The following is a 144,179-nucleotide window of genomic DNA, read 5'->3' on the forward strand; positions in this document are numbered from 1 at the left end:
TTTGTCAATTGTCTGAAATGTTTGCTTATAGAAAAATTAATCCTGTACTCCCTGCTCAGTTTCAGGCAGATCCTTTTATACATTAGATGATGCCTCAAAGTCTTACATGTTAAGTTAAACTAAACCTTGATGTAGCCGGAGGTCGCAGGCTCAAACAAACCTGAATATAATGAGACAGCAGGCTCAGTGGGCAGATCCCAGGACCTGTGCATGGAGCCTTTTGTAGGCCACTTGTACAAACACAGTATCACCTGTAGGCTCAGTTCACAAGGAGTTCAATTGCCCTCAAGTGCCTTTAACACCTAAACATATAAACAAGAGTCACATATAAGGTGTTCTCCAAAAAATACATAAGAAAACCGCATTTACTTTTGATCGCAGTGAATGGAGTCTGCAACTGCTTCTTCCTCTCAGTATTGTTTCAGGCCATTATTATTGTAGCTGTGCCTTGATTTGAAAAATGCATGAATGAGAAAGTATAAAAAGGGCCATACATCTTCCAGTAAGCTAATGTCACATTTGACCTGAATATATTTGTGCTCTGTCATGTGAGGTCTCAGCCATATCACTTACCAAGTAACCCTGGAACGGCTGCTCAGTAACATGAACCTCAATAGCTGAAGGAAGTTGCTCTGATATTACCAAATCTACTTCATATTAGGAACTGGAAGAGCCACTTGACATTTTACAATACAGTAAAATCTTATGCAGAAGTAACTTTTATGCCCAGTGTCAAATAAATGATGGGCATTTCAGTCACTTATTTACTAGGAAAAATAGAACCTAAGCATCTTCTCCATTTGCAGGTATTTGTTAGCATGCACTTATTCTGATGTTTCCCTGTTATGTAACAGTGAACCTGTAATGTTAAAACAGCAGATCCAGATTTTAACTGATGGTGTACTTGCTGTGTTTCTCTCATTGAACACAGCTTTCTGACCATACTGGGGCTACTGCAGAGAATTTGTGGAATGATCATTGTTGTGAAACATTCTGGAGGGTACTCACATTTGATATGAGCAGTAGGAGCCTGGCTGATAGCTAGCAATTAATTAGTGAAACACCATATGTTAGCAGACACACAGCAGATGTGTGTGTGTGAGTACATGGCAGAACAGAGTAGAAAATTCTACAGTTGCAATTCAAGCAAGGAAAAAGACTAATCTAAGTGAGAATCCAGAAACTGAAGACATTGTTTGCTGTGTCCCATACAATGTCAATTGATATGTGGTGCAATGCAAGGGAAATACCAGTAGAGGTCATGGAAGCAGGAATAAAAGTATCTACAGTCTTACAGAAATTATCTGTGAAGAGTTGAAAAATAAAGGCTAAAAAGCAAATTGAACACTCAGGGAAAGTGGTAACGTACCTAATAAAGTTCAGAAGCTCACAGGTCTGTATAATATATTGCATTAATTATAAGCCTAATGAAACTGTCACCATCTCAGAAACAATCAAATAAATATGAGCTGGAACTTAAAAGTGTATCCAACTGCAGGCAAAATTATCTGCCAATAGGAAATAACTAAATCATATACTGGATTAGAGAACCCTCCGGAAGATGGGGGGGATTGGACGTGGCACTTGGTACCTTGGTCTGGTAGTCATGAGGTCTTGGGTGACAGGTTGGACTTGATGATCTTTGAGGTCTTTTCCAGCCTCAAGCAAGAGCAAGGTGCTATTCATCCCAATGTGCGATGACGAGTTTTTAATAAGGCCAAATTGGTATCTAAGGAGAAAGACCTTGGTGTAGGTAAATTCTATTTAAGGTTTTCTTTGGAAAATGTCAGCACTTGTGTATGTAAAATTTTCATGATAGTACACACTAAAATTGTTTTCAATTGGTTATTTAGTCATGAAAAGTACTCCCATCGAAGCCTGGGAAAGTTAAACTTAATGAGGAAGCTATTACATTCCACTTAATTATCAGGAGAAACATTCAACAGTCTATTTTATGCAAAATATATCGAACTGTGTGGAAGGGCCATTATTTTTATAGGGCAAGTAAAGACATGCTTACAGCAACAACAACACCCCAAACAACAACCATCAACCAACCAAAGTCTTTTTGTTAATATAAAGAATTTAACAATATGCTTTTACAAAAATTGTTTTTGTTTCCTGAAAGGATGAAGCTCTAACCAGGAAATGACAATCAAAGGGGAAGAAAGACAAGCTTACTAGTACCTGGATCTGTGGCCTCTATTCCCCTACGTTAATGAAAGCTATAAATCACTTGGATGCAAAAGTGAAATAATTTCAAATGCTAAAGGCAATATAGAGCAATTCCTCTAAATGCCTTTTATGTTTTAAGTGGTACTACAATGATTTCTTTAGCATGAAGTCTAGCTCCATTAGAGACAAATCTTTAGTGGTTAATGAAACAGCTATTGATCAACCTGAAAGGATTGAGCCAAACATTTTAACAATGGTCTCTGTGTTTGCAGGCCCATATTTTTGTGATTTTTTTTTTCTAGTCTGAGTACCACTGTTTTGTGTCTTCTCTATAAATGTTTAACTTTACTTTTTTTTTTTAAGAAAGATTGATTTTAATATTTGGACAAGCACAAGAAAATACCTTAGATAGTTATGGCATTGAGATTGTAAGCAGATCTAAATCATTAGAAAACCTTTGATTATATTGTGGAGAATTAGGCTTGCTTAATTTCTCTGACACTGGGCATGCAGAAAAGAGCTAGCACTTCTTTTTCTTAGTCTTTTTTTCAACTCAGCTGGTCAGCCATAAATTAAAATATACTTGTAAAATGAGCAATGAAAATATATTCTCTTGATAGCTGTTTAAAAATCCTCCTTTGGAATCTGCTGTGTTGTGATCAGCGTGGCAAGGGCATATTCAATTATCACACCTTTCAAAAAATGAGAGATTTTTTGAGATGAACATCAATATTAGGGGTGTGGGGTAGTATTAGGTTAGAAAAGTCAGTTTCTGGTACTCCTTTTCATTATCAGTATAGGCAGGTTTGGAGTGATGGCAACCATCACCAAGCTCACGTACTGTAAGTGGGAATATTATTTGATGAAAACTATTTTGTTCAGTGGCATAGATGACTTCTGCCCAGGGAGTCTTTGATCCTGAATTAGAATTACAATTAATTACTTATAGATCTTTAATTTTTTATTTATATGTATCACAATAAAAATAATTCTGGGAAATTCAACTATATAACTAGAAAAATGACCTGTAAGGTGTGCACTGATAAGATGCAAAATTTAAAGTGAAGCTTGTCAGCTATTTTACAGACAAGGAACTGGTCCATTAAAGGGGTGATAAATTTAGCAGTACTTCATACAGGGAGGTCATGGTGAGGGCAGCACTGAGTGTCTTCAGGAGCTCTGTCAACTACTCATGGTCTACGCTCTCTCTTTTACTCTACTCTTGCTTCTGAAGCAAGTAACACCTATATACCTTAGATTACCTGTTTCTATACTGTGTGTGTGAGAGACATTGTGAGGCATCCATTTGAGTATGAGAGAAAAGGTCTTAAAGAATTCTTTTTCTTTTGGTAACTGCCTTTGCTAGGTAAAACAGTGAATCAGGAGAAATCTTGACTGATAAACCTTGACACGAACAGTGATAAAACCTGTCTTGAATAGGTTGTTCATAATATTGGACATTTTGATATGTAATCAAGAGTGCACTACAACATTAGAACAGATTAGTTTTGAAAAGCCAGTCGGTAACAAGACACTAACCATTGAAAACCAGAATTTTTTATGCCAGTGCTTAGGGAACTACATGTTTAAAAGTCTAAGCAGTTAATACTGCTTGAAAGCACTGACGCATTCCAGCCTTAGCGTGTGATTGTCTCTGCACTATTCTCATATGCCTTCTAGCTTTACCTATTTCGAGAACATGTAACAGTAAGTTCAGGCCGCTCTGACTTTGACATTTATTTATTGTTCTGAGCTGTGCATTTCATTGCATTTGCAAGTAGTTGTACGTTCTCTTCCACTTTGCATCCTGTCCTCAAGGTATCTGCCCTTTTCACCATGCTCCAGCAGCAACTTCTGTGATGGTGTTACAGCATCAGTGGATAAGGGAAGAGCAACTGAAGTCATCTACTTGAACTTGCATAAAGTGTTTGACACTGTCCTGCATGAAATGCAGTTGAGCTGTTTCCATATTCTACACTGCTTTCTGCTAGCTGAGTTTCTGTCATGTGGTATGCATATCCTAATTTTAGAGATTTATAGTCTTCAATAGATAGTATCTTAATTTCATTCCATATGCCCCTTTTTCTATGGGGAAAAAAAAACAATCACAGGATTTTATTTTGTCCATAATATGAGGTACATTATGATTTTTAAATTCTGTTTCTAATTAAAACCAAACCAAAACAAACTACAGAAGTCCTTCATGCTAGAGTTCTTTACGGTACAATAGCTACTATGTGAGGAGTTTTGCATTAAAGATGACATGATTACTGCTGAGCTTTGTCTCTTCTGCAGTGTTGAATAAGTTCTTCTCCATCTCTAATTTTTTCTGGTTAAAATCTTACCCTGAGCTTCTTACATAGAATATGCATTGCACTGCATAATGTTTTATCATCCTTTTAATTTGATTTTCCTTTGGCTTTCCTTGAGCAAATTTTTAACAAAGCCCAAATAAACAAAAACCCCTCCCTTATATTTCTTGAAAAATTGATTTCCAACGCCCTCAGATAAATTCTAATCAGAGTCATCTGTTTAAAAGTGACTCACAATACCCTGTATCACTGAAAGTTACAAGTTTTAGTATTAATGTCAGTGTTCACAGAGTCAGAAGTTAAATGATGCTAACAATATGGTTGCCTGACGTCTCAGAAACTCAACAAAATGAGAATGAACAACTTTGCCCTAGCTGTACAAGTAATTCATACTGCAAGGTACCAGACCTGATTTGAAAGGATTTATATTACCTAGGTATCAGCTGGGTAACAAATCAAATAAACCCAAGCTAGAAATGTTTGGTATTGGACATAGTACTGAACTTTTCATACTGAGAAAGGAATACTTTTGTTGCAAAGTACTTTAAAATGTGAAACAAAAATATTTCAGTGAGTGAGAAATGACTAGGAGTAAGAACAACGACAAAAATTACCAATGCCAGTGCAAATTTATAACCCCTGGAAATGTGTTTACACAGGAGAGAACAGGGTACTGCAAGTGATTAGAATAAATCTAAGATAGCCAAGAGTCACTGCATCAAATTTTCTCTTTATAAGGCAAAACCATTTTTGCATTAGCAAGCAGAGCAGTTGGTGAGTTAGATGTTACTGCAGAAATGAGTTCTAGGAAGGAAAAACTTCAGAGTACTGAGGGGCTTAAATTTAAACCATAAAAGCAAATACAATAAATTGAAACAAGAAAAAAAAGAGAAAAACCAAAAAACACCACCAACCCAAAACCAACCAACCAAACACCCCCCCCAAAACACTGCAGAAAATGAGATGTATAGCTTCTGTAGGATCTTCTTGGATTTATAAGCCTCTACCTAAACAGTATTTTCATTTGGTTAATGTTTTTAAGGAAGAAAAAAAGGAATGACAGAATTACTGAGTGAGTCAGTGCTAGCTAACAGGAAAAGTGGATGATGCACCCTTGAGGGGAATGAAATTGGTCATGACTCACGTGTCTGAAATGCTGAGCTTCTATTTAAACTCTGACAAGAAGCTGAGCATTTAGGCCACAGTCTGAAACCTATTGACCTTGACAAAATCATTCTTATTAATCTGAATTCATACTGAATTAGCCTCATGGTAAATAAACATAAGGACCTAAAAGAGAAAGCATGTGTGAAAGGCACCCTGTCAGCCTGGTGATATGTATATGAAGAGGACAGGACCTAGCTTATCAACTCAGTATACCTGTCTCTCACCTATTGACCATTTAGATCCTTGGTTACCAGATATAATGAAGTAAATGGGACATTGTGCTTGACAGATGAATATTGATGAGGAAATGACTCATGTTTTTTAACAATTTATAATGAGGAGCATAGAGGGGCATGCAGTACTTCCTGATGATAATGTTCATAGACATGGAAGAACACCACCACCTGCTCTTGACAACAGTGCCCTGCTTCTAGTGGCTCTCTTACTGTATTTTGACTACAGTCTAACTCTCACAAACGTCCTTGTTTTCTACTTGTCTGTTTTGCAGCTTTGCATAACTTCTGCTCAGAAAAACCAAAATAATTAATGAAGATACCTGAATTTAAAAACAAAAATGCTTTTCTCTTCTATTCTCCAAATGTAAATTGGGTAGGACTCCTTTCTCCAACCCAAAAACGTTAGGTGGAGAACAAGCTTACCATGTCAAGACCTTACCTTCTTTACACAGAAACAAGAAACTCTTGTGGATGCAAATAAAAGGCAGTGAATTTTCTTTAGTGATTTTTCACGGAGGGTGTCTATTAACCATCAGGGAATGAAGAACAGTGAGAAACTTGTAATTAAATAAAAATGGGGTTTTTTCCCCTAAATGATAATTTTCTGAGGGAAATAGAGACTGGTTGCACTTGTGAAATCATTCCTTAGGTTTTCTGACTTATTAGATATATGTTAGCAGAGAGTTCAAGAATCTAAAAGAAGGAAAAGAACAAAATAAAGCATTACTTTTCAATGGGAACTTGTGGGTAGGAAAGAACAGCTGCCTTTGTTTCTAGGGTAGTGCATGGGGACATAAGGAGTGCCCCAAATCTATGAGACACTTTGCAGTAGAGCTGAACCACAAATCCAGGTTAGCACCTTTAATATGTCTAAATCTATGGTTATTCCACTTTGATTAATCTGTTGCCATGGGCATTCTCATCACTATTTGGTTGCTTACACTGGAAAGTACAATAGCAACTATATTTCTCATATTATTTACCTCAAATAGTTTTGAGGTGTGGGTTTTTTTGGTGGTTTTGTTTTAGGGTTTCTGTTTGTTTGTTTTTCCTATTTGGCAGATCTCTTGCCTCACAGGTTGTCTCTCTCTTGTCTGTTTTCTTGGCAGAATTCATTATTTATAAAGTAAGTCACTGGGAATTTTTTCTTCTGTAATGTCTCTTCTGTCTGAGAGACACTTCCTTCTGCATGCTCTGCCAATCCATATTAGATGCAGAGCAGCATTATTGTTTAGCTGATTTTATCAGTCAAAGTAATTTGGAGATGTTCAGATTTTCTATTAGAAATCTTAGATCCATTGTCTGTTTAATTTAAAGTCCATTTAGAAGGAATTACACATTTTCTGTATATTCCATATCATTATCCGAAGGACTGGTCATGAACAAGCAAAATTAAAATTGCTGCTAATAAATTGATTTTAAACTGATATTGCTAATCAAGTGATAGTTTAACAAAATTAGTTTCTTAAATGAACTTTGGCTAGCAAAAAGGAAGGGAAAACACTATTATTTTTTCTCAAATCAGCATATACCATCAAGTCTATTTACCTTAATCCTTGACTGTGAACCTCTTGTTATTGACCAGTAACTCACATTTATAAGGAAAACTACTTCAAGCAAGCACTCATCCATGAAGCAGGCTATTTCCAACGTGGCTCACAGTCAGATAGATCATGAAAAAAGACTTCCTCGACTTGGCCACCTATCAAACCTCTTACTTTATCGACCATTGTAAGATAAATCTCCAAAGCATATTTAGTTTGCAAACAGTGCTGGTATAGCATCTCTCTCTGTGGACATTTAAATCCCATTGTTTTGTTCTATGTGATAATGTTTTCTATTGCCTATGACAAGCATTAATGTTTTATGAAGTACTGCATTTATTTGCTTAATGTTATTCAAAATCTTTTCTAAACAGCCCTGAATCGGGCATGCCTCACTGCCAAGTATCAGTGTTCATGGATGGTTAACTAGGCAATGAGCTATTGCTATCCCAGGGTGGAACATACTGTGTTTTTGAAAGGCATAAGAACAAATGTATTTCTCTCTCCTGTAATACAGAATGTAAATTAGATTTTCAGCTGGAAATAGCAGAAATAGATTAATTGATACGACAATTGCAAGCTAAACTTTGCTTAAGCTTTAGGTAGGGGCAGAGAACAGCACAAATCACCTGTTTTCTGATGGAAAAGTCCTCTTCCACTTGGTAAATAATTTAGATAATAGTCACTTCTAATTCATTAGGATGTATAGGTGGTCTTGCTGTATGTGTTATACCTGCACTACAGCACCTATGACTCAGACTGGAAGCTGAGTGAAGTGCTTCTTCACCAGTTATATAAAATCCTACTTCACTCATGTGAAAGGATTTCCTTCCTTCTTTGTTGGTCTATTTGACTCTTTCTGCAGTACAGCCTTAAATTGAATCTTCCTAGGTAATGATAGTGACTAACAGATATTTCAATAATACCTTTATTCTCTGAATTGACAGAAATACCTAAGATTAAAAATGAGTAATGTGGTACATGATTTAAGTTGAGAACATTCTTTGTTGAGACCTCTGCAGTCATGAGAAATTCACATTTGTTCTAACTTATTGCTTAAAAGCTGGAAATTCAGCTAAGAAAATTTGTATCTGAAGATTTTTGTATTTTTTTTTAAATGAAAACATAAAAGAACCCAGAACAAATTCTGATATGTTGGTGCTGTTGACACATCTTTGAGATCTTGGTGTCCAAGCAGCCAGACAGCAGAGACTGGTGCAGCTTGCATCAGTCTTGCCCTTGAGAGCAGATCTTCATAGAATAACCAGAGTATGTGGCAAAAAGCAGTGGCATGGTCAGGTGTCAGTGGAGAAGCAGGCTTACAGAAAATAGTACTATAGTAAGGCCATGGGTTTTGTCCATGATAGAGGACGCTAAATTCAAGGTTATTGACTCAGGCTCAGTGTCAGAAGCATGCTAGCATAAGTACGTAGCCTGTCATACACTAAATTCCCTGACCTCTCAAAATCTACAATTTTAAACTAGCTTGCAGCATGTAATATTTTTTTTTTAATAAAAGGATTATTATTATTTTTATTATTATTAGAAGCACTGTATTGACTTTGCTGCAGGCAGTAAGTAGAAGGATAATGGCAAAATGTCTCAAGAAAAGGTAGTTAGCATTCAGGTAGAGTAAATGATTGCTGTTAGCATTCAGCTGGAATAAATGATTACTGCAAGAGACAGCTATAGTGCGAACTCTTGAGCTTTCTGTTTCAGTATTACTGCATATAGTTGAAGAGCCTTCCAAAATCTTGTGTTCAATCATCCAGAAGAGTTATCAGAATACCAGATTACCACTCTTCAAGGGGAATGAATTGGGGAAAAAAAACCCTTTATGTTTGAATACTTGGAATAAAGAAACAGCTATAGTAACTTCTGCAGCCTGAGAAACAATTAGTGCTATAGAGAGTTGCTTTATAATGAAACAATCACTTATATGTTGATTAGAGGAGAAAAAGCTGGTGAGAGGTTAGAGAGATGTGTTTGCTTGTGACTCTTCAAATGATACCAAATGCAATTGGCCACCTACAGGCAGAATTCATTAATACCAAATTTTATTTAATGTTGGAGCAGCAGGAATTTACTGAAAATAATTGGGGGGAAAAAATAAGACCATTTAACTCCTCTCACAGAACATCTTCCTTTTAAGAGCTACTGTGAATTTAAGAAAAATTGTAGGTCTCATGCAGAAAAGAGGCCTAGTTCTAACAAAAAAGTACAAAACAAGATTATGTTAAATTAAGTCACACTATCATGAGGCTAGAAGTCACTTTGTGTTGCCTCATTTACTGGGAATGATGGTTTCTGAAGATTTTGGTGAATACACCAAATATAAACACTTGTCCCTTTCAGCTTCTGTCATGCAGATTGCAGTCCCTTGCAAGCTGGGCTCTTTGACTTCTCAAAATCTACACCTTTATAAAGCTCAGCTGCTAGCATAAGATTTTTAAAAAGAAAGGGCTAGACTAAGGATAAATGGCTGTTGAGAGTGGCAGTCTGACTGAAGGGATGATGGCTTTCCACCTGATTTTGTCTGTGTGCAATGAACCTGACTTTTCCAGCAGTACAACCTACCCAAAGAGTGTCTGTCTTGTGCCCATGTTGCAGTGCTGCTGGTGGTGCAGGATAGAACCACTGCTCAGACCTGGAGGGTGTCTTCTCCTGGCAGCTACTCGAGTCACCAGGAACAACAGGCACCGCTTACTGGTTGATACTCCTATAAGCAGCAGGAGGAGCGAGGCACTGCTGAAAACTCTTGATCTGTTTCTGCAACCAGATTTAAATAGTCAGGTCCACAGTATCACTTATATGGGCTTTCAATAGTTACATTGCTATTGGCTTGTAACCGTTCTGAATCTAGGTCTTGCTCTTCAGCTGTCTCTGTGCGGACTGTGATCAAAAAGCCTCAGCTTTCTGGAGCCCTGGGAAGAATAAAAGTAGAATTTTTGTAACATAAGTATACCTGAAAGAACATTTCAGGCTTGCAGGAGGCAAGATAGGAGAGAATAATGCATGAATTCTTTAATAATTCAGTATATAAAAAATTCAATATATGATTTGACTTGACAAGAGTCTGCCAAATTTGAGGATTGACTATTACCTTTAAGTGACATGATTATTCTTTTGAACTCACCAAGAAAAATAACTGTTAATAGTGTACACAAATGCAAGTGCCACAGAAAGCTCTTCCAGTGTACATGCCCACTGAAACTTCCTTACACAGGAAAATGTTGCCTGTTACAGCTATTGGTTTTACAGATATATTTCCCATATTCACTTTCTGGGGTTTGTCATCAGAGTCTTTTCTCCTGGGTGGTTTGGGTTTTTTGGGGTTTTGGTTGTTTGTTTGTTTTACAAATATGCACAATGAAGTTACAAAGGAGATGTAAATATATTGGGCTAATTTCACACAAATAATCTAAATTCAAGAGCCGGCATACAACATTAGGAAGATAGGGAGAGCTGGTTCCTTTCTGAAGTTCTACAAGTATAAGGTAGAAATTTTAGCTGTTGTTTTGTGCCTGCCCAAATCCAGGTGCAGCATCTACAGGAAAAGTGGATGATTCAAAGCTTTGTGAATGTGCAGAATGTGTAGTTGACTCTTCCAAGAAAAGTGACTGCCAGTTGTTCAGATTCAAGTTTGGGCCAGCAGAAGAAAAAGTCACCTTTTCTTCACCTAATAGTTACAAAGAATCCTAGTGCAGTCAGTGTGGGTGAGTTCTTCAATGGGTTTTGAATTGATGTCCAAAATATGCCCTAAAGTTATAGCAGGTGTTGAGGAAAAATGTAGAAATTAATAAAGGCTTCTGAGTCAAAACTGCTTCACTGAAGCACTGCCTTGCAGAGTCAACTAGAGGTAGAAGGTTTTTTACATCCTGGAGGCAAAATACAGTGGTTCAGACATAGGCACTAAAGCAATGTACACAAAGTCAAGGTCATACATAGAGTGAAGACTGCAGACCCAGGTAGTTTTATTAAACTTCAAATTCACAAGCACAAGGCCAGATTTTTAATTTGATGAAATGGTTCTGTCAGGAAGTGTATTTGGTTAATGTACTTGGCCTTTGAGAAGGGACCCACACATTCATATTGAACACAGGAACTGTTTTGGAGGATTCTGACACAGTCCTTTAATTTCTCTAACAGAATGACTAGCACTTCTTCCAGTGTTTATTTCATTACCCCTGGTATTACTGTTGCTGTGTTTACCCCCTGCTGCTTCCTGCCTCCTAAGCTGGCAAATAAAGTTTGGTGTCTTTAAATAGCTGTTATTTGTTGCAAAAATTCAGCTCCTGAAAGCAGTCACATTCTGACGAGTGCTTAAGTGGCAATCTGAGACCACATAGCAGCATCTGCCAATCTGAGATTCATCCTACTTTGAAATTCACTGTCTTAAGTAATAACATTTCAATCAATATGTGTTTGAAAACATCTTGCAATCTTTCATAATGAGAAAATTTAGCACTATGAAAAATACTTTAAATAGGTAACTTTAAATATTTGCTGGCCTATTACTTGTACAATGCACAGTAAGAAATTCCCAAGTAATTAATGATATATTCTTGTCTTTGAAATAAAGGCCTTTCATATCTGTCCACAAGTCTTTCCTTTCTCTAGCATTCCAGCATATTCTGTTAGCAAATGTTTGTGCTCTGCATTTTGTACTTTAGAAATACTGCAGCTTGGATTGCAGAGTTAAATCACAGGCAGCTCTGTAGTCTTGAGATGGACTGAAGCAGCCATGAATCAGTATTGACTTCATTTCTCCACTGTGTCTGTGAAAAATACATAGTTTGATGTCTTGGGTAATTCTGGAGAGTCATAAGAATGAGCAACAGAGGAGGAATAGATAGTATTTCTAAGCCATAACTTCTTTCCTATGAGGGAAACCTTCATTAGATATTTGTTGCTTTCCTTTTACTCCAACCTTGACCTTTTCAACTGGCTATTTAATTCAGGATATTAACAGCCTCACTGTGTTCACAGTTTATGACCTTTTCGTACAGTTTCTCACACAACTGTAAGAAAATTGACTTAAGGCCTCTCAAACACCTTCTGTTCTGTGTAGGAGCACTACAGTTTGTTTTTCAAAGATGCACTCTGATAGTCTGTGACAATTTCCCTCAACTGAAGAAATTTAAAACTAGACCTTTCAACTCCCTCATCTGTGTCTGCTCACTAACAAACTTAGAGTTTCAGCTGCCAATAGAATGCTGGTGCCTTAACTCTGTAGCTTGTTACCACCAGGGCCTCTTTGTAGAGCCAACCATGCATTTTAAACTTCAGTATGTTATGTACGAGAGTTGATTTGGGGTTAGGAGTGGTTTTAATTATTATCTGTTTTTCTGAAAAACAACTGGATTTTCTCTTTTGAAGACATCCAAAAGTTACAATCTTGTGCTTATTTGCAAATATTTCTCAACTGTTTTGTGATGCAATGACTGCAAGTTGGCATTGAATGGCTTCCAATGAGCGCTGCTTGAGGTGTAGCTGTACCAGGTGTATTCACTTCTGCCTGCAAATACTGAATATTTGGATAATGTGACAAAGGAAAATAAGGAGATTATTACAAGGCAGGCTGTTGACCCTAGTATCCCATATGTGTACAGTAATAGTTTCCATTTCAGGTAACCCTCAGAATGTGTTTACTTGCCTCCCTTTTAGGGGTTTAGGTGTTTTTGCTGTCTCAAGTAGTAACAATTGTTACTCATGTTATTTTTTGCCTTTCCTTTTTAAATATCAAAAAATTCACATGAAGATACAGTTCAGGTGGGCATGAAAAACTCATTGCTCATTCTTAATATTTGGAGAAGCCATCTGCCAAAATCAAAGTATGTGAGGATTTACCAAGGTGGTATTGGCATTACTGGATGTAGTGATTAAGCAATCGTCCTTGCTTTTGATACAAAGCCAGAAGCATGCTAGGGGCATACTTATGATGATGAACAGTGGAGCATAACTGATGAAGTAGCATATTAATTTCACTATTGTGAAAGGCTTTTTAAAAAACTACCTTCCTTTCCAGGTCCACAATTTGCAATGTTAACTTTGTAATTTGATTTTTAGTTGTTGTTTTCTTGACTGACTCACCAATTTGCATTTGCACTGTTGCAAAAATATCCTAGTTGTTAGATCTGAGAAATACTGTAGCAAGTCCTATCAGATTTTGTGTTGCTGCCCTGGTCTGTGTCCTTTATTGTAGCTTGTTAAGTGTGGTAAAGTAAGTTTCTTGACATAAGGAGCAACCCAGAACTGAATGAAGTTGACTTTACAGGTTAATAAATAGTTTATGGATGGCAACATCATGTCTGTGTGAAGTTGGATTCCCAATTAAGAAGATGACTGCATTCTGCTATGTATGTACTTTCTATCATCTGATGGTACATAACATGTTTTTATTTGGAGGTTCTTGACAGAGAATAAAGTGAGCTCTGCCTTGCAAATAAGGGTTGGAATGACTAATGACTCACCTAAATAGCCAAATACTGAGGCATAACATTGGTATCAGCAAATGTATTTGGAAAATATAAGCTATGTATAGATGAGAAAACCCACTAGCAATAACAGTACTGTCCTGTTATGAACAGCATAATCTATAAGCCACAGTTACAGCATTCTTCTGTGCATATTATGAAATAAATAGGGGGAAGTCTCACAGCTGGAATTATACAGCCTTGTCTGTACATGCTTTAAAGATAATTGGACTACATACAGGTAGATGAGGGGAAAAAAAAACTATGCATCAAAATATTCTAAAACATCTAGCAGTTTTAAACAAACAGATTTTTTTTCAATTCAAGGTGAAATTTGCTTGGCAAGAAGGCTTCAATGTTTTCATAAAACATTTCCTCTTTAGTAATCATCTGGGGCACAAGTTTACTAAAGGAAATATTTCTTTAAGCAGGCAAACAACTCTAAGCACCAGAGATTTTTATAGTGACAAAGTTCAGTCCCATTACTGAGAAAATGAGAACTTGCCTCTGCAATCACATCAAAATGTGCTGACTGTAGCACCAACCCCCAGATTCAGAGAAAGACTTTTAAGAAAACAAAGTTAGAATAAGTTTTTAAGTAGTTTTCTTGTGTGCTAGTATGAAGTATTTCCAGGCAGATTTACCCACTTTCAGTCAGATTATTATTTTAGCTTCCTTTTTTATGTAATTGAGGAATGGTTGAATTTAACCCAGATGAGTTTTACAAGAGAGACTTACAGTAAGTTTGCCTTCCAATTTGTGATGGCCACGGGTGCTACGCAAGGCATAGATTCATACCAACTCTATCACATCTTTACCATTGCAGACCTAAGCATGCTGGGTATATAAGATAACCTAGAAAGTACAGCATACACATATTTTAAGTTGTGTTAGTATAACATGCTAGAAAAGTGACTGAAGTTTTTACTTGTTCACAAAAGATTAAACACCCCAAAACTTAAAGCTTGCAATGTCAAAAATGAAACAAAAACTACATTACTCTATAAGGCAGCTGAGGAACAAAAGGTACATGATACCTGGTAGTGACAGCAGTTCTTTTAGGGAGTTCATTATGTGTTACATATATACTTACTCTTTTGCAAAGAGGAGCTGTTTTCCCAACCCTATTTTCTTTTAAAAATAAGATTATCCTATATATGTCTAGAATGAAATTCTAATAATTACTTACAGAACTAATGGGCTGGGATTTATTGGCCTGAAAGTGCACAGTAGCCTTTTCATGTGACAGATATATTACAAAATAGGCATGGTCCTGACCAAACAGGATTTATGACTGTGAAGGTCAGCAAACTTTGTAATAGTTTCCCTCTAATTTGAAATTTATTGTGCTTATCTAGGTTGCTCTGACTTCCAGATGGATTATAAATGTTAGTGTGCAGATGTTCTCACAGCTTGTAATGCACATCACCCTTTAGGCTATTCTAATGTAGTTAATACAGGTGTAAAATTATTACCAGACCAGTAACAAAGTGCATTGATTCCAGAATTTCCTTTCTTTACAGTCCAAATACTGATTAAGAAGGTACCCTGTTTAAAAAGAGCATGAAGAATTGAAGGATAAAGATGCATTGATGTGATGTTTGAATGTATTTTATGTCTTTGCAATTGGTAACCTTGTTGGTATCCACGTTTCTCCCAAGCAACCACAGCCTCTAGTTCAGTTGTCCCAAATGGTTTAGTTAGAGAAAAAGAACTTCAAATGAATTATCTGTGACTGATGCATCTGAATGTGAATTGACATATCATACAGATGGGCAGAGTCCAATGGGATGGCATTCAACAAGTCCAAGTGCTGAGTGTTGCACTTTGGCTACGGCAATCCCATGCAGAGCTACAGGCTGGGGTCGGAGTGGCTGGAGAGCTCCCAAACAGAGAGGGACCTGGGGGTGCTGATCGACAGTCACCTGAATATGAGCCAGCAGTGTGCCCAGGTGGCCAGGAGGGCCAATGGCATCCTGGCCTGCATTAGGAATAGTGTGGCCAGCAGGAGCAGGGAGGTCATTGTGCCCCTGTACTCTGCACTGGTTAGGCCGCACCTTGAGTCCTGTGTCCAGTTCTGGGCCCCTCAGTTTAAGAAGGACATCGAAACACTTGAACGTGTCCAGAGAAGGGCAACAAGGCTGGGGAGAGGCCTTGAACACAAGCCCTATGAGGAGAGGCTGAGGGAGCTGGGATTGTTTAGCCTGGAGAAGAGGAGGCTCAGGGGTGACCTCATTGCCCTCTACAACTACCTGAAGGGTGGTTGTAGCCAGGAAGGGGTTGGCCTCTTCTCCCAGGCAACCAGCACCAGAACAAGGGGACACAATCTCAAGCTGTGCCAGGGGAGGTTTAGACTCGAGGTGAGGAGGAAGTTCTTCAGCGAGCGAGTCATTCGTCATTGGAACGGGTTGCCCAGGGAGGTGGTTGAGTCCCCGTCCCTGGAGGCGTTCAAGAGGAGATTGGACGTGGCACTTGGTGCTATGGTCTAGTCATGGGGTCTGTGTTGATAGGTTGGACTCGATGATCCTCGAGGTCCTTTCCAACCTAAGTTATACTGTGATACTCTTCTAAAAGGACTTGCAAGTGGCTTACTTCTATAAGCAATGAGCACCCAGATATTCTAACTCAAGGCATCACTGATATCCAAGAGCTGCAATAATTTGCATAATGTTAAATTATGAGATATTTTGTAACCCCATAAAATTAATCTAGCATGCCCAGATATTATCTGTTCGCAATCATAATGGCTTTGTTTCGGGCTCTAAGAAAAACAGCTATGGAAGTGTAGGATGCTCCACATTACTTCTCTAGCTGAATTGCTTTCTTACCAGATGAAACTGTTCTGGCACCACTGCCTCTTCTTGAACACAAAAGATTTGGAATGCAAAAACTTTAGATGCAAAGATTTGCAATTGAAATGTAATTTGCAGCAGTGAGATTGCTCTCACTTTAAGCAGTATTTCTTATTTATATGAAGCACCTAATCAGAAATTTAAAAAATCAGTTTGTGTTAACTTAGTTTATTAACACCTCATACATATTTTGAGCATGAAACACTTGTGACATCTACTCTAAATGAAGTTCAACAGCTCAAGAGTTCTTTGCTAAGGGATCAAACATTTCAATTGGTAAAGGAAATCACAGGCAGCTTAAGAATAAGAGTAAAAATATCTGACTATATAGTTCATAGCAACTATTTACAAAAAAATTGGTTAAGATTTTACAAACTAAATGTTGGCTAATTGCACTTGGTCAGTAGAAAAAGAGCAAATTGAAATTTGTAACAGGACTTTAAACCCCTCGTTAGGCTGGGGTGGCTGCAGAGAGGTTTTTTTGCCATCACCAGGCACTAGATGTAGTTGTGGTCAGTGCTTTGGCAGAAGGGAGGAGAGAGAGCCAGCCACACTGTCGCTAGTAGTCCTCCCTTTTTCCTTGATAAGAAGATTCTCTTCTGCTTCTCTAGGCATTATTCTTCTGCTTGAAACTGACAATTGACTTGGAATTTGATGTGTAATTAGGGCTAGGGAAAGAATTAATCTTTTCTGTGTCCATGTGGCCTGTGTTACAGCTAGCTGCCTCAATCAGAGGACCATATCCATATTCAGCTACTGTTCCTCAGGGAAGACACAGTGTAAATGCAGAGGTCTAGGAGGGATCTGAGACCTCAAGCAACCCAAAAATGAAAAACCTCACTCCTACAATTTGAAGAAACTGTATGGAAGAGTCGGGAATTTTTTTCAGCCTAAAGATTAAGATGACAGATTCTCCAAAGTCATGGAGGAATTATGAGCAGAAAATGTAGAAGTGAAATTTCAGACTTGATGGAAGAGTTTTTTTAAAAGAAAAAAAATTACAAAGGCATAGAAATGCAGTGTCTTTGGGTTCTCCATTGCTGCCAGTCTTTAAGACCAAGGAAGTACATAGCTAGATATAGCTAAGCCTGCATAAGGGCAGGAGAGCAAACTACATAACTTAAAGGAATGCCTTCTTCCCTTACATTTTTCACTATGTTATGACTCTAATGTTGATTTTGTTGCCACTGCTCTGATGATCCCAAATGAGGGGAAGGACATTGGGGTATTTTCTTAATTTACTCATATATCCTGTATGAAAGCAATGAAATGCTTTCTCTGTGTCTTAAAGGAGATGTGTTTCTAGTAAGTTTATCAGAATCACAGAATCAGAATCACAGAATGTTAGAGGTTGGAAGGGACCTACAGAGACAAGTCCAACCCCCCTGCCAAAAGCAGGATCACCTAGGGTAGTCCGCACAGAAATGCATCCAGGTGGGTTTTGAAAGTCTCCAGAGAAGGAAACTTTGATATCTCTCAGCATAAGAAAATTAATGTGAAAGGATAAGTTTACAGAAAGAGTTATGCAAATATGTATTTGTTGAAACACAAGGAAATTTTTCCAACATGTGCTGCTCGTCAGGTTTTATATTGCATAAAGAGGCAGGTGGTTTGAAAGGAGACAATTAGTATTACCAAAACCCCTCTTTGTTCCAAATGGATATTTATGAGACAGTGGGAGTAAAGAGTCGTGGGCTTTCTTCTTGATACGTCTGTTTGCCAGTAAGTGAATTTTAGCAGGAACATAACTGCTCCGAATTTGGCAGCTACATCTGTCTATCCATACACTGTACCAACTCTGGTCATCTTGGTGCTCTGTAGGAAGATGGATGAGTGGGCTAGCAAAAACCTGTCTTTTATGATAATGAAGTGTAACAGCTTGGGAAAATGCCTTTCTGTGGAATTGTCTGGACTGAAAAGAAGCCAGGCACATCAAAGGAACTAAGTCCTTGTCAAGGGGGTTGAAAAATAGATCTGAGCACACAGAGGAAAAAGAGCCTGGCAAACATGGCAGAGAATGAAAGCCTAATGGCTAATGTCCAATAAAAAATATAATTGTTTGAGAATGGACACCTCTTTCTAGAATTCAGTTACTGGTTCACTGAATGCTTTATCTTAGATGGGGTTCAGAATTGGTATTTCTGTTAACCAATCCTCCTACACATCTGCCACTTTATTTATTTCTAATTTTAATGGATCTCTTAGAGAATACCTTTTGGGAATTAGACTGCTTTGTATAGTTTGTCTCCTCCAAGAGAATAAAATCTTTTCCTGTGTCAGGAAGAATAACAAAAGATGAAGCTTGTAGTGGTGAAGCTGGGATCTTTTTCTTAGTCGTTGTTTTCTTAGGGGACTTCAAAAGGAAAGCAGATATTAATGGCCAAGGTAACTGGTAGGGAGAGGCCCGTGAGCAGCAAACTACAGGTTGAGAGGGTAGGTTTAGTAAAATCATCAAACTTTTGGTTAAGGAGTTGAATTTAGTATCGTCTTTGGATCATACCACAGTATTTGTGTCTGTGAAAATAGACATGAGAAGTGATGCCTGAATTGAAAATGCTCAAACAGTAGCAGTGCAATGAGTGAGACATCTGAACATGCCCTCCAACTCAAAAATAAACAGAAAATGTATTACTTTGCAGGACTTGGTTTTAAATCTTTCATTTGCTTGTGTAGTTCTGGAGAAAATGGTTGAAAAAAGGACAACTTGAAAAGCAAGTTGGAAAACTGGCTCCCCCCATTACATGCAGTAGCTCTGACTGTGAAGAAGGAAGCTGGAAACTTGTGTCTTTATTAATCCAGTGTATTTTGCTGAGCTTCCGTTTAGATCCACAGGCCCTTCTCTCAGCAGCACAAACATCTCTAGGATGTTATGGCAATATAAGTCAAACACAATCTTTTGGCATCTTAAAACTCATTGCTTCTTTTCTTTTCCACCCAATGTGACACCCTGTTTTTCATCCAAGGGTTTTGCATTCATATCCATTCTGTTATAAAAGTCTTCTAGGCCAATTTTCAGAAATATTTTAGATTAGTTTTTTTTTTTTTTGGCAGTGTTTATGTGTGATAATTTCTCCAGCAAGATCTCTTTCTCCTATCCTGCATCAGTAATAATTTTTAATACCTTAATGTTACTGTACACTTGGCCTGAAACTTCTTTTGGTCACTTCTAGTGAACTGAATTTCAGATGTGAAGGCAGTAGAAACTACAGGGATCAGGAGTTATGAAAAATGAAGACAAAATTAGCTAGCTCAAGCATAGTATTCTTAGGTATTCATCTGCAAAAATAGTTTCAATTTTGTCTCTTAAAAAAAAAAACCCTTTTCTTTCTGACTGTGGTCCATTTTGCAATGTGAGTTCCAGGCAAGGCACCAGCAGACCTGTCAATACTCTCCCATCTTTTCTAGGTCACTGACAGCCCAGTAACATAGGATTTTCAGTCCCTCTCTAATGGATTTGTACACAGATGACTACAAAGGGCCATTTTCCTGGACTGCAGCCAGAGTATAAAGCTTTCTGAAGCCCACTTTTCTATATGTATATGAACTTTTTGCTCCCGAAAGGTGAGGACTGTGAAGTTTGCTGTTCATTCACAGAGCAGATGGTAGCGGTGCCAATTTCTATAGGATCAACTTATATGATCCCTGATATGGAGGATCAGTACTCTGGAATGAAAGGTTAATTAAATGTCTTATGCTTTTGAGTCCTACTTTTTCTAACGGTAGTGCTGATTTAGCCTCACTGCAAATTTGAATAAGGCCAGCTTGCCTGCAGCAGCACTTACCATGTATCTCCATCATCTTTCAGAAGTCGAAGAACCAGACTCTGCAATTCAGCTAGACCTTTTTTATTGTATTTCCTAGTGATAAGTAGCCTTCAAGTTTCAAATATTCACACTGCATGAAGCAGCTCTGGAGCCTGCAGAGATACCATAGAGACAAACATCAGCACTGGTAGCAGGAATTAAGGAGATAATATGGTTAGAACCTTTTTGAATATAATTTTTGGTTTGAAAATGGGGAAGAAAAGCATCGTGGATTTGTGATCATTTGCATTTGCTTACATAATAAGGTGATATTTAAGAAAAGACTGTGTGGGCTGATCCCTACACTTTGTTTTGTACTTTAAAATAATGCTGGATCAATGAGGCTGTCTTCTGATAGGAGTGTAATTCTAAGGATTACAGAATGCATCAGGTTTGAAGGGACCCTCGAGGGTCCATCTTGTCCAACCATCCTGCACTGAGCAGGGACATGTCCAACTAGATTAGGTGCTCAGGCCCCCATCAAGTATGACCCTGAGTGTCTCTGGTTATCAGGGTCATCATCTCTTTGGCTAATCTGTGATAAACATCAGACATCTTAGACTTTTAGAGAGTGCTCTGTGTGTAGGCTGATGAGTCAGGATGCTACTTCAGCCAGAGACCTTGGAATAGAAAGGTGTGTAGAGATAGACTGCTTTATATTTAGCACTGTTAAACGACAATACAATGGAGCAATGGTTATGACCTGCTGACATTTCATTCAGAGGAAACTGTAAACAAATGTGTCTGAAATGTTAAAAACTGATGTCAAAGCTTCAGGGAGTGATGGAAGTATAAAGAGAGAAAGATGCTAATAAAATCCAGCAGTGTGATCTTGGGGTCTTTGGAACTATCAGTGTCAGAATGATACTTCATATTTCTGCAAGAAGAAATATTATTTGAAACAGTGATGGGTAAAATGAGGTTTCCTCCCAGTTATGGGAGATTGTCATCCCAAACAAATTACTAACATAGTTCAATATCTCTTTCAAATCCCAATGGAGGAAGCTTCCATCCAATCTCAGGCAACAGCTGTAGAATGTTAGGAAAATAGAGCCATAGAATCTGGAAAAAATCAAAACAGATGGTCTTACCATCTCTCAACACCCCTAGGGTTTTTTTAACACCAACACTGGAAAGTGGAGAAGAAATCAACAAGACTCACAACTTGATAGCTAAACAATTTTTAAAACTGCAGACAAACAGAATATGTTGGCTCAAGACAGTTCTTCTTTTCTACTATATGGTCACAGTACACAACTGCTAATTTTCCACCACATCTTTCAAGCTTCATGGTGATTTTAAGTAGAAAATGGATCAGGTATTTTGGCTGGTGACCATATGACATAATCTGAACGCTTCCACTATTATTGAGACTTAATATAATTCCATTCTGATCCCTGGTACATTCAGGGTTGAAGTATGCTATCAGACACTCTGGTAAGAGCATAACTTGTGTTGGGAGTGGGGGCTGTTGGGTTTCTATGTAATATGACAGACCACTGCTGTGGTCTAATGTATGTAGGAGCTCCTCATACTTTTTAAGTGCATTAGATTGGGCACAAAACTCTATACCACATTGTCATTAAGATGCTTTCCTCTTCAGGTTTGCACATTCAGACATGGGATGATTTCGGAAAGCATGCATGGGCTCCCATGTTGGTGAGGCAGGAATCGTTTATTGGTACAGAACAAGCAGCTTATATAGGAAAAATCAAGCAGGGTAAGCAATTCCCTGGCATTCTTGCACCACTGCTGCTAATCGGGTTTTCTCCTTTGATATGCAGCTGTCTGTTGTTATCTTCATCCCATATCAGGTTGATCTTCTCCAGCATGGAGGCAAGTGTCCTCTTGTCTGGCACGTCAGGTTGTTTACCATGGTCAGCTCTTCTTTATCATCAAGCCATCCTTCCAGTATCAGTGGCCTGTTGTTCTTCCTTTTCCTGAAACCTTGCATAGATACTTTCTGCTTTCCTACAGGGTGGCTTAACAGGCTTTTACCCACAACAAAGTTTTGTTGACCTCTCTTCCCCCTGCCTGCAAACTTTATTAGAGCTCTATAGGATTTGAGATACAAAGAAAAGGGAAATTACCTTGAACTGCCTAATTGATGGCAGTATGAATACTGTTTGGATTCACACTGTGTCATTCTTTACTCCATAAGTAGTCCCAGGGAACATTACAAGGACTGCGGATTCTGTTTAAAAACACTCATTTATTCAAGAGCGTTTGGAGAAAATATTAACTGCTCCTCTGCAAGGGATAACAAGATTTTTCACATATTTTTAATTAAACTGAAAACTTCCCTATTTGCATAATAGGCTGGTTTGCTTGGTTGCATACTTTTTGCTCTTTTTAATTATTTTTATTTCTTATGCAAGAATCCTCTTCACACCTTTTCTTTGCTCTCTCCGAGCAGTTTGTTGTTTTCACAGTTTGATCTTCACTGACAGCTTTCTTTGCTGTGTTTTTGGTGCATAAAGTGCAGAACATACATTTCAGTCTCAATGACTTTCATTTTAGATTAGGAAAACTGAAATACAAAGTGAGAACAAATATAAAATCTTCATGAGAGAGAAAGCAAAGAATCTGTGAGATCTGCAGTTTTAAAACCTCTGTAAAACCTTTCATCTTAAATCCTCTTATAATGCTGTCACTAACTGACAGGCAGGTGGAGAGTTTTTTCATTTTATGCCATGGAAAGGAAAGATTTGTGATTAAGGCATAGACTGGATCTCAAAGGATTCTTATTCAGTTTACATCTTTTGATATAAACTTTGTACAGGTGTCGGTTTAGGCTTCACGTTGCCTGTATCTTTCCTTTCTTTTCCTCTTCACTGTAATGATAGCATTCCTCTGTCAGTTTAGATGTTGTAATCTCAAAAATATCGGTTTTTTACACCAGAACTGTTCACTTTTTTTTTTTTATAATCTGAAATTTAGACCTGGTAAATTTGTTTGGATCTCTTGCTTGCCCTTTTCCATTCTTTTGGTTCACTTTTGCTGTTCATCATTGCTTCCGTGCATTCATTTCAGTCTTAAAAGGAGCAAACTCGGGAGATGTAAATAAGAATTTCCAGATCAGCTGTAGAATACACATCTTTAAGGCAGCAAAAGAGTCTGTACAACTTAATTCAAGCTACAGTTGGTGTTCTTAGCTGAGTGTGCCTGCTTAGAGGAGGGTTTAGCTATTGTTTCTTGAAACAGAAAAATCTTATTTTACATGTAACATTATTGGTCAATGACTAGGAGATCATGAGGTCATAGAAACTAAACCCTGGGATTTTTGCTGCCCATGGGTGTGTTTTTCTGACATGCAAAATCATACTTGCCTGCTAGCAGCCAAAAAATTATGGTCATTAACTTTAATAAATAGGCTGAAGGGGCTTGGACACAGGCTATAGGTTGCAATCAGTTTTGTTAACATGAGTTAAAGGGGCTTTTTAGATTCAAAAGAGGAGTAATGCAGTGGAACTTTATATATCATCTCCCAAGCTGCAAGAAAAATGCAAACCAAAAATCACTTGAGACAAGTAGGGCTGCTGCTCTCTTAAGGTGACATTCATAGTGCTTCCCTTCTTAATGGGGCCAGGCAGTTTGCTAGACAGTTTGAAAATGCAAAGCAATCATTGAATCACTAGCCCCCACCTGGCTACAACCTCCCTTCAGGTAGTTCTAGACAGCAATAAGGTCTCCCCTGAGTCTCCTCTTCTCCGGGCTAAACAACCCCAGCTCCCTCAGCCTCTCCTCATAGGGCTTGTGCTCAAGACCACTCACCAGCCTTGTTGCCCTTCTCTGGACATGTTCAACTCTTCACCTGCTCTCAGGACATACCCAGGTAACATGATATTTCACAAAGAATGCTTGGGTAATGTTTAGAAATCTCATAAAACTGGACACTCTCTCTTTTTCCAATATTTACTGCAAAATATGCAGTATGACAAAACTGGAAATTACTTAAGAATTTAATATACCCAAGTGGTATTTTTAATGTTAAACAGTGGAGCAGACACAAGGTGTAAGATGCTCACTAATGAATATTGTTGTCTTTCTATGCATCTTAAAATTTATGGTGGCAACTGATACATTTTTAATTCTGTGTGTACCTGTCCAACAATCTCAGAAGAAAAAAACCCAACCTTCTCATTAACTTTCAATGAAACCTTATAACTCTCTTCTGTGTTACTCTTATGCTAATCTATGTATCTCCATTGCCATCTTTGGCTCTCTGTGAGCGTGAGTGTAGTCAGCAAGATCCCTGACAAAATGCAACAAGTCACAAGGAACAGGTAGGTCCATGGTTTTAAGGCCACTTTTGCTAGCACAGGTTACAGTACCCTCCAACAGTTAGCTGCCTGTGTGGTAGATCTCAGCAGGGATTTCTTTGGTGCATCTAAACTCATGCAGATGGTCATGTGGGGTCTCAAGCTAATTACAAAAATAGGTATGTAACAGAGCAGTGTAAAGGCCATTTTCCTTCCCAGTTTTCCAGTGTATGAAAATGAAATGTCAGTATTTTCTCTGTAAAAGAACATGTCAAAAATTAATCTGGAATTCATAGAGATCACTAAGTGGTGACTCTCCAAGTTATGTGGGGCTTTAGTGTTCTGACTTCTCTCCTTAAGCTTTAATTGTTTAAGGAATAGATAAAATGAGATACAGTTTTTAAAAAAAACATAAAATATATATTCAAGGAAAGCTTTAGAGACAGTTAATGTCTCTTCCTGAACAAGATAAAACTAAATGAAAATGTGGATCTACAGGCTTAAGTACAGATGCTAACTTAACTGCAGGTAGGGATGTATTTGTATCTGTGACATAGCTATCCAATATCCCTGATTTTTTAACAGTAATATATTTAAAATTACAGGAGAAGAGGAATGTAAACTTTTTCAAGTGTGTTAACTCTTAAAAATGTAGCTAATGAGTTTTTAATTTTATGGATTCTATTCTATTACATTACTGTATTTTCAGTGATACAGTTCCTTTGCCTACTTTCCTTTTAATTTCATTGCCTGTGTAACTATTTTGTCTTGAGTGAATGACTCTTTTTGTATTTTGAGTCTTTGAATAGCATATTATTCCTCAGAACTGATAATTATTTCTGAGCATCTTTAGAAACTGGCAGTTGCTGTTTAGAAGAAAATGCATTTGGTTCTACTCCAGCATGGATGATTTTATTAGCATTTTGATTAGTATTTTGCCTTCTACCTATGAATTAAACAGAGCTTTAAAAGTTAATAACATTTTTGTTGCTAAAATTGAAAAACTAATGCATTCTGTTTCAAAATGTTCATTAAACACATTTTCTAGGCAACCTCAAAATATCAGTCCCTGTATTAGAAGTGAGACAATTTTTTCAGCCAGAGTAGAGATATTTAATTACATTTGTACTCCAATGATGTCAGGATCTAGTGCACTTCTCATAGGATTGGTCATGATGGTGTTAGTCTATCAAGATTAGTTTTCTAAGCTACTTGATTTTCTAAGATTTTGTGGTAAAACAAATCAAGGACAGGAGCTAGTCTGCCAATTCTTTTGTCTTTCTTTACCTAGAAAAGTTGATTGCAGAGTTAATTTAAAGTTGTTTTATTTCCCTTGAAGACAGGGTAAAATAAGGGCATCTTTGAAAAGGAGCATCTTTCATGTTGTTCTCTTCCTTTGCACCACATAGGAATTCAAGCGTATTGAGGGCTAGCTCCTTCTGTGCCTAGGTGCCAGGGAGAGTGGAAGGGAAGGCAGAAGAGCAATAACATAATACTTAGCATTTATTTGGCAAAACCCTCAGAAGGCTTTTTACAATTATCTCCAATGTGCATGGGATGTGAACTTCCACCTGTTTACATAAGCAAAGCCCAAATGTTTTCATTACCTGCTCAGCATTATTGGTTGTTCTTCTTTGTACAGCTGGGAAAAATAAACTCTGGAGACTGAATGAGCATGTAGCCAGCTTGTTCCCTAGGAAATTTTTCTGTAATGTACTTTATCTCAGGTTTGGGATGGATTGTAAGACTTCTCAGAAAGATGAGAATTTTATCCTTAAATTTCTTGTAAAGTTAAAAAAAAAACACACAGAAGAAATGGATCCAATGATTCTAAAATTTCAGAGCTCTTGAGCAGATTTTCCTGGGCAGGCTTCCTGTATTTTTGTTCACTTCACAATAGCTCTAGAATACAGAGCTACAAAGAAGACGTGTGCTACTACTTATGCTTTGGTAATTTTTGTCCCATTTGATACCATTACTTGAAAGGGGCAGCCAGGAGCTGGGCAAGTGTAATTAACAGAAACTTTTATTTCCTAAAATTATGTGTGGAAACCAATACCAGGTTATGAATAGCTCTTACTCCATGCTAACACTGAATCATTGACAAATCCTTCTAAATGTTTATGACTGATGCTGAACTATTTCTGATCATGCAGCTTTTTCCACATTATGCTTTTACATGCTACCCAGAACCTGTATTGCTGCATTGGTTTAGGAACGCTGTACCAGCAAACATGAGGAAGAAGGCTCCAGTAGCACCTGAGTAATGATTCAAAAAGGCAATGGATAGGATATGCTAGTGGAACTCACAGCTGCTTACACTAGCTGCAGCACACTTACTGAGAATTATTTTCCCATAATCTAAAGTCTTTCATGGACAGGTAAAAATGTTTTTTAGAAGATTTGGGAAGAAACCTATTGTTTTGGTTAAAGGAAAATATCTCTCTCTCTCTCTCTCTATGTATACATATATATATACGCATATATATATACACACATGTATATATTTAACAGTTCTGTTCAGCTCTGCTCTTGGATATATTTGGGACTTCAGCTTGTTTCTTGCACACAAGTGATAAGATATGAGGACAATGACAGATGGAAGAAGAAACTACTCTGCTTTTTCTTCAAAACAGCAAAATATCCAGTTATGCTAAATCTTCTCTAGCAGGTCTTTCAAGCAGTTTATGGCTTCGTCTACTATTTTTATAGACATCTTATAACCATATTAGCTGGACAGATGTTTCTATGTGCTTGTGTCTCATTTAAGTAATGAAATAACAAGTTTTGGTCAGGAATGTTTTTTGGATAAGAGGGGGTTTTGTTTATAGGTTTGGGGGGGGTTGTTTTGTTATGTTTCTTTGTTATTGTTAGGGTTTTGGCTTTTGTTTTTACTTCCTGACAGTAAATTAAGATTAGGCTTCTCACAGCAAAATGACTGAGTCTATAGTTAGGTTTAGAGCATTTTCCTGAAAATTTCACAGAGACTAAAGGCTGAATAAACCTCATCAGATTTCAGTATGCCAGTATGAGAAAGTATGTGTGGAAGGATCAATATTTCTGATGTTTTTCATGCCAGTTGAATTAAAGCTGTATTCATCTTTTCTCATTATTTAATTTCCCTTTTCTCATTTTGATAATCAATACAAATTTTATGTGAGTCTAAATGAGAAAATCTTATCCAGTCTTATCATACTGTGTGAGGGTTTTTTTCCCCCCTGCAAGCAAGGCACCCATTAAAAATATGAAATAATTCAACATTCTGGAATTCAAATGGTCTGCTGACTCGTAAGCAAGTATTTTAGTTCATGTCTGCTATTTAAGATCTTTCAAAGGTCATGAACTTTCTTTTATGTATTCGACAGATAATGTTTTTCAATGTAAATCTGGACTTTAAGAAGAGAAACACAGGTTTGTGTTTCAATCAATCAATCAATCCTCATGGTCAATGGGAAGGGACTCAAAAGGGCCAGCTAGATCTGGCAAATCAGCAATTGGTTAAGGGACTGATGTCATAGCCAGGGGTTTGACTACTTAAATCATGGGACTTGCTTTGACAAACATGGTCTAGTGGAAGGTGTCCCTGTCTATGGCAGTTAGATTGAAATTAGATGATCTGTAAAGGCCATTCTAACCCAGACCATTCCATGATTCTATAATTAAGCAGAATGTCTAATCCTTTTCATCTACAGGATCCTTCTAAATGAGGAGCGGAAGTGCATTGGTTTTTAATTTTTATATATGGAACAATAGATCTCTCATGAGTGTAATAAACTCATCTACCTATGAAGTTTTTCATAAGACTTAATTAAATTCTCTTTGTGAAGTAGCTGAAATTTTGTTTGAAAGGAAACCACTTGCATTTTTAAACATCACTGTTTTCCCTGGGCTGTAATCAAGGTTTATTTAGATGTCTCCTTTATTGTTTTGCTTTTCTTCTAGTGTTCATACTGACTATTGGAGTCTCTCATGGATCTCTTAGCTTAAAAGGCTTTATTCTTCCAAGTGCAGAAGCCTATGAATAAGCTTTATTTTTTCCCAAGTTCTTACCTTGGACCTAGCTATTCATTTCTAAATAACATTAACTTTCTGCCACAGCATCACCAAAATCTGTTTACACAGATGAAGTCTGAAACCTAAACATGCTCTATTCAGTTCAGAGAACTACAGCCTTCATTATTTTGGCCTTGACAATAACTAGGTTTTCTATGAATCAGAGTGCCTCTGAATTCCTCTTTTTACTTTGGTGCTTTGAGCTGCCTTTTTAGTCCATTACATATGTGTATCTTACATAATTCAGCAAATTCTTTTGTTTGCATCTCTAATTCAAGTCTCAGCTGCAGGCTGGATAGAGCAGATCAGCTCAATATTGACTTCAGCTTCTGTTCATAGTCATGCCTTAGTTTCATTCCTCAACTTCCATCTTCCAGCAAGACACTGTTATTTAGCCCTGCCTTTCCTCTGTACCAAGAGAAACCTCAGCAAACCTGAAAAAAAATATTTCTTATCCTCTTTCAAATCCCAATTTACAGCTCACCCCCACCATCATCCTACAAATCCCAGATTTTGTGTTGAAACAGATAATGTGTAATTAAAATGTGGGTTTTCTTTTTCTTCCATGGAAAGCAATGATATCTACTACATTTTGTGCAGTTAACAAAGCTTTCTTGTTCCATTTCTCACATTATTCATTTGCTTGAGTATTTTACAAGTAATTTTCCCTTTTATACCCATGTTTTTAGACTGCAGGGCTTTGAGGGCACAGGCGGAAGGCGACCTAAATATATGGATCTCCAATATAACACAGACTCACAAAATGGTAGGGGTTGGAAGGGACTTATGAAGGTCACCTAGTCCAACACCACTGCTAGAACAGGATCACAGAAAGTAGAGCACACAGGAACTTGTCCAGGGGGGTTTTGAATACCTCCAGAGATGGAGACTCCGCAGTCTCTCTGGGCAGCCTCATCTAGTGCTCTGCCACCCTTGAAATGAAGAATTTTTTCCTTGTGTTTATATGGAAGCATCTGTGTTCCAGTATTTGCTGCCAGTATTTGCTGCTGTGGCAGTGTCATTGCAACTGATACAGTGTATTTGACTAGTCCATTTGTGTTAGATGGGTTTATGTGTATGTGTCAAAACGAGGTAGAAATGAGTGCATTAAAAAAAATACCACTTGCTATTTTGTTTCCTTTCTTTGTGTGTGTATGTATAATCTGTTCTGGAAACTGTACCTTCAGGAGCTTTTGTGTACAATTGTGCACAGTCTTTTGTGGTTACTAACATTGAAAATAGGAGAGAAATTTTAAGTCACATTTTCCCTCTGAATACTGGCTCTTTATTTACAAACTAGGGTTTGTAAATGTTGTTAAGGCATAAAGATGTATAAATGCGTTGAGGGTGTTCTGCTTTGATATGTGTGTAGCATACAATCCCTGGGAAAACAATGCCTTGTCTTGGGCAGGACATCTACATACTCTCGGAATATAAATAGCAAGCAAATAATTGTGCCACTAGTGTATACTTGGCAAAACTCTTAATGACTATCTGAACATCCTCACACATATCCCAGAGCAGTAATAGCTGTCTGCAGTGTCATGAGCTTGAAAACATTTTAGCAAGTTTGTTGTATTGGGATTTAATTTCTTCTCCAGAGTGTAATTGGGAGAGTTAATAACACATACATAAATGTAATATTTTATATCATATAATATGTATGTGTGAATATATCTATACAGACTGGTTTCTGAGCAGTTTTATTCTGAATAATAGCCCTCATCATACCAGAACACTATTCCACTTGCTCTTTTGTTTGCTGTGGTGGCAGTCTGGCTTTACAATACAAAGGTCAGTTTTTGATTCTGAGCTGAATAGCTCTAGTCAGAGGAACACAAGATTTTTTTTACTTAGTATTGACTGTGCTTTGGTGTCATATTCTCACAAGCAATTACATTTTTCCATGAGCTATCCTTTTGAATCTCATCTCTTTTCCCCAGGAGGAAATGACAAATTACCTAAATAAGTGTGGCAGAAGCCAAGGTGTCAGGTAACAACTGATTAAGGGCTTATTTCCTTTACTTTGTGTAGTGTTATATGGGGAGAAAAGTTCACTCAAACTCCTTACCAGCAGATGTGGCATGCATTTCTATTTTGTGTGGTTTGCATTATTGAGATGGAGCTGTATCAGACTTTAAGTGAACTCTTCCATTGCTGGAAGAAGACCAACTTACGGTGAGCTGATTGTTCCTCATTATTGCATGTGATTGTTTAGTTTCTGGTTTTCTGCAGGCATGTGTAGTCTGGTGATTGAACTGGGGTAGCATACTTGGTGTCACTGAATCCTTAATTTCACAGAACTTCAGAAAAAAAAAAAAAACAGTGTTAACTGAAATGAACTCAAACTGAAGGAATTAAAGTGCTGGTTTGGACTGAGATTCGTAATGATCTCTCTCTAAGTTCAGCCACTTTTACCACCTGCAAGGATCCATCAGAAAGATGTCAAATCACTGACCAGTGGGTGGGGGGAAGAGGAAAAAAGGCAATGTATATTTCCATGTGAAATGATTGACACTTATTCAGTGAGTAGAGACACTCTCTAAGTAGATAAAGGTTATCTCTCTTCATTAGGATACTGCCTGTTCAGGCTTTTAAAAAAAATATTTGAGACAAATTAATCTCCAATACAGTTTTAAAGATTTAGTCTCCATCCTTGAAAGTTGAGGGGGTGAACCATCTGACTACAAAGTGAGGCAATGAAGAGGATTATAAGGTTTATAATCACTTGGCTTTAGGCAGCTGATGAATCAAACCAGTCAAGCAGCCTAGTCCTTGAAGCGTGCCTGTAACAAAACAGATCCCAAGACAACTGGAGTTGAGTGCAGCAGTTTTATTGAAAAAGTCACAGGTGTGTGCAATTCCTTTATTAAAATGTTTTCAAATACATTGGACAAGGAGCAATTGATGAACAAGATTTAGTCCTTTTTTGTTTTTTTATACATTTATATTTCCAAAACTATACAAACATTGGAAAACTTTCCTTTTCCTCCATTTCAGCTATTAATAATTCTGTAGGGATAAGTTTTATATATATATATATGTATATATATCTCCCTTTTCAGTCTGCAAGCCCACTTTCCTCCTGGAGGTGACATTTTACATCTTTGAAAAATTAAAAAAAAGAAAAAAAAAAAGGAAAGAAAAAAGGTCAATCATATTTACATGTGCTTGAGGTTGCATAATTGAGCATCATACAAGTCCTGAAAACCAGTGGATAGGTGGTTTTCAAGATTCACCCAGGTGGGTTGGAGGTTTTAAATACAGATGAACTGCATACGTGTGTGATTTAGTTGTCAAGACACCATTTGTCCTCTTTTATTTTCAAGGCTGTCTATAAACTGTGTGCTAGGCATGGTAAAGGTTTGTTTTAGTAAAGGTACTCACTGAGTGAAAAGCAGCACTGACAACAACCATTGCTGATCCAGGACGTGAGTGAGCAGAGAATAGGATGTGTATATATAATACAAAACCTAACGTTTCAAAATGAACTTGAAGCTCGTATGTAAAAATAATATCTAGGGTAATAGCTATGTCCTGAACTGAATTGAGAATAAACAAACGAACAACCCACAAACACATGGGAAAAGAACAATAAAAGTGCATGGAAACTGATCTTGCAATGTATAATTACTGGAAATTCAGTTGAAATATAGCAACATTGTCAATGAGAAATGAAGGTTACACCTGCAGCAGACACATACAGTATACCTTATGAGCTATTATATTGGCCATACAGATTTGTCTACATGTTATTTATTTGAATCCTTAAGGCTTCTCTAATGTCTTACATGAAAGTGCTCTCTGCTTGGATCTTCCATGCATTGAGGGAAAGGGGTAATTTTTCAAGTTAAAAAAAACCAAAAATTGTCCACATTTCAATTACAATAGCACATCCAGAGACACAAAATAAAAGACAAAACTTTATGGTACCTTTGTTTCATTTATTTTGGCCCCCCAAAAGATGCATGCACTAAACTTTATGTACTACAAGGTATTGAAATATTTACAGCATTGTACATGTGCTCTTAAAGGGATGGCAAAGGGAGATGTCTATTCTTATTTTGGTGGGAGTAGGAGTTAACTTTCCTAGTTTAATAATACCTATTCAAAGTGAAAGATGACTCTTCCAAAAAAGAAAAACCCCACAGAGAATAAAGCCATATTGTAATTATAGCCAGTCTTATCAAACTGTACAGCACTTTACCTGGGAAATTTCCCCTCTCTCACTCCTGTTTGAAACAGCAGTGCCAACTATTGAGGGATGTTGCCATGCTCTCCTTGCCCTATCTGCTCTATTTCTTTCTATTCCAGCAGGTATAGCTGCATATTACCTATTTATGCAATTTCTATTTCAAATTATTTTGGCATGTTGAATGGACATTTAATTCACAATGACCTGATGGCAATTTTTGGACAGATGATATGATTGATATTTACCGGGTTATGGCACTAAAGAATTCAGACCACTATAAAGCGCATATTTAATTCAAGTGGTAGGTAACCATCTCTCTAAGAAATTCAGTGAGTAAGGCTCATATCACTGATTTCCTTCTACTTTTAAAGGTAAAGATATGATACCCAATACACCAGGTTAAACAAACAGAAGGCAGTTGGGAAGAAGATGCGGGCATAGGAGTCCATTTTGGCAATGCGGATATGTATTCTTCCATGCCTCCATGCTCCCGTTCGACAATCCTCAAAGCAGCAAAAAAAACTGGCACAGTCCTTGCCATCAAGACATTCATACCCATATTCTTCATCCCTTTCTTGGAGGTGTGTAGCATTGTTCATTTGAATAGTAGCTGATCGAGGTCGGATGTCAATTGTAGGTGCCTAAGGTGGAGTGGCAAAAGAAAAAGATGGTAGGAGGGAGAGACTGTTATTACCAGCAGACCAACAGGGAGATAGAGACTAATGGGCAACATGTGAGTGATGGTTCTGTGTGTGGGGTACATGGGAAATTGCTGAGGAGTTCTAATGGTAATATTACCTTGAACTTATTAAAATCCGTTGCATCATACACTTTAACTTTACAGGAAAGCAGCACAGATCAATAGAAAAGTAACAGCTGTGGACAATTTGCTCTAGAGCCAAACAAGAAAACCTTGGAGGTTAAAAAGAAACATTCAGGAAAGTAATTGGTGGCATTTTTAATTTATTTTTTTTGTATGTGTGTTTTGCATTTTACCTCACTGCTTGATATCTGAGGGAAGTTTGTGTATGAAAGGAACTGAAATGTTCAATTTGAAATGCAGGATTTTAATATAGAGCTGATTTGTCTTGAGAGAGGAGCAAATAGATGTATGGGAATAAAAGGCTGAGTAATTTGAACGAGGTTAGAAGAATACAAGATTCTCCAGCTAAAGGTTCAACATGTTCCAAATGTTTTGTAGTAGCTGTACATGTATCTACCTATATATTTGGAACAAGTTGAGCAAATAAAGCATTTAAAATACATGTGAGCGCTTGGTGAACAGTAGTGAATGATGAAATTTCCCACTGATAGATATCAGGGTAAAATAGCAATAATTTCATTCTATATGTCAACTTCTTGGCTTTTTAACTTTGATTTTTACTGTGAATTTTTTGGTTTTGTTTTATGTTTTTGTTTTGTGTTTGTTGTTTGGGTTTTTTGGTTTTTTTTTTTTTTTTTTTTTTCTGGATGAAATCTCTGCATTTCTGAATGAAAATAGAGTTTAAATATAGAACATAGCTAGATACACTTTCTAATTTGCTAAGAGTGTGTTGATCCAGTGAGAGCATTAAAAATACATGTGCATCTAAAACCCTTTCAAAACTCTGACTTTTTTTTTGCATAAGGAACAGCATTTGAGTAATTGAAGATGACACTGAATTTCATTCAGGTCAACCTTGGAATAGATTTGGTTTATAATCTGGAGTTAAATTGCAGGGGTTAAAATGGCAAGGTTAGAGTTGAGTTGTAAAAGGGTGTATTGCAGGTTTCTAATACTATCGGATCCCATGGCAAATTAAGAAAGAGAGGAGAAGAAATGTCTAAACTTTCTTAATTCGTGTGATCCAATAAGGTTGTTCACTCTTGAACTTAGGCAAGTTCAGAACCATAGTGAATCATTATTTGGGCTGCTGAATCAACTCTAGTTTAAAAATATATAACAATTCTACTTAATTCAGACATTACCTCGAGTAGAATGCTTAGCTGTCTCATTAAGAAAAAACAACAAACAACTAAACCCAACAAAGCACCACTCTCCTACAAGCTCTAATAGTTAAATTCAGCAGTCGCATGCAGTGAATTTCCATTCCAGAAAAACATTATACCTTGAAGGAAAACATCCGAAGGAGCTTTCATTTTGTAGACAGAAAAGAGAATCAGAGGATTTTGTTTTAAATTAAAGAAAGGAAGAAAGAAAGAGACAAAAATAATGTAAATTAAAAATATGTTTCTAAAACATAGTAAGTCAAAAAGAACTAAATTTATAGAAAGGTTGGGATAATCGTTATTTAAACAAGTATCTGTAATATAAACCCCCCCACATTTCTTGTCACTGTCTTCTAACTAATCTGAGGCAAGGATATAAGATATCAAACTCAATTTAGATTTTAGATTCTAGTCTTTTGTGTTGAAATGTTTTGAAAGAGACCATTCCCAGTTTGTAAAAACACCTTCAGGAAAAAAACAAAACAATTATTTTACCTGCACAGTAGGTCCTGAAAACTCTGAAGTTTTATAGGTTCTGTGATTAGGATCTAGGCAATCATCTATATTTCTGTTTGTCCCCAGATGCTCACAGTTAAGTGATGCAAAGAACAAACAATCTGCCCTTATGTGGATATCTTTAAGTGAGACAACTAAAGTTGAGATAGTTAACCTTTACTCCTTTATTTATCTGTGAAAGACACGTATGCTCACAGATGGCCTTTTGTTTCTGCCTAAAACCAGGACACATCACTCCCTAGAGTGCCTCTTTCCATTTTCACCAATGGAGAGGCCTATAATCAAGTCCAACTTGAGCATAGCTAAGCTAAGCATAGCATAGCTAAGTAAGAATTCTTCCTCTGTAGTCTTACAGATGTTTTTCTGGCTGCTTAGGTACTGAAGGTACCTATTTCTTTTATATATTTTTTAGAGTTCTCAACAGCTTTTAAAGCAGAAATTATAGCAATAATGAGTAATAAGAGGTTCTTTACTATATTTTTTGTATTTGTTTTCTGCTGTATGTTAGAACCAAAAGATAACATCTTCAAAAGTCCTTGAGGATTTTAGCGGAGCAAATCCAAGCCATGTAATTGATTCCTAGCTGCCTGAAATGGACTTGAAAAGGCTTCCTATTAATATAAACCACTTCACAACTATTCTTCTTTGGGTTTTGTTTTTTTTAAAAGGTAATTAGGCTACCTTTCCCTCTAGGTTTTTACACTAATCCTTTTCACCTCAGAAATTCTAGACAAGAGACTTTTTATTGCAGTTGCGAAAGGCAAGGATACATCTCTCCTGGACAAAATAAGCAACAAACCTTTCCCCTATCTGGGCAGAACCCCCACACTGCTATTAATGGTATTTCCAGTTGTATTGGTTTTAGTTTTTGTTTTTTTAATTGTGGCTAGTATATGAATTTTGGAATTATTGTGTAACATGTATCCATAAGTAACATTATAAACTGCTAGCCAAATCACTTTCTAAAGAAGAGTAATAGATAAAGGACATAAGAAATACAAGAAAAAGAAGATAAGGAAACAATGAAAAGGAAACAGATGCTTAAGGGGAAATTAGGAAAAGCACACTCTGTAGATTGAATAGAAAAGTTTAACTGTCGTCCTGGTAATAAGTAAAACAGAGTTATGTCAAGAATATAGACATAAATTAGTGGCAGGGAATACTGCTAAAGCTAAGACAGAAAAACTGACAGGTCTTCCATAAAACTCACAGCAAGAGCTCGCTCTATAGCATAAATAATTATTTTGGTGATTGTTGTGATTTACATAACACTTTGGTTGACAGGATTCTTATTTGAACAAATTGCTTTTGCTGGCACCCAGACAACTATAATATACGATCTTTTCATTCCCACGGTGAATGTTTGCAGTTCTGTTAATACAGAGGAAGAGAATGAGTGCAGTAGGAGAGTCTGAAAAGAAAGTACAAGCATGAAAAGAGATTTAAACACTCTCTGAGAGACCCTAATTGAATTTTAGACCTTGCTGGTAAGAAGATACATACTGGATTTTTCTTCTTTTTGTCTTTATCCTTGCTTGGCTTTCTGTTGCTGACAAAGTAGTGCAAAGTTCCATATTCCACCAGTGCAGAGAAAACAAAGATAAAGCAGACTGACACAAAAAGATCCATTGCTGTCACATAGGAGACTTTGGGAAGAGATTTGCGAGCAATTGTACTTAGTGTGGTCATTGTCAGGACAGTTGTAATACCTGGTAGACAGAGAGAAAACAGCAGAAATACTAATTCAAATAACAAACTGATTTGCCAGTTATCTCTCTCTGACTGGTTCTGAAATACACCTGGATTTCAAACATATAGCAAAGATAATAAACAACACATCCCAGCAGTGAAATGTGGATTCAATAAGAGCTTTAGGGATTAACACCGAGTATGAATTGTTTTCCCCATGGTCATTGCACATGCTGCTCTGCAGAATACTTTAATTAGATGAATTCTGAGTCTACAAAATTCAATTTAGTTTTGTAGTTTATTTATGGGGGCCTTTATTTTTATTTGTGAGTTCAATCCTTTAAACAGAGCAAGAGAGAACTTGTGTCAGAGTAAGAAAATCGTGGTGAAGAATAAAAATCACTTTACTCCATTCTTCAGAGTAAGCTTATGACCAATCTCCTACTTCTTCTGTTGATAAGTTTTGCTTAGTTTTCAGTTACAGGGTAATGATATTGGTTAAGAGATAAAATTAAGTGGCAGCCATTCCATGAGGTAGAAATTAATGAAAATTCTTAAGAAAGCATATAGTCCAACAGGACAAAACATATGGAGATTTGTATGTGTGCTACATAAAGAAAAGTGTTTCCTTTCTTTGCTTAAATGCATTTTAGTTGCATGTAAAAACTGCAAGGCCAAACCAAATTATTGACTGTTCAGTATTTAAGTGATTTCTTACACACAAAGATGTAAGGGAAGGTCTCTCAGGGCTCCTTACAACTGAGCTCTGATTTCATTCTGTGCCAGCTTTCTCTCTTCTGGCCTTCATAAATGACCATAGTACATAACTGAGAAGTACAGTGACATACCTCATCATCCCTTCTCCTTTCCAAAACTGAAGAATGCAACAGAGCAGTTAAAATCCATCACATTTTATAGGACAAATTTCATGCCACTGATTTTACCTGCTCAGTTCTACAAATAGACTAATTCTCAGTAGAGGTACTGGTCCTTTTTGTATATCTAATAAAATATAAAATAATAGCTGAATGCCTTTATTAATTTTGTACTCCTTTAAAACAGATTTTATGACCTTTTTTCAGATAGGATTTGAAAAAGGCAATAAAGTGCTTAAAAGTTTCTGCCATGGGAGCCACCAGTCTTCTATTTCTGTGGATTTTTTTTAGTGGGAGTTCTAGAATGAAAATGCCATCTCTCATTCTCCACTCCAGTGTTCTGTGAGGAACTTAAAATGCAGAAGGAAAAACTAAAATGATACTCACTTGCATGGATTTAGTGCAGAAGTAGAATATGTGTTTAACTTTCTTTAGTTTAATGTTTCTCCTTAGCTAATTCTTGCAGCTACAGCTGCTTTGCACAAGAAGGTTAAGTCAGTCTCCCTTTTAGTTTGAGGAACATTTGATAAATGTGTAGAAATTCCTAATTCTGATTAATTTGCATGTGACATTTTCATGTATAGGATTTTAGATACTACCACCATACCCTGGCTGGGCAGGGAGGGGGGAGTGGAACAAACTGTTTCCCAGGGGGGAAAATGCCCTGTAGAGAGGGCTGAGCACTCGCAAGCCCTCCACCCTGTTTTCCAGAATAGGCGTTAATCCACCACAGGCCTGAAGGCAACATTTGATTGCTGGTCCCTAAAACAGAAGTCAGGGTACTCTGGCACATAGACAAATAGAATGATTGATTCCTTTTCAGTATTTATTTAATTTGTATTGCTAGTCATTGTGATATGGAAGTACATTAAATAAAACTGATGTATCCCTGCCTCTAATCCAGCAATGTTCCCCAGCTTCTTTCTGTTTATAAAAAATACTCCTGTCATCAGAAAAGATGCAAAAGTCTTTATTGTAGACAACCTGCAATACTTTGAGTTAGGATCTGACATAGTAGAAAAGAAAAGACACAAATATAGTCTAGGCTGTGCTATTCCTTGGAAAAGACAACATACCTCTAAATAAGGGGAGCAACTGTGAAATTGTCTCTCCTCTTACATTTACAAACTGGTGATATGCAGAGGTGTCAATTAAACATCTTAACAGTTGGAAAAAAGCAGGAGAAAACCCAACTCACCCAATGATGTTCTGGCTGGAACTGCATCCTTGTTAATCCAGAAAGAGACCCAGGACAACACAACAATAAGTGTGCAGGGAATGTAGGTCTGAATTGTGAAATAACCCATTCTCCTGCTCAGGTTAAAGTAAACAGACATGACTACATAGTCTCCTGTAAAATAAAAGTATATAAAGGTGGAATAATATGTTAAAAGCCCAACACAAAATTTCCATATAATATCTAGAGATTGTCTATTCTGTGTCTGGAACATAAATGTTAAATCGACCCACCAGTTGTACTGTAGACAAACACATGCATTCCTCTTCTTTATCACTGGTATAGCCCAAAACCTGGTGGTTTTTCCACACTATGAAAGTAGAGAGTCTTGCAGGTTCACTTTAAGTTGTGCTTTAAGATTTCAAGGGTAACCTCCATCCCATTACACAGTATGTTTCTTTCTTGAGTCACTCCTCATGACTTGCACATGCCTGGTATAGACCTCTTACAGCAACTGAGTGGTTGCGGGCCAGCACACCTTTAGTCACCATACTATCGCTGTTAGCATGCTTTCAGCTCTGCTCTCAAACAATGCATGCTTTCGGATGTGCTTTCTAAATTATTCATGTTCTCAACTATTCTTCAGGGCTAGGCTGTGTCAATAATTATTTTTTTTTTTTTATTTGCCTGTAAATTTTCTGTTGTATTGTCTTCTCTGAAAGGATTTGAACCTGCATCGCTTAAGTGCCCCAAAAAGCCAGGCTGCATGTTTCTCTGATGTGCAGAACATATTCTCATTCAATGGTTTTGTGATTCTTGTTCCAGGGCTTTTACTCTCTCAGCCTATTAAGTAAACTCCATCTGGATTCAGGAATACAGCAAAGTTTCAGTTCTTGATGTTGTTTTGATTTTGGTTTCTAAAATAAAAGGCTACTTCTCATCTTTACTTCAGATTACAGCACTCCTGGGAAATCTTGATTGCAGAAGAACTGTGTAACCCAAGGGTACAAAAGACTTCAGTGTAATTCAATGAAATGAAGCCCAGAGAAGTCTCAGGCAGAAAAGAAGAAGATTTGCAAGTTCAGAGTGAGATACTTTTCAAATGTCATCAAACAGTCTCTGTGGCTAATACGCATTCTGCTTAGATCAGTACCTTTAGTTAACACTGAGTTCTCTGTTTTCAGGCATAATTAAAAGTTTAATTTCCCCCAAATAATTCCTTTGAACCTGGTCACAGAAGAAACTTCAGTATTCATCTTTCAGCTGGTGCTGGTTTTGTTTTATTTGTCCTAGGGATTAACTGATTTTAGTTTAATTCTAATCATGTAGGTGTAGTTTACAAGGAGACATGGCTGAATATGAACAATTAATTTTAATAGCTACAGTCTGATTGTCCCCTTAATGCTCAGGTAAGTTTGCATTATCAAAAGAGCCCCAAACAAAACCCTGCAACTGATCAGAAACCTGGTAAAACTGAAGTCATAAAATTACAGTATGTTGAATTCTCCATCAATGTGGATCATGTTTTAACTTCTCAGGAAGTTTCTTTTTAACACTGGACTTCCTCATTAATTCTGTTTGTAAATAACAGGTGTCTGCTAGCAGGTTACTAATAAATATTGTTCTAGATTTTGTCCAACCTTCAAGAACGTTATGGCACCTTTCTTTATTCAAAGACTTAATTTCCTGATGGGTATATTTGTAAAATCCAAAATACTCCAGAAAGCTATCCATAGGGAACACAGTATCAGGTCCTGATATTTATACACAAAATTCATAGAACTATTCTGTCAGGCCTTATTTTTTTATCTCTTGTAGAACTGGAAACATTTTACTGAAAGATCAAGGACACAATATACCATATATAGTTTATGTGGGCATTAAGGTTTCTACTACTGGAGAAGTGAAATCAGGGGAAGTAAAAACTTCTGTGTGGACTGTAGCTTGACACGCAGTGTGGAGTGGACCAGTCTGAAGAACCATTCAAGGATGCATAAATTCCTTTCAATTACATGTTTCTTTCTAATCTGAAAACCTGCTGGTGCTGCAGACATTGTTGCATTGTGGAGTGAATTTCACTATTTCAGACAGTCTTAACAAAGAAGGAAACAATGTTAATACTATCAGAGAGAAGTTTTGTTCGTTTCTTAACTCACTTGGCTGGGATTTTGGGAAGTGGGATGTACTGATGATTTTTTTCAAGATAAGAGGTAACAAATATATATACAAATATAACAAATCTAAATTAGGAAATGCCAAAATGAGGCAAACCAATGATTCTGTAAAGTATTGGATATCTCTTCTGGTCTTGAATTAACATGAACAGTTGTAAATAAGTAAAGGAGAATGGGTGCAAGCTGGGGCATTGGGGTTTCCACATAAATATAAGGAAAAACTTTTTCATTGTGAGGGTGATGCAGCACCAGAACAGGCTGCCCTGTTGTGGAGTCTCCTTCACTGGAAACATTCAAAGCCCACCTGGATGCATTCCTGTGTTACCTGCTCTAGGTGATCTTGCTCTATCAGAGGGGTTGGGCTGGATGATTTTTCAAGGTCCCTTCCAACTCCTATCTGTGATTCTGTGAAACCATTAAGTAAAAAGCGGTAGGATGATCCAGCGAGGCATCTTACTGGTATTGCCTGGTTTATGTAAGTGATATTGGAATGACATAAGAGCAAGCCTTCTGAGATTGTTAATAAGAAAAGCACTCTGAGCGTACAGATTAAAGCAAGACCAAAGATGCCCACTTTAGGACCTTGTATTAGTTGTCATAATGCATACACTCAAAATGTAAAATGCTTTAAGTGCTTTGTGGAATGTGGACTTGACAGTACTTTGCTTTAAACATACTTTTCATGATGGACTCTTGCCCTAGCTGTGGTTTTATCCACATTTGGTTTTTTTCTGATTCTATTAATGGACTTCTCTGCATTTCATCTGAGACCATCTTAAACATTCTCCATAGTTTTTCAGATTATCTCTCTGCCAGAGGTGATGTTTCACTGCTGGTATGATGTCTGCACAAAGCTGTCAAACTAAGACATTCTTTTAGAAAAAAATGGGCAGACTTGATCCTTAGCACAGTGTCATTCATTAGCCCTCACCTAGTCTTTTCAGTTTTACTTCCTCCTCTTTCCTGGAGCTATGGCTTATATTTATCCAATATTGTCTACTGTAGCAAGAAAGCTTCTCAGACTGCCAGAGTTCTGTTTGCAACCCAATATGCTTTTGGATTTTTCTAGAAATTAATGATAATGCAACCTGGCAGTGTCTTTGTAAGACAACATACTTAAGTACTTAACATTTGGCACCTAATTAGAAGATTTTGGCTTGCTTAGCCTTTCATCATAGACTTTACAGTCCTGACACCCATTCTAAGGTATATATAACTATTACATGTGTCTAGAAAATAGTTTGGTTTTCTTTCATTTTTAAAAGAAACACAAAATTTCCCTGACAAAAATAATCTTATTACATTAAAGAACATATTTTGTCATCCTTAATATATTTAGATCTCACCTGTCTCTCTGATTATATGTATTTCTGCTATTCTTCTTTATTCATCTATATTCAAATGTCTAGATAGATAGACATAGCCTTCTTTGTCTGAAAATACAATAACCTGTTAATCAGTTTCTTCAGTGACATGTCTTTAAAACAGAATGCTGTCCCTTGAGCAAATGTTATTTAGGTCATGTTTATCTCTATGTATAAATGCTTTCTACTAAATGCATATTCCTGCCAATTACGTTTGGAAGATCATGAATTGCATGGCAGGGTTCTGACTTGAGCCAAAACATCTTCATGCTGCTACTCTGAATGGGAAGGCAATAATACCTGCTGCATGGGGTCTTAAGTCAGTTCTAGAGTAGGAGATATTTTGAAAAGGAGATGTATACCATCAGTATCCAGTGGTCATGACTGTAACAAGCCCTTGCAGAAGGCTTTTTTTCTAACAGTCCTGTGCCATCCTAATTTACACAGACTCAAAGCAGTCTGTATGGACTTTTGAAATCAGGAAGCTCCTCCTATGATACACTTGTCTCATATAATCATTTGAATACAAGAATTCAGGCTCTGTTAGACAGAAGAGGAAGTGAATTCCTGGTTTGAGGAACCATCTGTGCATATGTCCTGGCCTAAGTCCCAAAGGTTCAATAGAAGGAATTAGTTGTGCCAGGAAGCATAGCCAGGGGGAACGTACGCTGCACTTAACTGATTTAATCAGCACAGTGGATGTGATCCTTCATTGCTTCCTGGTTGTGGAATCATTTATACCTGTGCAAAGTGAATGGGAAATTATACCCATTAGTACTCTCTTTATGCATGTTTAAGTGACTGTGCAAAGTGTAAGATACTGTGGAAACAAGCATCTAATTTGTACTCGGAAGTGATTTGGAAACTAGTACGAATGGTAGAGAAAAGAACAGCTTTATAGCATCACAAGAAACTGGTGTCTTAATTATAGTTCAGGTAGCAACACATGGCAGAGATTGTCTCACACTATTATAAGATTCTGTTTTCTGTTGTTTAAAACACTGCTGGATTTAAATTATTTAAAAAACTGCAGCAAAGCTTAAGAAATTTATGTGCTGGGCACCTGGTCAAGTTATTTATACATGTCATTTCAGTTCATTCTCCCAGTTTTGGAGTGGAGAAAATTCAGAGTTTCAGTGGAGTTTTGAGCAGGGAAATTGCACAGGTGAAATGCTGGCCTTTTTACATGTTGCCATTTCTGTGAAAATCATTCATGGCTAAGTTCAATGTTTTGGAAAATAATGTGTGCATAGACACATTATAAGTAGAATTTATTCTTACTAGCTCTGTGCTAGCTCTGTTTCTTACAAAGCTATGTATCGCTCTGAAGGGACCAGCAAAAGCAGGTAGATACTAGGTGTGGCAATTTGTTCCATTATACAGTCCACTATCTAAAATGTCTAGAATTTTTCTGCGCTGAAAGTATGCATCACATGAGTACCTCATCCAGTGCTGGCTCCACAATGTCAGGGATTTTCATTGTGGAGCTCTTCTGCCCCAGAAAGTGGTTGTGCATGATCCCAGGGTCTGAACAGCTTGAATACTCGATTACTTTATTACTTTGGCTGGAGGGCCAAGCCCAGAGAGTGGTGGTGAATGGTGCCACATCCAGTTGGCAGCCAGTCATTAGTGGTGTCCCCCAGAGATCAATGCTGGTCCCCATCCTGTTCAATATCTTTACTGATGACCTGGATGAAGGGATTGAGTCCATCATCAGTAAGTTTGCAGATCTGTTGGAGGGTAGGAGGGCCCTGGGGAGCAACCTTGACAGGCTGGATGGGTGGCAGAGGCCAGTGGGATGAGATTTAATAAGGCTAAGTTCTACACCTTGGCCACAACAACCCCAAACAGCACTACAGGCTGGGGACAGAGTGCCTCGAGAGCAGCCAGGCAGAAAGGGACCTGGGGATGCTGGTAGATGGTAGGCTGAACATGAGCCAGCAGTGTACCCAGGTGGCCAAGAAGGCCAATGGCATCCTGGCCTGCATCAGGAATAGTGTGGCCAGCAGGAGCAGGGAAGTCATCCTGCCCTGTGCTCAGCACTGGTCAGGCCACACCTTGAGTACTGTGTCCACTTCTGGGCCCCTCAATTCAAGAGAGATGTTGAGGTACGGGAACATGTCCAGAGAAGGGTGACAAAACTGGTGAGGGGCCTGGAACACAAGCCCTATGAGAAGTTGAGGGAGCTGGGGTTGTTTAGCCTGGAGAAGAGGAGGCTCAGGGGAGACCTTATTGCTGTCTACAGCTACCTGAAGGGAGGTTGTAGCCAGGTGGAGGTCAGTCTGTTCTCCCAGGCAACCAGCAACAGAACAAGAGGACACAGTCTCAAGTTGTGCCAGGGAAGGTTCAGGCTGGATATTAGGAAGAAGTTCTTCACAGAGAGAGTGATTTGCCATTGGAATGTGCTGCCCAGGGAGGTGGTGGAGTCGCCATCCCTGGAGATCTTCAAGAAAAGCCTGGATGAGGCACTTAGTGCCATGGTCTAGTTGATTGGATAGGGCTGGGTGATAGGTTGGACTGGATGATCTTGGAGGGCTCTTTCAACCTGTTTGATTCTGTGATTCTATGATTTTTATGTGTTTAGCCACCTTTTAGTAGTATGAAAACCAATGTGTGTTTTAGTAATTCTGAGATACTGGTTATAATTTAGCACTTTCTACATCTAAACTGTAACAAATTATAAAGGAGAATATTGATGATGAATCAGTAACTGGCTTTCAAGTATTTATATTATATCTTTTAAAACTTGAAATTTTTGTCTAGTAGATGGATTTGTGAAACTGCTGGGATAAAAAGAAAGACAGGAAAAGAGTCATGCATGAACCAAACTCTCCCAAAATTTGAGGCTACCGTTTGCTCTTTAAGGACTGATCAAATAACTAGCAGTGAGGCTTGATGTAGGTCACAGTTTATATGGTAACTAACAGGCACAGGTTTTGCTAGCATGGCCAGTAGCAGCCACATGGTTCATACAGGCCCAGACACACACCAGCTGTCCAGATTTTCAATGGGTTTTTCTCCTAATTTCATACAGAAAAGAGCAAGAAATTTTAATAGATTTGTTAAGAGAACCATATGAAAATATAAATAGAAATGGAACCTCTTCTCAAAATTAACTTGTGTAAACAAGTGCATAAATAAATTACTTGTTTATATATGGGAAGCCTTATGCAGTTAATCTTTCTGGATGGAGTATATACAGGGAAAAAAAAATAACATATTAAAAAAAACAGTGCCACAGGAGGGCACTGTCAGCTCAGAATAGAAATTAAAAACTCTTGCAAGTCTGCCAGTGGAAAACTGAATCTTAAAAATTTCTAATTATTCTCCCCATTGAGTGTTTATATCAACACTGAAATGGCATAACTGACTTCAATGGCTCTCTTAATAGAGGAGTACTTGTAAGAATGGAACCAACTCTTGTACGATAGAAATATTACCAAAGCAACATCACCTTTGTGATACAAGTAATGAATGTAAACTGCATCCATTTTTAATAAAGAACAACTGTGGCAGCAGAATTTATCTTCATTTCCTCATAAATAACTAATAGATACATCCTTGTTCTCTTCCTCTTTTACTGTTAACATGGCCAGCAGTCTCATTTGCTGTTAGGCTGAGATGAAAGCTAACACTGTTTGGGTTTTTTTTTTAAGAGAATGAACAGGTAAATAGTAGTTTAATGGAAATTACATGTCGACTTGGTTTTAGTCATGGTACATGGAAATACCATTAAAAGAGTAACATATGACTTCTATAAAAACCTCCTTTAAGGCAGGAGCTTTGTTGTAAGTTCACAGTTGTCTACTCTAAGTAAACTTGCCCTTTGAATTAATCATGAAAGAAAGAAAGAAAGGAAAGAAAGAAAGAAAGGAAGGAAGGAAAGAAAGAAAGGAAAGAAAGAAAGAAAGGAAGGAAAGAAAGAAAGGAAAGAAAGAAAGAAAGAAAAGAAAGAAAGGAAGGAAAGAAGGAAAGAAAGAAAGAAAGAAAAGAAAGAAAGGAAGGAAAGAAGGAAAGAAAGAAAGAAAGAAAAGAAAGAAAGGAAGGAAGGAAAGAAGGAAAGAAAGAAAGAAAGAAAAGAAAGAAAGGAAGGAAGGAAAGAAAGAAAGGAAGAAAGAAAGGAAAGAAAGAAAGAAAGAAAGAAAGAAAGAAAGAAAGAAAGAAAGAAAGAAAGAAAGAGGAAAAAATACACTTATTATAAATAAAAAATAAATGTCTAAAATATTTCACCAGAACTGAAAGGCTTTAATCACTGGCCAATTTGTTTCATGATGTACTTACACAGAAACCAAGAGGATCCCAGACCTAAAGGGCTTATTGTCTAAATCTGCAATACCCAGGTTTCTAGGACAATTGGGAAACATTTTCTAGAGCCACCATTATTGTATGTAAGTTTAGTGCCTTACGTTGCTGTGCTGCAGCTGTGTATCCAAATCCTATCAAGTCCAGACAAACTTCTAATTCTTTCTAGCTCTTAACTAGAACTCCAAACTGTTGGACCAGTACTTGCCATAAAAATAATAGTAAACAGGGCCAAAAGGACCTTACATGCATCTTTCTTCATTATAAAAGGATTAGGCTTGGTGCTTGGTGAGTCCTCAGGGGCTGCAGCCAGGGGCTGCAGGCTGGCCTAACTTGCACTGGTAGTGTGATAAATGGTGGTGGTGGTGTGGGGGCATCAGGATCTGCTTGCTCAGCACTGTCCTGATGCTGAGCTGTGTAGGAGCTCGTGTGAGCCACTGCCACATCAGCAGTAGGATGCAAAAGCAAAGAACTGAGTGGTGGAGAAGCTGCTCTCCACACCTTAGGAGGATGCTGATGGCTGTAAGAGATCTCCACCCATGTTGTTTGCTGTGGTGGATGCTTTGCTTTGCTTGCTCCTTCCAAAGCCCTCAAGTTTCATATAGTGGACAGTAAGAAGCAGATACTTAGGAATGTTGCTGCTGGGACACCATCCCTGGAGGTGTTCAAGAGGGGATTGGATGTGGCACTTGAAGCCATGGTTTAGTTAGCCAGGAGGTGTTGGGTGACAGGTTGGACTTGATGATCTCTGAGGTCTTTTCCAACCTTACTGATTCTATGATTCTATGATTCTATTTTTATACTAACAGTCGGCTGGTAATCTCTTAGGGTGTTGCTTGTAACAACCTAATTTCCTTCACATTGTGTAAACCTTCTTCCACTCCTGGCAGAGTTACCCAAAACCTGCTACAAGTGGAGAACTTTTTTTCCTTTTTCCTTTTTCTTTTTTGTTAAGAATGGTAAAATATGGACAAAGGCTTTCCCCTTTTGTGTCAAAACAGGTGACAGCACTAGAGGTCTGATGTATGCTCTGCTCAGCAGCAGCTGGATGCAGATTACTGTCCCCAGGAAAAGAGGAGAATGCGAGATTGCAGTCAGACTTCTCTCTCCCATCTCAAGTCAGTGTCAGACTGTGGGCTACATTGCACAGCTATAATCTAGGATGAAAAATCATGTAAACAGTTGAAGATTGGTATATTTGTCCCAATGCATCTTCATTTGGCTCTTGTTGCCATCTCTTTTCTTGCCTTGACAGGCTCTATATTTGGAATTCTGCTGGCATTTGCTATCTTGGTGAGGGTACTGTGTCAGCCTGAAAATGCAGTTCAGTGAGAGGTCTTGCAATGTTATGGTGGTACAAGGAAAACGTAATATTTTTCTAAAATAATAGTTTTCTGTGAGGATCCAGATTTAACATGTTCAAATGATTCTCTTGTACAAAACCTGAAATGACCTAATTTTGACATATTTTTTTTTTCCTCCTTCAAACAGATCAGAAACGTCTTAATTATGTCTAGTTTAGTACTAATGAAACAGAAGTTCTAAAATGGGTTATTTATCCCATGAAATAAAATTACATTAGCTTTTCCAGTGCAGTATTATTTCCAGTCCAATATTATCAGAGGAAAATAATTTCAGCTGAAGTATTTGACCACTGGGTGCATGAGTGAATTTTCATAAAAAGAAGACAGACATTTGATCACAGTGCTGATCATACTCTGATATTTATGACACTCATTTGTGTCCACAGCCAGAAAAGAAATGTCTCTGGAAAAGGCAAAATCAGAAAAAAACCCACTGTCCACTGTATATCTCTGACCAGCAACCCTTCTCAATACACCATCCTTTGCCAAATGTCCTTTTCATTATTTCTGTCCTTCACAGTTTTTTTCTTCATTGACTCATTTTCACACTGCATAGGAACCAAACAGTTCCAAAAGATAAGTAAGTCTCCTCCTTTTCAAAAATGCTTGACAATGTCTTTCCCTCTAAGGTTTAGCAGCAAAACAACACTGTTGTGTCGTAAGGAAGTCATGATGTGAAATAAAATACAGTGAGTGTTTAGCCTTTAGGGCAAAGAAAGAAAATCTGCCATGGCATAGTAGATGTTTGCTTGAAACAGACTTGAAGCACTTTGAATAGTGCTGTTCTCTACCTGACTGCTGAAACCTGCTCTGTCTGGGCAGTACATAAAGAATGGGGAGATTCATGGTCATTGACAGAGCACAGCAACGCTACTAAGTCATTTCACCCCAATTCTAAATATCCATTTCTAAGCCATGATTACGGCTTGATTACGTAATGAAGGAAAACAATATTAAGACTTTGACAGAGCTTGCACTACAGTCCATTTATATAAGATTATCCCTGGGATTCAGATAGTAAAACCCTGGTTTTCAATTTGCATTCTAAAGGATGAATCCTAACTACATTGCACAGCAGGGTGAGAGGGTGCAAGAGATGGGAGGAAATTTTGCCTTTTTGAAATCTTTTTAAAGAGTAGTGTGTATGTTTGTACATGAATGTGTCTGACATCAAACACCTTGATTTCCTGCGGGAGCCTGGAGATGGGAACTGGAATTAGTTTATGTTTGTGGGAAATGACAACCCCAGCTGATGAAACTCCAGCAGAAGATGAATCATTACAGCCATCCAAGCAAATGAAATTTCTTTATGTATGACTTGACTTTCTGCCCTACAGTTCTGGATTTTGTTTGGTCCTTGGCCACTCGTTCCACTTGAAGTGCTATTTTCTTACTTCATTTGACAGAATGTGTTCCACTTCTCATTAGTTTCTAATTATAGGAGGAAAGAATGTAATGACATGAGACAGTAATTAAAATCTATTACTGTTGTTCCCACCTTCCCTTTGAATTTGCAGAGACGAGATTTACCCTAAGAATGTTTTGCTGCTGAAAAAAGGCAGTGTGTGGAAATGAGGAATTGAAGGCAAGCTTCAGAGTTCTTTTTCATAAGGTTCCATCTGTAAATACTAGAAGTTCAAAGGGAAGATGAATGTTACTGACCCTATATATTTACATATGATTTTTTTTCCCTAGTTTGGGACATAATTGTAAACAACTGATTTTTTTTTGTTTGTTTGTTTTTGAAGGCTGTTAAGTTATTGCAATGGCATTAGCAAAGAGGAGGATTTTTTAGTGTGCAGGATAAGTGTTCAGATGTGGCAGCAGCAGGATGTAATAGGTTGCAACTGCTGTGAGTGAACCATTATGCTCCATCATGTAAATAATCTACAAATTATAGAACCTTCTGCTCCCTCTCCCACTCCCCTCCCACCTAGGAAACATCAACTGAGGATAAAAGCTTAGCCACTCATCTCTGAATGCTTAGGAGTGGTTAGGTTTCTAAAGAACCTATTTGACATACTGTGATAGGAATTTGGAACAAATCGTTGAGAGAACGTTAGGATGACAGAAATCTCAGGTAACGTGAGAAGGTAGAAAGCTACAATTTCCAGGCCACACAACCAGCTGGGTTGCTGTTCTGTTAGAAATCTTGCTGTGCCTGACACAGTCAGGCATCCTGTGTCCTTGGCTCTTTTAGATGTCTGTTTTTTATCTGAGCTCTTAAGGAAAAGCTTTCTGCTTAAAAAAGCAAAAGAATTATGCACCTATAGCTAAGGTCTCCATGCATGTTTAAAGCAATTACCTATTATTACAATAATGAAGGTCTTGATATACAGTGAAATCCCCAATGTAAGCAAATAAGAAATATGTTTTATTATGTTTCATTCATTTTAAGGTATCCAGATGGTATACTCCCTTCCTGGCAACATCCAGCTCTGCCTGCTTTTACATACATACATAATTGGAAACACTTGGCTTGTTTCCATATTTTAAACCATGAAATACATCACCTACCTGGTACTTTAGCTCAAACACACCATCAGGATTATGAAATGGCATGAAATAACAATTGTCAAAGCTATGTAAATTTTATCATCTTGAAACTTTCAAGTTTGCATCAGCAAAATCAAACATAAAATAGTGGGGGTTTTGGTTTGTTTTACATGGGTGGTAAAGCACAGTGCTTATCCTGTATCGTGGGCCCACATATTTGGACTTCCTAGACAACCATGCAAAGGATGTGTGTGAAAAGGGAGTGTGGGCAACTCTAATAGGATAAATTTAAGATGTAAAAATGGGCATGAAGTTAAAGGTGGCACTTTGAGGTCTCAGTTAAAATCTGCTAGCATTACATACCTGAAATAGCAAAGTTAAAAGCAAATGGTCAAAGGGAACACACAACTATCAAAGCAAGTCTGATTTTAGGTGGATCAATTCCCTTCATGGTATCACCTCAGCTAATCAGATATTAGACATCAGGACATGTGGTCAGTGAGTGAGTCTGTGGACAGAACACCTCCTGTACTGGCTGAGCAAGAGACCCACATGTTATCTATGTACTGTACTGTAGGCTTCCTAAAATTTCAGAAGTACTTGAAAATTAGAGGTTTATTTGTTGAATCCACAATAGAAGAAAAGAAAGTATTTAATATTTCTGATCTCTATATCAACAGACTTATGGACATGTTAAAATACTCCCTGTTTTATGAGCTCTGTGCCTGTTGTGATTGCTGAAATGATTGCACAGCACTAATGCAGTTCATAACATGCTAAGATTTGTTTTTACATCTTTATGAATTCTCTGGCATGTCAAAGGTCATTCTGGAATTCTTCTGAAAGCTTTTCATTCTGAGAGAAGAGGAATTTGAGGATACAGTACATTTAATCTTTGATTTGAATGTTTCCAGTTATTTTCAGAGCCAGGAGACACTATTACACAACCTGAGGCTGCAATAAAACTTGATGTTTTCTTCTGCTTCCTCTCCAGTGGAGAGGAGGCATGACTGCATGGAGGCGGTGTTCTGTAGGGGACCTAGAGATTTCACAGATTCATTCTGTTTATACTCCCCAGCAGAAGAAATTTTTTACAAGAAAGTATCACTCAAACATCAGCATCTTGCTCCACTGAATGCACAGTGAGACTACTGGAAAAACAGTGCCACAAACAAAGAGCCTGAGGGATGCTGGAAGGAATACAACATGCTTTATTGCTCAGCATCCAGCACTATCTAAATTATTTTAGGACATAATTCCATTTATTTTTGGCTTCCTTTAAATATTTCAGATGATTTCATCAGTGAATATTTAGTTTTAAGCCCCCAGAAACCAATCTAAGTAATCAAGAAAAGACTGAAAGTCACCAGGGTATGAGATTCTGGAGGGCAAAACATAAAGGAACAATAATAATGCAGAACAAATCCAGCTTTCTTCAGAGCTCAGTATGATCAGCTACCAAATGCCATGGGCTTCAGAGAGCTAGGACAGCTCAGTAATGAAAGATGATTTTGAGGGAAAGAACACAGCACAGATGCATAGTGAAAAGTAAACTGGTTTCTTGGAAAATAACATAACCCAAAAATATCTCAAAGCATCAGTGTTGATTATTGATTAGGACACTGAAGCAGCAGGCAAGATATCACAGGTCTAGTCCCATCTTTCTCGCTGAACAGCTGTAGAAGGGTAGGACAGCTATTTCTCTTCCTCAACCCATCTTTCCTTCCTTGGAGGTATCAGAGTATCACAGTATAACTTAGGTTGGAAAGGACCTCGAGGATCATCGAGTCCAACCTATCAACACAGACCCCATGCCTAGACCATGGCACCAAGTGCCACGTCCAATCTCCCCTTGAACGCCTCCAGGGTCGATGACTCAACCACCTCCCTGGGCAACCCGTTCCAATGACGAATGACTCTCTCGGTGAAGAACTTCCTCCTCACCTCGAGTCTAAACCTCCCCTGGCGCAGCTTGAGACTGTGTCCCCTTGTTCTGGTGCTGGTTGCCTGGGAGAAGAGGCCAACCCCTTCCTGGCTACAACCTTTGGAACATATGTATGCTGTATGATGCAAAGACATGTGGCAGATTCTGCTGTAAACATATGTAGAGATATTTAATGGGAGTGATTGGAAAAAAAAGTAGTATTTTTGTAATGGCATAGTACTTATGATTTATGTTTATACTTACCACATATTTTCTATTGGGATCTCAAACAAAAGAAAACTCAAAAATACTTGATTATTCTTTTTCTGTTTATGGTAATACTATGAAGTACCAATGTAGGCATCATCACTCAAAGAAGCAAAATAAAATATACTCACAATTACTCCTACCTAAAATCAGAGCCTATAATCAATAATGTAAGGATTGGTCTGAAACTTTCTGCATTTTTCCAGATTTTTTTTTCTTAGAATACAATGAAAAAAGCCAAACTTTGTTCAGTTTTGTCTTGTTCATGTTTTGTCATGTTTCTGGGTTGCCAGATGAAAGCAGGCTCTATGCTCTATGAAGCATAGAGCCTGCTGAAGCATAGAACATAGGCTCTATGAAGAGGATACAGTCTCAGGCTGCACCAGGGGAGGTTTAGGTTGGATGTTAGGAAGAAGTTCTATACAGAGAGTGTGATTGCCCATTGGAATGGGCTGCCTGGGGAGGTGGTGGACTCACCATCATTGGAGGTGTTCAGGAGGAGACTTGATGGGGTGCTTGGTGCCATGGTTTAGTTGGGTTGGATTGGTTGATGGGTTGGACGCAATGATCTTGAAGGTCTCTTCCAACCTGGCCTGGCCTGGTCTGGCCTGGCCTATTCTATTCTATTCTATTCTGCTCTGCTCTGCTCTGCTCTGCACCCAGATGAGTTGTTTGAATGAGCTTTGAACATGTCTGAGTGTGTGTATTGTATGTGAGGCGAAAGAGAGAAAAAAAAAAGTTACCTTTTATAACTATCTGTGAAGTTTTAGCATTAATTTATTGCATGTATTTATTTTAAATCATATTAGTGATCACAATGGCAATCCCACTATCTTATGTAGCAATGTGTACATTTGTATATGAGGAGTGTGAGCCCTGTGTTCCTTCTGCCGGTGTTGTATGACACTGTTCTGAACCCACAGCCAAATGTAGCTGCTGTCAGGATTCACAGCATCAGTACTATTTATTTATGGGCTAATGCCATGTCGCTGTTTACAAATAGAATGATTAGTCTTTTTGAGACATGGACACTGGTAGAATGACCCTTGGCAACAGTTACCTGACAGAAGTACTGGTCTCTTTGACTTTCGACTGCAAAGGAACTTCTTACCTATGCCTGTAACCTATACATCTACTTCAGTTTTGAGTCCTCTCTTCAGATGTTTTACAGTAATAGATCTATGTAGAGTGAGTTAGAGCCTTTTTTTAAAGTGCACTGGAGTGTACTTGCTGGTTTCCTCTGTTTGTTAGTATGTGGCTGCCTAGAACTGAAGGTGAGGGTTGTATTTAACTTCTTCACATAGGTTGAGTCCAGTTGCATTTAACTCTCAGAAATAAAACAAGGAACTAAAAGGCTAGTCCCTGCTCAGAATTTAGTCATCCTGGAGAATGTCTATTCTGTTTTGCCAGAATGTATTTAAACTTGTTTCATAGTTTCTAGCCAGAACTTTAGCTTGTCAAATTACTCAATACTAGAGTAAACCCAGTCTGGATTGGTTCAAAGTGCACCTTTTGACCCAAGAGAATTGAGTGTGGCTCAAGAGAAATCATTTTTCTAATCTGAAATACAGGTATCCCAAAAAATGTGGTGTGATTGGATAGTACAGAGGTCTACATTGCTTAAAAGAATGAAACTTTTTTCCTTATCTTGCATGGTCTGTTCAAAGCATGGCAAGAACAGCCTTCTGTGTCTCACTGAATATGTATCTATTGCCTACCTACTTTCTGAGCAGTACGAGCTGTCTCACACAAGTACGCTCTCTCCCACACAAGCTGTACTTTTCTCCTGCTGTACATGCAAATGGCTATGTTGGAGGAGGTGACTCCTGTTAATGTACATGTTTCAGGAAGGTGTGTACCTGCCTCAGCAACTACTAGGATTTAGAGCTCCAGGGCAACACATGAACTGAGCTTAAAAAGAATTAAATTATTTATATGACATCCATGACGTGACATCTTGTGTATTACATAAGTAATGTATTAAATACGTGGCTCTACTACATATGTTCATACATATATATAGCATTTTAGAAAAGCTTCTAAAATATCATAAATTCCACACACAAACTTAGCATATTTTTAATGAGAAGAATATGCATCTGTATTTAGGTTCACTTTTTTATGGTCAATATTTTTTACACATCTAAAATTTACTAGAACCATAATCCAAAATTGCAACAATGAGAAATGTGGAAGAATTTCAAAGACCTTTTGTTTCATATTCTTAAGTGGATGAACCATTATACTATTGTAGGAGATTGCCCAATTTCCTAGAACAGAGTGCCTCCAGAGTTCACATCTATGACTTTTAAGAATAAAATATTCTGAATCTTACTTGTGGGGTTCTATAAACACTTGGAACAATTTTAAATAAAAATATAAAAAATGTACTTGTTTCCAACTTGAGCCTCTAGAAAAGGCTACTTTGGAGTAATATTTGAGATGTAAACAGTAACCTTATCCTCCTGCTATTGGTTTGCCTGAGGACAATGCCAGCTCTCTGCAGATTCCAAATTGTTTTCGGTTTCTTAAGCATTTTGTCTTGCGGAAGCCAGGTGCAAACCTTTAGCAATGTGCAAATTAATCTTGTTCACAATCACAGCTAACATGTAACAGCAGAAACATCCGCTGGCAGAAGTAGGTGTTGCAAAAAACTACCTCTAATAGAACAGCTATTTACACGCTAGGAAAGGAGATGGTAAATGTGTTTGGGTGTATTTCTAACCTCTTGAGCTTTCTTGGAGAATATTACTGATATCAGGCAGAAAGGAAAATTGTGGGAGGAAAGCAGAAGCTATAAGAAAGCTTCTGGTGGAAGATATTTTTTAAATCAGAGAAAAATTAGAAATAAAGGCACTGAAGCAGAAGGAAATGGGTTATGGTTAAAATCGTGAATAAATGTAGAGTTAACAAAGTAGAAGGTGTTGGAGATAGTGAGAGAGAAAAATAAGGAGAAATTATAAAAGCTGGCAAGATGCAAGAAGATACTTTAAAATTATACCAAGACCAAGAGCAAGACACACCACAGACTTGCATGCAACAGGCCTGAAGGGAAGAATAAAAATGAAGAGGATGCTTAGTTTGAGGATCATGTCTCAGAAGAGACAGCTACTGGTCATGAATAATTTATGACCAGTATTGCCATTTGAAGTCAAACAGATCAAGCTTAGGATATTAAAAAAAAATATTTAAAGACTACAGATACCATCTTGAATTTTCAGTTACCAACTTCACAGGAATAGAGGTAGAACTTCTAGATATATGTAATCACCCTAGTCCAAATTCTATAAGGCATTTAAATGGCTTGCCCTTTCAAGAGGAGACCTTTGAAGAACCATTTATTTCTCAAACAGACATATCAGGATAATGTTCACAGCTAGTAAAATACAAGTTCCCCCGTCTCCATTCCATGTCATAGTGTGAATACCATCACATTGTATGTTTTCAGGCCTCTTAATCTTTTCTTAAAAGTGAGGTTATAACACTGTGAATCCCCATGGGTTATGTCTTTTTGAGACTTTCCTTTTCAAACGTTTGAAAATGTTATGTCCTGGAAAGCTTTTAAAAATGAACTGGCAACTCTAGGTGTAAAACACTGTGTGGCATACACAGAAGCATGCATTTGGAGTCCCACAGGACTGTTGTGAGGGAACTGTGTGTTAAGCTTTAGCATGTAGGCTGGAGTGTACCCCACACACCAATGATTCAATATAAAGCCACTGGACACTAGATCTCTGTAAAGTCTCTTCCATTATTTTTTGAGAGGTTCAGCTGCTGTGTTTGTAATTCCACAGAGAGATAAAGCTGCAGCTGGTGCTAAGCATGACAAAAGGTTAATATGCTCGAAAGAGGCATTCAGTGTTTTTTGCATTTATATTTCTGTGGAAATTGCTATCATAAAAGAGTTGTGGATTGATATGTTAGGCTGGATGCAGAAATAATGAAGTGAATATTCATATCCTGCATGTGTAGCTTGTTCTAGAAATTCTCTATGAGACAAAGTCAGTCATCTGTTGGAAAGAAGGATGCTCAAAACCCAAGAGGCAAAGCAATAAAATTGCATGCAATAACTTCTTACACAAAACAAAACAATATTTGCTTTGAAGGTGCTCATGAGTTTGCTGGAAATGATGTAGATGTGGAAATGGCATCCAGTTTCCTTCAGGAAACCATCATTCCCACTAGGCAAATGCAGCACTACTCCTCCACAGCGCTGTGCCCAGCAGCTGGCCTTCCTCCTGGTTCAGCTCTGCTGGCCCCATTTCTTAGCAAGCACTTTGTCACTCATATGCACATACGGCAGGTGGGAGAGAGAGTAGCCAGAGCCAGGAGAGCTTTGAAATACTTCAGCAGAGTGAAAAGAGAAGTTGGAGGTTTGTTTTTTGTCAAGAATTTCAGTTTTTATGGTGGAAATGACAGCAGTGTTCTCAAACTTCATCCCAACAGTTTCCAGCGTGATGAATTTTAAACATTTTATTCTTTCCAGAAGTAGAATAAGTTCAAAAGAAGATGACTGATGGTAGTTTTTGGAAAAGACATGTTTTACTGGTGTAGTTCCCTCCCTCTTTCTTGATCCTAACAACACCATGTGAATGCCTTTCAAAGCAAAGTGAATGTTTGAAAATAGGAACACCGGTGTAAATAAAGTTGTCCAAGCAGCGTTCAACATAAAATTATTTGTCATTCATTTGACCTACCATGAGCTGGAAACCCTGATTATAAAATTCCATTGCCATCAAAATTACATCTAGACAAAAAAAAAGAAGAGCTTGTATCTCCAAAGCTGCATTCCTCAAGTAAGCTAGTTATTGAATTATAGCTTCACCATAGCAAAACTAATATTACTCATACTAACCAAGTGTCACTACTAAGACAGAAGTTGTATAGTGTCAATAAAACAGAGGAATCTGAAGGGCTGTCATATGCTACCCTGCTTTCCACTCCATACACCTCCTGAGAAAGGTTTTGGCATGAATCTGGCTCTTGGTAGACTCCAGAGAAACGACTTAGACAACACCTGTGAGGAATGCTTCTGTTGCTGCAAAAGCTTAAACTGACATTTACATGTTCATTAGACAGTAGGGAATTCTGCCATGAGATGAAAATCTATAAAAAATCAGCCCTTCTGCTCACAGAACTATTCATTTTTTCTTGCTTGATTCTCCCTGGAGAAAATCTCTTGTCACACCTGGAAATAAAAATCTATTTTAAACTCTTAAGGATGTGGTACTAGGGATGAGATAGGCCAGAATGAGATACAAGTTAGAGACTCATTTTCCACCCAACTCATGTGCCTCATCAGCACAGCATTACATTTAGATATGATTAGTTGTGAAGCTAATTTAATGAAGTGGGCACAAAAGCTGGCAAATTCAGCAGGGGAATATTTGCTTGTAGTTGCTTTTATATTGACTTGTTTCAAGATGTTAACATGAGCTGTTGTAACTACTGAGAGTATAAAATGATTCATCCTCCTGCACAGGATAGTCACTACCGCATCTAATGGGTTATCCTAGGTCAGGGTGCTGGTAGGAAGTTCAACATCAGGAGTCTTAGTCATTACAAATCCCTGAAATAATGCTACCATGACCAACAAGGGTAGCACAAGGTGCTAGAGCCTCTGTGGGATGTGCTGTGGTGTCTTTCCTCTCTGGGGCACTGATGGGATTTGCTCTTGACATAAAACTGTAACCAGTTCCTGAGTTCAGAGAAATGTCATGTTTCCGTGTTCCAGTATTCAGAGGGTTGATCTTTTCCTCTTTCACTTTGCTTCTCTGATTTATAGAGCCATAATGGTATTTTAATATTTGTACTATTCACCAGTAATAAAATCTCCCAGGGAAATTCTTTGCTTATCCTGCAGTGTCTCCCAGACCTGAAGGAAATTAGAGACTTCCTTTACTATACTTGAAAGTCTACTTCTTTTTTTCCTTTTATTAAATCTAGTCATACAGTTGGGACAATTTAAAAAAAGAAAGAAAGAAAAAGTTATTATTTATATTATTGTTGTCATTGTTTTAAAATGATAACAGAAAACAGGAAAATAATTTATTTTCTTTATATTCACTAATAGTGTTGATTTTCCCATGATGACTAAGACTGGTGAGAGTTATTCAAGAATTCTTATTTCACAGCTCAGATCCTTCCCACTACAGCAAACATAGCTGGAGTGACAGCATGCTGTCACAAATTGCACTGGTTATTGCTGTTGCACTTGTACAGCCAAAGTCAAAATGTGCTGTTCCAAGACATTGCTGTTTCACTTTATGATTTTGCAGCTGGAGCAATCTAATAGCTCTGTTCCAGATCAGTAGTTTGCTACAGTGACACAAGAAAGGAAAATCTGGTAAACCATAAGGGTGATTGGAAATATTCAAAGTCATATTTTCCAGATAAAAAGATGAAAACTGGAGCTACAATCAATGAGAATGCATTATTTCTGAGAGTCAAGCTTTTGCTAATTTTCTCAGGGCTATAACCACATACAGGAAAGAAAAACTATCAATTTCCAGACAGGTTCGTGATCATTTCCAGTCATTGGCATCAAGACACACAAAGGGTGTTGTGGTACTTTAAGCATTAAATCTTGAAAAATATTTTTAAATTCCCTTATGTAGGGCATGATACAAGAAAGTATTATTACATAAATTTTATCCTGCAGCTCTTTAGCCTTAATTATGCAGTCTTCTTGAGAGTAGCACAGAATTCATTTAATAGACTGTATCACTTTTGGAGATAAGTGGCATATTTATAGCTTCTATAATGTACATCAAAATGAGGACAGTTATGCCTTGTTCCACAAGGCAGTATTAAACCTCATGCTATTTACAATTAAGAACTTGGTGTTAGCAGTAAAAATGAAGGAGTTAATGTTTGTGAAACATCAAATATTTGAACGTTACTCTCAAGATTAACATTATGCTACTATGTTCCTCTGTGAGATTGTGTTGTCAACATTACAGGATGGTTTTATGGAATTATAGACAACACATATCTAAAAATATAAGTAGAACATTTTATAATCACAAGGTACTGCAGGGAGTTTTGGAAGCTTGTACAGACTGTACACATTTTTATTTAGCACCCTTGCCTATTTGCTTTATGTTTCTCCTGTTTTATTTGATACAAGAAATTAGAAATCAAAGCTGACTGGGAAGGTCTCCTTAAACTTTAATGGTGTTAAATTAGTTTCATTTGCTTTTTAATGGGATATTTGGCTGGATTTGAGTATTATTAGCTCCCATCAATGCCGCCTGACTCAGACACTCTTGTTACACAGACTTATCTGTCTTACTTGCGCTCAGCCTTTCAATTATATCTATTCAAACACAGTGACAACCTCCCCCAACAAAACAGCATCTTAGATAAGTAGGTTACTAAAAATGCTATGCAATGACATGAGATTGAGAAACTAGAAATTGCACTTGCAAACTGAAGGGATTTAACTGTGTAAGAACAGCCTTAGTGGCATATGTTTATTATTTAGGACATATATGTGCCCAAGGCAAATCCAAACTTATTTCAAATGAGCTCTCTATACACTCTACACATCATGAACATGAACATGTCATGACTTTCAAACTTCCTTAACAAATTTGTTTTCCTCCACTCAAAGCAGGAACATGCCAACTACAGTAAAAGCTAAGGGGGGAAAATGTGAAAGAAATTATCTTAAAATCATACAAACATATTTTTAAACACAAAAATGGTCTAGAAGTGAAACATTGTGTTGATCCCTCTATGGGTTGTGGAGATTACCTTGTGACTCTACAACAGAAAAGGCTGAAGTGCTCGGGAACCCTCCAATTTATCACTGGATTTCATGAAGTTTAATTATTTAAACAGCACAAGAAAACATTTCTTTATTTAAATCAATATATTAGACCTAGTTGTTCACTGTGAAGAAAACTTTCAATATATGGAGTCATTTTAATGCTACAAGAATTGTGATTATACATTGTTCTCTAACTACTAATCCATTGTGCCTAATCCTTTTGAACGAAATGTTTCTCAGCACAATTCATTATAATTAACTCTAGCTCAAATTCCTTTTTCTTTACATTTAAATAATTTACACTTCCCAAAAGATCTAATTATTTTCTTGCTACTCAATAACCAAACCATTTCTAAAGCTACTGTTATTTTATATCTATAAAACTGTATTTATTGCAAAATCAATCCTGTCTTTAACATCTGTGCTTTTTGCAATTTGCATTAGGTTCAGTGTAAATACTTCTCAGATTCCACATTACCCTTTATTCTTTATTTACTTGTTTGCTAATCTTTTTCATCCTTACCTGACCTTTCTAAAGCTCAGTTTAAACTGTAGCAGTCACAGATTTCATATATGGCAAACCTTCAGAAAGACAAGCTCAGAAAAATAGATTGACCCTCAAGAGTCTTTGTTCAACTGGGAAGTCATACTGGGGTGGGTTGAAAGATGTTTCAGGCCCCAACCACCCTTCTTGTCAAGGATTTCACTTTGCTGGGGTGACTCACTTGACATTGAGTCTAGGAAAAAGTGAGAGTAAAAAAGTACTAAATTACTGTCACTGAATTTTAAGAAAGCCTTTAACCCCTCTCAAAAGATAAAAAGTAATCATCAAAGAGCCTTTCAATTCTTTATATGATTAGATATAAGCAGGTAAGCTTGAATGCTTAAATGTGAAGCTATGCAGATACAAACCTGAACAGAAACCATACTATTTTTAAATGTATGGATTCTACAGCAAAAGTGTGTTTGTGTTGGGGGGGGTGGTGGTTATGCCCATTAAACCACAAAGATCTAACCCATCACTGTGAAAGAGGTAGTAAAGTGAAGGAGTCTTTGGGCTCTGGATGCGCTATTCATTAACACCGAAGTGCTGATGGCCCTTTATGTCACTGGCATGGCTTTGCAGTTCTCACTGCTTACAATTAAGCTCTTTTCCAAGGAGTATTGCATCAACATTATGGAAGTGTTTTTCATATAAGTCAAACTACACTTGCCAACTGAAGTGGAAAGGTCTTTTTTGTCTTGGTCATAACTGAGCAGAAAACCAGGTCAAAACTAGCTATTAATTCTATGTATTCCTTGGATCCATAGGCTTTCTTGTTGGATGTGTCCCTGCCCCTTGGCCTATACTGTTAAGGTGACAAGGATTTTCTTATAGCTGTTCTGCCACAGGAATGGGTTCATAATGATGTTAAGGTGCTATGCTGGACCTTGTTCTCACCAACAGGGAAGGGCTGGTAAGCAATGTGAGGCTCATAGATGGCCTTGGCTGCAGTGACCATGAAGCAGTTGAATTTAACATCCTCAGGGCAATCAGGAGGAAGTATTCCAAGCTCATGACCCTAGACTTTAGGCGTGCAGATTTTGATCGCTTCAGGGATCTGCTAGCCAAAGTGTCGTGGGACAAAGCCCCGGAGGGAAGAGGGACCCAGGACAGCTGGTCAGTATTCAAGGACCACCTCCTCTGTGTCCAGGAGCTATGTGTACCAACAAAGAGAAAAGCAGGTAAGAATGCTAGGAGGCCTGCCTGGATGGGCAAGGAGCTACTGGACACACTATTACTTAAAAGGAAACTCTACAGGAAGTGGAGGGAAGGACAGGTAGAACAGGGGGAATACAAGGAAGCTGCCCGAGCAGCAAGAGTCCTGGTTAGGAAAGCCAAAGCAGAGTTTGAGTTGAATCTAGCCAGGGAGATTAAAGGGAACACTAAGAACTTCTACAGGTATATTAATGGGAAGAAGAAGACTAGGGAAGGTGTGGGCCCCCTCAGAAAGGAAAATGGTGACATGGTCACATGTGATGAGGAAAAGGCTGAGGTACTTAATAACTTCTTTACCTCAGTCTTCACTGCAAGGGCCTCTAGCCACACTCCTGATGTTATGGAAGTCAAAGCCAGGGACGGGGAGGAAGAACTGCCCATTGTAAGTGCAGATCAGGTTCGTGATCATCTGAAGAACCTGAAAGTGTTCAAGTCCATGGGACCCGACGGGTTACACCCACGGGTACTGAGAGAACTGGCAGATGAGGTTGCTAAACCCCTCTCTATTATATTTCAAAAGTCATGGCAATCTGGTGAAGTCCCCACAGACTGGAAAAGGGGAAACATTGCCCCCATCTTCAAAAAAGGCAAGAAGGAGGAACCAGGGAACTACAGGCCAGTCAGTCTCACCTCTGTGCCTGGAAAGATCATGGAGCAGATCCTCCTGGAGTCACTACTCGCTCAAAAGAATAGTGAAGAGGTGATTGGGAGCAGTCAGCATGGCTTTGCCAAGGGCAAATCCTGCCTGACCAACCTGGTGGCCTTCTATGAGCAGGTGACAAAATTAACAGATGAGGGGCGAGCAACTGATGTCGTTTACCTGGACCTGAGCAAAGCCTTCGACACTGTCCCGCACCACATCCTGGTCTCCAAACTGGTGACACATGGGTTTGATGGGTGGACCACTAGATGGATAAGGAACTGGCTTGATGGCCGCACCCAAAGAGTGGCTGTCAATGGCTCCATGTCCCAGTGGAGGCCAGTGACAAGTGGAGTCCCTCAGGGATCAGTCCTGGGACCTGTCTTATTCAACATCTTTGTGGGGGACATGGACAGTGGCATTGAGTGCACCCTCAGCAAGTTTGCTGATGACACCAAGCTGTGTGGTGCAGCAGACACGCTGGAGGGAAGGGAGGCCATCCAGAGGGACCTTGACAGGCTGGAGAGGTGGGCACAGGCCAACCTCATGAAGTTCAATAAGAGCAAGTGCAGGGTCCTGCATCTGGGTCGAGGCAATCCCAGGCACAAATACAGGCTGGGCAGTGACTGGCTGGAAAGTAGCCCTGAAGAGAGAGACTTGGGGGTGCTGGTGGACAAAAAGCTCAACATGAGCTCTCAGTGTGCACTTGCAGCCCGCAAAGCCAATCAGATCCTGGGCTGCATCAGGAGAAGTGTGGCTAGCAGGTCGAGGGAGGTGATCCTCCCCCTCTACTCAGCCCTGGTGAGACCCCACCTGGAGTACTGTGTCCAGTTCTGGAGCCCCTATTACAAGAGGGATGTGGAGGTGCTGGAACGTGTCCAGAGAAGGGCCACAAGGATGATCAGAGGGCTGGAGCACCTCTCCTATGAGGACAGACTGAAGGAGTTGGGGCTGTTCAGTCTGCAGAAGAGAAGGCTCCGAGGTGACCTAATTGTGGCCTTCCAGTATCTGAAAGGGGCCTACAGGAAGGCTGGGGAAGGACTTCTCAGGATCTCAGGTAGTGATAGGACTAGGGGGAATGGAATGAAGCTGGAGGTGGGGAGATTCAGGCTAGATGTGAGGAGGAGGTTCTTCACCATGAGAGTGGTGAGAACCTGGAATGTGTTGTCCAGGGAGGTGGTCGAGGCCCCGTCCCTGGGGGTGTTTAAGAGCAGGTTGGATGAGGCTCTGTCCAGCCTGATGTAGTGTGGGGTGTCCCTGCCCATGGCAGGGGGGTTGGAACTAGATGATCCTTGTGGTCCCTTCCAACCCTGAATGAAACTATGAAACTATGAAACTATGAAACTATGTCAAAACCAAGTACAAACCAGGTGATGAACAGAAAGGCATTTGGATGAATAAAGAAAGTGGGAAGTCAACCGATTTTCTCTGGTCTTTTGATATTCTGCCAAGTACGGAAGCAGCTAGTACAAAAGAGACCCAAAAGCATTGCAAGAGAAGCCTCTGTCCCTCTTGTTTGTAATTCATTGTCCAGTTTCTTAAGAAGACTTCAGTTTATCCCTATCTTCTTGTCTGCCTCAAAGGAATTCTATAAGGATAAATGGTTCTAAGTGCATGTACCCAGATGTCAGGAACCACAAAGCCGGCTTACTGAATTAGTTCGTTTATGCAGTCATGTGAATTCGTCTATAAATATTCATTTGCCTCACAATTATCCAACCTGGATAAGAAAATGTGAAATGTACTACAGGTATGTGAGAGAGGGAATTATACTAAGTCATTACTCTTTGAAGACATGTTCCTGAAACACAGACGAGAATATTTACACTAGGAGCAAAATTCTATTATATAGCTATTAAGATATTTTAGAGATCTCCTTGGCACTGCCATATGCTGTAATCAACTTAGACTGGAACCTAGAGCTATGTATGGGGCTGTCAGGGCTTTCTGTGCACAATGGCATTCGAGCTGTGCCCAACACTAATCTTCAGCTATGATGTGCACCTGTCATATCATATTTTTACCTAATAAAACATAGAGAGAAGGCTTCTTGTTTTTTCAGAGCATTATGAACCCTCTGGGGACTGCATGCTTGCCAACAGTTCAATTCATTATGGTAGTGCATTAGAATAAAATATGAAATCTGCAAACACGACCTCACGGAACTACAGTGTTAGAAGTTGGAAGGGACCGCCAGAGATCATCAAATCCAACCCCCTACCAAAAGCAGGATCACCCAGGGTAGTCTGCACAGGAATGCATCCAGGTGGATTTTGACAGTCTCCAGAAAAGGAGACTCTATAACCTCCCTGGGAAGCCTGTTCCAGTACTCTGTCACACTCACTGTAAACAAGTTTCTCCTCATGTTGAGGTGAAACCTTTTGTGTTCAAGTTTGTATCCATTGTTCCTTGTCTTATTACTGTGCATGACCAAAAAGATACTGGCATCCTCCAGTTGACATCCACCCCTCAGATAGTGATAGACATTGATCAAATCTCCTCTCAGTCTTCTCTTCTCCAGACTAAACAGCCCAAGGTCTCTCAGTCTCTCTTCATATGGGAGATGCGCAAGTCCCCTAAACATCCTCCAATGGAGACACTGGACTCTCTCTAGCAGATCCCTGTCCCTCTTGAAGTGGGGAACCCAAAACTGAACACAATACTTCAGGTGTGGTCTCACCAGGAGAGAGTAGAGGGGTAGAAGAACTTCCTTAGACCTGCTGGACACACTGTTCTTGATACACTCTAGGATACCATTGACCCTCTTGGCACAAGGGCACATTGCTGTCCCGTGGAGAACTTGCTGTCCATTAGGACTCCAAGGTCTTTCTCTGTGGAGTTGCTCTCCAGCAGGGGCAACCTCTAACCTGTACTGGTGCCTGCTGCCTCATCCACAAAATAATAGTCTTGACCACATTTTTCTCATAAAACAGAAACCAGACCCAGAATTTTTTATGTGGCTTAATAGATGCATAGCAAGATAAATATATAATTACCAATTTGACACTGTTGAGCAATACACTGTCTCTGCTGCACAGCACTGATTAGTTCTGTAAAACACAGAACAGGAAGGAAAAAAAAAAAAAAAGAAAGAATTTACAGATATTGGCTCACCAGTTTTGTGGATCCTCTGCAATTTATTGAATTGCTCTTTATTGATTAGTCCTATAATGCCTTTGTATCTAAATAAAAATTCAGGACAGGCTTTGTGAATAAGCAATACACAATGTCTGATCTAAAAAAAGAACTACCCAGTCACAGAACTGGGAATACCAGAAGCTCCATCTGTCCTAAATAATTACACATTCACAAGCTGATTTGCATAATACAGTATTTTGTACTTTCAGAAACACTGGAATAGTGAGTAGAAATGCAGTTTGTCTAGTAATTTTATGAAATTCATCAAAACTTGTTGAAGGAAAGAATTTCAAGATATAAGCTGTCTTTTTGTCCTGGTCTGAGGTATAATTTCATAAGTCCTCTTATCTTAGGGCTTCTACAATGCCACTAAATACTGTGTGTCTGTGCTGATTATTGTTTGTACAAACCCAGTATTTTTACTTTACTCCTTTGACACCAATTACAATTTACTCCAGATTAGTTCCATATTTCCAGATATGTCCATAGATGATGCTTTCTAACCCATGACTTACTACAATCTCCTGCACTTACTACAATCTCCTGCACTCCCTGGTCTTAAGAAGTTGCTCTTAAAAATGAACTTTTTTTTTTTAAAGCAAGCAATGTGCAGCAATTAGCTGACATCAGTTTTTCAGATTAGAACACTGATTGTTTCTCCCAAGTCTACCTGCAACATTCTGGACCATGCATCCCAGAAAAGATGGGGGTTTGAAACCCTAACAGCATTCTCTGTACTTGCGTGTTTGTGGATTACTACAATCCTCAGCATTTTTTTTAATACAACTACTAACATTTTTCTTTTTAATCATTTCTGCATTTGCTTATTTACATCCTGTTTTATTTTACTATTAATTTAAAACAGCTGATTACACAGTGCCACATGCCCCTGATCAGTGTCATCCACTTGTGTGCTGTGTTTTCCAGACCTTACACTTCTGTATTATTTGTTGCACTGCAGTAAGAATCAGAGAAATTAAAGCTCATCTTTCTTCCTATTCAAATCTGAGCTGAGTGAGTGCACTAGAAAAACATCCTTCAAGTCCCTCCTAAGAAATAAGCACCTTTTGTTCTACAACCATTATTTCTAAGCTCTCTAATATTTTCATTTTGACATCCAAAAAGTGAAGAGCAGAAGCATTTGCTGATATGATTCATATGTAGTAGACTTGCTGGGCTATTTCCTCAACTAATTTGCTTCTTATTTTTAATCCAGAGTGAATATAAAAGGTCACAAATTTGATATAGAATAGGTTTTAATACAAAAAAAAGTGAATTGACATTTATTTGAAGTAAATGTATTGTGCAATACTAAATGAGAATATGGATCATATGAAAATGCATCCTGTGCTAGAACAGTAATTTTTACTTTTCTTCTCTTTCTTATTTTGGCTTATTGTGTGAAAAAAAATCTCTTTTTCTTCCTTTGCTGCCAACTTTCAGTGACATTTGTGAGGTAGTTTTATATTTGTCCCATCTATAGACCATATGTCTAATAAATCACACACCCTTAAATAACTGAATATATTTTAGCTTCTTTAATAAATTATAGAGATATGCACTGTTTGAACAGTGATTATGGTCATACTTCAGTAATACCATAAATCTCAAACCTGTCTTGTAAGTGTGTGTGGTCCATAGTAGTAGGTTATAGAACTAAGATAATACCGTGTGTTAACACGAACTAAACTGAACCAAACCACTGATGTTTATGCATCATAGGTTGTAGAGCAAAAGCAAGAGAATGTACACATGTAATGTATTATTAAAGTTACAGACTATTTAGTCATTTTAACAAAACGGTCATAGGGCAGAATCTTGAGAGTTAACTTTCCTTAACAGTCTCAGCTATTTACTAATGGACACCGGATTTCATTAGTTAGTTATTCCTTATTTCTTCTTCTGCGACTTTCAAGGAAAATTAGAGTCACATGTGAGTGTTCAGTTTGGAGAGAAATAAGCTGACGATTCAGGATGACTCACTTCAGATATGAGAAACAGATAGGATGGCTTGCAATATTCCAGTTGTTTTTTCCTGCTGTTATTGGGATTTGCTAACTTACCAGGAACAGAAATCTGACATCTGGCCCTTTCGGTTAACCTTATACACTTGCAGAGGATGCAGATAAATGTAGTCACTTTGGTAAGCCAGTCAGGTCTTATGAAGCTTACACTCAAACCATCCTTGTCCTTCTCTGCCAATAACTCAGCCCAGATTGCAAATGTTCAGCTATAGCATGACAGAAAGAGGTAACGGAGTTTGTAATGACCAAGTCTCAGCCATCATTTCTGATTCTCTTCTCTGTCCCAGTCACCTTGCAAGCATAGCCCCTAAGGACTAGAATATGTTAGTCACTGGGAGGCATGAAGCTGGAAACAAGACTTTGGTTTGAAATAAGTTTTACTCCAATTTCAAATGCATTAACACTCCTTTGAAAGAAGAAAAAACGTTTCTTTGCATGTGAAAGTATCTTTTGCTTTCTGTTCTTTACTATTTGTTACCCAGTATGTACTTTCTTCACATTAGCAGAACATTAGAAAGTGCTTTTTATTCACCAGCACAAGCTGCACTGAAATAGTGGACCTGAAGCTTGTAGCATGTGTGGATTTTATTACTTTCTATCTCTGTACAAGAAAAGTTTATTAGAGAATGGCTCCAGAAGAAAAGGAAAGAAAAAGACCCAATAAAAGCAACTCAAATGAAGGAAAAATAAACCTGGGCAGGGTGAAATACACTAGACTGCACTTAGGTAGACTGCACTTAGGTAGACTGTTGCCTTTTGTGCTTGGCCTGTTGCAGTGACTGTCCGAGGTGAGAGTTTTACTTTGAGAGAAGTTCCACCATGTTGTGTGTAATGGTGGTTATTAAAGCTATGACTCGTGCCTATGCCACCATCTTGTCCTCTCCTGTAACTTTATTTTTACTTTCCTGGGAAACTGAGGAAGATCAAATGTTTTCTTGAATAGCTGCCTGCACAGTTTCTTCATCTAAAATGGCAGAAGATGCCATAAGGTAAGTCTGTCTGCAGACTGGAGGATTCATTCCATTTTCACCCTGCTCATAGGACCTAACATGTCGTTGGTGCTTATGTCATGTCCAGTGATTCAGGAGCTGGAACTTGAATTAATTCTCAATGTCTGTCTTTGCTCTCCAGTGTGATTCACAGCGGGCTCCTCTCAATTCTAGCCTATCTCACTGGCCTTTTGAATATAACAGCAATGCTGACCTTTTAGAAATAAAATGGATAGGGATACTTCTGGTTAGAGTGAACACAGATGTCTGAATTTAAATCAGTGTACTTGCCAGAACAATAAAGTAAGGTAAACATCCAGAGCAACATTATAATAAAAACTGCTCTCATTTCACTGCTCTTTTAGAATGTAAGACGTCAGAGAAAAGAGATATCATGCATATACAAGAATTTTAACATGCAATTCCTCTTCAGATTCTTTCATATATTCACTGATTTTCTTTCACCTGAGAAATAAACATTCTCTATGTCTAGAAGAATGTATTTTCCTGCTTAGTTAGTCAGGATAAAATTACTGTTTTTATTAAATGCTGAGTACTTCCCCATTTGTAATTTTAAGTTTCCAAGGAGACAGAAATAAACAAGAAAATCATCTGAGACTCTGATTTGTAAGGCTGTTCTCTTTAATGAGGGTCGAATGTGATCTGTTTTCAGGAACAAAATAAACTTGGAGGTGATGTAATAAAGAGGTTGGGACTTTGAATTTCATTTCTGTGCAGGCCTACTTTCAGCTTCTGGAAGGGGATTGTAAAACATTCAAATCAGGATCAAATTATCATTTAGTGGTTCAGCTGTGCTGTATTCTAAAGCATAGGTCTACTGACAGTTCTAGGTATTTCTTGGAGGATAGGAATGGACAGTAGGCAGCAATTTACTTTCTTTCCTGTGAATTCTTCAGGAATGGCAAAGTTGAGATGATTCCATAGGTATTTAAAAGTTTATAATTGTTCAGTACCAAAGCTTAGTTCTAAGTGGAGATTTCTTTCTATTTTTTTTTTCCTTTCTGTCAATAAAATCTTCAATTAATTTATAGGTAAACAGATCCATCATCTTACCTGAAGTAGTCTTCACCACCTCAGTTGTATTTCTTAATCCTGTAAAGGCGAACTGGTAAAGTCTCCAGGATCTGGTGTCCCCCACTTCCACTGAGCTGCGTTTCCATTGGTAAATGATCTCTTCTCTTGGGTAGCCATCTTATTGCAACGAAAAATACAGAATGCTTTGTTCCACAGTCATTGCTAGGGTTTTAGTATACTTTGGGGACTAAAAAGACTATTTTCTGGTTTTGGAAAAAATTGGGGAAGTATATTGCAAGTAAATTATAGACGTATTTTTGTCGTTACCTAGTAGCGCCTTCTACTTAATGTCACATCTTGTTTTATTTATTATAAATTAAAATAGCACTTCAGATACATTTTTCAAATTTTCCACTTTTGTGGACCCAATAGGATATGATTTTTCCTGTCCTTTAATTATGGCCAGAAGTATGAAGCTGGACCAGAAAAATCATACCTTGGCCTGACCGCAAAATGTCAAACAGTTGTCTCCAACTATTGCAACGGTAAAACACCCATGTACAAAGAAAAAGTATCAGTCCAAGAGACCTTGATACTAAAAGTAAAAATGTCTATGTTATAATGAGATGTAAGCATAAATTAATTACATAGGTCCCAGAAATTGTATCATGTTTTATATATCATTCCTCAATTAAATTTAGAATAGAATAGAATAGAATAGAATAGAATAGAATAGAATAGAATAGAATAGAATAGAATAGAATAGAATAGACCAGACCAGGTTGGAAGAGACCTTCAAGATCATCGCGTCCAACCTATCATCCAACACCACCTAATCAACTAACCCATGCAACCAAGCACCCTGTCAAGTCTCCTCCTGAACACCTCCAGTGATGGTGACTCCACACCTCCCCGGGCAGCCCATTCTAATGGGCAATCACTCTCTCTGTGTAAAACTTCCTCCTGACCTCCAGCCTGAACCTCCCCTGGCGCAGCCTGAGACTGTGTCCTCTTGTTCTGGTGCTGGCTGCCTGGGAGAAGAGACCAACCTCTGCCTGTCTACAACCCCCCTTCAGGTGGTTGTGGAGAGTAGAATTTGTAGAATTTGTGAAGATATATGATTTATGTACTTGAAAATAAGGTTATAATAAAACTGGAAGCCACTGGACTATGTCTAGTTAAGAACACAAACCTCACTGCCTCTAAGTATGTAAATATAAATTTATAATAAATGGTTCAGTGTGAGTTAGAAAAAGTATATATCAAAGCATGTTACTTACAGCTTGAAAATTCCAAGGGGCATGAATGGACATCCATTGGGAAGTTGTGCAGCTGTAGCTGACACTCAGCATCAATTGTCAGCCTGAGGAGAAAGAGATCAGGATATACAGAACACACTTGAGAAGTTTGTCCTGAAAACACCATGGCAAGCAAAATGAGATTCTTGATACTATGGAACCTGACTATGAAATATGCAAATATAATATCTATCTATCTATCTATCTATCTATCTATCTATCTATCTATCTATCTATCTATCTATCTATCAAAACTAAACTATACATGTACATGTATTCACTTGGACACTCCAGGCATAGAAAGACATGGTTACTAATAAGCAGTGTTTCTTTTTTTTTAGTTACATAGATCCCAATCATCAACGTTCTGAACTGTGTAATAGAATAAGATATGAAAGTTCTGTTCCTGTGTATCTGAAATGTAAGCATTACTCATGACTGGCAAACCTGTAGTAGATATACAAGTCATCTCATGAGCAATGACAAATCTCTGTGTCACAACATGCCATAATGCACTAGGAAAATGTATTTTATGTGACATAAATTCTATTTCAGAAATGATGGATAGGAGTCCAAATTTAGACAGCTGCATCCAAGACAGCCATCTAGACTACTTTCATAGCTACTCGAAAGGTGCTCTGAGGATATACTTAATATTTTTTTCCCAAAATAAGACCATTATATTAAATCAGAAGAATGTACTGAAAGGTGTTTTTCTCAACTGAGTATCAGGAAACTCTCCATGATAACTCAGGTGGTGTAGATGTTATAGATCAGGTAAAGACATGTACTTTTAGACATCCAAAATTAGATGAGATGTATCTCCTGATGTTTCTCCTAAAAACTCCACCATTTTTCATTCAGTCCTTTAACTTAGTCCCAGCCCAGCCATGAGCCACATGATACTTGGACTTTGGATATGAGGGAGGAAGTGGGGGGACAGAGGGAAATAAATAATAAAATAGCAGAGTGATGTTTACTTCATCCTACACTAGGAAAAGTGTAGGTTCAGGTTTGGTTTTGTCTCCTGGCTCCTGCATGTAGGTGCTATTAGTCAATGAGTCCCTGACTCTCATTCTGTGGGATGCAGACGAATGTTGTGACCACTAGCTGCAAGATTAACAATGTCCAAAGCGAACTTTTATACATTAAGGATTTAAGAAGAGACCTAATTTGTTCTGAGACTGAGGGAACTACTATTGGTGGCACAGAAGAAGAGCTTTTCCTAGGCTTCCTTTTGCTTAAGATGCATGCACAGAAATCCTTCTTGCTTCCATGTCTCTAGTCAGATTGGACTGCAGATTGGACTGCAGCTTTTCAAACCTTGTCTCTGAGTGTGTCACCTTTTAGCTCTTCAACCTCTCATACATTTTCTTTTCCTGTTTGAGTTTTGTCAGAAGCTTTGTGCTGATTCATGCAGACTGCCTGCTAACTGCTTGATTTCCTGCTGATTAAGATGGACTGTTCTTGAGCGTGGGGGGAGGTGAGTGAGAAAACCCATTCAAGAGAGAATCCCAGATCTGTGGTGATACTATCAAATTTCACTTCTGGATTAATCCATGTTGAATCCTTTCTGGTGTTTTCTGAGTCTCACTAGAAAAGCCAACTATGCATTAATAACAGATAGATATTTCTAACTTCTCTCAGTTATATCTTGTACTAATGAGAGAAACAGAGGGGTTTGAAGAGAAAGGTAACAGAATCCACAGAGACACTAGTATAGCTATGTCCAAAATTAACATTTCAAACATGGACCTAGGATTCTTTATCAGACTGGCTTTGATATGCACTGGGTTTCAGTTCCGATCATTCTCTTATCTCTTCTGGCAATTCAATGTGTAATGAATGTGAAATAACTATGAAATAAAACTCCCTTTTGTAATTCAGACAGTTGCGGCATTAAAAGGTTTTCTTACTGAAAGCTTTAGATGTATTCATTAAAATTACAATGAATGTACCTTCAAAACTTTTCATTTGTTGGTGCCCAACAAAACAAGAGCTGAAAAAAAGACATTTTGAGGAAGACAGTCTAAAACTTAAGTGGTCTCACATCCTAACATCTGCGATTCTGTACTCTCATTTCAAAGGATAAATTCTCTTGAACAAATGCTGTCTTTATCAGCTTTTTGCACAGAACCAAATATCATATCACATGTAAGAAAAAGGAAAAGAAAATACACTTGGGATTTTCACATTTAGGAATTAGCTTATGGTCATGAGGAACACGATATCTGAGTTGTTCCACGTTCTATATGTTACATGTATAGGTAGGCATACATGTAACTTAAGGACTGGCTGAGTGAATTGGGGTTGTTTACTTTGGAAAAGAGGAGGCTAAGTGGAGATCTTATTGCTCTCTACAACTACTTGAGAGGGGGTTGTGGTGAGGTGGTTGTAGGTCTCTTCTCCCACGTAAATAGACAGGTCGAGGGAGGTGATCCCCCCCCTCTACTCAGCCCTGGTGAGACCCCTCCTGGAGTACTGTGTCCAGTTCTGGAGCCCCTATTACAAGAGGGATGTGGAGGTGCTGGAACGTGTCCAGAGAAGGGCCACAAGGATGATCAGAGGGCTGGAGCACCTCTCCTATGAGGACAGACTGAAGGAGTTGGGGCTGTTCAGTCTGGAGAAGAGAAGGCTCCCAGGTGACCTAATTGTGGCCTTCCAGTATCTGAAGGGGGCCTACAGGAAGGCTGGGGAAGGACTTGTCAGGATCTCAGGTAGTGATAGGACTAGGGGGAATGGAATGAAGCTGGAGGTGGGGAGATTCAGGCTAGATGTGAGGAGGAGGTTCTTCACCATGAGAGTGGTGAAACCCTGGAATGGGTTGTCCAGGGAGGTGGTGGAGGCCCCGTCCCTGGGGGTGTTTAAGAGCAGGCTGGATGAAGCTCTGTCCAGCCTGATCTAGTGTGGGGTGTCCCTGCCAATGGCAGGGGGTTTGGAACTAGCTGATCCTTGTGGTCCCTTCCAACCCTGAATGATACTATGGTACTATGAAACTATGAAACTATAGAATGAAAGGAAATGGTCTCAGGTTATGCCAGGGGAGGTTTAGATTGGATATTAGGAAAAATTTCTTTCCTGCAAGAGTGGTTAGCATTGGAAAGGGCTTTCCAGGGAAGTGGTGGAGTCACCATCCCTGAAAGTATTTAAAAAAAATATAAATGTAGACAGGGCACTTTAGGACATGCTTTATTGGGAATGGTGGTGTTGGGTTGACAGTGATCACAGAGCTCTTTTCCAACCTTTATGATTCTACAATAAAACAGTTTTGGAAGGTAATCTGTCTCAAAACAAAAACTCTATTGTGATTGATACATTTGGAGCTGAGCATATCAAGTTCAGATTCCTGAAAATTAGTGTGTGTTTTGGATTAAAGCTTAAATGACCAATAATGAAATTATTTTATTTCTATATTTGATGAATTAAATCCTTTTGCAGAGTGAAGCTTCACAAAGATAAATTGTAATCAATTCAGGATATGATGTATTTGCTGTATATAATACCTCCTTTTATACCATCTACTTAATTTACAGATATTTCAAATAAAGCAGTTTAACCCAATAAAAAAAAAGGAAAAGGGAATATGGTCCAAAGCAAACATACCTGAAAATGATGAGGAATTACTGTAAAAATGCTTAGACTAATTTTAAGATGAGAGGGTGAGTATTGTGGAGCAAGACACAATCTCTAGCAAGAAATAAAATAAGGGTTGTATGCATAAGGAAATAGGATAAAACCCCAATCTTTTTTCCTTCAAGTTAATGCCAAATGGTCTGAATTGACAAGACATTTCTCTTTGTCTTTCCCTAGAGAAACTGAAATTAAAGTCAGATGTAAATACTTTATTTTAGAATTTAGAATAAACCAAACCAGGTTGGAAGAGACCTTCAAGATCATCGCGTCCAACCCATCAACCAATCCAACCCACCCAAACAGCTAACCCATGGCACCAAGCACCCCATCAAGTCTCCTTCTGAACACCTCCAATGACGGCGACTCCACCACCTCCCCAGGCAGCCCATTCCAATGGGCAATCACTCTCTCTGTATAGAACTTCTTCCTAATATCCAACCTAAACCTCCCCTGGCGCAGCTTGAGACTGTGTCCTCTTGTTCTGGTACTGGGTGCCTGGGAGAAGAGACCATCATCTGCCTGTCTACAACCTCCCTTCCGGTAGTTGTAGAGAGCAATATGGTCACCCCTGAGTCTCCTCTTCTCCAGGCTGAGCAACCCCAGCTCCCTCAGTCTTTCCTCATAGGGCTTGTGTTCCAAACTCCTCACCAACTTTGTTGCCCTTCTCTGGACTCGTTCCAGCAAGTCAACATCCTTCCTAAACTGAGGGGCCCAGAACTGGACACAGGACTCGAGGTGTGGCCTAACCAGTGCAGTGTACAGGGGCAGAATGACCTCCCTGCTCCTGCTGGCCACACTGTTCCTGATGCAGGCCAGGATGCCATTGGCCCTCTTGGCTGCCTGGGCACACTGCAGGCTCATGTTCAGCCTACCATCGACTAGTACCCCCAGGTCCCTCTCTGCCTGGCTGCTCTCCAGCCATTCTGACCCCAGCCTGTAGCACTGCATGGGGTTGTTGTGGCCAATGTGCAGAACCCGGCACTTGCATGTGTTCAATCTCATGCCGTTGGACTCTGCCCATCTGTCTAGCCTGTCGAGGTCCCTCTGCAGAGCCTCTCCACCCTCCAGCAGATCAACTCCTGCCCCCAGCTTGGTATCATCAGCAAATTTACTGATGATGGACTCAATGCCCTCATCCAGATCATCAATAAAGATGTTAAAGAGCAAAGATAAAGATGTTAAATACCTCAATGTGTACAGCACTCTGCCGTCATTCCAGATCCTGAGCATCCTATTAGGTGTTGTTATCCAATGGGCATCAGCTTTCTTGGAATTTCGGAAAAATGTGTCTGGTATCCAGATCTTCCCAACCATGTTGCTGTTTAATCTGAGCACTTTGATAGTGCTGTTGAACTTCAGACGTCTGTCATACCACGTTTGGGCGAAAAATATATCAATTGTATATTCCTGTTGTGTTAACCAGAAATACTGATGAAAACATAGCACTCAGCATTTCACTCCTGATATGCTTTCCTTAAGTTGATATGAAAAAAAAAAACTCCACTACAGAAGATGATATTAAAACTGATAAAACCATTTTTTTTCAAGTTTTGAGGGCGTGTTTTACCTAAAAATTGTTATTTAAAACCAATTTATTCTCTTATTTTCCCAGGGATAGGCTAAAGCTACATACAATTGGGTGGTATAAGCACCATTCTAATTCTGTGTATTCACACTTCAAGCCAAACCTGATTAGGTGAGAGAAAAATTACTTATTCCCTGGGATTTAGGACAGGAAAAATTTGAGGTGACTTGGCTGCCTGAATTGCCTGCGTCCCCCAGATAGTTATCAGAAGTGAAGTCTCACTTTCCTTGGCAGCACTGGGCAGCCAGAAGCTGCAAGGTGAATTATAGAATTGTAAAGAGCGATGTGAGATTTCTTTCTACACATGAAAATTACAATGAAATAGACATTGTGCTAAGGCTAGACCACTTCCCCTCACCTATATGAAGATAGAGGTAATTTTTTCTGCAGAAACTTTGTAAAGAGGAGAGGAGAGAGTATCTAGATGTTTTTTTCTTATCACTTATGCATGGTTTTTCCTCATTTTTGAGGCAACCTGGAAACTCAGTTTTACAGAAGTTAAACTGTCCCAAAGCACTTAAAAGAAGAGCACATAAAAGTGCAGTAATAATAATTGTTTGGGTTTTTTCTTCAGCATAGAACTAAGTTTCACTGTCTTGTAGAGATTCATAGCTCACCTAGTCCACACATCCATAATGATAATAATAGTAATACTGAGATTTTAGAAATAAGTGTAGCACAACATCAAAATGAATGGAAGCTTTGTAATGTCAAAAAGTATGGGAGCCTTATAACAAAATTGGCAATCCTTTACCTACCATATTGATAGCATTCACAGGCCCAATGCTATTTACGTACATGTCAGTATGAATTATTGTCGGTTTAACTGTAAGAGAAACAAGAATCAGTAGCATAAGTGAAGGTCAAAATCAACTAGATAAAAGTCAAACAACAAAAGCAAAAGAATTATTGTAATATCTCTCTTATAAGGCTATGGTTACCTCACATTTTAATGTGCCAGTACAATAAAAACAAATTTGCAGCAACGTCAACAGCTTGAAAGTAGTTGGAGACACTTTGAGACAAATTCTTATTTATTCTATCAGAACAAATTAATTTATGCTATGAGAACAAATAGTGAAACCAGTGTCATTGTCTTAGAGTGAGTCACATCTGACTGACAGTATATTTTGTGTCAGGTCACAGCAACAGATCTGACAAAACACTATCAACAAAAGCAAACTTATTCTTCTTATGATGTCTTGCATCACTCATTTTACATTATAATGCAAAATGCAACATGACTGCTGTTGCCTGAAGAGATGGCTGTAGGTATATAGCAATTTCACGAGCCCAAAGCAAAAATAATAGTCGAGGCTCTAAAACAGGAATGAAAAACAGTTGTTAAACTAAATTATTTTGAAATTATTCTGTTGTAGTCTTAGCATTCTTATACCCCTTGACTAAAATAGGATTGTTTTTTCCCTGGATGCTTTTATGAATACTTAATTCCTTTCTGTTCTCCAAGGTGCTGGACTGAGAGAATAAGACAAATTCCCCTGCTAATTTACACTATATGCATTTATCGAGGGTTAAATACTCATGTTATCCCTCACTGTGAAAAATTCCTGAGTTTATAAGCCTCTATGTTAAAAACTGCTTCCTTCATTAACCTCCCTGCTCTCTGCTTTCCTCTGCTTGCCTCATCCAAGAGTTCTCTTTGCATTTTTCTATAATCTTATTACTGCTGTATCCTCTTCTACAGAGGTATTGTCTGCCTGTTCTGTGCACACATGGGGCTTTCTCAGACTGACTTGCAGCAGCTCAGGGAAATGTGTCTTTTAGCTCCCACAGTGATCAGTGAAGAGGCAGATTCCTGCAAAAGATTATTCAAAATCAAAGACTTTTGTTGTGAGCCCAGGCTTGGGCCTCTATACTTTTATTGGCTGTGTGGGAAATCTAGGAAAGTTGGCCTTACTTCCCTGCAGTTCTCTTTTATGGACTTACTCCTATGAGCCCCGTTCCCCAGCCACTTCTTGCCCTGCCAAGCACATGAGGACTTGTGCTACATCACTCAGTGCAGGCCTGCTCCTATTGGAGGCTCTGTGTCCATCACATCATGTGAAGATCAGGCTGTGTTACCTTCATTTTGATCTTCCTTTCCAACATATTATATGTGATTCTCTACCACCCTCACTTAGATATACAGAAAGATAAAACTTGCTTTTTAATTCCCCAGAAGTGAAGTTCCAAACTTCCTCTGCAGGTGCATCATTACAAACAATCTAATTCACCCAATCACAACAGTCTTATAGATAGATTTAGCAATCATAATTTATGTCAGTCTTGAAATTTGTGACCACTTCTTGTGCCACTGATCTTTTACTACATTGCATTTTGTTTCCATAACTACTTTGAATGATTTTTTCTTCCTGTCTAGCTTGATAAATTATGAGAATTCTTTCTCTTCATTGCTTGAAAGTGAGTAAACAATTAGGAAAGCGGCATACCTCCTATGTCAGGTCTCAATTTGTTGTCATATCCTTCCAGCAAGCCATTTAAAATAAGAGTGACATCACTCTCATGGACTTTGGGAGTCAGAACCCAAGTCTTATTTGAAGTGTAATCTTCATAATCATCATCTCCCTTTTGGATGGAACTGTTAAAGAATAAAAGTGAAGAAATGGAAAGCCTTGAAAAATATGAATTTGTAGGCAACCTGTTTGGTGACAATACACACCTAATTCAGGTTTTTATAGTGCTAACACTGAAAAAATTGCCTGCTTTATAAAAGGAGACTCACAGAGAAAATTCACAAAACAGTTGAATTTAGAGTTCACTTTAGTAGCATTTCCTTTTAGTACAGTTGAGATCATATTCTGTCTATTCAAAGGAACATCAGTGCTTATCACCTTTGGCATGCCTATTTTTTCTCACACTGACTCAGGTGGGATCTGTTATGAAACAAAGCTAATTGTAACATAGCTTATGCAACTCTCCACCAAAATATCACTTACTGTGTACACACAGTTGTTTCATTACTGTCTTTGAGAGAACGATTTGATGCAGCACATTACTGGCAGGACCAATAATTAGATTCATTCAGTCACACAGCTTTTCTCCACTCTGATGAACTTTGAGCTTATTATGCATTTGGAAAGTTCAGCACATATTTTTTACCAGTGGTTTTCATTTTCACTTTTGCTAAACAGAACCAAGAGACAGTAATCTGTCTAGTGGTTTTTTTCTTGCTACTGAACAGTGTGACAGCAGATCTAATATAATTGAGCCTGCTTAGCACAGTAAAAAGGGCAAGTTAGAAATCTGAAATGTGTAGACTAGCCTTAATGAATGTTTTGTTGTCTTAAAGTCTTTGTGCCTGCAGTTCTGGAGGAGAGCACAGAAACTACTTTAGAATATGACATCATTAGTTATTTTCATTTCTGAATGTCAGTGCTAATCAGCTGAATTTTTGCATAATATGCTAGTGCCCTTCTTTCCTGGCTGCATTTTTTGACAAAGTTTGAGCCCTGATAGATATGAAAAGTCTTAATGATGCTACAATATCTTAAGACACTGGGTGGGGTTTGTGTACTAACAGGTCAAAAGCAAAAGATTTAATTATTTTCCTGATTCAGCTGGAATCCATACAGAAGTAGAAAAGAGCCCAGGGACTTAGATTCTCTTGGGGGTGGGAGCTCATGCTTGGCACACAAGATTGAAAGCAGGCCATGCTCTTGGGTGCACTAGTGAAGAGATGACTAATCTTAGAGTGGAAGAGAGCCGTTTAGTTCACTCAGATGAGGTCTTGCCCATTCCTCCCAACAGTGCTATTCTGCTGCATCCTGCTTATATACTTACCTAGTGTGGATGGCCTGAAGGCTTTCCCATGTTTGGCATTTGGGAGCTGTATGCCAATTGCACAAGCACAACTTAATGACAGTGGAGGCTTTAGCTTCTTTCTTCCCCATGGGCACAGTGTAACAGGAAAGAACCACAGTGCATCTGTGCCTTTCTGTCTTAGACTCCGCTTCCCAGGAGGTAGTGAAGGTATGGTGAAATTTTAAGCAGCCTGAGACTATGCACAGGGCTGTAGCAATTAGGAGTGCATGCACGAGAAAGCCAGACTTGCATTGTATTGAATTGAGCTTGGAAGATGCCAGTGAAGGTGGATTAATCTACACTTCCATTATGTGTACTGAGTACTACTAACAGCACCACTCAAGCACCACCTAACTCATGCTACACCAGCAACGTGGATCTGGGAGTGAGTATCAGCTTCCCAAATGAAGAGTACACCACCCAATTTCCTCCCTCTGGCTACACAGGCCTTAACCTGTAGTGGTTCACTGGCAATCAAAAGCAGTTTTAATTGACAATGTGCTACATAGTATTGTGCTGATACTGATGAACAGGCCAGGATCAGTTTGTTTATTCAGCTATTCGGAGTTCAAAGAACTAATTGTAATTCGAAGGAACATAAATGAATCCTCCTGGAGGAAAGGAAATCTTTCTAAATAAAGTCTTTGCAAGCAGAAAGCACTAGAATATGTTTCCAGTCTGCACAAACCCCCTAACTTTATGTTTTATAACCAATTAAACATCCATTCTCTGAAAAAAAAAAAGTGTTTATTTTTTCTGAATGGAAAAGAGAAAGTAAGCCAAATACTTTCTTTCACAAGGCATTAACATTCAGGTGTTTCTAGATATTAATGTGCTGAGAAAGCTTCAAAAGTCAAACTGCTATTCAGCAGAGTCTGCTGTACTGGACAATGCAAGATTAGAAAATGAAAAGATGTGTTTGTTTTGGATTTCTCTCAGATCTTGAACAACCTTGTTGAACAGCAGCCCACAGTCACCAAAACTTCTAATTCCCCTTGGTAATTATTTATAGGAAAGAAATAGCTATTTCAAGCCATTTTGGCCTTTCAGACCTCAAAACCAGCAAATGCTTAGTGAGATTACTGGGAGAGATGAAAGAGGAAACAAGGCTAATGAAACTAGGGAAAAGGGTCATTGAATCCCAGCTTTTGTCTGAATTCCAAGCGGATCATAATTTAGCATGGATGTCTAATTGTTTAAACGTCTGTCTGTGTGAAACTGCACACCAGTCAGAACAGTCAGAGGTGCACCTCTATCTAGATAATCAGGGATTTAGTTGTGCAATGCCATTAATACTAATGAAAGTTATAGTGACAAAGCCCTTTTCATTTCCTTAAGGCTTTCAGATCAGGACTTCTGATTGTATGTCTAAATTTTGCACATGCTTTTAATGTCCAGGACAAACTTGACAAAGCCCAGATTATGCCCAATGCGTATTGAAATGGGTTCTTATTTTCACGACTGCTATACGTTTTCAAATCTAGTAATACATATTTGCCCATTCATTGATTACAGAACAAGTTCTTCAAAGTTAGCATTTCAAACTTTCAGACAAAAATCTCACTGTTTGAGATACTCCCACTTCTGACGTTAATGTCATTACAAGTTGTGTGCAAGACTGCTCTGCAAAATCCCGTTTCCCTGTTTGGAAAAGGCACAGCTCAAGAGAGTCAGAACCCAAACTTGAAGTTTCAAGTTGTAGAGTAATTAAAGTTAGAAGGTGCTTTTGGGGGTCACCTGGTTCAGTACTTGCTCAATTTGCCAGCTAAGCATGAGGTAGCTGTAACTGTAACCACCTACATATATACACACACACATACATATATAATCACAAGAGTGCCTAACACTGAGGGGCTCTTGGTATGCATCAAATTACTTGAAATGCATCTTCACAAAGCAGATAGATGACAGAAATCACTACATGCTAGTAAGAATTTATTAACTTAGATTAGAAAGTCCATTCATTTGGAGTACACCAGTATTTTGGAGGGATGATCTTTAAAAAAATCTATGAACTTGTATCCCACTCTACAATACCATGAAAAAAAACCAAACATCCTGCCAGTGAGATTTTTAACATGGCAGGTGCTAAAAAGAGTTTTAACTCACGTTTCTTATCTTCCTCTCTACAAAATGCACATGAATTGTAACTGATTTTTATCATTTATATAGCTCTTTCAAGTGCTCATTGTTGAGGTGTAACTTTAGTACAAATTGAGATTACACAAACTAAGTGTTCAGGACCAGATTCTCCATATCTTTGCTGTTGCATGTCTTCCATAAGTTTTTTTCAATACCATCTGGGCAATACTTAATCATTCATAGAGCAAGTGTAACTTCTGTGGGCAGATGTATCGACTGCAGATAGAACTGAGGTCACCAACCAAGGGATAAAGAACTAATGAAATGATGCTTTAGTTCATTGGCATAGCATCTTTTACAGACCCCATATCACTAAAGGCATGATTTGTGTGCTGAAAATGTGTTAATACAATAGAACATTAGTTCAGTCAGTCTCAGAGATATCTCTACTGAGAAATCACTGATGTGTTAAGAAAATATTTTTTCCTTCTTCTTTTCTGAACCCTGTCCAGAAGACACAGCAAAGCCCATTTGTCAAAGGTTTTGTTAATGTGCTGTTACACCATTCTCCCAGCAGTCCCAACCCATGGAAGTCCATATTACAGTTTGGGAATCCATTCCTTCTTTTAATAGATTCAGTATCTTTTCTTTGTTCTTCCATGACATCTCAATATTAGACCCACTCTAATGTAACTTCCTGAAGACTCTACCATATGTTGGTAAAGATACACTATGCATTATTTAAAATGACAGACAACAGCAATATCTTTTCAGTCTAAACTGAGGGACAGATTGTGTACATCTTCTTTCATTAGTCAGCAATAACTCACAAAGGATATGCCTTCAAAATAAGGTAAATATTTCCTGGCCCACAGAGTATACAATTAGTAGAAGGGAATTAATGCTCTTCTCTGGTGCCAAACCCTACCATGATTTTCAACATTCAGATGTGAGGTCTTATATTTCACTAGGCAGAATCTCTGTAACTACGATGACTTTAAACAAGATATGCTAAATTTGTACCTGCTGTGGCTCTGTCCCTTCACTTTTCTAAATATAGAAAATGAATTTTAAATAATTCCAAGAGTTCTATTAAGAAACTTCACATGAGTCAATTATGCCTGCTGGAATCTGCCTGCAATCGCATTGCTGTTTGCAATCAGAACCAGTGTAGCCACAAAGTGCCTAAAGAAAAACACCTGTAGCAGTATTGATTAGCCAACAACCAATTAGTTTAACTCTAATTAAAAACTTCAGTTTAACTGTCAAAAAAGCCAGACCAATTTCATCTTTTATAGCAAGTAGGCTATAGAACCTATGGAGCCTACAGCAAAGACTTAGGTTTAGTCACGAGGTCTGTGGTGATGGGTTGGACTTGATGATCTTTGAGATCTCTTCCAACCTTGGTGATTCTGTGATACACACACATACAGGGAGTCTTACACTTAAAGCACCAATGTTTTCTGCCTCCCCGTGAACGCCTGCAACAGGGCTTGCTTTTTCACATAGCAGCGCTGTCTTATGGTCCTTCTACATCTTCCCCAAGACATGCACTCACATCAACTACTGCACCTCATCATGTCTTATATTTTAACCCCTCACAGTTCTAGTGAAAGAATCTAATTTCCATATTTGTGATTCAGCTGAGTGTGGCTACATCAAGTGTTCACACAGAACGACGAAAAATTGAACTTGGTTTCAGTTTTATTTCTTTTTTTTTGTAAATTTGTGAAAATGCTTTTTAGAAAAGCCCTTTGGAATGCTGCCAGTAAAATGTCTGGGGTTTGTGGTATTTGCTGTGTTTTTCTAATTCACTGTACTGAAAAAATGCAGCACAATTTTTGCATTGCACAATGGCTTGCATTCAAGTTATGAATAAGCATGAGGATTATGGACTCTTAAAAATATATTTCAAGTACTAATAAAATGGGCTTATGGCCAGTTGTCACCAAAATTACCAAAACCAGGAACTAACATTAGCAGTCCTAGCAAAGAGCCAAAAGCTGAAACATAGCACCCGGTCTAGAATCAGTTTCTCCAACAGAAAGCTGAGGCATATTGAGCACAAGCTCTATAAGGAGAGGCTGAGGGAGCTGGGATTGTTTAGCCTGGAGAAGAGGAGGCTCAGGGGTGACCTCATTGCTCTCTGAAAGGTGGTTGTAGCCAGGAAAGGGTTGGTCTCTTCTCTCTAGCAACCAGCACCAGAACAAGGGGACACAATCTCAAGCTGCGCCAGGGGAAGTTTAGGCTGGAGGTGAGGAGAAAGTTCTTCACAGAGAGTCATTCATCATTGGAATGGGCTGCCCAGGTAGGTGGTGGAGTCACCATCCTTGGAGGTGTTCAAGAGGGGATTGGACGTGGCACTTGGTGCCATGGTCTAGTCATGAGGTCTGTGGTGACAGGTTGGACTTGATGATCTTTGAGATCTCTTCCAACCTTGGTGATACTGTGATACTGTGAAATAATTTGACAAAGGATTTCCATCTTCAGATCCATCAGAACAGAGCAATGTACAGGACCAAAACTGCATTACACTACAATGCAAAACCTGTAGGCAGAGAGAGGAAGTATATCCTTCCAAAGGAGGGATAGTAAAAACATAGGGGGATGAAACAAACTTGTATAGCCAGAAAGGAACAAAAGTTATGTGCTTGTAGGAACAAGCACACATCATTCCTTTTGAATAGCCTGAACTTCAGAAGAGTCTGAGATGTGATCAGATAAGCCTCCATAACTTATGATTATTTCACATTACTTTGCAATGGAACTTTGTATTAATATTAATACATAATACATTAAGACACATTAAGACATATTAATACATGTCTTCTTACATTTATTTTTTATTTACTGGAGGCTATATAATCTACTCACATGTCTCTCTTTTATTGCAGTTATAGCTACTCATTTTAGTGACAAGCAAGGGAAAGGATTAGGTGGAAACAAACAGAAAAGGGAGAAAAAGGGAGAAACAGGTCCAGATATTCTTCTGCATCATAGGATTAGCTTGAGTTGATCTTCTGATTTAGTTTAAATTATCTAGTTATATCTAAATGTGAATGTGTAACTTTGGAATTATGTGAACCTTAGAAGGCTGGCTTTCTTGTTTACTTCTCTCCACTTGTCTCTCCTTCCATTCCCTTCCTCTTCTATTTTTTTTCATTTCTTTTAAAATTGTTCTTTGCATCTCTGCATGTGAAATCTGAGGCAACTGGGGCATGATTTTTGCCTGTTGCTATTACTTAGCTCCTGCTAATTTTTGCTATAGCTGGGAAGCCTCAAGAGATGGAGTTAAGTTTAATGACCGTTACTGAAATGTGATCTAGCTAGGTCTTTTGTAGCGTGAGATCTCTTCATTTTTCCTGGCCATGTTTCACTGTATGTAACTGTCATCTGCTACTGTTGCATGTAATTCCTCTTCCTCAATAAGGTACATTGCTTTTAGAAAGGATTGCTCTAAAATATCACTACAAAGTGATGAGAGGAGCAAAAAAACCAGCTTAATTCTGTTCACAGTAAGATTAGGAAAACATGGATGCCCTTCACCCATCTATTTAAGCAACATAAACTCAAAACCCCCAGTCCTACTTCTCAATCAGATTTGAAAAGTGAAAGAATAAAGTTTCTTGTCCTGTAATACCCTGTGAGGTACTCATAGCTTTTCAGAATACTTGCAGAACATTTTTTTTCCTGTGTTTTGTCAGCATAATTATTTCACCCAGAAAGAAACTGCTTCTGGAATCAGTCATTGAAGGCATAGTCATCTTCACATTACTCTCTAGACAATTCAGCAGTTTTGCTTATTGAGTAACATTCTTCAGCAGTGTTTTGAGATGTAAAATACCTTTGGTGTTTTTTTGGTCTTGGTTTTTTTGGTTTGGTGTTGTGGTTTGTGGTTTGGTTGGGTTTTTTTTTGGTCTACAGAGTTGGGCATTAAGTTCAAGTTAAGTCCTCATTAGAATTAAATTTGACAGGGAATGTTTTCATTCCTGTTTCCTATGTCTCAGTACACAGCAAAGCACTATAATGTGGTGTTCCCAATGTTGGGCTGGGAATCGGGAACATTGCTTAATCCAGTTAAACAATCAGCGTTCTACTTGTTATGATAAACCACTTATGTCATGTCTGCATGTAAGCATAAACCATTTTTACAATATGAATAAGCATATAAATGTGCCTTACTTGTTTTAAGTGAAGACTAGACATGCATGTAAGCCATCTTGTTATGGAGAAAGAAATAGTCACTAACCATGCCTCAGAAAATGACATTGTATTGCTGGGAATGACACTTCCATCACACTTATCCCCAACATTACAGCCCATATCTTTGGTAAATCAAGTGAGTGAGGTAAACCCTGAATGATTAGGGAACCAGTCAGAAGTAAATTTCAAACCAGTATAAATGTATTCTGCGTGTATTCTTAAGTCTTGATTCTTACAGATCATGGAAGTCTCATTACTGAAATGTTTATTAGATATAAATGTGTCTTGAGGAAAGATTTGAATGAACAGAGCTGCTAGAAACATGTCTTTAACTCATCATAAAGATAACTCATTCACAAAATGAGTATAAACACATGGTGAAAATTAAACTGGGGGGGTTTGTGGAGGTTTTTTTGGGTGTGTTTTTTTTTGTTGTTGGTGGTGTTTTGTTTAACAATGCCTCTGATTTAAATTAATTTTTTAATGCATGGTAACCAATAGTAACCCATGTGTTCCCACATAAACCAACTTATATCATGCAAGACACTGTTTGCACTCATGCTCATAAAACAGACTGTGCAGGGGCGGATGTGAAATTTAGTTCTGATAACAGGGTAAATGTGTGATACATTAAGAATGGAAGTGGTAAGCTAATGTCTTTGTGTCAGCTGAGCAGGGAAATTGTCAACAAGTGTGCCTGAATTTCCCCTATGGAATTTATCTATTTTGATGAAAACTTCTGTGTTGATTTTCTTATGGAATTCTAATGGACTTTCCTTGGTAGTTGGTACTATCGGGTATATGAAAATCCTAGCTTCTGTATAAAGATCAGTAGAATCTCTGCTGTAATAGGCACCCAGGCAGGGCTATTCAATGGCAATGTCACCCCATGCTTGTACCCCTCTGTGCTGCATCTCATGTCCTCTTCTCAAGGCCTCTTGTATTTCGATTCGTATTTCTCCACACTACATAACGATGTCAATAACTCATTCTTCATAGTCACTGCTTGTTACTATTGACTGTGTAAATCTATAGTTTTGCCATACAAAAACTTAAACAAATTAGCCATAGATGCCTGGTCAATTAGCAAAATGGCTGTGGCAGCTCAACCAAGTAAAACAAAGCTGTGGGCAGGTCAAGAAAAGTTCAGACCCAGCAGGACTGTCAAGCCCCTGTCCTGAGGCCTTGCAAGCTCAGTGCAAAGATTACAGCCTGTCATTAGGAATGGCAATGTTGTGCTGAAGGGCTAGACCCTACACTTTGCAAATATTTTTCCCAAGGTAAATATTCACACAAAGCTCCTTCTTCTTCCTTTCTTAATTATGCCACTCAATGATAAAGGTTTTGGACCACAACTTCAAAAAGAAATGCTAGTACACAGGAAGATGTAAAACACACACTCACTATTAAGTATATTCAACTTTTTGTGCAAGAACTTCAACATTTTTTCTGAAAACCAGTCAATTGTTTTAATGGTGCTAACTAAGAAGTAACTTTTATTTTAATGCAAGGAAACTCTGTATGTGTTAAGTCAGTTAATACATTTATCTCATTTTGGCCTTCTTATCAGTCTCCAATAAGTAAAATAACAGGCACATAGCATGCAAATTCTACCTAGCTCTGAAATGTTTGACATTTGAGTGGGCTAGGCATAATAATGACTGCAAAGCCTATCTTCCCATCCCTTATATTTAAGTGTGTCTATTAAGGCTAGTCAAAACACCGGGAGAACAGGAGCAATTTCTATTTCATACACAGACAAACATATAACTCTCAGACTTTGCTTTTTCCTCTAGAAATATTTTGGCATACCTTTTTTTTTATCCCCTTTTCACTACTTCTCATCCATATAGTAGAATTCTATTCTATAAAATTCTCTTTCTTTTATTTTTCTGATTATGATCAGAGAAGTTTGTCTTTGTAAAAGGAAAGGAATCTTTAAAGTGAAAGCTACTAGAAACTTATATAAGTAGATGGTGTTCAGGGGTAGAGAAAGATGGATGCCTTGTAATTCAAAAAGAAGGCAGGAATCTGAATAATAACCAAGTACAAGCAGAAGCTAGGAGTGTGTTTGATTAATATGTGAAACTAGCTGTAAGGACCAGAACTAGCAGTAGCTGTAGCCATAAACATACTCCAAAACCATTATTTTGAAAAATTGCTTTGGGAACCAAGTTTATAAGATAAATCTATTACTGATTTATTTCTGAAATTCCTGAAGGGGAGAAACCACATTAAGGTCTAGGAGACGTAGATTCATAGTATCATAGTATCATTCAGGGTTGGAGGGGACCACAAGGATCATGTAGTTCCGACCCCCCTGCCATGGGCAGGGACACCCCACACTAGATCAGGCTGGACAGAGCCTCATCCAGCCTGGTTTTAAACACCTCCAGGGACGGGGCCTCGACCACCTCCCTGAACAACCCATTCCAGGGCTTCACCACTCTCATGGTGAAGAACCTCCTCCTCACATCTAGCCTGAATCTCCCCACCTCCAGCTTCATTCCATTCCCCCTAGTCCTATCACTGCCTGAGATCCTGAGAAGTCCTTCCCCAGCCTTCCTGTAGGCCCCCTTCAGATACTGGAAGGCCACAATTAGGTCACCTGGGAGTCTTCTCTTCTGCAGACTGAACAGCCCCAACTCCTTCAGTCTGTCCTCATAGGAGAGGTGCTCCAGCCCTCTGATCATCCTTGTGGCCCTTCTCTGGACACGTTCCAGCACATCCACATCCCTCTTGTAACTAGAGTCTCAAAATATGTTTATCAATGGAATACACTACAGAGAATTATACAAAGTGCAGAAAGACATACGGAGGTGAAAATATTTCCTTCAGTTTGAAAGATTTTACAAGAGGATTTTGGTTTTTGTCCTCATCTTCACTGCAGCTCTATACTCTGGCTAAACCAAAGGATCCACTAAATTTGCTGCAAAGAATGTTTCAGATGTAAACCGAGGCATCCGTATATTCAGTCCACAATGCTCTGTGGAACATCCACCGTGGCACAACACCAATAAGCTTTAAAGGTGAATCTATACAAGATCAAGTACGATAGGCAGCTGCTAGGCATCTGACATTATTAGGCTATCCTGAATTAGTTCATTCCCAGCTGTGAAGGCTCAGTTTAAGAGGTATGAGCATCAGCCACATGTGCTGTCATTTATGGAGACTCTCCTATTTGTGAGTACTGAAGAGAGTCACAAAGATATTTAGGTTAGCCACACACAGTATCATGGCAACTGAGAATAAGGGAACTGGCTAAATGCAAATGGTTTCAGACCCCATTTTCTATGAGTACTGAGATGGCACCGTGATGTTTCAGAAATTTTGTTGGTCCTTTGTGGATCTTATTTAAAATGCATAGTCAGGACCTTTTCAAAAAACAGGAGCTTTCTCATGACTTAATCAGGTGCCAGAGGGAACATTCAGGTGAGTGTGGAGACCTGAGAATTTGGAAAGAGGGTAAACCCCTGAAATTAATGAAATGTGAGCAGTAGCTAAGGAGAGATAAAGATGTTGTTTTAGTAATCATGGCATATCTCCCACATGGATAAATTCCTCTTCAGTTTCCCTTGCTACAGTTCCAGCAGCTTTTTTATGAGATAAAAATTTATGCAGAATAACTGGTAGAGTATTGATGAGAAGAAATTCCCCTGGAATCTACTGAAGCCAAACTTCAGTAGCAAAACTCTTGAATCCCTGGGGAATTTGGCAAACATACCTCAAAATAATTTGTTAAATAAAGAACAGGTGCTATTCTGAGATCTACAGTTTTCCAGGAGAGATTACCAATTCAATAATTTAGAAAAGAGGACATAACTAGAATGCACTTGCTGACAAAGTTGGCATTTTTAGCTTATATCTTTCCAGGATTTCACTTTTCGTACTGTCAAATGCTTAGGATCCTGACCCAAGTGTTGAAAACTGCGTTGGTAAACATTTAAACTCAAATGAAGGTGCCTTCCTGGATGAAGGCTTGAATGCTTAAAAGCTTGCAGAATTGAACCCCAGTTTAGGTGCTTCAGTCAGTTTCCCAAGGTGTCATCACCGAGATGACATCTGTCAAAGAAATAAATTCTTCACATGCCGTTTGGAATTCTTGCAAGTAAAATGAGAATTCCTGATTAAAATATGCAGTATGGCTAATTGGACATAATTTGTCTATTAAGCTTCTGGAGCTTCTCATTCGGTCATTGCTGTTTTATTGACGAGCTCACCATATTGCATGTGCAGGTAACTGCAGATAACAAAATGTTTATCAAGTTTCAATCTGAATATATTTTGCATTGAATTTAATCACCTCTGCTGCTTATCTACCCCAGAGAGACTAAAAGAGTGCTTCAGGGTCCATAACAGGCTGGATGTGAGGAGGAGGTTCTTCACCATGAGAGTGGTGAAACCCTGGAATGGGTTGTCCAGGGAGGTGGTCGAGGCCCCGTCCCTGGGGGTGTTTAAGAGCAGGCTGGATGAGGCTCTGGCCAGCCTGATCTAGTGTGGGGTGTCCCTGCCCATGGCAGGGGGGTTGGAACTAGATGATCCTTGTGGTCCCTTCCAACCCTGAATGAAACTATGAAACTATGAAACTATGAAACAGGAGAATTGATTTTACAGATATAACATTTCCTTTTGTTCTTTTTTGAACTTCCTTAACAAATTGATTAATTAAAGCTGCAAATAATTTTCTAATACTCTCCAAAACCCTTCACCACATACTCAGAAGTTATTCAAAATTACCATGTGAGCTAGAATTCTTGGTTTCTGGCCAAAGATTAATTTTATTTCAAAGCTTAAAATAAAATCCACTGTTTGAAATCTGCAATGCTAAAATTATTCCTATTCCCTTTTAAAATCAAATCTATTTAGGGTTTGTTTTCACACATATAATCCCTAGATGACTGAATAGTAAATTATGGAACCCATTATAGAGAATAATCCTTACATAGACGTATACCCAGAGTAAAAGTGATTGGACAATAAGTGGTTAACTGTGTTAAATGGGTATAAAAGTGGTTAAAAGTAGTTGGATATTAATAGCAAATAATTTGGAATTGCTTAATTTAATTTCTGAGCAATGAGCTTTCTTTAGAGGCAGTGGAGGCAGGTTGTGACAAGAAAGAAACGCTGTCCTCACCTGGATAAAATAGAGATATCTCAGATTTACATTTTGACATCAGCAAGGCAGAGTTAAGGATCTGTATCACAACAGCCAGTAGCAGGGAAGTATATTTTCATGTTGCTCAACACTGCCTCTTAAATATGGTGTTGAGAGCTTCATTGGTTCCACTGTACTTGGACATTAAGGATTTGGCCCTGACAGTTTGTGGTGACTTTAATCTCATGTGCTGCGTAAGAGATTTATTAAGGTTTTCAGTCATTTCAAGTGCATGCTCTAAGTCTTTAAAGCAGCTTAGTGAGATTTTTTAGTGTTTCCTTTAGAAACCAGGGTAATAAAATTTCAAAAGACATTATTAATATAGTGTTAATTGTCCTTGCCCCAAGAAGCTTACAAATATCTGATATGTTTGTTCAGTATGATGCCATCTTTGATACTAGTTACTTTTTTTGGTCCAATAAAAAGCAGTAATAGATGTGATTGTATTCTAAGGTCCTTCAAGTATTCTACTGCTAACTTTTCCCTCTTCCAAATCCTAACATTCCAAGAAAATTGTGATTCTTTTACTACACTACAAACCAAAATTGTAATACTCAAACATATTTGTGTTCACAGCCCTCACAGGCTGTAGGAACAAAATTCATCATTTTAGCTATGTGTACAGAAGCTAAAAGTTGTCTTTTCAGTCTTCAACTTTAGCTGCCAAGGCAGTTCTTGGCAGTGTAGATATTACATGGATCACACACCTCACCTTCTTTTCTAAGCCATCATACAGCATGATCATTCCTCCAGCCAAAGTTAGTTATTGTAGTAAGCAAGTTGCTTCCTCTGTTTCACTCTCCTTTTGCTGTGTAAGAGAGCCTCTACCAGCTTTCTCACTTGTGTTCTTATGTGAGTGTGTCATTTCCTTGGTCTCTAACATCCAGGACATATACACAGGCTATCCTCACTTCATGCAAAATATTCCCCTGCATTTGTCATCTTTGTTATTTTTATTATAATAACTCATTTTGGGGAATCTGTTTTCTATTTGAGGCGACAGCAGGCTTCTTGTCACATATTAAAAACTGCTGTATGATTCCAGGCTTCATAATTCACTTATGTATCTCTTTAATTTATATCTCCTATTCACAGTAAAGGTACAGCGTTTCTGGGCTCATAGCTCAAATCTTTACTCTTAAGTAATTCTCAAGAGCTATCAGTGTGATTCATCTCTAGCAGGTCAAGATTACTGTAAATTTAATTATTTATTATTTGGTGACAGCTTTCATTCACTGACATTTCTGTGTATGTGTACTATCAATTTGGGCAATGGCTTCACAACTGTTTTGAAAACATTGACAAACAACCATGAGCTAATGATCTACATATAGAATTATGTTATGGATTTTTTGGTGTCAGATGATTACTTTTCTGCACACAGAGGTAATTTGAGTGCTTACATTTTGGAAGAATTATTCTTAGGCCTACAAAGGTAGAAACCAGCAACATTGTTCAGGATAGCAGAAATAAAGATGTTTGAAGACTCTTTAATGAACTGTTCTCCCTTGCCTGTATCAGTTGCTGCTGTACACCTGATTGAAGCCTTTGTAGTGTTAATCTACAGTGTGAAGACCTTTGTGTCTTCATCCATTTTTGGAAAGGAAAAGCAGAATGCATCCTCTACCACTCTTTCATGGAATGTAATTGGAATGGCCAAGAGAGGACTGATCTATTTAGCTAACCATTATGAATATAATTTATTAAATTTTGGTGACATGCTTTCTCCAGTTTTGTCAACATCTACATGGATCAGTAGGTCCCAGAATCAGATTATCACATGATAAGTATATTGAATAATACATTGATTAGTAAAACGTTCTAGCATTACCTCATTAATATTGTTCTATACTGTTCTCTTTCTCACTTTCTCCTTCTATCTCTATTTCTCTCTCTTACAAAATAATCTAAGGGAATTAAATGAAAGTGGAATTCATCAGATAATCCTCAATCTGTCACAAGAGGCAGATTTCTGTTTAGATCTGAAGATATCTTGCTACTGATTAACAAAAGCTTCATATGACCAAAACATGCTGTTTGTGTTATACAATACAACATTGAATTGCTGCTGAAGGAAAAGATTCATTTCCTTAAATCACCCACTGTTTTCTAGGGAATTTTGTTAGAAGGTTATTTTGGGTATGCATGAGGTTCTTTTGAAGATGTATTTCTCATCAGTGTATAGAACCACAGGTATTTTTCTATATAACATGAAGCATTCAAGAAGCTTGAGATGATACATAGCTCAGACAAAAAAATGTCAGCCTTTCATCTCAAGGGCTCACACCAAATTCCAGGACAACATTCAGTGAAAGATACAATTTCATACATGATTACCTGCATCATGTGGAAAGAGCTAATGCAAGCATAAAAAGTAAATATCTTCTTCTCATTCCATTCCTTCCAAATGCTCATTATTATTTTTCACTTCCTTGAAACAGATTTTTTTTTTCCCCCCTGTATATTGATGTTTTATTTCTGGTACTAATCTCTATGTTTTTACTTAGGTTTTGTAAAAATGCTATTTCTTTACTGTTTTTGCTGACTGTCTGTGAACAGATGAAAGTCCTGTCTTGTAGGATTAATATTTAGTTTCATATACAATGACCAAATTTCACAGCTAGGCCTACATATTGTGTTGTACTTTGCTAAACGTGTGTGAAAGAAAATGTCTTTCCACTAAATAAAAAGAAAAAAAAAGAAAGGGAAGAACTGATTCTGTAGATAAGAAAATCTGACTTAGTGATTTTCTTCCTTAATGATAATAATTTGTTGCATTGAGATTCTTTTATAAATTACCGAAATTCTATTACCTGATATCACTTTGGAGTAATCATAACATAATGATTATGTTGGGTCACACCAGCTATATATTTTGCCATGGATTTTGCATCTGGCAGATGCCAATGCCAGAAGCTAAGAACAAAAGATCAGAGCTAGAATATAATGGTACTTCCCTTGTAAAATCTCTCTGCTTTCACAAACATGCATCTAGAGATTTCCTGTAACAAAATGCTACCACTGAGTTTAATGAAGTATCTTGTTTTGTATTGAATCTATATAAATCTTTGGGCTTTGATTTTCCTCACTGATTAGATAGAACCATTTTCATAAGTTCTCCAGCAGCCACTGTTAATTTCATTGGGTCCTTTATGTTCTTTATAAAAGAGAAAAAAGAAGTAATGCTTCTCTAGCCAACTTTTTTCTGTGTTGCTTAGGACATCACATGAAAAAAACATTTTGCAGCTGAGGTAGTCATTTACATAGGAAGGTGTTTGCTACATTTCTGCTTATGCAGTCACTGGTGGTTTTCAAAAACATTAAAGCCTCCCTTTTTTGACAGTAGTTGTGTTAAAAATATTACCCTGTTATATAAATAAGAGGATATCACTCTGTGTCAGACTGAATACCCAATATTCAGTCTGACAAGACTTGCATATTAATTTCCTGTCTCAACTGTACAAACACCCCAGAATCACACTAGATGTAATCCTGGCTGTTCTCTCAGTAGCTTTCTTCAAACTACCATCTTTGCCCCTCTTTTACCTCAGTTTGTCTCAGCCAGTTGGCAGGTGCTGGTACTTGTAAAAATATGTACCCACTATCTCCCTCTTCCCACTCTTTTTTCATATGGATGGGGGAAAAGAGGAAAAAAAAAAAAAGAAAAAAGAAGGGTTTTTTTTTGTGAATTTCTCACATTGATGGTTATGCCACTTCAGATGATAAGCTTAAAAGTAAAAATCTTATTTTCTTGTTTCCAAAGATAAAATTAAATGCTGTTTCTCCTCTTTCTATCTTAGTGCAAAACTGAATTTCTTATAACTGGAAGAAACAAACAAGCAGGTTACTTCTGGATATTAGAAACAGAAAACTGGACCAAATTCAAGCAACTGCAAAGCTTGCAGCCAGGAGCTTGCCTAATAAAATACCTGTAAAGATAATATACCTCTATAGATGTACACACTAGGTGAATTCAGAAGCTGATGGTATTCTTTTTGCTAGCAGCATGACAATTTGGGCCACAGCCCAGAATAAAAAGGAAGCATGTAATGAATGTTAAGTTTTAAGTCATCAGAAGTCACTCATTATATTGACTCTAAAACCTAAGAGCATTCAGAATGAACAATTGATTCTGTTCCTTTCTCACCTCTCCTTCAGCTGGAGTAGGGACAATTTATTCTGTTCCATTCTCATCTCTCCTTCAGCTAAATCAGGTCTTCACCCTGTTTTTTTTGTGTGCAATTGTTGTCCTTAATTTCATTATGGCTGAATAAGTTCGGGTTTACTCTCATTTTATGAGTCTAGTTACCTGACTGCAGTTTATACCTCTATCCTGGTACTTTCTACAGTTTTTTTATTCATCATGTGATGAATGTATCTTGTTGTAAGTAAACAGCCCCCATGTTTGAGCCCAGAAGCATACCTCTACTTCCAGTGAGGTAACCTGGATGTCCATTTCTATCGTAATTTGTCATATATTCCCAAAAAAGAGATAAATACACACGTCTCTTTCTCTTCTGCTGCCACAAAGTCTCCCTAGTTCTTACTCGGAACTTCCATTCACAGTACACAAGCTCTGTTCTTTAATGGAGAAATTCCAATATGTCCAGAGGGCCAGGAAAATACCTGTGAGCCACATAAGATCAATTTACATTACAGTCTGTGCACTGGAGTGTAAGTTTAAGCTGACCTATTATACAGAGGAAAAGAGATGAAGAAAAAGTGTTTAGAGGTATTGCAAATCAGTTAGCTGAAATGTAGGGTGAGAGCTTTCTGAAAAAAAAATAAAAGCATTATGCAGTGTAAGAAATACTTCCTGAAGATTCTTACTGAGTTATAATTTAGCTTTGGGTTATTTTCCAGCTCTTATTTGTGAACACAAAACTACCTGTAGGAACTGATACTGTATATGTCTTGGCTTTTCCTCAGCAACAAACTGACTTCAGTGGCTTAGGGATTACTGAGACGATCAAACGTCATGAGAGTAGATTCCTGAAACTGCTGAGTTTTTCAGTATTAGGGATAGGGTTAGGATGTTGATTTCTGATCAGATATAACTGGGAACATGGACAATCAAACCTTACCATCTGTTAAAGGGAATTTATTTTGAAATAAATATCCATTTTAAAAGTACAATGATTGATAGATTATGAAGCATGAAAATAAAAAGAAAAAACCCCTTCAGTTTCAACACCCTTATGTCAGTCATTAGTTTTAATGTCTGTATTTTCTAAGCCTGAATTCCTATTGAGCATATTAAGTTTTCTTCCCTGCCATTCTCACACAATTTACTTTTGTTTTTTTTCTATGTAAGACTGTGACTGAGGCTGCAGGGGCAATAGTTTGTAAAGCACATCTTAGACTTTCAAGAAATCAAACTTAACATCACTTTGCATACTCATTACAGTATTTTGGAATACATGAGTTTTGGCATGCAGGTTATGGTTAGGTGTGATACTCACTAAAGTACTTAGTTAAAGGGCTTAATCCACATCTTCACATCAAAATACACTTGCAAGTAGGGAAAGAGTGTAATCTTTTTTGCCCCATTAAGTTACTAATAATGAGCTAATGAGAATTTTACTTAATTGTTCAAAGCTACTTTAGATTAGTGGCTTTGGTGGTCTTTCTAACACAATAATAGTTGTTCCAAGTTTGCATTCAAGCATTGAAGCTGAGGGAAGTTAGGAAATGCAACATGGATAAAAGAAACTCAAACACACTTTTGCCTTTCTTGCTACCCTTGAAAGTTTAAGTTGAGGTCCTGTGTCCCTATAGCCTCAGCTCTGCTGAAGGAGGCACCATAGTCAGCAGCAAATACCCCATTTCATAGTACCATAGACAAGGATAAAGTCATCATTTAACAACACATAGATTCACAACTTCTGCCATTGCACTTTTCTTTACAAGAGACCATTCCTTGTTAGATGAGAAAATACCTCTTGCTGAGCAACACGTTATTCCAATAGTGCTCCAAGTCACTGCAATCAAACCTCTGACTTAACATTAGTTCTATACACTGGGTGAAAGTGTATAAGCTACTGTATGAATAACTACAGCTGCAGGATTAATACCAAACCAATGTTAGCAACCTTTACAGTAATTCTAAATGACTGTTCAGCTCAGGGACATTCATGCCCCTTTTAATCATTGTTATTATATCACTTACCACAGTGGAAGAACCCAGCTGACACTGCTACTGCTTTACACGACTAAAACAATTTTTTTTACTCCAATGTTCAGTAAAATACTGGTAAAAATATATATATTCACGTGTACACAGTCTTGACAGTTTGCAGTTTCAGTTGTCCAGCTGCAGCATAGGAACATTGCTATGACATTACTTGGACACTAGCAAATGAACAACAAAAAGAAGCTAGTGTCTGGCATTTTACACCTGGACACTGTGTTCATGAGATTTTTTTGATGCAGATTTGCTAAAGCTAAGGACTATGCAAAAATAACTAACAAAATCTGTATGAAAATTGTCTGCAGAGCATAACTTTAAATCAGTTAGAAACTTTGCTAGTGAGTGAAGTCTGTTACATGTAGCATGTTAACTACCTATTAAAAATTCAATAAAGGTAATCTAACAGTTCCAGTTAGACTCCACACTGCATAACTTTCAGAAATTCAGGAGCTGGTTTGACTCAGTGTCACTGAAACACAGCTTCAGCCTGTACAATGGACTGCACAATGTTGTTACCCCAGTCTGAGTGATGAGACAATGAGGGAACTTTATGCAAGAAGTTTGCAGTATGCTTCTGAATGTCAAGAAAAAAAATCAGATGAAAGCTTTTCCTGAAACTTCAGTGTGCACAACTGTAAGGATTTTTTCTGTGCATTTAATATAACAAATGTATACAATTATTGTAGAGGTAAAATGCTGCAGTGTTGTAATAGACATTTGTTCTAAATTAATTCAAATCATGTTTTGCTGAAGTCTATGCCAGAATGTTAGTTACTTAATTTTCCTCTTCTTTCTCCAATCTTCTAAATAGCATCAATTGTGCAATAATTTATATAGCTGGGCTTTTTTATTAATAGGGGAAAAACTTCTGAACAGCATTGGTAATCAATTTTTTATGTATTAATTAGATCAGATTCTGCAAATACTTAAACTTTCATGTGTGTTCTGACTGATGTCAACTCATTGATTCACATGTATAATACAAGCACATGAATTAGTGCCCATTTGCTTTGGCCTTTCAGAATTTAGCTGTCCCAAGCAAGCAACACATAATGTAGTGATATTCCTCTCCTCTGGAAGTGTTCAATGAATATTTAACACAGAAAAAAATTAATCCTGACTAGAAATAAATTGTATCTAAGTTCAACTTCTGTAACTCTGACTTGCTCCATTAGTTTCCAAAACTTGCAGTAAGGTTTCTTCCACAGCAAAAGGAGAAAAGTGCCTTGATTATTAGAATTAAAATTGTGTTTGCATGTTGCCTCATTTAAAATGTTTTTCTGAAGCACTAAAGGATACTTTCCCCATTTCCTTGCAGCTCTTTGCCTATTGCCTATTCATTAAAATTATGGGGTCAGGAAGTTGTCAGAGAAAACCATCTTGGCTGTCAGATGGCTATGAATAGAAAAGAGATTCTTTTGCTAAAACTTTAATTTGCATTATGAAGAGTTTCTTTTAAAGCTTATGAGGGAATTTTGCAACATTCCTCTATGTTATTCTGAAAGATGAGTGAAAAGGAACTGTGTTAAAATAGATATCTGGAGTTATTTTAGTGGAAGTTTTATGTCAAAATAATCTGAGACACTGTGTTCATGAAATCCTGTAAAAGCTCATTTTCCATTGCTCTAGTCACATGGTAATCAGAAATGATTCTATAAGAATCAGAGATATCTTGCACCTGTCCCACTCTCAGTTACTTCTCAGTATCCCTCATGGTGAGCTCACCAAGTTTTATTCCACTTCCTACTCAATTTTCAACCACTTTAAGTTTCTTTTCACAGGGATTCTTCACAAAGTCCTTTTTGTGTAGACAAAATTGCTCTAAAATCCAGAAACTTTTTATTTCCCTGGTCAATAACTTCTCTTAGAACTAAAAGTCTGCAGCTACAAAGTCTGATTTATCTTAAACAAACAAACGAAAAAGCAAGCAACTGGCTAAGAACCCAGTTTTTAGTATAGTAGTGTCCAGGTAAAAGGAGAGGAAAAGAAAGAAAGTGAATCTGAATGAGGAGTAATGATGGATATGGCATTAATAGTGAAAAAGAAAGAAAAGAAAGTGGGCACAAACTTCCCCAAGGGATCAGTGATAATATGGCTTATGCAGCTGCGAGCAAGTTTATTCCCACTTGAAAGGCCAGGTCCTCAGCCATGCAGTGATACTTTCTCATCTAACCTGTTAAATGCACAGTCCACACATCTTTGTGAGAATGCCTGGTTCAGCGTAATGCTTGGAACTGCAGCAGTACTCACTTCTCCTCCCCCTCTCCCCCCTGCTACTTTCTACTCATCCACAAATCACTCCCTTCTTCCTTTGCTGTTGTTTCCTCTTTACATTGATATATAGAATACACATATGCAGCATGCACAGGTTGTCTCCAAACAGTACGTGTGTCAGTGGTGGTGGGTAAATTCTATTGTAAACATTCCTCTCATATGATCAGCAAGCACTCTTACATCCCACTGCTTGTTTCATCAGCATTAAAAGCATTTCAGGAGCTGGGGAAGGCGGGCAGCACCTCGCTGCCTGCTTGGGGAGGGCTGTGCAGGATCCGCATCCCTGTCCTTGGTCCCTAATCCTCGCCCTGTCTCGGCACAGCCGGAACAGCCACGCTCCGGAGCCCACAGCCTGGGTACAGCCATGATGCGGCTGCTTAGGTGAAAACAAACAGGAATGCACTGACATTCTGCCCACAAAACACAGGTATAGGACAACTCCATGCACTGTAGTGAACAATAATTCAGAGATAAAAGGCTTCATTAATATGGCATCAAAGTCTATGAACCGCCCGGCATGTACCACCATCATACACACCCGCTGCTTACCCTCCCCGTTCATTCCAGTGACAATTGTATGAGAAATAAGACATTGCAAGATCTTAGGATTCTAGGAGATATATTACTGTAATGCCACTATACAAACCTCTAACATTCTCACCAATGGCTCTGCAAATTTGCAAACAGATTCTTCACCCCCTAGCCCTCCCTCTCTCCCCCCACCCCCCAACAGAATCAGAAAGCACATCTTACCACTGGATGAGCGAGAGGAACAGAAGTGCCCACACCATCATTTTGAGAGAAAATGCAGGATTCAAGAATGCAGTGCTCCCCAGGCTTGTTGGATTGGAAGGAATCGTCTCTTTTTCTCCCCCCCACCCCCCCAGTTGTTTTTCCCCTTTCCTCTTGGTTGCAGATGGATCCGTCCCCTTCTTTAATTTTTTTTTGGTAGTGGTTCTCCCCCCCTCCCTACCAGGTCCCGTCAGTGGGATGATACATTGCGCCCAGCTGCGGGAATTAATATGCAGGGGGACAGAAATTAGATCTGCACAAGCCTTTTGCAGATAGAATCAGAAAACGTCAGCTCAAGCAGCAGGCAGCAGCTTCCAAATCCAAGGGAATAATATAATTGGGAGAAGAGAAAAGGAAAAAAAAAACACCAAAGCCATAGACACTCACAGAATAAAAACAGTCAAGGAAAGGAAAAATACATACACATGCACATATTTACAGAACCACTCACACACACTTGCTACAAAATCTGATGAAAGCCAAAGAAAGACTAAATGAGAGAAAATAAAAGAAAAAGAAAGAATAAAGCGGTGGAGCTTCTGCCTGAATGCAGATTAACTCTGAGGTCAAAGTGGAAATGATGCACTCTGCTGCAGCACAGATTAACACATGCGTGGTGCCAGCCGGGGTGCTTTTTAACCTTTGATTACACATATGCAGGCAGCCTGGATTTTCATTTTGGAGGCAAGAAGGATTTGGCAGGCATGAAAAGGGAGGTTGGAAGGAAAAGCTTGCCCTATGCTGCTGAGCATCCTCATTTTTCTAAACAGCCTGGAAATCGTGATTGCAAAGGGGAAAAAAATGAAAGGATGGTTGGGGGAGTGGAAAAGGGAGGGATTGTTGTTGCTAAGTAACTCAGGAAATGGGGAAAGCAGCATTGGTGGAGTCAGTATGAATGAGGTGATTTACTGTGTGATATAATTTAGGGGACCGTGCAAGGTTTTTATCTCTCCTCCCCCTAATAAAATTAGGCTACACCAACACAGGAAATGCTTCCTGGGCAGAGAGGAAACACTAGATGGCTAGAAAGGCTGGATCTTTCAAAACTTTGAAACCAGAACCATGGGTTCCATTGTCCAAACATGCAATCTAGCAACTACTGGTGAAGTAAAAAAAATCAGGGAATATCATGATTTTGCAGATTAAGTGCACCCTAGTCTAAAATAGGTACTTGGACCATGACCTACATTAACAACATTTTATTTCCCAAACTTTTTCTGCCTAAGCCCAAACCAAATGCAGACAACATTGATCTCCCCAGTGCTGTTCAAAAACTGTGAGGTTTTTGTGCACACATAAAATCATTTGGGACTGGGAGATGTAACCTAACACTGTTTTAGATCAAAGCCCATCTTTTTTAAACTTAAGGGAGAAACAAAGAAACAGTTTGTCTCAACAATACTTAAATTGAGAGAAAGTTAAATGCTCCCAATAGAATAAAAAGATCAGAATTTCCTCCTCAGTTTAGTTTAATCTGAACCAAAGTTGACACTTGGATCCTGCTCACATCTTCTGATATCCAGGTGTTATCAATCTGGTAATTTCCAGTGTTCAAATACAATGAAATTTATCCATCAAAACTAGTTTCAGTAGTGGCTGCCTCAGGTTCTCAAAAGATGTGGAGCCAGCCTTCAACCATCAAGTTTGGTTTGTTTTGGTTTGGGTTTTTTTCTTGTGGGTTTTTTTGTTTTTTTTTTTTTGTTTTGTTTGGGTTTTTTGGTTGTTGTTTGTTTCCAAATATGATATATTTAACTACTATTTAAATCAGTATTTTTGTCACCTTGGCTCCTGAATAGTTCTACAATAATTCAAGATCAGTGTTTCCAAACAATTAACAAGTTACAAACCTGTTTCTTAATATTTCCAGTCAATGGTGCTCATGTTCCTATTCTTAAGTCACTTCACCAGCTTGTTAAATACAGACACTTCAGAGATGAATATCTATTAAATATTCCAGATACTCTCCCCTTCTCCCTCTCTCAATGTATCTATAGTATGCATATTCAACCACCAACATTTGCTTGTGGTTCACTTCAATACCTGGGAACATGACACTTTTATGATTTCCTTCCTGTAATACTTATCAGTTATCAAAACATTCCTTTCAAGGTTAACACTGCTGTGTATCTTTTGATGAGAGAAACTATATTGTTGTTAGCTAAGAATTTGAACTGTGCAAATAGTTATTGTCTTAGCTATAACAGTTATGTTTCTTGTCCCATAGGGAGTGCCACTTTTATCCTGCACTTTGTTTACTGAAATTTGTCCCATGGCAAAATGTTTCACACCTCTTTTCTGAAAATAGTTTCTGGACTTCATACATAATTGTTATGTAGTTAGATTGCAGAGATTCAGCTCATTACTCCTGAGAGGCAAGGGGTCAGCAGGAGAACAGAAACCTGCTGGCATCAAACCTTACGGGTTTTTTACCCAGGTTCCCCTTCACGTCCAGGATATGTCAAAAGGAGTTAGGTGCTGTATTACTAATCTTTGAATGCTTAGAGTTCATTAAGATGTACAGAGACATAACCCACTGATAATTATTATTCCTGATATTTTATTAACTGTGGTTTCATTAATATTATTAGTTGGCTATCAATAGGTTTTGATGGATAGTCATACACTGAATATTGTGTAGGGTCTTCTTCATGTTAAAACTTCCATCACTTCCTTTTTACAATCAGTTTTTCATCTGGCACATCTGGTGCATCTGGTGCATCTGCTTTAGTTTATTTTCAGATGTGTGCAACTGACACTTAGGCAACAAATAAGTAGTGGGAATTAGGGTTGTTGGCTTCTGATACAGTCAGAGGACTCACAAAGGCCAGGTAAGGTGTTTCAGCTAAATATCAGAGCTAGCATCATTTAGATATCAAAATATGTGACCAGAATCCATAAAACTCCTCCACCAGTAACCAAGCAATAGTAATTTTGGCTGTAAGTTATTTCCAACATGAAAACATCCTTGCAATTCTTTGTGTCCTTGGTCTGAAAGAAGAGGAAACAAAGCCAGGTTTTATGCTTAATGCATTTCAATATTAAAATTTCTGATTATGATGATAACCTTTGCTTACAAAAGAATTGTTTATCTATAGCAGATAGAACTGCTACAGAAATCAAAAGTGTAAAAGCCCGTTTCCTGTTTGAAGAATAAAGTTCTGCTTTTTAAGCCCACAAACTTGGATCAGACATATTCCATCATAATAAATTATCACAAAAAAACCTAAATTTGCATGAGGGTACTGCCTAGTGTGAAATGTTTTACTGACACCTTTTGTGTGCCAAACCATTCCCACGTAGTAATCTGCCCCTGAGCAGAAATGCAGTATCTTCACAATAAATGTCTTGCAGGTTTTTTTTTCTGGAAGAAATGTCCTATGAAGAATAACTAAACACAGAAGTGATTGTTCCAAGCCCATGAATTCTATATGAGACCAGAATAATATCTGCAAAACTATTTTACTGTACTTTAGCAGACAGCTTGTCTGTGTACAAGGATGTTCTCAGCTCTTGTTGATTTCCCTAGGTGTCTCTGTCTTTTAGCCCAAAGAAAACAGAGCTCTTCCTGTGTATCAAATATTACATCACACATTAACAAAGAAGACTAAAGATGTATGAAAAGAGCAAATGTAATAATAAAAGTAATAAACAATAGATTTTTTTTTTTTTTAAGAGACAAGGTCATTATTTAATTGTCAATAGATTGGCAAGTTATCCACAAAAAAAGATTCCTTTTTTTTTCCATGACTGAGTCTGAAAGTTCTTTCTGTTTCAGCTTGTAACTCCTTGTGCTGCTTTAGGCAAAAAAAAATATATGCTGATCTCACTTTCTCTCAAATGGCACAAGATTTGCTTAGCCTGGAGAAGAGACTCAGGGATGACCTTATTGCTCTCCACAGCTACCTGAAGGGAGGTTGTAGACAGGCAGAGGTTGGTCTCTTCTCCCAGGCAGCCAGCACCAGAACAAGAAGACACAGTCTCAGGCTGCGCCAGGGGAGGCTTAGGCTGGATGTTAGGAAGAAGTTAGGAAGAGTGATTGCCCATTGGAATGGGCTGCCCAGGGAGGTGGTGGAGTCACCATCATTGGAGGTGTTCAGGAGTGCTTGGTGCCATGGTTTAGTTGTTTAGGTGGGTTGGATTGGTTGATGGGTTGGATGCAATGATCTTGAAGGTCTCTTCCAAACTGGTCTGGTCTGGTCTGGTCTGGTCTGGTCTATTCTATTCTATTCTATTCTATTCTATTCTATTCTGGTAACAGGTGACTGGCTTTATAGGCCCTGTTAAGGATAGTCTTTTAAAGGCATAAGAAGGAAACACCTAGGTAGCAACATTGTCTAGTGATGATTTAGGAGACTGCTAATTACATATAGAGTAATGTTCTGATATGTAAGAAATACATGAAATGTTTATTTTTTTTTGTATCCAGAAAAGATTGTAGTCATTAGAAAAAGGCCTTTTGAACTGCATGAATCCATATATTCTTAAAAATAGCTTGTTGAAAGCTATAGATAAGCATGTATTTCACAGTAGTAGTAATAACACTAATAAAATTTTGGTTTTCTCCAAGATCCTTCTAGCATATTCTAGCCCTAAGAATATACAATAGCAAATCCCTGCGGAAAATAGCATCTAATATACAACATTTCTTAGATGGAATTCTAGGATTTGATACAATCTTTCACTTTTTGCATGGCCTACCCTATAATAAATTTTCGGCTTATCAATATGGTTATAAATGTATATCAAAAATTGGAAGCAGCTAAAAATGAATGTTGCAATGCTCCTAGAAGAAAGGTAGTTCATATGCTTTTCCATTTTTTAATACATGTATGTGGTTGTAGATGTGCATGAGAGGGGAAGTGTGTTTTCCTGTTAGCTGATTAGTTTGTTATCTCACTGATAAGGAGAATTCTGTACTAGAGTGGGAAAATCCAGGTCTGACTGTTTACTGCCAGATCAAGGGACTGTGAATGGGTATTTCATATAGAAGACCTCGATGTCTAGGTTTTTTAATTCATGCACACAAAATATTGGTATTTTGTGAAAGAGTGTTGTGGAGGTGGACTAGAATAGAAAGTACAGTCTTTAGTGCTAGACTGAAAAATTGTAGCTTAGATTTGATTGTTGACTTCTTAATGGGCACAAAATCTCAGCCTTTCAGTTTTCTTCATCAATCTCCCTGAACATGATCGCGACTGCATGAATTCCTGCATTACTATCACTGCTGAGTAGATGATCTCAAAACTGCAGGGCATTGTGTATCCAAAATACTGATCTGTTTGTTTTGACATTTAAATCTAATTATCTATTTGATTTCTTTTAGATTTTATTTTAGATCTATTAGATCAAAAATTCTTGCTGCTGCTGCTTTTCCCTGCTAAGTATTGGATGGAGGAGTCTGACATATTACCTATCATTGTGTAGAATGTGGATGCTCTAGACTGGCAAAGTAGAACTCCAGGTGGATTTTGTGACTTTACTGAAAAAGTATCAGTTAAGCATTGTTTCAGAGCTATTTATTAAAATTAAGGTGATTCACTGGAGCTGTCAGAATCGAAATTGAAAGTAAATATAAAACTAAATAAAAAAGCAAAACCAAAACAACTGAAAAGGTGAATGTAATAATTCTTTAGAGAGACCCACCAAGCTGAAGCCAGCTTCTTAGAGGATTCAAGTTCCTGAATTTTTTAGAAAAAAGCCAAAATCTGTAATGCTTGAGAAATTATTTCATTATTTTAAAAATAATTATTTTAGAGCTTAGCAATTAAAAAACATAAAAATAATTACTTCTGCAATATGTATAATGTGGTATTTCAGGGGTTTATGCAGGGAACATTTTTTTCATAAGGACTTTTTTTTTTTCCATACTGGTTTCATCAGGTTTCTATTCCAAGGAATCACATTCTGAGTATTTGACTTGCAAGCAAAAATGCTGGTAGCCTAAATACAACCAAAACACAGACCCAGAATACGGCGTTTGTTTATATGCTTTGATCTTGTGCTAAAACAGTGAAGAAAACAAGTTTTTGGCTAAGAGCTCTCACTGTACTTAGATTTACAAGCTCCTGCCAGCAACAGACTTAACAAATGCTATTTTGTGCTGTAAACATCTTAGAGTTTCTTATCATCAAACTCTTCAGCAAACTACACTCTCCACAACTCCCTGCCACTGACATGCAAATGCTTTCTTACCGTGTAATACAACCTAGAGGACCCAGTTCTATGTGAAGAAAGATACTTTCTGAGGAACACAATAATGGCTGTTTTCTGAGCAGTTCTGTCAACACCTAAGAGAAGTTTCTGCTCCACAAATGCCACCGTTGTCAGGAAGCATATATGAATGTATATTCATCTATATTAGTATTTAGTAGGGTTCGTGCACACAGTCAAAACCCTATGTTTCAAACAACAGCTTGTGCTAAATCTCTAAGTTTAAGACTAATGGCTTTTGAAACCATTCCAGGAGGGCAGTCTCTGCAATTAAGCAGTGAAATGAAGGAGAAAGAAGAATGCTGGGGTTGTTCTCCTCTCATTTCTGAGGGTAAAGAGTGAGGGATCGCAGGCAGGCAATGCTGTTTTCATTCGCAGGATGATGACAGAATCTTTACATGGAGGTACGAGGGACCTCTATTCACACAATATGTACTTTCAGCAGTGCCAGTATAGCTCCATTGGGTATGATTATGAACAGTGTTCAGTCATCCTACTTGCACACTGTAAGTACCTGCATGGCATAAGTGAACTTGTAACTCCATATAATCTCTATTTAGTGAGGCGAGAGGAAGAAATGCAACATATACAGAAACAGGACTGAGTACCAAAGGGAGGGACATTCTCATAGACTAGGAAAACATGATTAATTCATTTTTCATTATTTTCAATATTAAAGCTAACGAGAAATCAAATATATGAGTTAAAAAGCAGTGGAGAAAAAGTAACAGCAAATTAGGAGTATTGCTTACAAGATCAAATGACAAAGAAAGAAAGAAAAAAGGATATTTCCAAGGATGGTATATAAAGTTCATATCCTCTTTTCATCTCTTTCTCTCAAGTTCAGTGTTGTGACATGAAAGTACACAGCTAAGTAATGTCTTTCAGGACAATACTCCTGAACCTTATTACTTTTTATGTCATTTGGTCTGGTATTACTTACAATATACTGAGAACTGTGACTGTGTTGAAAATGTCTTCAAATTGCTGGGACCCCAAAGAGACCTGTAAGGCTTTTATCCCTCTTTCCTGTTTGTCTGCTTGTCTTATTTGTGTGTTTGTTTTGTAAACAATAAAGGTATCATCATTCTCTTAGAGTGTCCTCTTTTGCACCTGTAATGACATGGACCATATTAGAACCAAGAGAAGAGATCTGAATCATCCCTTCTCCATTGAAATGTAGATTGTGTGATGATCTCAACTGCAGACAAGGTCCTGGGTTTTTTCTATGTTACCAGATGGCTGTTTCAATGTTTCTCTCTGGTTTTAAGTTTTCAGGAATCCTGATGCCCCCAAAACATAAACTTCCTAATGTATTTTAAGCAGTGACTCATTAAGGAAAAATGATCTAGTTCTATATCATCCATGTATGCTACTTAGTAAGTCAAGTGTGTACTGAAAGAAATATTTCTCCTACTGTGAAGGCTTATACTCACATCTTTGTCCTTAACTCACTACTACAGTTTATTTTCTCAGATTAAAAGAGGCTTCAGGAGCTGCTTTGAGGGCATACAGTGACAGGAAGTACAGAAATGGCAGGAATTTAGTATCTGATTCTTCCCAGCACTATAAAGCTCTCAGAACTGGAACTGAGAATACAAAATCTCTCTAAAAACCTGTCATAGAAAGATCTAACTTACAGGCTGAATCCTGAGGCCTGGCTACATTGCTGGGATGTACTCATGGGATCAGACCACAGGCAGGGAGAGGCTGTATGAGGTCTGTCATCCAGCTTGATATGCAAAAGCAGTGTCAGCATTGACTGAATTTAAACCAGTCTTTGGCCAGTTCAAGAAAAGCTTCAAAGGTAAGGGATTTTGCAGCCTCTCTGGGTAATTCATTCCATTCCTTAATTATGTTGATAGAGGATTATTTTATACCCTACCTTGATTTATGACATTTTTCTCTGCCACTGCCGCCTTAGCCACTCCCTTGCAGATCCTAAAGAGCTGTTCTGTGTGCAGCCACTATGATTGCCCTCTTGAGTTCACTCAAGCTTTCTTCTACTGGGACCCTCAAAAAGGACACTGTGCTCCAGATGTGGTCTGATGTAGGACAGATAAAGGTGAATTATGAATTTCTTATCATTTGCCTTCAGTACTCCTGTTTCTTTCTGTTTCCTGGCCAGACAACCCCGAGGATTAGACCTTCTCACATGCAGTACTCCATTCTGGTGTTGCTGAAGTTCACAGTATTCATGAGGTAGCATGTTTGCATAACCACCAGCAAAACATTCACTTATTTATACGTTATTCATCAGGGTCTATGAAACAGATTCTAGGAAAAACAGGGAGGTGTGGCACAGCTCACAAGTTTGGATTCAAAACTTAAATTTCACAGACCTCAGTGGAAATACATTAAATCAAAAATTCAGAAACTTTAATTTATGCTGTAGCTGATTATCCTATTGGCCCTGGAATCAGTTTTTTTAGATGTCAGATTTTTTTCTTTCCACTCTTGCAATAGGCAAGCTCACCCTATGCCTAGTGTTGGGCTCCGAAGTACACAGAGAATATGTAGCTACCCTTGTCCTTCTTTAGAATAACCTTTATTAGAATAAACCTTTATTAGAATAAACCTTTATTAGAATAAACCAAACCAGGTTGGAAGAGACCTTCAAGATCATCGTGTCCAACCCATCAACCAATCCAACCCACCCAAACAGCTAACCCATGGCACCAAGCACCCCATCAAGTCTCCTTCTGAACACCTTCAATGACGGCGACTCCACCACCTCCCCGGGCAAGCCATTCCAATGGGCAATCACTCTTTCTGTATAGAACTTCTTCCTAACATCCAACCTGAACCTCCCCTGGTGCAGCCTGAGACTGTGTCCTCTTGTTCTGGTACTGGGTGCCTGGGAGAAGAGACCATCATCCGCCTGTCTACAACCTCCCTTCAGGTAGTTGTAGAGAGTGATAAGGTCACCCCTGAGTCTCCTCTTCTCCAGGCTGAGCAACCCCATCTCCCTCAGCCTCTCCTCATAGGGCTTGTGTTCCAAACCCCTCACCAACTTTGTTGCTCTTCTCTGGACTCGTTCTTGAAGAGTTTCTCCCTGTAGGATGAGGAAGAGCACTGCTGTGCCCCTATGCTGCCAGCTCCCACTCTTCTCCACTAAAGCTTCAGCAGAGAGGCGAACAAAAAGTGGCATTTCTTGCTGAGTGTATTGCTGAGATAAATAAAGAGACTGAGCCACAGGTCATAGAGCATTAATAGATGCACCCTTACATTTAGGAGTATATTTTTTTTATCTGAATGTAAGACCATTCTTACTTCCAGTTAAAAAAAAAAAAACATTTTTCTCTGAGACTGCCCCACACCTAGTGTTTCCTAGGTGTTCATTCCAGTCTGCTGTTGCACAGTGCTAATGGAATACATGGACAGTTTTTACAGGGAGGAAAAATACTACTTACTGCTGTTTAAAAAAAAAGACAACAGATGGGGAGACTATTTCTCAGAATAATCCTCTCTAATGGACATTGCCATCACAATCCTGCAGAAAGAAAGAGGAAGGGGGGGAAAAAAAGCTCTTTACAGCATCTGTGAAAGGAAATCCGGGAAAACAAATAAATTAGGCTCTTTTAAACAGACAAATGACTGCACAAGGACTCAGAGTTATTTATATACAAAGCATGTTTGCTTAGTTACGTCCATTTTGTTTATGGATGGTTTAACTGACTTTTCAGATGTGTTCTGTCAGATCACGTTCCCAACCCTAGTTCTTTTATGCTGCTTCAAAGTACAGACAGAAATCCACTTGAGCAGCTGGGAAATTCTTGGCATCAGGATCCTAAAGGTAATGCCAGCCAAGCTTAGTCCAGGTGTTTTTACACTTACTCTTGTCCTTCCTACCAACGCAGAAAGACAAATGTTGAGACATAAATTATTTTTGTCTTTTTGATATGACATATGTGAATATTTCTCATCACTTCTCCTTTTGGCAGTGAATAGACTAGTAATCTGTGAAACTGCACAGAGTTCTGGTTCTGTCCCCATTCATTTTGCAGCGTAATTAAATCATATTTTCTTTATTCTATTTGTTGATCTGGGCAGTATCTCACATATTGCTTTGTAGTATCTAGATGCTAATCATAATACTTGTTCTCTGTTGCAACATTCATTGCAGCAGCTCTCTAACATTTTCATTCTGTATTTATATGTAGACAGTTTGCTTTTTTTTTTTTCCCCCCTTCACAGCTCTCTCTTTTTCAAAAGTCTTGCTATTTCCAGAATTTGCATATTCATTGTTTGATTTGGTCTATTAAATTGTATGGAAATAAACATGGATTTTCCTGTAGCAAAATGTCACAGAATGAGCTCTAGTACTGCTGAAATGAGTTAAACTGGGGGAATGAAACAGGGGAAAGAAAAAAAAACAAACCAGGCATGCTGGAAATAGGAATAAGAACAGATGGCCTAAGTTAGCATTTTTAGATGCTATATTACATAAAGTGGTAGGAGGGAAACTAGAAAGGTAAATAGCAACCTTTTTAAGAGTAGAAATATTCTGTTGATACTCTCTTACCCAAGCTCATCTCAAGTACATAGATAGCCTAAATAAATGGTAATCTCTCTGCCTTGTATGGATAAGAATACTGAAAGTCATACTGCTAAATAGTACCAATCCCAACAGGAAAATGGTTAATTAGTGAAACTGGAATTGCAAGGATACCTGCAATAATTATTGGTATCTGGCCTTTGTGACTTTTTAAGACTGTGGCATTTATTTGAAATATGATAGTTATTATTTTACATGATCAGATCTGCACAACTTATTTGCAAGTTTAATTCACAGTAATATTCATGAGACATTGTGCCACAGTGTGTCTCCAAAGGAAAAAGGAGTGTCCCTAGTTTCTGGCTTGAAGTCGTCGACTGCACTTCATGCTTAATTTCTCCAATATCTAACTCTTTATGAAGGAGCTCAGTTATTACCCAAAATTTTATAGCATTACCAAGATGCTTCTAGTTGAATTCAAGCAGCACTTCCTATTTTATTGTGTCAATAGAAAACCAGAGTAGAGTCACCTGCATATCCTGCACAGTTAAAGATTATTCAACACAGTGCCTGGGACTAGAAAAAAATCTTTTTTGTGAATGATGTAAAACAGAAACAGGACAGATTCTCAGATAATTGTTAAATTGACACTAGCATCATATCAAAACACAGTTTTCCATGTAAGATTAAAGAATGCAGGTCATATTCAAAGTGCAGGCAAAGAGTGGTACCAGAGAGGCAAAGAGCCTGAAAATGGTCTGGGTTGTTGGTTAATCACTGTATCGTGCCTGAGAAAGACGCACCCCAAAATACCAAAGTATTTAGGAGTACTTAGATTTTAGGCAGCTGGTTAGGATATGCCTTTTGGAGGTGTGCAGTGTAGATTTTAAATCATTTAGGCAGAAGAGGGACTCATACCTTTAACAGAATTTAATGTTTTAAAGTTGGGGTTTTTTAATTGAAATATGCAAGCATATCTGGTTTAAAGGAGAAATCAGACATATCTGAAATGTGGCAAAATAGTCTTTATTGCATGGGCTCCAAAAACATTGACCAGCCTAATTAAATAGGGTGAGACTGGGAACAGAACGTTAAGTATACTATTGATATTGTTTAGGAAGAACTGATATGATCAAAACAGGTACTGGTGGTAAATGCAGGATCAGGAGCATCAGAAACCTCTTGCTGACAACATCTGGGCCTCATCAAGGTCACACAGAATCTGGATGACTGGTCACACAGAAACTGGATGACTTGGTCACACATCAGAGCGTAGGTGCCTACACCTGAAATGAAAGTTCCCTTCTGGTCCTTAAACCCTCTTCTGAGCCTGGACAAATACACTGAATATGAACAGAGGGTGAAGAAAGAGTAAAATGAAAAACAGCTTCTAAAATATGTCTTTACTTATGAAAGACTGAACGGTCCAAAACACAATATGAGTTACACCCTCAGGTGGTTAAAATTTACCACTCAAGTCAGTTCTTCACTAATTTATTAGCTAAGAAACTTTTCTTTCTTATTCATTTAAGATATGCTGTCTCCTGACTAAAGCAATTTTTAATACAAGTATTAAACACATTTCACTGAGCCATTTAGTTTGGCTGCAACGCATCTTTCCAGTGAGATTAGACCTGAGCAGCTGTTCAGAAGGTAGCCATCAGCCTGTTTATGACTATGCTTATTTCATACAGAAAATCAGACAGTTTTATTACATTCAGCTTCAAACAAAGTAATGCTCCCCTACATTAGAAATGAACATTTTCCTTTACCTTTTGATATCTTTGCCATTCAAATAATATATTGCTACCAATATGCTAGTCAAAATATCTTAGGAATCAAAGTTCTTCCATGAGTAGCTATGCTGGTTCATGTTCACCCAGGCAAAGAGAATGAATGCATAAGCCATTTATGTATAACAGTTTATATTTTGGTTCTGTAGTTACATGTAATACCATGTTCTTATTGTATATCTTCAAAGGATGATTTTCAATGGATAATAAAATATTTTCTTAATATAATTTTAAAGAGGGCTGTGAATGAAGCTCAGAACTAACAGACTTAGCTGTTTAAAGAAACCATCTCTCCTTTTAAAAGATTTGTCTCCATCAGGAAAAATAAGAAAAATACTTTCCTCTGGATTTTTTTACATTTATGTCAGCCATGTTTGTTTAAAAACATAAGGAAACATTGATGAGAGCTCATTTCAGACAAAACACAGACAACGAATTTTAGCTGGATGAAGTGTAGTTCATTTAACAGATATATTAAGGACTAAAACAATGGGCATTATAAACCAGAACTTTTGAGATCAGAGCCTGCAGTCAGAGCTTCACTTCAGCTGAACCTCTAGTGTTCCTAAACTACAGCAGTGGCAGAATTTCTCAGGTTCTCTAGCAGTTTTTAGGCATCTTTCACAATCTCCATAATCTTTCTTGTAGACATTTTGTTGGCCTGCTTGCCTACTTGCTGACAGAATACTGCTGGTAAATTCAATTTAAGAGCTATATATTCACATGCATTCAACAGCTTTTCGAGACACACTGGATCATATTCCTGAAATAAATTCTAAATCTCTTCCTAAATCTTGCTGTGAATATTCTGCTGCTTTAACGTCTAGGCAAGAGTCGGTAAAAAATAGCTACCCTGATAAAATCAAGCACACCATTAATTTGTGGGGGATTTATGTTGCATCAGAGGCATAATAGGAAGAAAGACATCAGGAAATGAACCTTAAAAAGCACACAGCTCACTGCCTAGACTCAACCAAAGTTTTTTTTTCTCCTGGCTGCAGATTTTTGCAAAGTTTTCTTCCTATATCCACTTTCTTGGACAATACTGTGCTCTTCAACCCTGAAATATCTCTTCTTTATCAGCGATGTCTCAGAGTAGATTAAATTTATTGATGTTATTTTTCCATGTGATTATTCACTTGTCTTAGCTTAGCTGAAAAATACTTGTATGAGTTCCAGAACTATGTACTCTGAATGAGTGATCAAATTTCATCAAATTCCAGATGAAGCTATAAATAAATCTGTCCATAATGAATTAGTATAGGGCTTAAGCATGTTTTCATATCTGACTTGATGCATTTGTCTTTCTAACCTTTTTACTTTATTTTATTCTTGATACAGTTTTGTAACACTAGAAGGAGAAATGTATCAGAATTAAGACAAATATATATTGAACTATTATTTTATGTACAGATAATCACCTCCTCAAAGGCCACACTAATGTAAATTGCTCATTTCCAGGGAGAACAATTTTATTCTGTTGCAAAATAATTCTTACTTAGGATAGTGCTAGAGAGGGAAAACTGAAGTCAAATCAATCAATAATTTTGAAACTGAAGCCAAATCAACTGTAAATAGCATTATCTGTTAAGTATAAGTAGTTTTGATAGATATGTTCCCATAAACTTCCTTCAGGCTATGCAGTACCAGCAATGTATGTTAATCCTATCACATGGGGGAAAAAGTCTTGTGGAAATACAATAAACAAGCCTCAAGGCAAGGTGAAGAGTCTGCCATTATATTACTGAACCTAGAAGCGGGCCTGACTGGAAAAAAGGCCTTTAAATGGTCATTTTTCATCCGTGTAAGACCTGTCTAAATTGTGGTAGCTACTGTAGTTGTGTCTTGCTTTTTGAGGAGTGCTTCATGGTAATAGACCATGCATATCCCAATACAAAACCAATATCCAATGATGTTTTGAAGAGTCTTAACATTTAGGAACCATTATGAGCAGACATTATGAGAAAACTGGTGAAATTAGGTGAAAAAGCATGTTTTTCTTTATCTTTTCAAAGTATGTTATTGGATCTCAGAATCATGGAATCAATAAGGTTAGAAGAGACCTCAAAGGTCATCAAGTCCAACCTGTCACCCAACACCTCATGACTACTACACCATGGCACCAAGTGCCATGTCCAGTCCCCTCCTGATCACCTCCAAGGATGGTGACTCCACCACCTCCCTGGGCAGCACATCCCAACGTCCAACAACTCTCTCTGTGAAGAACTTTCTCCTCACCTTGAGCCTAAACTTCCCCTGGTGCATCTTGAGACTGTGTCCTCCTGTTCTGGTGCTGGTTGCCTGGGAGAAGAGACCAGCCCCCACCTGGCTACAACCTCCCCCCAGGTAGTTGTAGAGAGCAACAAGGTCGACCCTGAGCCTCCTCTTCTCCAGGCCAAACAATCCCAGCTCCCACATGAACAACATGTACCAGCTGTGTTCTAAGCTGTGAGCATTATTGTAGTATGAGTAAATTAATTAGGAAGAATTAAAATCAAATTAGGCTTTAGAATTTAAATTTAAAATTAGAATTTAGAATTTAAATCAAATTAGTGCTAGAAAATCTTAGTCAACCATTTGCATTTTCCTCTTGTACATAGGATCACAGTAGCTCTCTCCTTAGCTTGAAATTAATCTGGATCCTCTTAATACAACTGTGATATCATGACAAGGGTTACTGTATGCAGATTTGCCACTTATAATCAAATCATCATTTCCCCCATAAGTTTGGTAGCATTATTAAGTGACACTTACAAGTAATCTTGATGATTAAGTGAGCTGTTCTTCACAACAAGCATGTAATTTTCTGTTTTCCACAAAGAATACAAATCAACACATAATGACAGAAGTTCTGTATTTGGCATATTTGTGTCACATATAACAAAATAGGTCTGGAGTTTTACTTCTTTCTTTACCTGCTTTTTAAGTGTTCCCACCACCACTTGTGGCATATCTGACTTCATGCTTTTATTTGACACTGAGGAATTATTTTACTCATAGAGGCTGTTCTGACAATAACTGTGACTAATTATTTTTGCTAGTAAATGGGAAGAAAAGGAGTGTGAATGTGCCAGTTGATTCTATTGGTTTCTTCTGGAGCTATCAGCCATCACTGTGACATCAGGTGGTATCAGTTTTGAAAGCTGACTCTACAAGCCTTATGTGAGCAAATGGAAGCACTGTTCTTTACACTCAAGCCTTGCACTGAAATGGTTTTCATGCTATACCTATACACCATTCAATGTAAGGTTTTGCCCTTCTTGTTCAATGTGTCTGAAGAGATCAGGAAAATATGCAGGGTATTTCACAGTATCACCAAGGTTGGAAGAGACCTCAAAGATTATCGAGTCCAACCACAGACCTCATGACTAGACCATGGTACCAAGTGCCACATCCAATCCCCTCTTGAATACCTCCAGGGACAGAGGGATGGTGACTCCACCACCTCCCTGGGCAGCCCATTCCTATGACAAATGACTCTCAGTGAAGAACTTTCTCCTCACCTCCAGCCTAAACTTCCCCTGGCACAGCTTGAGACTGTGTCCCCTTGTTCTGGTGCTGGTTGCTAGAGAGAAGAGACCAATCCCTTCCTGGCTACAACCTCCCTTCAAGTAGTTGTAAAGAGCAATGAGGTCACCCCTGAGCCTCCTCTTCTCCAGGCTGAACAATCCCAGCTCCCTCAGCCTCTCCTCATAGGGCTTATTTGGTATTATGACAACTTCAATAAATTATTGTATAACTTCTTTCCATTAAACACAAAATATATGTTCTTTTAGTGATAGGTATGTATAAGAAATGCCAGCAATTCAGTTTATGGAGGACTTTCAAGCAAGGGTTTCTTTGTTTTCCTTTGTTGCACAAGTGTTGAATTTTACTTTCTGCAAATAAAGGGCCTCAGCTGCCACAGACATTATTAATTTGCCAGGAGAGATTTAATCATAGATAGAAGGAAACCAGAAACATTTATTTAGCAGGAAGCCATATTCACAGCTTCATCTATATATATTTTATGATCTTTGAGTGCTATATTCTTGGTTTATGGATGCTTATTTTATTCTTTGCTGGAAAGGGTGGAGTTTGTGGGTTTATACAAGGAAGTTATTTCAAATTCTCAAGTTGATTTGAGAACTATCATATGAGGGTAATCTACCTGCAGCAGTGCTAGGAAGCTGTTTGCACTAGATTTTCAGTAACCTAAATCCTAAAGGTTCATACCTGAAGCATTCATAACATCTGTACACTTAGATTTGGTTCTGTCATTCAGCATTTATGTTAAAATAAGCGTCAGGCTTGTGTGAGGTACTACTTATTAAAAAACAAAAACACCACCACCCCCCAAAAAAAAAACAAACAACAAACAAACCAACCCACCAAAAAAACCCCAGAGTGGAACATATGGAGTAACATTTTGGCCTTGTTTGCTCCTTTTCTAGTTATCCAACATGCCAGTCGTGTTACAAGCACATTTACAAAGGCAATTGTGATTGTGAGAGCAGTACTAACTCTCAGTATCTGCAGGTGGCAGCCAAAGAGTTGACAACATATTAGATTGTGCATCCTTTGAGAAAGATGAATGAAATGATTTGCTGTTAAGAGGGCAGTGGTCAAAACATTAAGCAGGCAAGCAGAGGGCTAGAAGTCTATGAGTGGACCTCTGCTAGCACAGAAGGAATTCCAGCTTTACTATGTCAAAGGCTTGCACACCAGGCAGCAGTACAGCCAACCTGAATAATAATTGAAAGAAAATAAGTATATAATGCTGTAAACATATAAATGTTGATGAATTCAATAAAACAAGGGATGTATTCTACTCATCAGTGACATTTTTCTTTTACAACCCATAAACCTAAATTATCTATTAGTCTGCACATCTCTACTCCTGTTTATACATTTCAATTGCAACATGTTTGCTTTTCTGCTGCTTACTCCACTTTTATTGTTTTTTTTTTCTTTAAAGACAATTTTATTTTACTTTTAATAATGTATATCAACACAAGCTATTGCAAGTCATTTAAAAAAAAATGTGCAAGGAATTTCCAAAATGACAAATGCTTTCATACTCATAAAAAAAATTCTCTATCAATCCTAAGCGCTGTATTAAGTCTGTGTCCACATAACTGGCTAGTCACTGTCTAACTTCATCAGTTCTTTTTAAAAGTTAGTGAAACATATAAAATCCTGTTTTGCTGGCTGGGAGCATAATATTGTTCAAATGTCTACAGCAGTATGTCACTTGATTGTCCTTTTTGTAGCTCAAATTCAGTTTTAGATTATGTTTAAAATTATCTCCTGTATTCTTGGTATTAACTGCCAATCACATGATATTCTGGAAAGCTGAAACTGCTAAACCTCTTATACAGATTGTGTGTGTGTCCCCCAAAAATGTTATCCCTAATTTTAGCACTGTGAACGCTGTCATCTTGTCATGATATAGGGGCATATATAGCATGACCTGCAAATAATATATCAGAAAAGGGTTTTCCCTCCTACTGGCTTCTATTTCAAATGCTTCACAAAATCAGAAGGTATGTAAAAGTTATTCTGAGCTACTAGCCCACCTACAGCATGTCACTGTGAATTGCTGAAAAGCACTATTTAAAAAATGAATTTAAGAAGGTGAAGAGGATAGGAGTCATTATTACATTTGTTGTGACGGAATTTGTAAGCTCTTCAGCTTTATGAGTCAGTTGAAAGGAAAACAGGGAAAGAATGCAGTATTTCAGTCCCCAGCTTCACCAAAGTAGTTTCGTGAGTTATGTTGCCAAGTGCCAGATGGTCAGTGACTTAGCTGAGGGCTTAGATAATGTATTGAAAAATCACATTTGTTTCTTTCTGTCAAATTGCTATTTATGAACAATTTGAGGTCCTTTCTGTCTTGCTGTCTTTGTTCCTATGCAGTAAGTGAGTAAACTATGAGATTTGATGTGTCCTTTTTGCTTTGCCTTGTCATTGGGGCACAAGTTCATGAGGATTGTTTGGTCTCCTGGTAGATGGCAAGATTTTCCAGTTCTGAGTCATTAGGAGGCACCTACCTGAGAGTAAGGAAGAGTGCTGGGTCCACTTATAAAAAAAATGAATATCACATCATTGATCAAACATTGACAAGATCAGAAGTTTGTGGTTCAATGAGGAAAAAATACTTCTGTTCAAGGACAATTGCAGTTCCCCAGGGCAGTGGTCCTGGTGACCATGTGAAGGATGGAGGGAACTAAGGGGCTCTATCTGAAAGCTGACCTTAGTTTTGGCTCCTTCCAGCTCCCCCTTCTTTAGTTTCTCAACTGATTGATAAAAAAGTGGAGCCTTTAATTTCTAAGAAGTATGAGGCCAGCAGTACCAACTTCCACAGGTGCCAGAGGTCTGATACAAGGGTGTAGTAAAAGGTGGAAGTCTGGAAATAATAAAAGAAAGCAAATATGCCGTTAGGTTATTAATTACTCTGTTCTTTAAAATGCAGGTTATCTCTCTTAACTGTTTGCTCTTTCATATACTAAGTGAATGATACTTGTGCTCATCAAGAATAAGGGGAGAAAAGTAGAAGAAAAAAGCGATGTCATGAGGTTAAAATAAACAAAAATAACAATAAAATAAGAAGGGAGGCTGAATGGCCAAAAGGTATGGCACATTAAAGAAGAAACTGGGCTGGACTGTTTTAAAGCCAACACTGAGGAAGGGAAATTACAGATAGACCCTATTTTTATTTTATTGTGTAATAACTTCAGTGAACAAAGTGATGCACTGGAAGTTAGGAAATGTAAGGACTTAAGATACTTAAAGTTTAGTTAAAGCATTTCAGGGCATGATATCTCCCTGTTAAGGCGGAATCTGTCTTTATGCTCATTCACTGCCTTGGATTTGGGATTAAGATTTTGCTTCAGGTCTCAAAACCAACATAACTTAAAAAAAAATAAATTAAAAACTGGGAAAGTAACTACCTGCCACGTTCACTGGGACTGCAGTACTCTAACAAATTGTATGTGCAGATGGGATATACTTCTTAGGCTCCAGAAAATTAAATCCTGCACTTATCACAATAGACTACTGAATGAAAAGTGGGATAGTTGTATTGCATTAACTCCATTGAATGTCTCATATCTTAGCAAAAAATAGAAGTGACCAGAAGAAGAATTTTGCAACCTTTACTCTAATAAAAAGAAATAAGAGATAAAGCAGTCCTGCCTCTAAAATTAATTTTCTAAGGGCACAGGGCATAAATGGAAACCATATAGCGTTCCATAGCAATATCACAACCCACATGACAGTACTGTGCCCAAGGGTAACAGGGACATTCCATTCATTAGATATGTGATTAATGGCAAACAATGATAATGATAATGCTAATGTATTTATCATATGAAAGGGGGAAAAAAAAAAGTGAAATAGAATTATCCAAATGAAAAGGAAAAAAAATATCTGCTGAGAATGATGTATTAATCTACCATTCTGTTGAATTTGTATTCTGGTACTCCTCTTAGTAAAGCACCGTGTGTCATTTTGGGGTATTTAGTGCAATATTTAATTTAAAGCTGTGATTGACTTCTGGAAAATCTAACAAGCATTTAGTTTCATTTATTAACATCTAAAGATGCAGTATTCATCATCAGTGATTTTAATTAATGTTCCCCTTCAGCAGTGATATACAACAGTTAGGTGACCTTGACGAGAGAACATTCCACACTATTAAATAATAGACCTCCAAAAGATTATTTTGATTTCTGTGTCTGCCTGATTCATTTATTCCTTTGGCAAAGCTTGTTCTTGGTAGAATAAAGCCATGCATGCAATGAGACAATCTTCGAATTTTAATCCATTTTTCTTTTGCTTTTAAATTGAAGTTTAGCTTCCTTTGGGGGGGGATTATTGCTTGATATTTAAGGTCACTCCCTGATGAATTGTTTTTGTCCAGTGACTGCTTGTGCTTTGGAAGTTCTCTTGTCTTTTCCAAATAATTCTTGTAATATATAGACCAAAAGTTGCAAGTTTACACTTTTTCACTTACACTGTAACTACTGTTTTGCTTTTAGTATTTCATGAATCAAATTTTCTCAGGTCATGGGCTATCTGCTCCTTCTTGTTAAATTATGAATTCAAGAGAAACATAAATATGAGCTGTTTTTGCTTCTAGAGGTCTTGAAAAAGACCTTTTCTTAGTATCACTTGTTTGCAGGTAGCTAGACACCAGTCCTTGATTTTGCTGATAGCATAACTGATGATTCAGCAAGTAGGGGAAAGTGCCGCAAGCATATATCCAGCTATTTCCTAAACATCAGACCCTTGTAAAATGTGTTATATTGTATAAGTATTTTCCTCTACTTGGAAAAAAAAATAATTTAATTACAGGGGAAAAAAAAATTAAAAGAGCAAAAAGAAAAAAAAAAAAAGGTCTGCTGTTTATTTAGGGATCACTTGAACTCTGATGTCAGCATACAAACTGTCTAGCACAAGCTCTGTTTCTGTTATACTGACTACCCTGGAGCTACCCAAATGTACGAACGTTGAAGTTACTTGGTAATTTTCCTGTCATTCTTGGTGTAAACACCATGGATGAAACTTCCATTTAAATCAACGCCCTTGCTGCTTCCATTGCTATTTTTGTGCTCACTTTCAAGTATAACTTAATTGAGTAGGTATCTCACCAAGATATGTTTAATGGTCTAATGTTTGCATTGCAACGAGCTCTTAAGTAGGATGTTTGAAGGAATTATATGTGATTCCATTCAAATGTATGCAACAGCACTACAAGACATGAAGAGCTGTGTTACTGTTATGTATTTCCTTGAAGAGTGGCTGGCAGTGGACATGTGGGACTAAGAAAGCCAAGTTCAGGTTCAGCTCTGACCTAGTCTAGCTGGTTGATTACCATGGGGATCTACTCCTGCTTTAATTTAGTCATCTGTAAAGTGACTGTGATAGTATCTGTGTTACCAGGGTTCTCTGAAGCATCATGAAAAATAATATTTAAATCTCTAAAATTGTTACAAGGGTTACCAACAATGCTACAATAATTACTCACTGTGAAGGAAAATCTGTATCCAATTAGCTTCCCAAGTGTTGTGTGTAAGCTAAAGGGAGGGGGAAAAATGTATTTATTAGAATAACAGTTGAAAATAATTGGAATTATAATTGGAATATTCCAATTATAAACAGTTCTAGGAATATTTGATTAAATATTAGGTATTTTTAATTAAATGTAGTTAAATTGGTTTAGTAGATGAATGTTTTGCTCTGTCACATTCCTACTGTCATTTGCTTTTGTATTTCCTTCTAATAAAATTTTATCTTCCTATTTGCCACTGTAATCTTCTCCTGACTTTTAGTCTGTTGTCCCTCATTTCCTTAGCATGTTTCTATATGTCCCCAAACTTTTTGCTATTTTAATTTTCTAGCTTCATGCCGTGTTTCTGGAGGCTCTTATTTGTGAGCAAAAATATTTCAACCCACCTCTAGGATGACAGCGCGACATGAATCCACCTGCTCCAAGTAAAATCATGACATGTTTTGCTGACTTTTCCTCACAGATGAATCCATCTCCTCTTTAGGCAGAAACAAGCATGATTTGTATTTTGCTGCCTCCATCCTCAGAGACTACAACTCTTTCCTTTGTCTCCCGTACATCACTTTGTTGCTCAGACTTCTATCTATGCCTTCATGTCTAGGTTATTACAATACTTATTGTAAACAAAAATATGTAGGATAGGCTTTTCTTATCTGGGCAATCAGTAAGGCTGTTCTCTACTCTTACTCTGGCATCTGATTGCTGTAATCCTCTCCTTTATCCTAAACCAATGGTCTAGAACACCAGTGTAAAAAGAGATTTGCCTCAGTAATTGCTTTCATTACCATGTACCTTGTCTCTTTTCTGTTCCACCAAATAGAAGATACTTGTTTCTGTTTTCACTAAACAGATGGAAAAAACCTTTCCATAAGCTGTCAGTCATCGCTAAGAGATCAGTCATCATATCCTGCACCTTGATGTCAGCCTCTAATCTACATGTTTGACCAAATGTTCCCTTGCATGACTATCATTCTCTTGGGGGTTAATCTTTCAGAAATAAATGCCATTATTTGAATACAAAACACTAACACCTTTCTACGGTCACCTTTCTGCTGTTTTGTTGGGTGTGATCTTATTTGCACAATTTCTTCAAGCAGACTACTTTGGGAATTTCACACCTCTGTCTAAACTCATATTTTCATCATTTTTCAAGCAGACAGATCTATCTGTCAACTGTTCCTTTATAAAGTTTACCAAATCAACTCTGAAGTATGAAAACTACTGCTGAGAAATATGTCATGGATAAATATCCTTAATTTACTTCACAAAATGGTTCACAAGAACACAAAAGTATTTCCTAAAATGTTGTGGCTGCTGATGGACTAACTACTGCTAGTTTGTCCTCAAGCATTTCAGACTCAGAACCTACAAAATGTAAAGCATTGTTATGTAAAATGTCTTTGAATTAAGTTTATAAATATGACCTGTAATTGACTATTAAGAATGCTAGGAGTGTCCAGTTCTGGAGCCCCTATTACAAGAGGGATGTGGAGGTGCTGGAGCGTGTCCAGAGAAGGGCCACAAGGATGATCAGAGGGCTGGAGCACCTCTCCTACGAGGACAGACTGAAGGAGTTGGGGCTGTTCAGCCTGGAGAAGAGAAGGCTCCGAGGTGACCTAATTGTGGCCTTCCAGTATCTGAAGGGGGCATACAGGAAGGCTGGGGAAGGACTTCTCAGGATCTCAGGTAGTGATAGGACTAGGGGGAATGGAATGAAGCTGGAGGTGGGGAGATTCAGGCTAGATGTGAGGAGGAGGTTCTTCACCATGAGAGTGGTGAAGCCCTGGAATGGGTTGTCCAGGGAGGTGGTCGAGGCCCCGTCCCTGGGGGTGTTTAAGAGCAGGCTGGATGAGGCTCTGGCCAGCCTGATCTAGTGTGGGGTGTCCCTGCTCATGGCAGGGGGATTGGAACTAGATGATCCTTGTGGTCCCTTCCAACCCTGAATGAAACTATGAAACTATGAAACTATATGTTTGCTCTTAGTAGCAGTCTTTGAATTGCCCTAATATTTCCTAATGGAATTGTCCTAATATTTCTAAGTCTCTGTGAAAGTTCTCAAAATACTGTAGTTTAGAATTCTCTGTCAAAAGCTTTTAAGTACCCAGGAGCATAAGAATATCACTGTCCTCTTCCTTCTGAAGGGGTTTGGATAAATCTAAATAATTCTTCCAGTGTTCCTTTGACTAGAGATTTTACTTCCATAGCATTTTATGTTTGATGATGACACTACATATACTATATATAAATCTAATTACAGAAGAGCCTTAATTACAGAAATAACTGAGCTATTCTTTTAACTTGTCTCACAACATACAATCCCTCATTAGACTTGTCTCTGTGAACCATTTATTTAATAAATGAAAAAGGTGACTGTGAAAAAATATTATCAAGCATAAAATGACCCAGGATTTTCAAAGGAAACATTAAATCAAGGGAAAAAATAGCGCCCAGGCAATTCCCATTCTTCATCACTTGCTATGAAATGATGTTCAGATTACTGAATTGCATTAATAATTTATGCCCAGCCAATATATTTGGCGTTTTTAAAATTAATGGGGCATTTGAAAGTAATTAACATTGTGGTTATTTATATACACTAGACAATAAAACTTCTATTAAAATTTCATTAAAAATTTACTGTGACCCAACAGGAGTAAATTAATTCAGTAGAAGGGCTAGAATTTCAGTCATTTTTCCTTTTTGGTCTAATAACAGAATCACTTAAAAATGATTTAGTTTTATGGGTTTTGAAAAGAAATGTGTATGTATTCTGCAGGATTGCTTATAGATATTTCAGATACAAGATGATATTTTTTTTTCCCCCCATTGAAATGAGACCTTCAGTATTGCAGATTTTGATTTCAGATTTTCCTTGCTGTAAGTGTTGCTTCCTCTTTAGTATGCAGAAGATTAAGAGCTGTGTATAAAATGTATTTTAAAAGGCTATATTAAACAAAAAAATAAAAATCCCACAGCTTATTTACAAGGTACCCATACTTCTATTAAAAAAAAACAAAACCACAAACAAAACCAACAAAAAAACACAACAAAAGAACAAGATAATCAGTGGCTGGGACAAGCTGTTAAAATTTTGTCCTTCATTACTTTCCTTTTTAGATTAAATCACTGAAATTTGTGAATTCTGTGGAGATTTAGTAAAATATAGCAGATGGCAGGTGCCGAACAAAGTGCTGTGAGACACTTGATCTAATTTTTCATTCTCCATCTTAGCCTGTAGATATTTCCCAGGAACAATGTGAAGCATCACTTAGGTGGTGTGAAAGGTCTGCAAGAACAAAGCAGTAGACCTTGCTGCGTTGCACACTGCAAAGGATTTCTGTGTCCCAAGGTCATATCACACATAATATATAAGCTAGTAATTTTAAAGAAGAGAATGTGTAGACCATGTAGACATTACATATTTGTCCAGACATAAATCTTTCTTTATCAAATTTTACCTTTGCAATTAGGGAAAAGTGATAATCATATTAGAATGTTTTCCTGTGGAATAATTAAAATAGGAATTAAGTTGTGTGAATAAATCGTGCATTACTTATGGGAAGCACACACGTTGGGACTACTGAAGTGCTAAATCAAATTTCACCTGCAATTTGTCCCATTTATTCATCATTCTGCTAAGCTAGCTCAGGTCTATTTTTCAGTGTTTATGATATGGAAACAGAACCCTGATTTGGAGCCTGAAATTAAACTGTCTGTTGCCTTGAAAATTTTCTACAGAATTGAATACAGTATCAGAAACAAATGAAGAAAAATAAACCAGGCAGGGGAAGACAGGAAGCATCTATATAACAGCTTGCAGCATTTTGATTTTATTTATTTTATTTTTAAACTCCACACTATTCTTCCTTATTATAGAATAGAATAGAATAGAATAGAATAGAATAGAATAGAATAGAATAGAATAGAATAGAATAGAATAGAATAGAATAGACCAGGTTGGAAGAGACCTTCTAGATCATCGTGTCCAACCTGTCAACCAATCCAACCCACCTAAACAACTAAACCATGGCACCAAGCACCCCATCAAGTCTCCTCCTGAACACCTCCAATGATGGTGACTCCACCACCTCCCCGGGCAGCCCATTCCAATGGGCAATCACTCTCTCTGTATAGAACTTCTTCCTAACCTCCAGCCTAAACCTCCCCTGGCACAGCCTGAGACTGTGTCCTCTTGTTCTGGTGCTGGGTGCCTGGGAGAAGAGACCAACATCCGCCTGTCTACAACCTCCCTTCAGGTAGTTGTAGAGAGCAATAAAGTCACCCCTGAGTCTCCTCTTCTCCAGGCTAAGTAAACCCAGCTCCCTCAGCCCCTCCTCACAGGGCTTGTGTTCCAAGCCCCTCACCAACTTCGTTGCCCTTCTCTGGACATGCTCCAGCAAGTCAACATCTTTCCTAAACTGAGGGTCCCAGAACTGGACACAGTACTCAAGGGGTGACCTAACCAGTGCAGCGTACAGGGGGAGAATGGCCTTCCTGCTCCTGCTGGCCACACTGTTCCTGATGCAGGCCAGGATGCCATTGGCCCTTTTGGCTGCCTGGGCACACTGCAGGCTCATGTTCAGCCTACCATCAACCAGCACCCCCAGGTCCCTCTCTACCTGGCTGCTCTCCAGCCACTCTGACCCCAGCCTGTAGCACTGCATGGGGTTGCTGTAGCCAATGTGCAGAAACTGGCACTTATTCTTACTCATTCTTACAAACTTATGATGAGGAAGTTTGAAAACTGAAGCACTAGCCAAAATGTCACCATATTGTTTTCATCAGACTGGACAGCTTTAAGATGTGGTGTATCTAAACAGTATACTATATGTTATTTTACTGGGAAACCTGCATGACACTCAAGTGAAGTTTACATAAAAGGAAAGACCAGGGAGGTAAGTATGTCCTTGACCATAACCACTACCAAAGCTGAAATATTTATGAAATTATTTTTTCTTTTTAAATATTACATTGAATTTATTTTTAAGTAACTTCTGCTGCATCTTGAAATGTTGGACACAAGAGGAGGTTCACACTTCCTTCCTTAGGTAATTTAAGTAGTTTTCCAGTCCTTGAGTATGTACCTTGGCATTTACATATCTCTTAATTGACTGTTAAATGAACCTAGAATTCTATCTTTTGTCCTTTGATTTACACACAGTTATGCCTCTGAAGCAACTTGCTGTAGGTGCTCAGAGGTTAATATTTGGGGTCTGTTCCTCCTCTGTGAAGTGTCAGATTTTGTGTAAGTCAAATGAGTAGAGAAAGATACGCTTGGTAGTAGTAACTATAAAAAAAAATTAAGTCTACTTATGGCAGTAGTGCTGAAATAATCTGTTCTGGTACAAAACTTGTCTCATTCCTGCATGTGGTGGTTTGGCTCTGGCCTGGAGGCCAGACACCCACCAAGCTGCTCTATCACTCCCCCTCTTAAGTGAACAGGGGAAGAAGGGAAAGAAAATATAACAGAAGCCAGGGATAAGATAGGAGCAATTTAATAACACTAATAAGCAAACAGCCAATAGACCACGTGGAAGCAAAAGAAAGCAGAGAGAGAGATGTTAGTCTCTACTTCCCATCAGCAGGACGGTGGTCGGTCTTGGGAAGCAGGGCTCTCTCAGCTTGGTGGTTCCTTGGGAGGATAAACGCCATGGACGAATCCCCCAGACTTCCTTCTTTCACTTCCTTCTTATACCTGAGCTGACGTCATATGGTATGGAATACCTCTTTGGCCAGTCTGAGACAGCTGGCTCAGTTGTGTCCCCTCCCAAGATCTTGCCCACCCCTCAATGTACTCTTGGGGCAGGGAAATGTTGAAAGGACACAGCTCAGATACTGGATTCAACCGTAGCCAAAACACTGCTGTGTTATCAACTACTGCTGCAAAAACCACAGCACTAGAAGGATGCTGTGAGGAGAATTAACTCCACCTCAGTTCAACCTAATACACTGCATTCAGCATGTAGTGATCCCATGTGCTATGGTTAGTGTGTGCAGGAATTAGTCTTTGCACATGTGTTCCTGTGCTTTGTTTGGTAAGAGTTGGATGAATTTGATTTCAGGTCTCAGAAACACTTTTGTACTGTTATCCACTGAACTTTGCCAGTTCAATGCCATCAAAGAAAATGATAGGGTTAGCAAACATCCCAGAAACTGGACCCTGTGATACTATTTTCTATGTTGTAATGTGAGGATGTGTCATTATTTTTTTTTTTTCCCCTGGAGATATCTTTTCCCTGTTGTCACACAAAAGGTATGGCCTCTAAGTCACTCTGCCTGTATTTCATAATTTAGCATTTTTCTGTGTTGCCAATGTATTCTATATCTGATGCTTCTTTAAGGCTGGTTCTGGGAGTGCCTGAAGATGTGCATGTGCCCTGAAACACAAAAACATTATCAGCACTCTTTGTTGTAGTGGGCTTTTGCTTTTTACTGGTCCGACTATTGTCTGTGGTTAATATTAATGTAAGCTGTATGGGTGAAGTCGCACTTCCTGAAGCATATTCGCTTTGGCTTATTCAAGCCGCGTTAAGGCCCTTTCTACTGGGTACTAGTTAGTCTGAATGTTTCCAGAGAAACCGGAATCCCATCCAGGCCAAATACTACAAGAGCTCCTCCTACTGGAGCTAACAGGGGGGAAAAAAATGTATATAAAAAAAAATAATCCCGGCATTTGTTATTCTGCATTTCCTCATTTGAAAGATCTTGTCGTGATACTGCAAGGCTTTTGTTCATATTTATTTGGAAGAATTTTGTTCGCAGTTTTGCAGAGAAAAGTATCATTTTCTTCTGCAAATGATTTTCCAGAGTGAAGTCCCTAGCACACTTCCCTGGCTTGAAGTGTTCTAATGCTCTTCAGATGTGTGCAAAAGCTGGTGGAGTTTTATTTTGAGTGGGTGTCTGGGTGGAATGGCAGAGTAACATACGAACTGATCACAAATGAATCTTCTTTATGACTGTATTAGCATGAAGTAACTCAAGTGCAAAGCTACCCTCTTTTGCAAAGTCAAACCTCTGTGCAGTATGCATTTACTCAATGAAAAGATGGTCAGGCTATTTTCAATATACAGTATTTGGCTTTTAATAAAGTCATAGATTCCAGTCCTGTAGATTCCAGTCCTATTTCACCTTTTCAGCTGAAAGCATGCCTCTACTCACTGGGCTGGGTAAGGATGACAAAACAGAATCTTAATCTAAGCTGACAAAATGTTCTCAACAAACAGATGAACGTGTTTTAATTCGAGCTGTCGCTAATAAAAGAATGGGCTGGCTGGGTACAGCAGCCTGGTAAAGGTTGATAGGGAGACACAGTTAGGCTTTTATTCTGTTTCTTTGTTTTCCTTCATTTTAATATAGAGCAAAGTCACCTTGACATAGACTAGAAATAATCACAGCTTATTAAAATAGTTATTGTAGGCTAATGAATTATTATTAAGTGATTTCTACAAGCTGTGACTGAAGACTTTCATATTTTGTACAAAAGAGGTATGGTGAGTATTAGGGGCTGTCTGAATCAGTAGAACTACACTTGGCAGAGAAACAGATGGCAGTTATGGCAAAAGCAGTTTTCTATCACAATGTTACTGCTGGGCACTTCAATCACAGGTGTAAATAAGAGCTCCCTAGGGACTGCTGTTTCACATCCAGCTGTGATAATCTCCGAGGGGCTATTTTAACAGATGGACATCATCACAAAGCTGTTCATACCTGATGTCTTTGCGCTGAAGGCTGTCAAAAGAAGTGTTTATGGCTTTATGGTGAGATTCTCCACCTCTTTTTGGAATCCTGTGATGATGTATATCATTATTTAGATAATCACTATCTAATTTGTGTATCGAGCTGTGCAAGACAGAAAGCAGACTTAACACAAACCAAATCTGTTCACTAACTTGTTTTCCTATGGATATTTTTAACTCCCTGGCCAAAATTTATATGTATGTTTGGGTTTTGCATATTCCAGAAGGGTGGCTGTGACATCTAAAAATGGCAGACGTTGCTGTCAGAGTTTGAAGACAGCCGGTGATTTTCAGCTAAGTCACAGTAGCCCCAATTCTATTTTCGCTTTTCTTTGAAATCCAGAGAACTGACTCTGAGCTATGACAGGGTCTAGTTGTCTCCTTAATGGTCTGATATTTAAATAAATATATCAGAGGACAAGGAAAGAAGGACTAAATTCAGACAAGGCAGGTTACACTGTCCCATCAGCTCATTGCTCTTCAACAACCACAGCTCTAGGTCTTTGAGAAATAGTGCTAATGCATTTTTCTCAAACGCAGTAAAGGATAACCATTAGGTATAATTTTTCTGTCTTTGAATAAGGATGTGGTACACCTAATATGAATTTCCTCAGTGTTCATTTTTACCAAGTTTTAGGCCTTACAACTTGCTAGATCTCTTGCAGAGAAAGGATCTCTGTTCTTCAGTCTCCATTCACAGAGGGAGTGACTTGCAGTAGAATTAATTTGTTTAATTTTAATCACCTCAATTTGAATGGCACATAAACTTCCTCTCTAGTCATTTTGGGAAAAGGCCACTTCCAACAAAATTAAGGTACATTTGTGTCGTTCTGTTTACAGAGTCAATGTGTCTAGGGTGTCTAGTTGATGAACTTAAACATTTACATTTTATTCAGTGTAATTATGGCACATAAACCATTTGGTAAACAATTTTAAATGAACAAATTTGTATAGCTTAGATGTAAGTTCAATTAATTCATCTATTAATTTAACGGAATTAATTAAACCAATATTTGCTACAATTAACTTGTCAAATTCTAGTACTGGAGTGGGTCACTTCAATTCTAGAACAAAGCAGGAGATGACTTACTTTCATTTCAAAACTAACCATATAGAGTGGGATCTACTAGTTACAAACTTGCGTTGATACTTAATTGGAAAGTACTTCTCACTTACCAGTACACCCTATGATCATCTTTATATCTCTACCAAGCAGCATGAAAAGTGAGGGTTATTTTTACAAATAATTTCCTATTAGGACAGTTTATTTTGGTTTTTTTCCCTGTTCTTCATTTGTGCAAAGGACCTTTTCCAAGTCTTCCCTTTTGACTTTATAGTCTATCTTTGTTCTCTCTTTGTCACCTTCCTCTTCACCAATCATCTATTTTTTCTGCCCATTTTCAAAGCACTCGTACAACTGATTCTTAGAACCTTGCAGCATAGTTTTGGGGAAAAGTGTTTTATTTTACACAAGTGTCCATTTTGAACTGCACAAACATGAAACAAGACATGGCTGGGGATGACTGTTCCAACAGTTAACTTTCTGTAAATAAATTATTTTCATTTCCAGCATACCCTGTATGGTATTCTTTGGTATCTTTCCTCAACCAGCATCCTGACAACAGAGTGACTGGCTTTGGGCTTTTCTGTTCTATAAAGAACAGAAGTCAATTGGCAAGGAGCTGAGACAAGCAAAATCTTCCAATTGCCACTAGCAGTGTCAAGACAAGGTATTTGCTGTATTATCACTTCCTGCATGACAATAAACAACATTTAAGGTCTATATGTACTGCTGTACCATCTTTATAAATAGTGGCCTAAATCAGGACAGCTGTTGCTTCAGCTTTCAGTGTGGTAGAAGTAAAGCTACAAACTTTGAATCTAAGTATTTCAGACAACTCCTTTTGCCAAAAGGGTGTTCTGTGCAGTGTGATTTTTGTCAAACTTCTTTCTCTTTTAATTTAGTAGCAATATCTGCAAGAGTAAAAGGAGTAGGTCTTGGCTTGCAAAGGACCATGCAATACTATGTTTTAGACATATGAATGACGATGAAATAATCTGATTGATTCTCCAAAGAGCATAAGCTGGCTCTTCACATCTCACTCCCCTTTAAAGGAATCCCTCTTCACCCAAAGTGACTAAATGTGGGATGTACAGGACAGAGATTTTGGACATAACTGTCAGCTGAATATTTTTTTTTTGCTGTTCATAGACAATAGTGCCAGAAATAGAGAGCTGAAAGTGTACTGGAAAGCTCCTGAACTTGTTGCTTTAGCCAACCTGTCAGACTTCTCACTTTTCACTTGATCTGCTGAGATCTGTCCAGATTGTTCTCTCTTCAGCTATTCACACACTAACCTTTGATTCCACTTATTTAGACATTCTAAAGCTGCCTTTGAAGTGACTTATTTGGGTAAATACATGCATAGAGTGAGAAACACACTTAATTGCATGTCAGTCTAGCAAGTAGCAAACATCATTCTAAGTTGCCCTAGTTTATACAAGGTGATTAATTCTCTAAATGTTTGTAGTGTGCTTTCATTAAGCGTGCCACACTTTCTTGTTTCTAGAGATACATCTCAGTTATTCCATAGCCCAAAGTCTTATCAATGATATTTGCATGTCTTCATGATAAAATCTCCTTGCTAAGACTCAGTCTGGGCCAAGCTTTGAGTGGGATCCCCTAGACTTTATCTTTCACAGTGAGAAACTCGGAATGAGCAAAAACCTGTGTAGGCTTCACAACAGTTTTGCCATAGTGCTGAATAAATTTTTTTGAAACTGTGAAATTGGGGTTCTCTGTGCCAGAGGAGATTTAGATTGGATATTAGGAAAAATTTCTTTACTGGAAGAGTGGTCAAGCACTGGAACAGGCTACCTAGGGAAGTGGTAGAGTCACCATCCCTGGAGGTGTTCAAAAAACATGTAGGCGTGGCAGTTTGGGGCATGGTTTAGTGGCCATGGTTGTGTTAGGTTGACAGTTGGACTCAACAATCTTAGAAGACTCTTCCAACTGAGATGATTCTGTGATTCTGAGTGAGGCATAATATGTCTAAAGCTTACCCTTTTGTATGTAGAATAGAATAGAATAGAATAGAATAGAATAGAATAGAATAGAATAGAATAGAATAGAATAGAATAGAATAGACCAGGTTGGAAGAGACCTTCAAGATCATCGTGTCCAACCTATCAACCAATCCAACCCACCTAAACAATTAAACCATGGCATCAAGCACCCCATCAAGTCTCCTCCTGAACACCTCCAGTGATGGTGACTCCACCACCTCCCCAGGCAGCCCATTCCAATGGGCAATCACTCTCTCTATATAGAACTTCTTCCTAACATCCAACCTAAACCTCCCCTGGTGCAGCCTGAGACTGTGTCCTCTTGTTCTGGTGCTCATCCTTTGTATCTTTTAAGTATATATTCTTTAGACTCACACTCAAACTGCTTTCTTGGTTTAAAGCAAGTTCTGTTAGTCTCCTCTTGGGTCCCCAAGGAAACTGCAACCCTCTAAGGATAGGCAACATATTTGCTCTACTCTTTCTGTGCTGCACTGTGATTTTTTTTACTGAGCTTTCTCTCAGTCTTGAGAGCTCAAACTCACATCACGAGTTAGCTGACATGAAGCCAGTCCTGCACCCATCCTACAGATTGGCTGGGAACAGAAATCATGATGTTGCCATTTTTTCCTGACTGCAGCAGGAATTTGTGACTGGTGGGAAAAAAAAGGTACAGCCAAAGTAATGCAAGATGCAGGCTATGCAAAGCTTGTGGCTAGTTCATATAAAATTCTGGTTAATAATTGTTTGTTCAGATGTTGCAAAGAATGATTATATATTTTTTAAATAATATCTGAATAGGAAAAAAAAACCCTATAGATGCAAAGCAAAGTTTTACATCAACTATGATTCAATCTTAGATTAAAGATATGAAATGTAATTTTGAAAGAAGTTGTATTCATTATGCCTCAGTCTCATTCTTGAGCATCCCAACAGCTCTGTGCAGTGCCAGTAGCCAGGATAAACCTGTTTCTGATGCTGCTGTCACTCAGTAACTCACACATGATTTAGCAGATAGTTTTGTTTGTGGAATAAATGCAGCTGTGATCAAATTATATTATCTTACCCATTCTCAGACCAGATTCCTTACTTTTAGAAACAGCAGGCTTCCAAAAGAGCCAGGCATACGTAGAGGAAAGTATTTCTCAGAAAGAGTCTTTTGCAAACTACAGCAATAGTTATTTCTGGAATGCTGCACTGTAAGATCCTTGGTTTAATCTGGGGGTTTGGGGAAATATGATTCAAAAAGACTGATATTTTAGAAGCTCATCTTGGGTTTGGCAGTTTGTCATAATGTTAGAAAGGATAATTTATTTATTTTTTTTTACAAAGTAAAAACTTCCTCTTCCTGACAGATTCTGTAGTTTTGTCAGATCCGACTTCCATTTCATTAAACTAAGGGAAGTTATCCAGTCTTATTTTGAAAATTAAGCTTAAGACTTCATTCAGCAAAACAAACTGCTGGGTTGTGATGTTTCACCCACTCTGAGCTGACAAACTAGGAGTACAGCAAAGATGGTGAATCTTTACTGAATGTCTGAAGATAGTTCCTAGCCCATTTGCAGTACAGTAGAGATTTTTTTCCTTCTTTTTTTCTTTTTTCTTTTTTCTTTTTTTAAATTTTTCTTTATTTTTCTTTTTTTCTAATTTTTTTATTTTCTAAATTTTTCTCTTTTTTCTTTTCTCTTTTTTATTTTTATTTCTCTTTTTTCTTTTTTCTTTTTTCTCTTTTTTCTTTTTTTTTCTCTTTTTTCTTTTTTTTTCCTTTTTTCCCCCTTTTTTCTTTTTTTTTTTTTCCTATTTTTTTCCCTTTTTTTTTCCTTTTTTTTTTCTCTTTTTTTTCTTTTTTTTTCTTTTTGAACGCTAGAAAATGTTGAGGGACAATTCCGCAATAAGCAGTGTTTAAGCTATCAAGCAAACATCTCCACAGCCACATGCTGGGTGTGGGAGTAGGTGGTGTGTCTGTGCTGAGCATTGAAACATAGTCATACGGAGGTGACTATCACATTAGCTAAAATACACAAAGTTAGGATTTGGGGGGTTTGGGGCTTTTTCAGCACAGCTCATTCTCAGTCCATGAAATGACAGCTGTTTGTTGTTAGAGGCAAGCCATGTTTCTGTTGGCTGCCAGAGAACATGTTCTCCAAATAACGATTTTTCATCATGAGTATCATGCCTACATCTTCTTGTAAATGAGAGATCTCCAGCTCAGAGAACTTTCTGGTCTTTAGTGACTTCCTCAAAGCAATGAACAGCACAGTCACTTGAATTTGGAAGCTGGACTGCTTTAAAGGAATCCTAAATATATGCTCAGTGTCATGAGTAAGCAGAAACTTGCAGTGTTTGATTGGCAGCTAAATAGAGTTAGACATCTAATATTGAGCTGCCAAAATTACAGTCAGTGTACCAAGATTTATATCAGTTAGAAAAGGGTGGGTTTGATTGGTTTTTTTTAACCAAACAGAATGGAAATAAAAATCTAAGAGAAACAATGGTTAGGGTTTTTTGGGTATTTTAATGGAAACAAGTGCACAACTTATTACATCTTGTTCAACACTTTATTAGAACTTTTGAGAGTTTTAATCTTTTGTACATGAAAAAGCTTACTAATCCTGTTGTGTTTCTTTTTTTTTTTTTTTATGAGATAATTGAAAGGAGTTAAAGTTATAAGTCATTTCTGAAAATAAAAAGTAGATGGAAATATTTGTGGTAGAAACATTAAGCATATGTATAAAATCTGAATATTAGGGGAATAATCCAGTAGAACTAATATGTGGGAGATGTGACTGCATAAACCTAGGATGGAAATCAGGGATAACTTTTTAATGGGGCAGATAGTTAATGTCTAGAAAACCTTATTTTGGAAGGGAAGGTGATACTTCATATCTTACAGTTTCTGGGATTGATTTCTAAGCAGAAATAGATACCTAAAATTTCTGAGGAAAAATCATTCTTTCTAAACAAATCATATGCTTGAGGCAAAAATGCCTCAGTAAGGTGCCCTCACATTTTACGTAAAGTCAAGCTTGAATGTTATGGTGGTCCCATTGCACTCTGTGAAACCATCAAGCAGTGTTCATTCATTTAGTTTTCCTGCAATGAAAACATGAAGGATTCTTAAGAAGAATCATTTGCTAACCAAACACCATCATTTAAATTTTCTGGGAACGTAGAGCAAGGGCAAGCAGACATCAAACTGTGCAGTGCTAAAATCCTTCTATCATGTACTTATGATTACATCTAGAATGTTTTTACTGGTTCAAGTTGAGAGTAGTAAACTATATACCTGTTCCAATAAACTCCCATTTGTGACATAAGATGGTGCCAAATAGAGTTGTTATTGCTCTTTGCTTTTTCTTTCCAAATGGCAATAATTCCCCATTACAAGCTGAAAAGCTATGAAAAGTACACATATAAAGTAAAGGCTGGATTTCCTTTTTTAACACTAGCAGCTGCCTGCCATTCCTTTGAGTGCTTGACTCGTTTCTTTAAAAATGTGATTTATTTGGAAGAGATTTTTCTGTGGCACTTTGTTTCCCCTCAGGCTATCTCTGAGTCCATAGCACTGGAGATGGTGGTTAATGAAGACAGATGACGTTCCCAGCCCACAGGCTACTGTTTTCATTTTTCAATACCAGCCTATGCATCAAGGAGCGAAGAGCAGCAGAGACGTTCTCTGCCAACAGCAGGGTCTTTGTTTTGTTTCCCAAGGTTCTTTCTTAGTGGTAATAGGAAAATTGTGTTTCTATAATTATATATGTTGTAGGAACTTTAAAGGACAGTATTAGTTGTAAATGCAATGTTGAAAACTTCTGTATTCAGCCTAAGAAAGTCACCGTGCTAGTTTTTCCTCTTTTGTAATTCCTCTCATGTCGTTATTTGAGATGCAGTGGTGGAGTAGAGGCTTGAGTGGGTTTAGTGAGTTTAACTTCCTTGAAATCAGTGAAATTGTACAAATAGGTTGGTTTTTTTCCTATGTGAGTTACAATAGTATGGATTTTTTTGAGGGAGGGCAACAATGCATGTGGTTACACAGCAAACATCATGAAGCTTTGGGGTGTAAGTGAATGGCTGGAGTTTGGCTTGCGGATTTGAATACACTTACGTGGTTTTCAGGATCTCAAAACTGGATACCTCACTAGATCATTTTTGAATCTCTCACACAGTGTGTATCCCATTACTAGTACCTGGGATGGACTCAGGTAAAACTGTGTTAGGAAAGCAAAGTAATAGTGAATTTCTAAAACAATGGCATGAAGGTGGTGAAGTCACTTGAGTTCTGCTTGCTTTTGAATCCAGCTGCTCTGACCCCAAATACTTAGATACAGACACACTTCTCTTTCAATAGGGAAAATACTAAGAACTGCTTTGAACTGATGTTCAGATGTATGACTCTCCTTTGACAATCACATTTTTATGAGTGTTCTGTAATGTTCATATTGAGATTGCAGCCTCTGCAGTTTTTTTTTCTATTAGGCCATTTGCTAGAATATTCACGAAAAGCAGACACAAAGTTGTAAGCTAATTAATTTAAAATATACATGTGTATCAATTTATATTCCTTTGGCAATGTTAAATCATGCCATTGTTTTATGCAATGGAGGGTTTAAAAGTCAAGACTGTGAGATGGAACTCTGTATTTAAATATAGCTATGCTTTCTTTCTATTTTGATTTTGTAGCTTTCTATCAGCTTCTCTTATTCTGAGTCTTCTGCTATGTTCTAATTGCATATAATTAGCTTACTGCTATAAGTAGAACACTTCTGAAAAAAAAATCCTAAGATGGTTAAAGTCTCTCAGAGAATAATCATGTTTGCTCCCTTGAATCTAAACACTTCAAAGTTAAATATTCAAAGACATAAAAATCTTTGAAGGACCATCTGAGAAATATGAAGATCAGTCTACCTGTTATACTTCCTATTCCTACAGACATACAGGAAATTCAGGAATAACGTTACAAATGTATGCATGTCATCATCTTTGAGGCACAAAATTCACTCAAAGTCAGAGATAATTTGTAGCTGACTTCAGTAGAATCACCATTTTCACCAAACAATCTCATGTAGGGGATTAATATTAATAAGCAATAGGTTTTTTTTTCCTGAAGAAACTGACTTAAATTAGCAATAATTTAAATATTAGAAACAATCCCTTTTCTTTACTTCTGAGGAGGAGTTCAAATTTAACAGGGTCACACACTCAAGTGATTTATTAGCCACTGGCAAATACATTTGTAAAATAATTTTATTTATACCCCAAACTCACGCTTTAACAATGAGGAAGCAGAGAACACTGTTAGTGTAGCATTCAAGAGATATGTGGCCCTGGGCATCCTCTCAGAGGTCTCCTTGCCCACTGCAGGGTAGTTGGGCAAGATGACTTTTGAGGGTCCCTTCCAACTTGATGCAATCTGTGACTCTGTGGGGCTATGAATTGTAAAGTTTGGCATGACTTTTGCAAGCTGGTGTGCTTTAGCAAGCCTATAATGAGATGTGATGAGGTCCCTCTGCCCTGAATAGAGCTGACAGTAAATCACAGTTCTGAAAAGTCCCTTTCATTGAAAAATCAGAGTTGAGCTGTATCAATTCAGGAGATAGGGTTGAAAAAGGCTGTCAAGTCAATGGAATTTCCCTTACATTGAGATAGCAGGGAGCAGACTCTGCATCAGTGAAGAATAACAACACTTTGAAAAGGGTCACTGATTGCTCAGCCTCATCTAACATATTCTGCTTCAGATTATAAATAGGAAAATTACACCGTAAACTCCTAGAACTATGACCATCAATCATATACTTGAGGGCTTTTGGGCACAGAAAGATCACAAAAGGTAAGTCTGAAATTTTCTGAATCCATTAAATTTTCTGAATTCTGATTTCCCTTCCTCACCAAAGACAGAAGGACTGAAATAATATTTAGTAGGCATGATGGTGTTGGGTTGACAAGTCCAGGTCTTGCCAGCAACCTTCTGTGCTCCTTCAAGGTGGCAGCTCTTGGCCCTCATAGGCAGGGTCTTTCTGTTGGTGGTATTGAGTCTTGTGGTAACAGTTTTTCAACCTGGAGCCTTGCTAATGGTTTTCATCACAGTTGTTAGGCAAGATGGGTGCCTAGATGTTCTTTATCCTTTTGAATTATCATAATACTGGGGGAAATTAAAGTTGTTTCCTGTGCAGACCTTGCTGTCTCAAATAAAACCATGACTGAGGAGGGAAAAAAATATTTAGAATCTATTTATTATTTTTTTTACAAGAAATCATGATTTCTGTACTAAATCAATGGATGCCTTCCCATACATACACAGAAAATGTCAGAGAAACCAGGTTAATCAGTTTTAGGTCACCGACACACCTGTTTGAGTCTGTAACTCTGCCCAATATTCAATTAGGATTTTTGTTAACAAAAGTATCACCTTTAATCAATTGTCATTACTCCCTCCCTCTGTGTTTGGCATTTGCTTAATTTGCTTTTCTATGCTCAAGATGGGATTTTGTACCTGTTGTAAGGAGTTCATCAGGGAAGGTTTCATGGGCATGTACAGTCTAAATAACTGCATTGCAGCCTATCTCTGCAGGTTCACTTCTCTGGAGGGCAAGACATTATACAGTTATCTGATAAGAAATTCTTTATTGCAAGCATGTCATCATTACACACCTTGTAATGTGCCGCTTTGCTTTTTATGATAAAGTTCTTCAGTGTAATGAAAGAACAAGAATACACCACATACACAAGATAAACTGTGCCATGGGAAAAACCTAGACCTGCAGTCTGGGTTTTGCAGACAAAGATTCTCTCTAAAATAAGGTAATATGTTGTAACTGTTTGGGGAAGTTCCTAACTAAAATCGATTGGAATGTTTGTTTGGTTTTCCCCAAGAAAAGAGCAAAATAGTCTATGATGTCCAGAGAGATATATCTGGCAAAAGCAGAGAGCACCACTTCAAAGGAAAGAAATTGCAGAATGTGCTCCAGTTTAAGGAGATTTTCCTCAGAACAAAAGTAAGACTTTCAAATAGCTAAAGAATTTAATACCATTTTCTAAAGAGCTGCAGAAAGTAAAGTTTGCTCAGAACTCCGATGTCTTACTTGGCTTGTGTAAGATATTTAGCTTGTTAGTATACTGTATTTTTAATTGCAAGTTGTTAAGGTAGAAAATCACGATGGGACACTTGGAAGTTACTTTTCAAAATTACACACTAGTAATTCTTCAGCAGAAGTAGGAAATAAAATGTAGATAACGGAAAGAATGTGTTCTTAATGAGTTCCTACAGCAGCTCCTTACAGACATAGCATTTCTGTGATCCAAGAAGAGAATATAAAGTAATTACCTAACAGACATTGCATATGAGACAGGGAAAAAAAAAAGATAGTAATGAAAGAATAGGATCATTCACCAATACAGAATTATATGCAAGAAGCTGTGTGCATTTTATTACGGTTTAGGTACCTAGTAAAACAATGTGTCACAGTCTGCAAGAATGGGCTGCTCTCTTCTGAGAGCTGGTGACTGAAGGGTTATGGTAGACTTTGAAATGAGTATGGTAATGGAATAGCCAAAACCCAAGGTGGTCCTTGTTTTACCTTCTCTATGGTGACTGGATTGTACTCTTCTTTATTTGTAATTGCTGTTGGCAAGCATGAAGCCTTAAGAAAACAAGGTCTGTGGGTATAATCATCAGGCATTTGTGAGTGGCTCCAGCTAAATCTGAAAAGAGAGTATTGAAGCTTTAGGGCAAAGAAGCAGCAGAAGAACGCAAAATAACAGTTGCTGAAATGAAATTTTGTAGTAGGGGAGTTGTAGCTCACCATAAAATAAACATTTTTGTCTTGCAGAAAAGGAATAATAAATTTACAGAAAAAAAAATAAGTCCAGTTGGATACAGCCAAATATGACTAGAATATGCAAACTGATTTAAGCTAAACAATAACATGTAAGGTTGATTTATGTTTACATGTGGAAAAGGAACGGTAAACAATGTGAAAACAGATTGCAAGTCAATCATTTGCCTCTATTTCTGCACTTCACTGATTGGTCAATAGTTTGTCTAATACAGACATGACGTCTGACATCCAGTTTTGTGTCATCTCTTGAAAGAATCAAATAGACCAGCAACTTCAGTAATTACTTTTGGGACATTACATCCACTTGCAAGGACCAAAACAAACAAGGATGATTAAACCCAGAGAAGCACTGGAGTCAATGTAGGGAAATATCAGAGTGAAAGCAGCATCTAGATTATGTGGTCATTTAGAGATCAAGGTTTCAGTGGAAGAGGTGAATGTCAAATACACCCTTTGTCTTTATACCCTTTATGGCTAACATTATTTGATCATTTGTATGTCACAGTAGGTTAATCATTGTTTATTGAGGAAAAACACCAGAAGGGGGAAAAAAAATCTGAAGTTAAATAACTGAGGATTTTAAAAACCTGCAGTCTTCCTGAATGCCAAAAAGGCAGCAGATATCTCCTTTCTGCAATAGTCAGTGTGGCAGATCAAAGGGATTTTGGAACAGTACTGCAGCCTTGGATTCTAATAGTACAGGGCACTGGGAGCAGTATGACATTCCCAAGCTCCTTGGTATGGGTCATCTGAAGGCTATGATATATTTAAACTGTATGTAGAATTATAAAATGTTCTAATTTACATGATCAGTCATTATTTATGCACTTGTTTTCAGAACTGGACAACTAACAGCTTGATTGCAAATGTAAATGCTAACAGAGTAGCTCAAACTGAGTTTTAGGAGATGAACTTGTGTTAATGACTGACAATGGGTGTGCCTGCTCTTGCATGGTCCCTCTGACTCCTTGGAAGGGGCAAAATGGTAGCTGCTTTGGATGCTGATAACTTTCCTGTTTGCTTTAAGTCCTAAATTAACCAAGGCATGAATAGCTCTAAGTACATGACTACTAATGCTGTTATGGAGTAGGCTTTAAATTATGGGTCTGTTTCAGTTCAAATGAAACTGAACTGAAAAATTCCTGGTTTTTTTGTCAGCATGGTTGGGTGCTTGTCCCATAGTGCTGCGCTTTATGCATTCCATCTGTGGAAATGCAATTTAAACCCAAGTTGAATGTAGGCGATCTCACTAAAACAAGAGCCTTCACTGATCTGAAACGTTACATGAAAGTTTGGTCTTAAAAAATTCCAGCAAGAAAACTGTGGGAAAATGTCAGAATTGATGCCTATGGCTTCTGGCCTTGTGACTAGATATTGAATGCTGATGCATAGTGATACTGGAGTATTACTAGTGGTTTTGAACAATTATGCAATCTGTATTTACTATCTTTTTGTCATTAAGTAGATTTAGCTATTTCAGACTTAAACCTCTTTAAAATAAATTCACATACACAGCAGAACAGCCTTCTTGTGATTCTGCAAATAATAGGGCCTCTCAGCTCAAACGCTTCTGAAACATGAATATAAATCCTGCTTCATATGTAAATATTTATCAGGAAAACTTAAAGCATTTTTTTAACCTATTTTCTAACTGTATGCTCCCCTTTTCCTTTAATGCCCTTAAATTCTGGGTTATAAATGAACATATTGAAACTTAGGAATGCTGGGAAAAACGTAGTTTGCAGTCTGTGATAACACGACCCATCTTCCTTGATGTTCTAACTTGGGTTTTAATTATAAAAAATAAATTACTTATTTACTAATCCACACATTCTACCCTAATTTGTTACTTTATCTCACGAAGAGTAATTATGTTTCACCCCAAATATCCTATCAGTTAATCCTCCCTAGAAAATGAGCTCATTAAATGGTGAGATAGATATTTTGTGTCAAAAACCCCTTCTCCTGCTTGAATAAACAGGGGGTTATTTGTATTGCTGAGTAGGAGCATTTTTAATTTCTTGCTGACATTTTAAATTATGACTATTGACGCTACAATTAGCAGCACAGTGAAATCAACACAATAAGACAAGGTCATTCCCAAACTGTGTAGTTGTCACCTTCCAGAATACTTAGTTGTTTGTGGTGGAGTCACCATCGTTGGAGGAGACTTGATAGGGTGGTTGGTTGCATGGTTTAGTTGCTTAGGTGGTGTTGGATGATAGGTTGGACATGATGATCTTGAAGGTCTCTTCCAACCTGGTCTGGTCTATTCTATGCTATGCTGTGCTATGCTATGCTATGCTATGCTATGCTGTGCTGTGCTATTCTATATTCTATTCTATGCTATGCTCCATTCCATTCCATTCCATTCCATTCCATTCCAT

General features: G+C 38.0%; 1 protein-coding gene across 3 annotated transcripts; it reads right to left on the minus strand.

Moving 5' to 3' along the window:
* Window positions 1–31,698: 31,698 nt before the first annotated feature.
* Window positions 31,699–101,866, minus strand: GABRG2 (gamma-aminobutyric acid type A receptor subunit gamma2). 3 transcript variants are annotated; one of them, XM_068159530.1, is made up of 10 exons: window positions 101,567–101,866; window positions 79,538–79,686; window positions 77,846–77,913; window positions 76,689–76,909; window positions 71,852–71,934; window positions 70,611–70,748; window positions 39,343–39,495; window positions 37,084–37,289; window positions 35,184–35,207; window positions 31,699–33,716 (listed from the first exon to the last, which is right to left on the minus strand). In XM_068159530.1, exons 1-10 carry the CDS (start codon window positions 101,605–101,607, stop codon window positions 33,441–33,443), a joined length of 1,359 nt encoding a protein of 452 aa, XP_068015631.1. In that variant the 5' UTR covers window positions 101,608–101,866; the 3' UTR covers window positions 31,699–33,440. The 3 variants fall into 3 exon arrangements, with proteins under 3 accessions (XP_068015631.1, XP_068015621.1, XP_068015641.1); XM_068159520.1 differs by lacking the exon at window positions 35,184–35,207 and having other exon boundaries at window positions 101,567–101,676; XM_068159540.1 differs by lacking the exons at window positions 79,538–79,686; window positions 101,567–101,866 and having other exon boundaries at window positions 76,689–76,865; window positions 77,846–77,910.
* Between the last annotated feature and the right edge of the window lie 42,313 nt (window positions 101,867–144,179).

The sequence above is a fragment of the Melanerpes formicivorus genome, unplaced genomic scaffold (assembly GCF_026170545.1).
Source record: "Melanerpes formicivorus ecotype bairdi unplaced genomic scaffold, bMelFor1.0.p_v2 SCAF_2, whole genome shotgun sequence".
Lineage (NCBI taxonomy): Eukaryota > Metazoa > Chordata > Aves > Piciformes > Picidae > Melanerpes > Melanerpes formicivorus.

Coding starts and splice junctions, on each gene's coding strand:
- GABRG2 (XM_068159530.1), bottom strand. CDS start 101,607: ATGATGGTGTGGGCACTTCTGTTCCTCTCGCTCATCCAGTG. Junction 71,935..76,688: donor AGAGTGCTGTACACATTGAG/GTATTTAACATC, acceptor CTTTCTCCTCAG/GCTGACAATTGATGCTGAGT. Junction 35,208..37,083: donor ACAAAAAGAAGAAAAATCCA/GTATGTATCTTC, acceptor ACAAAATGAAAG/CTCCTTCGGATGTTTTCCTT.